Source organism: Carassius carassius, chromosome 9 (assembly GCF_963082965.1).
Source record: "Carassius carassius chromosome 9, fCarCar2.1, whole genome shotgun sequence".
Lineage (NCBI taxonomy): Eukaryota > Metazoa > Chordata > Actinopteri > Cypriniformes > Cyprinidae > Carassius > Carassius carassius.
The window spans coordinates 10,389,050-10,499,364 of NC_081763.1; the positions used below are offsets into that span (position 1 = coordinate 10,389,050).

General features: G+C 36.8%; 7 protein-coding genes across 14 annotated transcripts; 2 read left to right on the forward strand and 5 right to left on the reverse strand.

The window, feature by feature from the left end:
* The first annotated feature begins 19,156 nt into the window (after window positions 1–19,156).
* On the forward strand, window positions 19,157–21,239 carry LOC132148534 (GTPase IMAP family member 7-like). 2 transcript variants are annotated; one of them, XM_059557222.1, is made up of 4 exons: window positions 19,157–19,217; window positions 19,365–19,470; window positions 19,683–19,760; window positions 20,331–21,238. In XM_059557222.1, exons 2-4 carry the CDS (start codon window positions 19,389–19,391, stop codon window positions 21,164–21,166), a joined length of 996 nt encoding a protein of 331 aa, XP_059413205.1. In that variant the 5' UTR covers window positions 19,157–19,217; window positions 19,365–19,388; the 3' UTR covers window positions 21,167–21,238. The 2 variants fall into 2 exon arrangements, with proteins under 2 accessions (XP_059413205.1, XP_059413206.1); XM_059557223.1 differs by lacking the exon at window positions 19,683–19,760 and having other exon boundaries at window positions 20,331–21,239.
* Window positions 21,240–23,268: 2,029 nt separating this feature from the next.
* Window positions 23,269–27,435, forward strand: zmp:0000001062 (GTPase IMAP family member 4). 2 transcript variants are annotated; one of them, XM_059557224.1, is made up of 4 exons: window positions 23,269–23,399; window positions 24,014–24,106; window positions 24,229–24,288; window positions 26,404–27,435. In XM_059557224.1, the coding sequence occupies exons 2-4, from the start codon at window positions 24,037–24,039 to the stop codon at window positions 27,246–27,248; spliced, it is 975 nt and encodes a 324-aa protein (XP_059413207.1). In that variant the 5' UTR covers window positions 23,269–23,399; window positions 24,014–24,036; the 3' UTR covers window positions 27,249–27,435. The 2 variants fall into 2 exon arrangements, with proteins under 2 accessions (XP_059413207.1, XP_059413208.1); XM_059557225.1 differs by lacking the exon at window positions 24,229–24,288.
* A 1,707-nt stretch (window positions 27,436–29,142) lies between these two features.
* Window positions 29,143–38,720, reverse strand: zmp:0000000912 (interferon-induced very large GTPase 1). 2 transcript variants are annotated; one of them, XM_059557706.1, is made up of 3 exons: window positions 38,602–38,720; window positions 35,902–35,933; window positions 29,143–34,304 (listed from the first exon to the last, which is right to left on the reverse strand). In XM_059557706.1, exons 1-3 carry the CDS (start codon window positions 38,666–38,668, stop codon window positions 29,565–29,567), a joined length of 4,839 nt encoding a protein of 1,612 aa, XP_059413689.1. In that variant the 5' UTR covers window positions 38,669–38,720; the 3' UTR covers window positions 29,143–29,564. The 2 variants fall into 2 exon arrangements, with proteins under 2 accessions (XP_059413689.1, XP_059413690.1); XM_059557707.1 differs by having other exon boundaries at window positions 29,143–34,301; window positions 38,602–38,683.
* Window positions 38,721–45,268: 6,548 nt separating this feature from the next.
* LOC132148912 (nuclear body protein SP140-like protein) lies at window positions 45,269–63,972 on the reverse strand. 2 transcript variants are annotated; one of them, XM_059557708.1, is made up of 15 exons: window positions 63,870–63,972; window positions 62,161–62,411; window positions 61,932–62,033; window positions 61,643–61,776; window positions 61,390–61,437; window positions 61,230–61,280; window positions 61,043–61,073; window positions 60,808–60,957; window positions 60,270–60,403; window positions 59,937–60,005; window positions 59,736–59,851; window positions 45,860–45,962; window positions 45,694–45,753; window positions 45,462–45,602; window positions 45,269–45,343 (listed from the first exon to the last, which is right to left on the reverse strand). In XM_059557708.1, the coding sequence occupies exons 1-15, from the start codon at window positions 63,881–63,883 to the stop codon at window positions 45,275–45,277; spliced, it is 1,473 nt and encodes a 490-aa protein (XP_059413691.1). In that variant the 5' UTR covers window positions 63,884–63,972; the 3' UTR covers window positions 45,269–45,274. The 2 variants fall into 2 exon arrangements, with proteins under 2 accessions (XP_059413691.1, XP_059413692.1); XM_059557709.1 differs by lacking the exons at window positions 45,269–45,343; window positions 45,462–45,602; window positions 45,694–45,753; window positions 45,860–45,962 and adding an exon at window positions 59,407–59,652.
* LOC132148913 (nuclear autoantigen Sp-100-like) lies at window positions 47,232–48,690 on the reverse strand. Its single transcript, XM_059557710.1, has 4 exons — window positions 48,611–48,690; window positions 48,170–48,570; window positions 47,629–47,762; window positions 47,232–47,415 (listed from the first exon to the last, which is right to left on the reverse strand). Exons 2-4 carry the CDS (start codon window positions 48,264–48,266, stop codon window positions 47,314–47,316), a joined length of 333 nt encoding a protein of 110 aa, XP_059413693.1. The 5' UTR covers window positions 48,267–48,570; window positions 48,611–48,690; the 3' UTR covers window positions 47,232–47,313.
* si:dkey-68o6.8 (uncharacterized) lies at window positions 56,260–59,079 on the reverse strand. 2 transcript variants are annotated; one of them, XM_059557226.1, is made up of 8 exons: window positions 59,003–59,079; window positions 58,089–58,257; window positions 57,825–57,990; window positions 57,520–57,693; window positions 57,334–57,411; window positions 57,130–57,222; window positions 56,621–56,757; window positions 56,260–56,443 (listed from the first exon to the last, which is right to left on the reverse strand). In XM_059557226.1, exons 1-8 carry the CDS (start codon window positions 59,014–59,016, stop codon window positions 56,390–56,392), a joined length of 885 nt encoding a protein of 294 aa, XP_059413209.1. In that variant the 5' UTR covers window positions 59,017–59,079; the 3' UTR covers window positions 56,260–56,389. The 2 variants fall into 2 exon arrangements, with proteins under 2 accessions (XP_059413209.1, XP_059413210.1); XM_059557227.1 differs by having other exon boundaries at window positions 56,262–56,443; window positions 58,089–58,254.
* Window positions 63,973–69,686: 5,714 nt separating the features above from the next.
* On the reverse strand, window positions 69,687–92,500 carry LOC132148537 (nuclear body protein SP140-like protein). Of its 3 annotated transcripts, none has more exons than XM_059557229.1 (16): window positions 92,376–92,500; window positions 92,054–92,212; window positions 91,462–91,636; window positions 91,137–91,343; window positions 90,696–90,815; window positions 90,464–90,597; window positions 77,666–77,722; window positions 77,527–77,575; window positions 77,244–77,444; window positions 77,002–77,141; window positions 75,395–75,463; window positions 70,682–70,809; window positions 70,488–70,596; window positions 70,216–70,290; window positions 69,958–70,101; window positions 69,687–69,827 (listed from the first exon to the last, which is right to left on the reverse strand). In XM_059557229.1, exons 2-16 carry the CDS (start codon window positions 92,201–92,203, stop codon window positions 69,747–69,749), a joined length of 1,839 nt encoding a protein of 612 aa, XP_059413212.1. In that variant the 5' UTR covers window positions 92,204–92,212; window positions 92,376–92,500; the 3' UTR covers window positions 69,687–69,746. The 3 variants fall into 3 exon arrangements, with proteins under 3 accessions (XP_059413212.1, XP_059413211.1, XP_059413213.1); XM_059557228.1 differs by having other exon boundaries at window positions 77,244–77,450; XM_059557230.1 differs by lacking the exon at window positions 69,687–69,827 and having other exon boundaries at window positions 69,966–70,101; window positions 70,216–70,258; window positions 77,244–77,450.
* Between the last annotated feature and the right edge of the window lie 17,815 nt (window positions 92,501–110,315).

Consider the following 110,315-nt stretch of genomic DNA (forward strand, 5'->3'; position numbering starts at 1 on the left):
GATTGGCTACAAGAAGAAGTTGGACCCGGCTTCCCCCTCACGCTTGCAAAACTCAGTGAGTGAGAGAATCGTGCCAAAATTGTAAGTGCAGAGAAAAGAAAGTACATATAGGATTATTTCGGGAACTTTTTGACATTTGCAACAGTTCAGTCAATCTGATTTGCAGTTCTTTAAACTGGTGTTTTCGCTTGCAAATCACTGTTCACATGCTTGCTGTGCTTTCGTACGTCTTTTAGTGAAAACAACGTACCAAAAGTGTAAGCGCAGAAAAATGGAGGTCAGAAGAAAGCAGATCAAATTTATTTTGCTTTAGCATGAAGCTGCAGTTTCACAAAACTTGAATAACACTTATGAGTAGGGCTGCACGATATTGGGAAAAAATGACATTGCGATATTTTATTTTTCTGCGATATATATTGCGATATTTTTTCTTACAAACAAAAATGGGGTGAGCACACTTACATTCTCATTTTAAATGATTTAAACATCGACGCCATCGTGTCAATTGATTAATATGCGCGAGGGAGAGAGAGCAAGACAGCGCTCGTGTTGTTTGAAAACGGCTCGCTCTCAATCGGTCTCTCGGTCTCTCTCTCTCTCTCTCAATTCAATTCATATTGCTTTATTGGCATGACATACAAAGGTACATATTGCCAAAGCATTGTACATAGCAGAATAGAAACAAACAAAACAAAAATACATATATATTCATAAGAAAAAAAAATTACATGCAAAATAAATCCATATACATTTCTATAAACATTGATGGTACTTCTAATGTACTCTCTGTCTGTCTCTCTCGCGCGCGCTCTCTCTCCCTCTCTCTCTCTCTCTCTCTCTCTCTCGGAGTGCATGTTTGAGAGTGTGTGTGGGAGCTGAGTGCTTGCTGAGAGCATTTGTGGAAACTTTATTTTCCCTACTTTTTCCTTTTACGTTTCTTTTCCCCTCGTTTTTTTTTGTTGTTTTTTTTGTTTTGTTTTTTCACAGAGTAGAGAAAGGTTTTTTCTTTCAGCGTGTGTGCGTTTTGAGACGCCAGCATGGCGTCTGTTCCCACGCCAGGAATGCCAACACTGTCACTGCGGAACGGGTGCAGGTGTGTGCCAGAGCCCGGAGTGACAGTGGAGGATCTGCTGCTGGTGATAGGAGAACAGGTGGACTTTGAGAATGTCGTCTCGGCCTCTCGAATGAATAAAGCAGTTGTTGTGTTTTTAAAGTCTGAGGCGTTAGTCAATCAGTTGACTGTCAGTGGTATATGGGTGAAGGAAACATATGTCCCGGTAACCCCGCTATCCGCTCCAGCAACAAAAGTTACCATTTCAAATGTTTTGCCTTTTGTATCTAATGATCTTATCACAAAAGAGTTGCAACGGTTTGGTAAGATAGCGGGTCTCGTCCGATTGATTCCCTTAGGGTATAAAAACACCGCTTTAAAGCACCTCCTTTCATTTAGACGTCAGGTGTATATGTTTTTAAATTCACCGGAGCGAACCTTGGAAGTCTCCTTCCGTGTCATTCAAGGTGGGAATTCTTTCATGGTTTATGCTACTACTGACAGTCTACGCTGTTTTGATTGTGGAGATCTGGGACATAAGCGCTTCGCGTGTCCACACAGAGACGAACTGCGCGCGTCCACACCTGACGCAAACAACACCGATAAATCAGCAAAAAATATAGGAACACGGAACGCAGAGGAGCATGATACAGTCACTACTGAGGAAGAGCAGGGACAGCAGGAGGTGAGTGAAAATAATGTAAATATTGTAAGTAAGGAACAACCTGGCTGCAGTTATGTTCCTGAAAAATCAGTGTGTGAATTGTCTGATGTTGATAAGAGTGAGACTCAAGGTGATGTTGAGGATGTGTGTCAGACTCAGAGTAATGATACAGTACAGGTAGAAGGTGAAATGGAAAACATGACTGATGAGATGGAGTTTTTATCTCAGTATAGTAATGATGGAATGAGAGATGATGAGCAGTGGTCAGAGGTTGAAAAAGATATGTATACTGTCGAACAAATCAACTCTTTTCTTGACAAAACAAAAGGAAAATCAGGTGTTGAAGTAAGTGACTATTTCCCGTATGTGGAAAAGTTTATTTCTTTGGTAATATGGGCTAGAAAAAGGAGCAACTATGGAGAGCTTACACAACAAAAGAGGTTTCGTTTAAAGAAACATATAACTGCAATAAGAGTAGGTAAGAAAGCAGGAAAAGCGAGGGGAAAAACTTAAATAAATCTGATGGTTGTTGACTTCTCTTTTCTCTGTTTTTTTCTCTTTCTCTCTCTCTTCCTTATGGAGACCTTACGGGTGGGATCCTTAAATGTAAATGGGATGAGGGATGGGAAGAAAAATTGGTTGCTTTCAGAAACCATACGCTTGAAAGATCTCGGCGTTGTTTTTTTTGCAAGAGACCCATAGTGATCTAAGAAATGAGGTTGACTGGGGTTTGTGGTGGGAAGGAGAGAGGGTTCTAAGTCATGGGACTAATCTTAGTGCTGGAGTGGCTGTGCTTTTTTCCCCTAGTCTTCAAGCAAAAATTTTATTTAAAAATGAGATAGAACCAGGGAGAATATTACTAATTAGGGCTGAAGTTAGAAATCTTTTTTTTTTGTGTTCATAAACATTTATGCTCCTAATTTAGGATCTGACCGATTGCAGTTTTTTTCCAAACTGGAAAAAGTTTTAAGCCAACAGCATAAGATTGGAACTGCACTTTAGATTTCACAAAAGACAGGAATGGAGAAGAACCTCACGCACAGTCAGCTGCAGTTTTAGTAAATGTGATAAAAAAATTCAATTTATCAGATGTATGGAGAGAACACAATCTAGCAGCACAACAATATACATGGGTACATTTTAGCAATGGTAGAATTTCTGGGGCACGTTTGGACAGGTTCTACACATCACATAATATGAGGAATAGAATAAAACATACAGCTATCACTCCTACATCTTTTTCTGATCACAAACTCATTACAATAGAGTGTTCGTTGGTGAATAGAGCTCAGAAGAGTTACTACTGGCATTTCAACATTAAACTTCTGGATGATAAGCATTTCTGTGACAACTTCAGAGTTTTTTGGGAAACCTGTAAAAATGAAAAAGTTTTATATGAAAATATAATTCAGTGGTGGGAAATCAGTAAGGTTCATATAAAAGAGTTCTGTCAGCAATATGCAACACACTCATCTTTGCTTTTAAAAAAGACACTAGAGTTGCTAGAAAAGGAGATCATTGATATTGAAAAGACAATGACTGTTAATGATACTGCAGATTTACAAGAACTGTGGACAGAAAAGAAAAACCAGCTGAGCTTCATTCTAAATGAAAAAGTGAAAGGAGCCCTTGTAAGGAGCCGTTTTTTAACAACAAGGGACATGGATGGTCCTACATCTTATTTTTTTAATTTGGAGAGAAAAGCTGGACAGGAAAAGCAGATGTACTGGTTAAAAGAAAACAATGGAAAAGAAACCTCTGACCCAGTTACAATGCGTAGAATCGCTGTGGATTTTTATTCTGATTTATTTACTGCTGAAACCTCAGATGAACAGTGCACAAATGAACTGCTTCAGGACCTTCCTGTGTTAACTCCAGAGCACAAACACCTGTTAGAAACTGAGCTCACCTTTGAGAAGGTTACCGCTGCAGTAATGGGTCTCTCTTCAGGACGTGCACCTGGCTTGGATGGATTACCTGCAGAGTTTTATAAGAACTTTTGGACTGTTTTAGGAAATGACTACTTTGAGGTTTTGCAAAACTGTATTACAGAAGAAATCCTTCCCACAAGCTGTCGGCGGGCTGTTTTAACACTACTCCCAAAAAAGGGAGATTTAACGTTATTAAAGAACTGGAGGCCTGTAGCAATTTTATGCTCAGAATACAAAAATCTTTTCTAAATGTCTGGCAAACAGGCTAAATACTGTATTATCTGAAATCATACACAAAGACCAGTCTTACTGTATAAAAGATCGATCCATTACAGATAATTTACATTTGGTATGGGAAATGCTTGATTTTGCTTTTCAAAACAATATTAATATTGGGTTTCTGTCATTAGATCAGGAAAAAGGTTTTGACAGACCACAATTTACTTTTTAATACGTTAAAGGCTTTTGGATTTGATGATGTTTTTATCTCTAAGATTAAACTGTTGTATACTGAGGCTACGTGTATGGTTAAAATGGCTGGTGGCCTCAGTACTCCGGTGAAGATCCACAGAGGTATTCGGCAAGGGTGTCCTCTCTCGGGTCAACTATACAGCATAGCTATTGAGCCATTGTTATGTAGATTAAGACAGCAGTTCACAGGCTTAAATGTTAGTACACTGGTTTTTAAAGAACCTACTAAACTCTCTGCATATGCAGATGACATTACAGTGTTAATTAGTTGTCAGAGTGAGGTTGATTCTTTAAGAGGAGCTCTAGCATGTTACGGGAGGGCATCTTCGGCTAAAGTTAACTGGGGTAAAAGTGAGGCTCTTTGGTGTGGTCCTGGTCTGATTAGTCCATCACTTCCTGGGGGATTACAGTGGGGGAGAACAGGCTTTAAATATCTTGGGGTGTTTTTAGGAATAGATGAATTTAAAAGGAAAAACTGGGAGGGCCTAGTGGAGAAAGTGTGTGTTCGGTTGTCTCACTGGAAATGGTTGCTGCCTCGGCTGTCCTACAGGGGGAGGGTCCTGGTCTGCAATAATCTGGTGGCTTCATCGTTGTGGCACAGGATGATGATTCTACAGCCTCCAGAAGAGCTAGTAAGAGGAATCCAGAAAAACCTGGTGGACTTCTTCTGGTCGGGACTGCACTGGCTGAGGGCGCCAGTGCTGTATCTGCCTATTCAGGAAGGAGGACAGGGGCTGGTCGACATCAGTTCCAGAATCCAAGCTTTCAGACTCCAGGCGGCCCGGAGACTACTCTACGGGGAGAACGTGAGTTGGGCCGAGGTGGCCTGTGCCCTTCTGAGGAAAGCAGGCAACATGGGGTTAGACCGACACCTGTTTCTCATGGACATTGACAAGCTGGACTTAACAGGACTGACACCTTCCTACAGGTCAGTACTGAGAGCATGGAAACTTTGAAAAATATCTCGGGAGCCAAATGGTGTGCTGAACCTGTGGATGAGGGAAGAACCTCTGCTCTTGAACCCGGCACTGGCTTTGGACATTTTCAATTCAGTCTCCCTCAGAAGAGCTTTATGGACTGCGAAAATTACTAAAGTTGGATTTTTGATTTCTGACAATGGATGGATATCTGCTGAAATTTTGGCTCAAAAGCTGGACATTAGATCAGTTCGAGTGGTGGAGAGAATGCTGACTCAAATACGTGAGTTTTTGCCCCAGGACTATAGACTGGTTTAGAGTCGTCTGGTGGAGAGGAGGAAACCTCTACTTTCCCAGAACTGGCTTTTTCAGCAGACACTGGAGAATGGCAAGAGACTGAGGGAGGACTGCTTTCTTTTAAGACTCCCCAATTGGAGCTTTTTAGCAACACAGGAAAAAAAGCTTTTTATGTACTGTGTGTGAAAGTGTCACATCTGCACTCGCTTGAGAGTGTAAGAGAGTCCAAGTGGCAGGAGGTTTTTGGGCCAGGCGCTTCCCCTAAAGACTACTGGAGGTCCCTGTACAAGACTCCTATAGAGAAAAGGTCTGGAGACCTTCAGTGGAGAATTGTGCATGGGATAATAGTGAAGTGAAGTGACATTCAGCCAAGTATGGTGACCCATACTCAGAATTTGTGCTCTGCATTTAACCCATCCGAAGTGCACACACACAGAGCAGTGAACACACACACACTGTGAACACACACCCAGAGCAGTGGGCAGCCATTTATGCTGCGGCACCCGGGGAGCAGTTGGGGGTTCGATGCCTTGCTCAAGGGCACCTAAGTCGTGGTATTGAAGGTGGAGAGAGAACTGTACATGCACTCCCCCCACCCACAATTCCTGCCGGCCCGGGACTCGAACTCACAACCTTTCGATTGGGAGTCCGACTCTCTAACCATTAGGCCACGACTTCCCCGTGGGCCACAAACAGACACAGCCACAAACAGACACAGAGCACACCTTGACCCACAGGTAGGGGAGGGCTGTCTGTTCTGTGGGATGCAGGAAACAGTTTTTCATCTGTTTTTTGACCGTTTTAGATTAAAACCATTATTTAACAAATTAGAAGAGTGGTGTCAGACCCTGGGGGAAGTTTTTATGCCTATGTTTTTTTATTTATGGACCTAAGTACAGCAGGAAAAACAAAGAAGTTCATGTTTTATTAAATTTTTTATTTGGGCAAGCAAAAATGTCAATTTGGTTGTCACGAAAGAGAAAATTGAATAATGATGGATTAACTGATGTGGTTGCAGTGTTACAGGGGTTAATAAAATCACGTATAAATATAGAGTTTAGCTATTACAAGTTGGTTAATGACTTGGATGTTTTCAGAGGTAAATGGGGCATAAAGAATGTTATTTGTGATGTTGACATTGATGGCTGTCTCCAAATTTATGCATGAGTAAGGTTTGATCGTAAAAGTCTTGAGACTCTGTGGTTGTTTTGTTTTTTTAAATGCTCTCATTTAGTTGGTTATATATGTAAAAAAAAAAAAAAAAAATTTACTAAAAATGTTATATCTTTAATTTTTTTGTAAATAAAGAGATCTTAAAGTCAAGTCTCTGTCTCTCTCGCACGCTCTCTCTCTCTCTGTCTGTCTCGCGCGCGCTCTCTCTCTCTCTCTCTGTCTCTCTCTCGCGCGCTCTCTCTCGCTCTCGCTCTCTCTGTCTCTCTCGCGCTCCCTCTGTCTCTGCCCTGTTAAACTTGCATGTGGTTTTCAGTCCTGTCAATTATAAACTTTCACTCTATGATGGTTAAGCTGTGCAATTAATCCGCGAATCGTCAAGGGCAGGGGAGTAGCTGGCCCGTAAAGTTAATGAGTAACGGATCAACTACGACAGCCTACATCGCACATCCTGCGATGTGACTATCGTGGATTCGTACATCGCGATATCGATGCTTAAACGACACATCGTGCAGCCCTACTTATGAGTAAGAGTAATATGCTGTAAATAATTTTTTCTTAAGCTTGAAACGCGATTTACACCTTTACAAAGCTTCTCTTATGCATGAAGATTTAATTTACGCTTACAGTTTTATGTACATTTCCACAACTCTTACCCTGCATATGCAATCTTTTTGCCATTAAATTACCTTCATACATATGACCTTTAGTTACATAAAGAAAGGGAGCATTCTACTTGGAGAGAAATGTGTGTGTGGTGTAGAGTTATATGATGCAACAGAATAAAAAACAGCGGTAACGAACTCAGCTGCAAGCATTTTAAGCAGATGACAATCACCATGGTAACATGTTATAACACTTCACATACAGAAAGAAAAAGTCAAGCAGCATCTCTACAGTGACAGATTGTGGAGGAATCTGACATGCCATCATCCCAACACTGAGTCACAAATTCAGTCATGGCCACTTATGCTAATGTGGTTCACCATTTCCAACAATCAACTTCCATTTTAGAATGTTTGCAATATCTGTAACATTTGAATGTTTAAAAACATAACTGTAATATGTTTAAATGTTCAGGGGAAAAGATAGAATTTTAGAATGTTTGCAACATCCAAAACATTTGAATGTTCAAATGAGAGATTTGTTGAATATCTGCTACAACAAACATTTGAATGTTCAGGAACATGAGATTTACACAATGTCTGAAAAACTAGAACATCTGAATGTTCAAAAAAACTTTTTTAGAAGATCTACAATGTCTACAGTGTTTACATTTTCCAAAAAAAAAAGACTGAGCATAACATCCAGAAAGAATAACAAATATTTAACATATAACTCACTTCTTTAAAGAAACTATTATAACCAGGTGTGCACTTAAGTGGTCCGCAGGTCTGCATGTGCAACCAAAATAAGAAATGAACTGTGTAAGTTTGTGTATTAGTTTGTGTACCGACATGGTTCACAGCTGTTAATGCACAATTACCATTTTAGATCGAAAAACTGTACTGTATTAGATTTCTATTCAAATTGAAAGCATAAATCTAGGCGTACGTTTTCAAAGCACTATGCAAAACTGTGACATGTCATTTACTGACACTATACAGTCTGCAACGCTAAACCCGGAAGCGCATATGATTGCTGAATTTAAGTTTCAAAATGAAAAAATCTAATAATTCAAATTAAAAATAATAATTAAGGTTCAAATTAAAATAATAAAACATTAGCATTTTATTTTTAAGATTCCTTTAAAATAATTGTCTTTGTACAAAATACTCCCTTTTTATTTTAAAATAAAATAATATTATAGCACTTTATTAATTTATTCTTTAATAAAAAAAATGCAATAGTATTATCGCTGTTATTAATTTTTTTTTATAGTCATATTTGATAGGTCACACCTAGGGGTGCTCCGATTGATCAGCTACAAATTACAATCGGCCTAAAATTGCTTTGGGATGATTGATCAGTGGTCTCTAAAAAGGCAGATCTCATTAAATTGATCTCAAGCTGATGACATGCCTGCCGTGAGAGGTTTGGCTCAACATGCAGTGGCACCGTCTCTGTCCAGCAATCTCACAAACAGCATGAGTGAATCACCGTGCATATTATCGATATTATCGTGCATGGGTGGAGCAAGAGAGAGACTCTTCGTTCTTGTCATAGCATAACTATTTGGTGTTTTAAACTGCGCAGGTGCACGAAAGAGAGCCTATGGGCTCACCAATAATCAAATACTTTAAAAAATACTGACTGATTTAACTAAATTACGTTAAATAAAAAATACTGTATTTAAAACAGCTAGTTTATATATAGGTCGGACGCAACTGTCATATCACGTGTCGTGTGACAAATCTGCCGCATCTGTGCACGGAAGTTATCAGTCTAAATGTTCTGCAAAATCAGTCAACGGTGAAAATCAATAGTAGATTTCTTTTAAAGTCCAACAATTGAACACTAATATTAGACATAATCGAACACGTTAAATATAAAGCATTCAAAACAGGTAAGTTGATATATTTGGAGTAAAGTTGAATTGAACTGATGCATCAGTCATACAGCGCTCCGGACCATGCGCCTCATGACGAGACCGACGCACCGCCACAGAAACAAGAATGAGATGCTTTCTAACATAACTGTGGCATTAAACTCAGTTAGTGAGGACTCGTTTAAAATATTGCACATATATAATATAGGCCGTTCAGATTACTTGTTAAAGTTCAATGAAATACCTTATATCTGCAGATGATGTACGTCTATTTGTGGATGGAGACTTTGTAACGGCCAAAACTATGTATTTTGCATGAATCACATTATAGTGCGGAGTGCATGAAAATAATAACAAGGTGGCAGAGCGAACTTATCATCCACAGTGGTTCTCACGTAGTCCTTCTATGTCATCACCACACAGTGAGTGTTATAAATTAAGTGATCAGTCTTTAAGACAAGGACTACGTGAGAGGCACTATGGATGATAAGTTCACTTTGCTGCCTTGTTATTATTCTGTCTTTACTTCATTTGTAACGGCAAGAAAATGTGTTGCCGTGTACCAGCCATTAAATGTGTGGGACACCAACTCCTCGTTTCAACTCTCTTTCATTGGACCAGTTATCCGAGTCAAAGCGTTACAACTTCATCGACTACAAGCTCCATCATCCCTGTTCCCAAAAAACAACTGTCTCCTGCCTGAATGACTACCGCCCTGTAGCACTGACATCAGTCATCGTGAAATGCTTGAACGGCTAGTCAAATCCCACATCTGCTCGTCTCTGCCTAACACATTGGACCCATTACAATTTGCTTACCGGTCTAACAGATCCACTGATGATGCCATTGCAATGGCCATACACTAGAACACTTGGAGGGAAGAGACACCTATGATGCTGTTCGTTGATTACAGCTCTGCATTTAACACCATCATCCCTACCAAACTTATAGCCAAACTGAAAAATCTGGGTCTTAACAGTCACTTATGTAACTGGGTCCTGGACTTCCTGACCGGCAGACCCCAGGTGGTTAGAATTGGCAATCACACATCCTCCTCACTTACACTCAGCACTGGTGCCCCACAGGGATGTGTACTCAGTCCTCTCTTGTACTCCCTGTTCACATATGACTGATCTGCTAAGTAGAGCTCCAACATCATCATCAAATTTGCTGATGATTCTACTAACCTAGGACTCATCACTAATGGCGATGAGACATCCTAAAGAGATGAGGTTAATGCACTCACAGCATGGTGTGATCATGTCAAACTTGACATTTGACTACAATGACATTTTAGACACCGTTCTACCCCAGTAATCATAATATTACCTCAGACTTCTTATGAACACTATAACTCTTAACACTGATTACCTTTATTGTACCTGTTACTTCCACTTATGGGCATATAATGCTCTGTCCATGTCTTTCTGTCTATGGGCACTGTAGTCGCTCAAGAACCTCAGTGCTCTCCATGTACGTCTATGTCCTATGTCTTGTTATTGTCACTGTATGTCTGAGCCTCGTCACAAGCATTTCAATGCCCAGTTTTCCCCAGTGTTAACTATGCAAATGACAAATGCCTCTTGACTCTTGATCCTCTATCGCGCGCGCGGGTGTGTTTGTGTATGTGAAATGCGGTGCTGAAGTGAAACAGCTGGGCAGTTTGATAGCCGAATTATAATAGGCTGCCTAATAAAAATAATAATAGCTATTATTATTATAATCTAAAACATTAATAGGAGAATTAGCATAATATCGTCTTGACTATCGACAGAGAAATGTGCTTATGTCGATATCTCTGACTATCGTCGATACACGATACTATCATCAATCAGCACAACCCTAATGCTAGGTTCACATTATTCTGTTTGCAGTGTGCGTATGTGGTGCGTATTTTTTCTGCACTCATGTTAATGGATTAAAGCGTTCACTCTGTACACACAGTTGCAGTCCAGCAGTGCGTTTAGGAGCAGTGCATCTGCAGCAGTGCAGAGATAGTTTCCGCACCGAGTCTATTTTTTGCTGCACTGCATGCACGGAATTAAAGTAATGGCGCATTGTTTGCAGTAAATATGCAGACTGTTTCTGTCTATGGTAAGTTTTAATTTAGAATGTTTGTGATAATGTAAGAAAAGACGTTTAAATGTTTGGCTTTAGCAACTTAATATATAAATCTAGAAGTAAATGCAAAAGTAAAAAGCATTGAATAATTAATGAAAGACTGTATTACAGTACTTGTGTATAAAAGGAATCACAATGTTGAAAAAGCCTTTTAAGTGACAATGTCTGTGTTACACGATTGTAAAAACAAAACTACAGTGCATGATCAAACATTTAGGAGAGATAAATATATATTTTGAAGAAAAAAATGGCCCCCTCAAAAAAAATAAAAAAGTCACCTAAGAGAGGAATTAATTTTCAAAACTGAAATTCAGGCCCTGAATAAATGCCTTACATTTATTATTGGATCATCACTATAAATAATTCTACATGATAAAAAGAAGGCTTTAAAAAGATCGGTATCTGTGATCGGATCGGCAGGTTCTGCTTTCTGTGATTGGCGATCGGTCTCAAAAGTCCTGATTGCAGCACCCCCAGTCACACCATGTGGGGACCAAACCAAATCTCCAGGTTCTCATATGAGAACCAGGCTGAAAAACGTATGTGCACCCCTGATTATAACAACTAATTAACTTATAATAACCTCTCAACTTTCAGAACTGATCTCAAGTTACAAAAATCCCCGTTCAGAAAAAAAAAGATCAGTGTCAGATCGTATTACCTTGCTTTGAATAACAGGGAGATTGCAGGGTTAGTTCAGCTTGTTTACTGAGAAGTTGCAAATGTCAACAAAGCTACAAACTCAAGCACAAGAGATGTGAAGTAGTTCAGCTCATTTACTTGGTATTACATAATTATATTTGAGCAATTTAATTTTAGCCAAATTGTGTAAAAAAAAAAAAATGAAAAAAAGGGACTGCAAGATTCTCACATGTACAGATGGGGACAGAATATTAAGCGGAACTAGATAGTAAAGTTTATAGACAAACTTTGAAGTTGGCTTGAGAAAGCCTAGTCTGAAAGTTTTAAAGAGTTAAGAACTTGAAGTTTGAAACCATGATTAGCATGTTGTTAATGTTTTTAGAAAGAGTAGCATGTTACTAACATGTTGGTAGTATAATTAACAATTTAATAGCATGGTTACTATCTTGATTAGCATTTTTGTAGCATGTTGCTAGCATAATAAGTTACTAGCACGTTTCTAACATTTCCGTCACACACTTGAGGCATTCAGCCAATCACAACACACTTGATAGCTGGCCAATCAGAGAACACCTCGCTTTTCAGAACGATGAGTTTTGTAAAAATTAACACATTTCAGAAAGGCGAGGCAAAGAGAAGCAACAATAATGTACATTATGTGGAAAATAATGTGTTTTTTTTTTTTTTACCTTAAACCGCATAACACATTGCATTACACCAAATACACAACATAATGTTCTTTTTAGCAGCGTCACATGACCCCTTTGAAACATTCCCTCTGACATCCAGGCTGTTGAACACTCGCTCACACTAATCACGGATGACGACACAGACTTTGCTATACACTCAGATGAAATGTATGTAATTTGTTGATCATTATAGGAAACTGATGCTCTAGTGCTGGGAACATATTGCACTTACTGACATCACTAATCGTACATCACTGCGAACTCTAGGCAGACATTACAGCCTTTCCAATACACTGTTTTATTACCTCCCAGCCAAAGGATCTTTTATGTCCAATTAAAGTCACACATTTTGGGGTTTCGGCTACTTTTTAGAGTGAGGAATTGGATCAAGGTATGACTTAAACCCAAGCCTCCAGTATAAGCACCATGCCTCAACATGTCTTGCATTTGGCCTAATCTTTTCAAATGTGGATTCCCGTCAGGTCTTAAAATTGTAAAACTGTGGGCAAGTTTCTTATTTTGGCTTTCGCGGTCAGTCTGTTAGCTTTTATCTGGGTCAGAATGCAAAACATCATTCCCTCTGGGATGAATCGTCGCTCTTCAAATGCTCTCCGGCGGTACTATCGGCTTCAACAGCGGGCAGTTAGATGGTTTTTCTGTTTACCAAGCAAAACAAGTGAGTCATAGACAAGGCAACAGTTTAAGACTGCACACTTCACCCAAAAGATGAGGTCACTGGGTCAAAATATCATGCCATGTGCCTGGTGCCTCTGCAAAGTGGCAGCTGGCTAATCCATGCCGGGTGCAGCCAGGCCAGCCGCATGAAACTCACCCAAGTGGCACACATTACCAACTGACTTTCAATCCCACAGTAGAACAGGCTAATACTGTTTTTCTCACCGAGATACATCAGATTACAGAAGCAAAATTGGTTCTGAGAGGCATTTCATATCGACTTTACCTATTAGGCTACATGGCTACCAAGTTCGCAGCCATAGAGGACAGTACTTTTCTTAGTATTGTAACAGAGCATCAAGTGAACATCTTACAATCAGAGGATCTTGAGGAATGTTAAAACAGAGCTTCTGAGAAGTGCAGAGAAGGTCAGGGTTTTGGGAATTGCATTTGCAGCAGCAAAATAAACACGAGCAGATGTGAGGGGGGGGGGGGGGGGGGGGGTACCCAAAGGTGTTTCCGTGTAGGTGCCTGTGATTCAGTTACCTGATTTATTTCCTGCTCCAAAAAGTCCCACGTAGTTCCATGCCAGGTGAGGGGCACCACTAACTGAAAGAAAGAAAAACAGAACAAGAAAAAGCACAAAATTAGCTAATAAAGACATCTGTGAGCTCTATTTACATTAGGGACATTAAGCAGAAAAGAATGACCAATTAAAAGTACTTTTATTTTGTTAGAAATATTACATGTACTTTATTTTAATAAATATTACTATTTATTATTTTATAAATATTGATATTTCATTCCATGCTAAGATTTCTTTACTTTTTTTTTTTTTTAAACAAGAAGCTGGTAATGACACGGCTATAATGTAACTTCATAATTTACTGAACTTTTGCTGGAAAACAATACATAGTCCACAGTGCAAAACAATACTGACTGCTCAGTTTTAAACACTTCATGAAAATGATGTTTCTAAGACTGTCTAAGATAAGTCACTTTTACAGTTTCCACGAAACCTCGTCTCTGTAAGTAAGCTTGATAACATTGTTGTTGCAAATTCTGCTGATTTGTGACCAAGATTATGTGAAATACATCACAGAAGCATTGATGTTGAAGTTTGTAAGGAATAAAAAATGCATGAACAAGACCATGGATCAAAAATGTTCAGTATCAACCAATGTTATTTTAGCATTATTTATATATGTTAAAGTATTTATTAATATTTTGAATTACTTTTATAATGTGCACTTTCAATTTTCATTGTAACTTTAGTTAAAGTTAAACAGATTTATGTTTTTTGTCTTTAAGTTTTTATATCAGCTTTATTCTTATAACCTGAATAATATATATATATATATATATATATATATATATATATATATATATATATATTTTTTTTTTTTTTACCTAACAATTTCTTAAAGTTTTAGTTAACAATAACAACACTGGTATACAAAGGGCTGAAGCCCTCTCACACTGGGCCTTGCTGAGCCCTATAAGTTTTTGTTGCACAGAGGAATTTTTTGGGCTCAATAAAAGCTCTATCAACAGCATGCCACAGAAAATAGTTTTGACTCATCCTTCAGTATGCACAAAGATACCAGAACAGGACTATTAACATAGACAGAAATCCGCACACTAGAATTATGTTAGCAAATCTAACCAGAAGTTTATCCACCTAGAACAGCAGTTCTAGGCCATTTAGGGCCATTTAGACGACTTAAACGACACATACTTTCATGTGGGAGAATTGAGTGCTTTTTTGCTGTTGATAAAACTGAACTTGTTTTTAACCCGGAACATTCCTTTGAAACCTGAGACGAAAAGCATGAAAGTGAGAGTGACTAAAAGAATGCAGGCATTAAGGACACACTGACAGAAATACTGGGGACTGTCGTTTTTATAAACTGGAGCTGGTTTATCTCACAGTCTCCTGTGTGAGATGATGAAGAAGTCTGAGTTCCTCTTGTCTCACTTTATATTGTCACTATGAATCATAAGTGAACTTGGTTTGAACACACACGCCATGCTTGTTGATCATAAACCGTATCATTATTGTGTATATTTGGGATATCGTGTACTCATGTTTCCATCCTGCATTTCGAATGCTGATGTGACAAAAAGAGCGATCAATAAGTCTCATGCATCATGCTGCAATACATCTCAAGACACTCACAACAAAACCTTGCACCCTAACAAGCTTAAAAAGCATTTGATTAAACCATTAACATTAATGCAAAACAGGACATTACACTATTGTTTCTAAAGCTATGATGCAGTTATGTCGTTCAAATGCATTTTTATGATCAGGCGTAAAGTAAAGAGTCTGAATATGATGGGATTACCACGACAATCTAACACATCTTGGTACTGTATGATTACAGTATTCATACACTGTGGTATTTACATGGTTAGGACAATACTTTAATGTTAAAATACAGAAATCATGGTATTGCCAAAATACTACAGCAATGCCACAGTAATTTTGACCCAAAGGCAAATAACACACCTAAAACCCCCTGAATAGCATATGTTAAGAGCTGTCATAACATGCCACCCCACCTAATGACCGATGCATGCAATAAAAGAACAGACACCATGTCATAATGCATGTTTCATAAAAGTCCCACCTGCACAGCATCAGGACCACAAGCACCCTCCCCTGCCCACTGTGGCCAAGGTGACCTGTATCCCTTATAACCTTCAGTCATACGTTTGACAGCGCAGAAAAAAAGATGCGGTTTCACCCAACAAACATATGGCAGAGTAACCTGACAAGCAATCTCAGGCCATGTGCTTGCTATTCCCAACTACACAGTACAACTTCCAGCAAGCTTATAATGCGATATTAAACACCCTGGACGAATTCGCAGAAACGACTGCGCGTGCACAGCGGCTGCGTGTCGAATTAAGTCTTAAAAATAATAGGTTTAACAGTTGTCTTACTTTACAGTGCTTGATCCATCCCATCTATTGGCATTACACTGGTCTGCACTCCACTGAACGTGTCCGAAATCCAGTAAACTTCAACCGGAAGCCCGCCTGTTTTAGGACTCATCCAATAGTGGGCGAGGACTCTGAAGAATGGCGTTGTGGATAGCCTCGTTCAGACTCCCGAGACAGGGACAGACGAGGTCTGATTATAATAGACAACCAGCTAAGCCAATCAAATCGCCACTCGATGTTCTCGGTGGAATAAGTGGGCCAATTACAAAGCTCACCGGTTGAGGTCTATCTATCTATCTATCTATCTATCTGTGTGTGTGTTACTTTAATTAATCACTAAGTTATGGGGACATGGAAAACAAATATCCTTTTGACTGAGTTTTTAGTTGAAGCACAAAAAGAGTAATCTTACTGCCTCCTGGAGGTTAATTTGTGAAATTGTCTGTTTTTCTGACAGTTGTTTCCATTGAAAGCAAAGATAAAACATACGCAAAAAAAAAAAAAAAAGTACACCACATTATCATTGATCAATTATTTTATTGTGGAAACATAATAAACAACCTTTATGTGACATCAATTATAAAATCTAAGAAGTCATAAATAAAAAATCTATTTAGATTTTGAATAATCTGACTGACCCTGGAGATGTGTTTCTTAATAAAATATATTAATCAATGTTAATAGAATCATTGACATTGATTACTGAAGATAAACATTTTACATTAATTCATAACTGAAACTCTATGACTCAACTTACATTCCAGTACAGTGTGAAGATCAGTGCTGAGAGGGAAATGCTTTTATTACTTTTTTTTTACTTTTATCTAAATTTCCGTATGGATTCTCATGAGTCTCTATATAAAACTTGTACCTGAGCCTCAGTGTCTTAAACTTCCTGAGTACAACATTCACAGTGGAGAAGTTGTGATTCTTGTGAAGTTGAAACACTTGCTGGTTATTTGACATCCCCTTATCAAGAAAGATGAAATTGTATTTTTATGTCCAGACTGTAAACATTTTAGGTTAAAGGTCCATTACAGTCTCAGTGGCTTTGTGTTATCGAGTAAAATCAAGTATCACCTTCATAGAACCAGAGAAACCAGTCTAGAAGTTGTTTTCGTATGGTAAAGTGTATCAGTGCAGGAAGGCTGATCTAAGATCAGGTTCCACTGTCGACAGCAATGATCTTTACAAAACAAATCTGGCACATGCAGCATTTTGTTTCTGACACTATGTAAACCATTCCATTTCTGTTGATATGGACTTGTTATTCATAAACAAAACTGGTTCATATTTACAATGAAGTGCTCTTTAAAAACCTAAATAAAATACTCTCCGAGGTACTGACCTTATATTAATACACCATCAAATATTTGGATACATTTCTGAATGATAGTTAAGTCATTAAACTATGAAATAAATCAAATGGAAGTGAGAATTATGCAAAAAAAAAAATATCTCTAATTGGTGGTAGAGCATTGTGTTAGCAGCGCAAAAGGTTGTGGGTTCGATTCCCAGGGAACACATGTTAGGCAAAAAATGTTAGCCTGAATGCACTGTAAGTCACTTTGAATAAAAGCATCTGCTAAATGCATACATTTAATTTAATTTATTCCTGAATTTTCAGCATCATTGTCACATGATCCTTCAGAAATCATTATAATATGCTGATTTGCTGCTCAAGAAACATTTCTTACTATTATCAATGTTGAAAACAGTTGTGCTGTTTAATGTTTTTGTGTAATCTGTGAAACAGATTCTTTAATGAATAGAAACTGTAACAATGCAGAATTAATTCATCCTTGCTGAGTATTACTTTCTTTCAAAAAATTTCTTACAGGCCCCAAACATTTGAATGGTTATATATTATTTCCTTTGAAATAAAGTGTTATTTTTTTTCAAAATGTCTTACTGACCCCAAACGTCTGAACAATTTTATATATAAAAGCAGGGTCCTGAAGCAAAACCAGTTGAGAACCAATAATCAAATAGAATATATGTATTCACAGCCCCTGAATATAAATATAAATCACATGTCTTCTGGCCTTACCCTCAGAACAGACTGAACTGTCTGTAGTGGGTAGGTTATGGTGGTGGCAATGGCCTTGGCAATGAGTCCAATGAGAAACACCTCCAGTGAGGACAGCTATTCAAAGTCAGACAGAAATATAGTGAAAAACAGTCATGTTAGGGGTTAGTTCACCCAAACAATAAAAACTACACCTGATGTCAGTGACACCAAACACCATTCTTATGTGTCTTGTCAAGTGTGAATATGTGCAAGTGCACACAAGATTCACAATTATGATGGAGACCAACAATTTTGGTCAGTTCCTCACATAAAGCTATCACATCTTTAGACTTTAAATATAGTGTACAGTTCTACATAACAGAGATTACATTTACTTTTGTTACTAGGTAAAGAGCTCCCAATGCAAACATTCATCTATTTTGTATTTCTTTTTTTTTTTAGTTTCCACAGAAGAAAGAAAGTCATATTAGTTTGAAATGACACCCAGTGGTTTTTGGGTGAAGAAACTGGGATACTGTATGTAGATAAATTAGCACACTGAAAACCCGTTCACTCTGTTAACACAGAAGCAGCAGCACGCTGAAACCCAAACCAAAAAAAACTGATCTGCTCTAATTTAAACTTCATTGGACTGTGACATCATCCATGGCTGCCGAGGAGTTGCATAATCTTATTGCTATGGTAACAATGCACGTCTACAGTCACATGTGGGGTGGTTTACTTATACTCGCCAGACGCTTGCACAGGAATCATCATCTGCATGCTCCTCAATATCAGAAATGTTGACGACTTAATCTACTCTATTTCTTAGTTTGAAAATGAACCCCCACTTTCAAAGCTGGAGGGGCATTTTTCTATGGAACATAAAAGCGCATGCCAAACACACTCTATATTCTTGACTAACATGTTGAACTAGTCCTGGGCCACAGAGAAACCCTTGTCAAATTAAGTGAATGAATCTTTCAACAAGACCAGCCCTCGATACCTATGTTTACCTTCAAACAGAAAAACTCTTCAGTGCACAGATGAAAACAGCATATTTCTTGGAGACTCAAGAGACACAGGTGTGTTATTGCCGATTATCAGTGAACAGGTTTAAAAACTCTAAACTTCAACTGTGGTAGGTTTCTTTTTTTTCTTTCTTTCTTTTCTCCTTGATGTTATACTTTGATAATCCAGACTGAAACTAAACTTGACACAAAGATTGAATGGGAAAATTATGACATAATGCAGTGTGAAGTTTGAAATTCTCTTCTGTTTACATTAGAAAATAACGACTCTTCGTGATAAGATGGACTGTAAGAATTCAGATGAAGAGATAGATGACTCTGAGGAAGATGAGGATGATTCTGCACTGGATTCATCAAACAGCCGTGAGTCACAATGAATTACACAAATCAATCTGTTTACAACATCTTATATCAGTAAGCCAAACTATTATAGTAACAATTCCATACAACATTTTAACTGTTAATCAGAGAAGGAAGATCAATGCCTTTTTAATTACAACAATTTCTTAATGATTACACAACAATTGGCCTTAAATCATGTCTTATTTAGACTTAAGCAGTTATTTAATTCACAGATGCAATGCATGACATATTGTATGAAAACGTTCCGAACGAAGAGGAAACCAATTTAACTGCATCATCAAATGAACATGGTGAGATAGCATCCACGTTTTTACATTCTTATAAATCTGAACTTTTTTAACCCTTGTGCTGTGCTGAAAATCCTGTAACTAATTTGGTGTTTAAGGTTAAAAAAATGACCAGATGTTTACAAAATTGCTTGTAAATCTCTCATTGTTTTTTTTTTGTTTTTTTTGTCTACTTGTCTTTTAATTAGCTCATGTTTTATATTTATTTTTAGATATGATTGGTCATATGCCTCATTGATCTGAACTTATGCACTTCAGATTTTGAGAGGGAAAAAACATTATTTGTGGATTTTGCCAATGTTCACTGAAAAGCTTGTGGATAAAAAAAAAATAAAAGCAAAAAAAAAAAAAATCCACCCAAAAAGTAAAATAAATTACCCTAAAAAAAGTAATTTAACATTTATCATGAAGGATCATTTTTATTGAGCATATTAAGAGTTTGTCATAATCAGTTTCATACTGATGCTTACATTTTAATTACATTTTAAAAATGATGGACAGACTATGAGGATTAAACAGCTATATTAAAATATTCTCTTATGATTAAAACTTATTTCCTGATTGTGGCTGCAGGGGAATTGCGCATCATGTTACTGGGTGCGAGAGGGTCTGGAAAAAGCTCCACCGGAAACACCATCCTCAGGTGCAACACTTTTCAATCGGAAATGCAGTTGAGCAGAGTCACACAGTTCTGTGAAAGAGCGACTGGAAACATCAACGGCCGACCCGTGGCCGTAATCGACACGCCGGGACTGAACAGGATCGGCCGTACGGAGAGGGAAGTGACCCGAAACATCCTAAAGTCCATCTCTCTGTATACTCCAGGACCACACGTGTTTCTTCTGGTTATTCCTGTTGGGAACTTAACTAATGATGACAAAAGCATGCATAAACTCATCGAGAGCATGTTTGGGAAGAGTGTCTGGAAGTACACCATCATTGTGTTCACTCATGGAGATCGACTGGAGGGGAAGACGGCGAATGACGTCATCGCGTGCTCAGATAAGGAGCTCCGCAGTTTCATCCATAAGTGCAGCGGTGGGTTCCTGTTCTTCAACAACAAGGACACGACGAACTATGAGCACGTGACAGAACTCTTGAAGAAAGTCGAGACCCTCATGGCCATCAATGGAAAGGGCTGCTACAATTTGGCTTTTTACCCGGCCTCAGAGAGGAAGATCCGGAAGAAAATGGAGAAGATTTTAGAGAAAAGAAAGGAAAGCATTGCACAGAAGGAGCGAGAGCTGGTGATGGACTGCAAAACTGAGCAAGAGGTGGAGAGAAAAAAGCAGGAACTCTGGAGAATGGAAGAAGATGATGCAAGAAAAAAGGCTGAGAATCCAGCCAAGCCAAAAATAGCTATCAGTCTAGGCAAACGGCACACATCAGGCCAAAAGTCTTCCACCTAGAAACCAGTATTTGATAAAACGGGAGATTCTATATGTAATTCTTGTGTGATATATGACACATATATATTTCCTTCTACGTATAAAGTAAAAAATGGACTAGGCTACTAATGCCTTCTACTGATGTTTTTGTTTTTGTTTTTCTTCATTAAAATAATTGTTTTTATTATAGGCTAATGTATGAATATGTGCCAGAACATCTACCAAATGCCCATGAGACTTTGCTTGGGGATTATTTTTGAAATCAATATGCCCAATATCATTTAGTCCACTTTAGAGGTTGTGTCTTTTCCGCAAATACTGTCATTAATGTCAACTACTAAATGAAGTCTGATCAGTTTTGTTCATTCAAATTAAATTACTATAATGCCAAAAAATAAAAATAAAATGCTGCATCAGATACATCTGAAAAATAGACTTTTACATTTGAAAAATGTTTCAAAAAATATTATAGAGGAAGCCAAAAGTATTAATTTGCTTAGTTACTACATTTAATCATTGCTCAAAATATTTCCTGCTTTTAAAAATTGGGTTATTGAGTTTTTAAATATTCACACAACATAGTTTTTATATGATTGTGAGAAGTACATTTACCCTGCAGTCTGGATTAATTACAGCAAATCAAGCATAAAAATAAATAAAAATATAAACTATATTCAATGTGATATACATTTAAAGGTCAATATTATTAAGTGACAAAATAATGAAAGTAAAAGGAAAAGCCTCTTCAGTTTCAGACAGGTATTATTATCTGAACTAATTTGCTCAGATAAATATTGGCTACTTATCTGCTTATTCTTACTGGATAGGGGCATGATTATAGACGTCTGAAGGAAAAATGAGTCACATATTATCTCTACATTCTCTATGATATTTAAAACACAAATGGAAAAAAAATATATTTTATTTGGGATAAAGGGTGTTAATGCTTAAAAATACATTAAACAGTTTCCAGAAACTATTTACAACTATGGTGTCTTTCTCCTCCCCGTTTGGTTTAGATGACTCATTTCCTTCTGTCTGACATTCTCTCTTCTTGAGGTAGATGTTTCGTACTAGAGTAACACAGTGGTTTGACTGCATGCTCTGGTTATTTCCACATCACCTGTCTCCTTCTGTCTCACCATTTCCCTCCATTGGTCAACAGAAAAATATACTGAAGTGCAAGTAAAGTATCTATTGTAATGTATCATTCATAGGGTCATGAAAAAGACACAAATGTCCTCAAAGAAGGATTCAACAGTTTGTCAAGCAGTTTTATTGAACTGTCATTTTACCAATCCCACATTCATCCAAAGTAACTCACAGTTTGATTCACTAAATGAAAATATTGAGAGTAGAAATTGCTAGCGTTGCATTAAATTAGCCACATTTTTTCTTCTATATACGGTACAAAAACATTGAATGCATTATTAATATATATATATATATACACATTAAATTAAACTTATGCTTTTATCCAAAGCAACTTACAGTGCATTCAGGCTATCAATTTTTACCTATCATGTGTTCCCAGGAATCGAACCCCCAACCTTGCACTTGACAACACAATGCGCTACCACATGAGCTACAGGAACACAATATATATGTTGCAACAGATGGCAATCAGAGATATACCATTTTAGTATTATTATTATTATTATTATTATTATGTTCTTGGCTTTTGAGCTCACAGGTGTTATCTTAGTATGCACTTCCTGAAAACAAGTCACATATCACAACCTGACACAGTCATATAAATAACTCCAAATAGGATTTCTTGGCATTTAACCATAACCATATTTTTATAACTAGAACCATAACTAGAACCATATTTCCATAAACAGGAGACTTTTATTCAAGTGACAATGTAATTTCTGCAATGAAGTATATATTTATATAAACACACACACACACACACACACACACATAAAGAAAAAAAAAGCATACCTGAGAAAGGTGTCAGATAACAGCGGAACTGTCTGACTGGATGAAACACTAAAGAAAAAACTATTTAACTCAGTAGTGTGTCTTCATGCTTGAAACTGCTGAAATTGTTTGCATATCTGAAAGATGTTTAGTCCTCTTTTTATGATCTCAGAAGACAGAGAGAAGACTTCTCATTGGTCTTGTGCAACCCTTAAAAGACAGTGGTTAAACAGGATTCTCAGTCATTCACAGTGGCGAAGGAACTCAAGAATTCAAGAACTCTACTCTCTGTCTGTGGATCCAGAATCACAAACACCAGCTCTGCACTGTGAGTATTTCTTTAATACATCTTTATAGATTACTTACAAATTGCAGGGTAGATTACTGATTCCAAATGACATGACAAAAATAGTAACATAATCCATTACATTGCAAATTTTAGGTAATATAATCAGACTACTTTTGGATTACTTTTGACCTAACTCGTAATAATAGGATAATTTTGTAGCATATTGATATGGAAATACAAAGAGTAAGAAAATATACAGTGCCATAAACATTATATTACCTCAAGATTTCCCAAACTCAGGTGTACTTCAAGTAAATATATTAGGTGAAAGAGGTTCAGAGGACAAAAAAAGTTTGTGAATTTGTGCACTTAAATGTTTGAAAGACAAAAGCATAGAAATACATGGTTAAATAGCTTACAGAGTTATAATTCAAATAAAAATTATGTGTTGCAATGTTGAAACGCTTCTTTTATTTTTGTAAATCCAGCCACTTGACTAATGCCTGATCTCTGTGTGAATATACAAAAAACTGGAAGACTTTCTGAGTGTGTATTAGTTTTAGGCAGTTTTAGAACGTAAAATTAGAGATAGATAGACTGATTAAATAAGGAGTTGAGTCTCAAATACTGAGGTGAAATATTTCATTCCTTAGGTTCTTTTCTACAAAACAGAGCGATGGCTTCAGAAGAGAGCCAGTGGACTGAAACAGAGAAAGAAACGTATGAACTTGACTCGTCACTGGGCTGTGAGTTACTGATTCATTATATCAAGTCGGAATCAGTTCATTAAAATCAAATCATTAGAAACATCTGGTCTTTTATAGAAAAACTTTAAGGTAAAATTAAATGTCTTCACTATCTTCCATAGCTGAGATTGATGAACTATATGAAAATGTAAGAGCAAATTCAAAATCACCAACTTGGCAAGGTAAGCTTAATACATTCTGAGATTTATATGAATTTAATGTAGTATCATTTTTATTCTCCTTATTCGTAGTAGTATATATTATTATTAATAAATCAATTAATTATCTGGCTTGCTCTGATTTAAATATTCAAAATCTCCCTCCTTGAATGGTAAGTGTGATATTAATTACCACTGGAACTAAATATGAGTGAATTAATGTACTAAGCAGGTTTAGCCGGTCTATTGTCTTTTAGTCCTTTAGTTGTTAGAGTCTAAAGCAGACAATGGCCATTGCACATGAAATCACTCCAATCTGAGCTGTAAATACAAAACAAGATAAAGACCCAAACACATCAGATCAGCATACCAAGAATGCTCAGACTGGGTTTTGCAAAGTAACAACATTTACATTTAGCTGACGCTTTTATCCAAAGCGACTTACAATTGCTATATATGTCAGAGGTCGCACGCCTCTGGAGCAACTAGGGGTTAAGTGTCTTGCTCAGGGACACATTGGTGTCTTACAGTGGATTCGAACACGGGTCTCTCACACCAAATGCATTTGTCTTATCCATTTGTCTTGTCTTATCCACTGCGCCATCACCACCCCACATGCGCCAAGTCACATGTGCTTTTCCAAAATGTTTTTGGGCATAAGAACACGAGGAAAGCTTTTTAGGCATAAGAACCTTCCTGACACGATAACTTAAAACAGAACTCATGTTCTCTCTTAGTATATTGAATAGTGCTTTCTACTAACTACTAACCAGCAAGTTATGCAGTTTCCAGTCCTTTAATGTTCTTTCACATTCAATGTTTTACTTGAGATATTTAAAACAAGTACAATTGTAGGTGCTGATTTATGTTTTTGCCGGTGGGTGCAGGGAAACAGTTCAGATGCGGGACCCGAAGTAGATTAATATCAAGTGTGCTTTTTAAAACAGCATGCAACATATTAATGCAGTGTGTGCATATCGAAAGAGTAAATCCGATCAGAAGCTTGTGACATATAAGTGCACACATCTACCCAAACACTTTATTTAACGTTCATGTAAACACTACGTTCAGATTTGTCAATCAGAATTAATTCATTCCGATGGAAGCAAAAAGTGTCCACAACTAGGCCTATTTAACTAGGATTCACCCGCCAGAACTTTTCTCGTCTCACCATGCTCTTCCCCGGCGTACATTGCTGCGGCCTCAAACCCAGAAGTAGGAGAGAATCGAAATTTGGGAAGCAGCAGAGGTTGTCTTACTATTGGGAGATGAGAGAGTCTGTATGACTTACTATTGAAAAAAGCGTAACGGTCAACTTGGATCACATGTGCCTTAATAACCAATCATATTACAGCTGACACTCATAACACTCATTACTGCGGCACTCATTCGCTGTTTACGGATACCATAGGAATAACTGAGTCACAAAAAGTCTGTTTATTATAGCTGTTTATTCAGTGCATTGAAGCCTCTCCTCCATTGATATCCATAAAAAACATACTCCTTTAACACATACTGCCACAGTGGAAGCAGAACCATTAACCATTATCTGTTACACTTTTTTGGGCTTAAGGTTGCAGGCTTGTCTTCTAGTGGCTTTGGAAGCAGTTCAGGGTGACCTGCGTTTTTTTAGAAAAGAACACAAGCTGCGAGTGCAACATGCCTATGGCCATGTCCTGGAAAGCAGAACATGACCCATCCACGAGGGCTACTTCACTGTGAGCATGACCCCACCACTAAACGCAGTGTCTCCCATGGGTGCTCAGGTCTATGAGTACAATAATACATATATTTGGGTGCAGAGATAATGTTTGGCATGGAATGAGTCATCAGTAAGAAACAATGTGAAGTACACAAGTCTGAATAATGAGGATTTCAGACAGAATTCTGGAGAAAGACTCTCTAGTGGTCAAAAGGTGGTATAACTATCAATCATTAAATCATGTAACCTCATGCAGTTTCAAAACTGTATCTTATGACTTCCATAGTATGGACAAAAAATACTATGGAAGCCAAAGGAACACAGAATGGTGAGTAAATGATGATGATTTTAAATTTTTTGGGTGAACTATCTCTTAATATCTCCTGCTACCAAGTTAATAATGTCAACATACTGTACTGTGCTTGATCTTTTTCCAGCTGAGGCTGAGGCAGAGGAATTGCGCATCATGTTACTGGGTGCTCGAGGGTCTGGAAAAAGTTCATCTGGAAACACCATCCTCAGATGTAACGCCTTCAACACGGACATGCAGCTGAGCAGAGTCACACAGTTCTGTGAAAGAGCTTCCGGAAACATCAACAGCCGACCCGTGGCCATAATCGACACGCCGGGACTGAATAAGATCAATCGAATGGAGAAGGAGGTGATCAGGGAGATCATGAAATCTATCTCGCTCTATAAGCCAGGACCACACGTGTTTCTGCTGATTCAGCCGGTGGGAAACTTAACCAATGAGGACAAGAACATACATAAATTAATCCAGAACATGTTCGGGAAGAAAGTTTGGAATTACACAGTGGTTCTGTTCACACACGGAGATCGACTAGAGGGGAAAATACCAAATGATGTGATTGCCAGCTCAGATAAAGACCTTAGAGATTTTATCCGCACATGCAGTGGTGGATTTGTGTTCTTCAATAACAAGAACATGGAAAACTTTGAGCAAGTGACCAAACTACTGGAGAAGATTGAAGCCTTGGTGGCCATCAATGGCAGAAGCTGCTACAAAACGTCGTTTTACCCAAGCTCAGAGAGAAAGCTACGTGAAAAACAAGAGAAGATTCTGGAGGAGAGGCAGGAAGAGATTGCACGAAAGGAGAGAGAGCTGGAGGAGAATCATGAAGATAGGGAGGAGTTAGAAAGGAAAAAGCGTGAGCTCCGGAGAGAAGAAGAGGAAGATGCACGGAGACTAGCTGAGAATCCACCAAGACGCAAAACTCTAGCTGTAAATCTCACCAGAGCCCCCTCAACTATAAGATCATAGATCATCCACTAATCAAACCATTTTATGAGCATCTCAGGACCTTCTTCATGAATAATGGAGATTTAACATTCCCTGTAGGTGATGATCTATAGATTTTGCACTGTTCAGGTTTTACTTTGGGCCTGTTTATTATTGTTGTGCTGTTTTAATTTAGTACATTATTAATTGTGGACGTAGGTAATAATTCTTTCTTTATATAAAATGTAAACATTTAACTCACCACAGAAGTTTAATTAAACTGAAAATACCACTATGTTCCCATGATACTATTATGGACATTTTTTTAACCCTGCTATGGTTATTGGGGGTCAATATTACTCCACATTGGATTTTGAGGATGTTTATGGTAAATAGGTAAGAAAAGTACTCATATCTCCCAAATCACAGCATAAAAGTATACACAAGAAGTATAAAAAACATGTACATATACAACAGTAAGAACAAAAACATATACTTACGTATTACGTATTATTCATTTTTTTTATAGTAAATGCTATACAAATATGAATACTGCTGTAATCTGTGTGCTGCAATTCTGTTACCGACCTTCTTCACTCTCATTGATTTACATGATTTAATGCTGTCCTCTTCTGGTAATGACTGTTAATGACTGGTTATGACAAATGGTCTCGGAGGACTTCACAATTATTTGATAATTTCAACAAGATGATGTATAGTCAGGCGATTATTTTAAAAAAACAACAACTAAATTGACATTAACAAATGTTAAAATATACTCCAAAAATATATTGTTAAATGTTAGTTAGCTAATTAACTAACAATTAAATTAACAAATGAGACCTTATATTTAACAAATAAGAAATTATTGTAAAGTGTAACCAAAATATTTAATTAAACACATTAATCTGTGAAATAGTTATGTAAATAAATTTGTACGTATTATGTGAATAAATAAATATAACTAGTACAGAACATATTAAATAATAATATTTATTTGTCATTCTAAATGATGGAAACATATCTTAACCTATCCTCCTGTTACTTTTTTGCTGTTATTTTAATAAATCACCATGGCAAAACCATTTGAGATATGCAAAAAGCATTCACAGATTTGATACCTCAGTGTTTGGCATCATGTTGACAAAATCTGGTGTAAATCATATCACAGCAATTAGAGGAGTGGATATATATATAATAAGATTATAGAATAAGAATTTTCAAGTTTTGAAGTGTTGCCATGGCAACAGTATGTTAGATATCAAGAATTCCTCAGCAGTTTTACATCTGCCGGGTTTGAAAATTTGAAGCAAATCGGATAAAAATTAGAGGATGATTAAAAATCTTTGTCTATGTCATTGGCTTCATACAATGAACACACTGCTGAAGTTTGACCAAAATGTGTTCCTGTAGCCCAATTGGTAGAGCACTGCGTTATCAAGCGCAAGGTTGGGGGTTTGATTCCCCAGGAACACATGATATGTAACAATTGATAGTCTGAATGCACTGTAAGTCGCTTTGGATAAAAGCGTCTGCTAAATGCATAAATTTAATTTTAATTTTAATTTAAAATCTGCCAATGTATGACAAAGTTATAGCACACTTCCTTTTTTTTTTATTTTTAACCATGGCCCAAACCGTTCAAGATATTAAAAATCCCTTAGCATTATTGCATCTTGATTGTCTTGAGATAATTCTAACTGAGTTTGGAGAGAGACTTTCTGTTCAGCTTTGATGGCTGACGATTTTTTTGACGAGTTTTTGAGCATACCCCTCAAAGTCAGGAAAAAAACCACCTGCAAAGTCCTTAGAAAACCAATGGTGTGTAAACAAAATTATAAGATAAACATGAAATTATACTATCTTCACTTAAAATTGTTTTTGTCCTGTAAATAATTTACTCTAAGAGACATTATTTGCAGTAATAAAAAGTTCTAAAAAAATGAAAGCATCTTTATTGCAATCACTGAAGTAAACAGCACAGTACACAGTAATTTCATTGGAATACTGATAATATGATGTTACAGGTAACAATGTCAGTATGGACTACAACTAGGCCTACATAAAGTAGACTTTTTATTTTTATTTTTTTTATTTAACTGAACCCAATACACCCCAATCCCCCACCCCTCCACACACACATACACCAAAAACACTCTGGAACGTTAAAGGAAACTCATGGTACATTTAATATCTGTATAAAATAACTACAAATCTGCCATAATTGTGATTACATCTTTTCATAAAAAGGCCTTTAGAAAGTGGTAAGAACAATAAAACTTATTGGTAGTAAACTCCAGGCTTTACAGGACACTGTGGTTTCGCAGTTTATTTAAATATTCAAGGCAATGATTAAACTTACAGGTATTTCTCCAAACTCTCTATAGCTTGCTCTTTTTTATAGGTTTTCCATTCATTTGGAATCTTGCCCCAACCATTGAAAGTTTTGTTATAATACTTTTCCAAGTCAGCCTGGAATCGACACACAAACCACTTCCAATATGGCAGCTCTGAGAGATCAGGTGTGATGGACCAGTTCTCAAACTCTGGACCTGCTGTTCTGTACTCCTTCCATAAAACTGTGTCCTCTTTTTGAATATCTGGATAAAAGTAACCATCACTTGCCACTGACGATGTGCAGAATGACAAGCAGAGATTATTTGTTCCTTTGTAAATCATCCCTCTCATCCCACAGTTTCGATGGAAGGGAGCAATATGATCCCCAAGATGGTCTTCCATTGTGTTGACACAGACAACTTTACAGAAGGGACACTGGACCCAGCAGCACTGGCAGAAATGTTTAATCAAAAACTTATATGGTGGTTCCCTGAACATTTCCATTTTAATATCAGAGGGCTTTGTTAAGTCTCTGTTCAACTCTTCTATTATGGGAGGAAGTTCTCTTTTCACAACCTCCACTAGAAGTTCAAAATCAGTGATGTCCTGACAGCAGTTACCAGTGAGATGATCTTTACTGTATTCAAGCTCATCTTTCAGACAGTCTGAGAAGATCTCCAGCCACATATTGGCATCTCCTGTTTTGTTCATGACTTTAGCTGTTGCCGTTTCAGCAGCTGTGATGACACATTGCCCCTTGTGCTTTATTTTCTCTTTAATCATTGCAAGAGCTGAGGAGTTCTGCCCTGTTATATAAGATTTCACTTCAGCTTTGATGAAATCTTCAAAGTGGTCCCTTGGAAAATGTATGTACTGAATAAACTTTGCAAAGTCCTCCTCCTCTGCGAGTGCTTTCAGAATGTGTTTCTCCAGGTTTGACCTGTTGCCTTTGAAAGCTGGAATATTTGTCCGCATCTCTCCTGCTAGATCATTTGCAGTCTTGTTGTAGGCACTCTGGAGAATGGGGGTTTTCAGCTCACTGCAAATCAAGGCTCCAAATACTGTCACAGATTTTGCACCTTTGCAGAATCCCTGGAACACGCTGTAGTATTCTGGTTTCTTTCTCTCTAAATAAATCAACGGATCATTGGTGTTTCTGAACTCCTGATGGAGCTTGGCAAACCTCTCACCTGCCCACTGACAAGCCCTGAGTGTCAGGTCAACTGTGAACTCTTTCTTGAATTCATATTGTGCGTTTATGCACTTGTGGTTTCCTAAATACATTTTTACAAGCTTAGCAATTTCTTGAATATAGCTTTTGTTGTATCCCATCTTTGAAACTGGTTTTGACGACACCTGATTCTCAGTTTCATGAAAAATACTGTTCAACAGTTTTTGTATTGACTCTTGTTCTTCTGGTGGAAGGCCAAATGTTTTGCTCATCCAGGATTTTCTGATGGGATTTACATATGTGGTAAAATCAGTGATTTCATGTATGGGTTTATATTTATTGAATCTGTCACGCACAAGTGCTTTTTCATGAATTTCAGATATTATTGTAATTATGTCACTTTCTATGTTAGGATCATCAAAAGGTTTAGCATCCCCGGTCAACCGAGAGACCCACGTTTCCCACACAGAATCAAACTGTGCCTTCAACTCTTTCTCATCTAGACCTTTTTGTTTAAGTCTTAATGCAAGTTCCTTGCTTTTCTCAAGGAGTTTTCGCTCATGCAGAGTTTTCTCTCCAACCAGTTTAATGAGAGCTTCCCTTTGATAGATGATGTTCTCTAGTTTTACTTTTGCATCCCTCACAAGCTCCCAATGCAGGTGCTTGATTTTTTCTTGAAATTTCAATTCCCACTGAATCAACGTATCCCTTTCTTTGTGTTCTTCAAAGTAATGTTTCATGGACGTTTTCACCTCTTCATTGGTCTCTGCCATCTCCTTTTCCAAGTCTCGACTCTCAACTTTATGAAGCTGCCTGTTGCTGATTCTGTTGTGCAATTTGTCTTCAATCTCCAGCATGGCACTTCTGAGACTCCAGGTCCACTTTGTGTACTCCTCTTCTAATTTTCTGTATGTTGCAATCTCCAAAGTATTTTTGAAGCTGAAAACAAAGTTTTCATTCAGAAGAGCGTTCCAGAGGTCTCCAATACGATCTTTGAATTGAGCCAGTGTCAAACCTTTATATTGTGAGGCACGGGAAAGAATAGTGCTCTTAAGCTCCTGCACATTTTCACTGTAACATGGATTGGGTGGTGCCATGGGTGGGCTGCCTTCCCAGAGTTGGGCAAAGTACCTCACATCAGTCTTTATATTAAATCCAATGACGTCACTAAAACATTCTGCACCACAGACTTCTTCTTTAGCAGCTAGTTGAGTCATCTCATCTAGTTTCTCCTGCAAGTGTTTTTTTCCTACCATGTTCTTCTCGCCTGCTGTGATGTCTCCAACGTTCTGATGTACAAACATGCAGCTGGGGTTCAGTTTTACCTTTTTCATCCTCAGGAAGGCTTGAACAACAATCTGAAGGATGTCTTGCATCTCAGCTGGATTCTCACCAAAAATGTTGATCAAAGTCATGTTTCCAAGACCGACCACAAATGTTGCCATTTCATTATCATGATGTCTAGATGACCTGCCAGGCAACTCTAGAGCATGAAGACCTTCAGTGTCTACAACAAGAATGTAGTCGAAGTTTAATTTTTTTTTTAGTTCCTCAGACACCTTGACCAGCTGCATGAAGGCTCCTTTAGTGCATCTACCAGCACTGACTGCAAACTGCAGTCCAAACATGGCATTCAGCATGGTGGATTTCCCAGTGCTCTGGATCCCCAAAATTGACAACACAAATACTTTCGGGTCACCCAGCATTTCAATAAGTTCACCTAGAACCGCCTGAACCCAAATGAGAGGCACATGAGCTGCATCACCATCCATCAGCTCCAGTGGGTATCCGGAGATCATGAGCTCTGCAGCAAACTGTGGAAGTGGCCTGACATCTACTTTACATCCAGATTCTTTATTCTTCTTGTTCGCAGAAATATTTGATTCATATATCTGGCCAATCTCTCTTAGTATGTGCTCCAAGCCAAATGTGGCTGCATTCAGCTTTTCTGATAGCTTTTCTAGATGTATCTGTTCTATTGTCAGTTGCTCAGATTTATCATGTTCCTTTTTCAAATCCAGCACTTTTGACCATTTTTCATAATATTCATGATGAAGCTTGCATAGATCTTTCGAAGTATACTCATCTAGGAGAATCCCCAGCCATTTAAGGAAATACATCTTCTCATCCGCACTTATGGCATTCACTTTTTCAATAAACATTTTCGAGAATTCACTGAGGCCAAATTCTTTCTGCTGCTCACGGATTTTGTGCATTTCTGTTTGTTTCTGGCTATTATGCATTTCAATGTTATCTCCTTGAGGTCGATGTAGTTCTTTGCTCTTTAGACACCAGTCATGCCATAGTTTTCCCTGACAAGGCAGAAATGTTTCTTTGATTTTGGACATTTCCTTTGTCTTCAGTAGTCTTATCATCTGTTCTGCTGCCTCTTTTCCTCTTCTGCAGTGGTCATCTTTCTCATCCACTATTATTCCTGAATCTTCAGCCATGCTCTCAAGTTTGAAAACTGACAGTGATTTCGAGAGGCACTCATTGATGATTCCTCTAAGTTCCTCTGATATATCTGATCTACTTCTCTTATTCAAGCCAATTGTATATTTACCTTCCTGTACCTTGGAAACCACTGAGTCTTCTTCAGTCAGAAGGCAAATGAGAGGCTTTGTGCTGTTGTAGAGAGTTTCTATTATTGTCATACTTTTGTCACTCTCATCAAGATTTGGCAGAAGCACTACATTTATTGAGGACTCTTTAGTCAGAATTTGCAGCTGTGTCTCATTATCTTGTGCATCGCCATGAAGATTACAGAAGGCAATACAATCTGGGAATTTATCAGTTTTCTCTCCGGATGGGCAGTACCAGGCGATCTCAACCACACCATCCATCAGCAGACGGGATTTGGTGCTTCCACGGCAATGTCTGTGAAAGAACGTGTCATGCCGTTCATTGATCAAGTTGTTCATTAATTCGGACTTGGATGAAGAAACGGCTGAAAACCTGAAAAAGGCAATCATAGGTGTCTCAGCCTTGTAGATTGTCTGGTTTTTAATGATGTTTTCATTGTGTGACTTCCAGCTTTTCTTAAACTGCCTGAAGGTCCACAGGGGAAATTCTATCTCTTGGGTAAACGGATTAGGTACAAGCAGAGGAAGAGCATACTGACATTGTGAAAGTTTTGTTACCATAAGTTGACGAAGGAAACTATCTGCACAGTGAAATACTGCCATCTGAATGTCCATTGGGTGAATGGGCTGTATTTTGCCTGCAACAGGTGCAGGTCTCTTGAAAATTTTTTCGAAGGCATTACCCCCAACCATATCAGAAACCATGGTTCCTTTCTGTTTAAGTGCCTCACTTTTGTCTTCTTCTATTGGAATATATCTTGTTTTGTAATCTGCCATCAGAAGTCCTTGTATGTAAGTTTGAACCAAATTCTTCTCATTACAAGGTTCATGCCTTTGTATTGATGGAGCTACCTGCAGAAAGTATCTTGGCCTCAGTTTGTAAGAGCTTTCATCACTGAGTTTGAGTCTACTCAAGAGCTTATTGATGTTTTCCAAACTGATTTGATCCTTGTCTTCATATTGGGGTGGTTCTTTTTCCAGTTCTCCTTTCGTGACATCTTTACTCTGCTGAATTATTAAAAAGCAGTTTAATTGTCTTGAGTAAATTAAATTTATATTTGAAAATGTTTAGATATTTTTAATAGAAGACACAGATAAAAGGAATGTTAAGAATTCAATGCACATTAGGCTTTATTAACAGCATTAGCAAACTTTTAGCACTCAAAAAAAAAAAAAAAGGCGCATTGGTAAACCATTACTTAAATGTTAGGTGTAAATAGTTGGAGGTGCTGAAGGCATTCTTTTTAAGGATGGGAATACTTTTCTAAGTGGATAAACTATTGAATAAACATCTAAAGCAAGCGGGGTTGCTTTAACAGACCCTTTTGAAGCCATTTTTTGTCAATTCTGAAATATATATATATATATATATATATATATATATATATATATATATATATATAAAATTATTAATGGAGATCTCAAGTCTGCGCTGTCAATCTGTTTAAATTGGTTTAAGCAGGATATACAGCAGTTTCACTTTGTTTGCAGCAATTTCTAGTAACAATCAATGCATGTATGAATATACATGCATTGATTGTGCATTACTGTGCTAACGACAGTAGTATTTACAGTAGTATTTTATTCTGGGGAGTGGGGACTAATAAAGAGACAGCATTAATATGCTCTTATTCTCCTTGGCAGTCAAATGTAACTGACCACCTTAAGTGTAACTTTCTATCAATCAAATAAATGTACTATATTTTAGTTTAGTAATATTTATCATTTAAAGACCGGGAAAATAATATTAATATGCAATGCCATGATATTTATTGATTCATAATCATAATTGATTACTTTTTTAGGTTTTGCATTTGAATATATATTTAAACATTAACAAACAATTGATTTTGATAAGTTAAGATTTTTTTTAATGTTAAATTTAAAAAGGTTTATCATACTATTGTTATTTTATGATATTCACAAACACAACAAGTGAATATTCATGTATACAAGCAAATAGGTAATTTAACCCACGAATGAAGTTTCAAATATTGTTAAAAAAACAAAGCAACGAATTCAGCGAATTATATAAAAAATCCAGTGAGGCACTAGGTTAAGGTTCGACCTCCTAAGGATAAAGACATCTAGAATTTAGTTATGGTCGATATTATAGTGTTTCTCATGTTATGTAACTGCAGTTATACTCTAACTCTCTATTATCTAATAATAAACAACAATTATAATGCGCTTCATAAAACACCCCTTCTGGTTAGATTTCTGAGAGGTTAACAAATGCTTTAACATATTAAAAAAATGCAAGTTCTTCTTCCACGTTCCTCAGTTCCTATGGAAGTCTATGGGAGTGCCGCAACTCTGGTTTTCAATGGCTATGATCACACCTAAGAACTTTCTTGTCAGTTATTGTCACTATCAGGAACACTTTAATAGCATTTAATTAATTTATTGTTGGTTTTAATATTTTTATTGTGTGGTAATTATTTAATAAAAGCAATAAGCTATTCGAGGCATGCTATATTGTTAATGCAGCATGGCTTGAAGGGGTTGTGCGCACTCCACTTCACAGTACAGCATTGCATCTCCTACCTTATTGCTTACATATATTATGATAAGATTATGACTGAAATGAAATGCATTACCGTACCTTACAATCATGTTGTAGCTGAAGATCGTTGCCTAAAGAATATAAATTAATTAATCTTTATCATGCAGCATTTTACCTTTATTCTTCCATAAACTTAAAAAAAAAGCAATCAGCATCTTTAAAGAGCTTATGAAGCTTTTGTTACCTGGACTTTCAGTAGAGGGACAGAAACCTCTCAGATTCCTTTCAAGGGAACTTCGAACTGCGTCCTCTAGGGGTCGCTATTGGGAACACCTCACCGTGACCCATGTCTGAAGCATACATTGAAAAAACGCCAACAAGTATGGCCAGCGACAGCCGCTGATGTCACTACCGGTTTGACTATAGAATAAATAGGCGCAGAGAGAAAACATCATATCTTCACTGACTGTTCTGTTTGAAGTGTGCATTTGAACGTGGTAAGAGCGATCTTTCTCTGTTTATCATGGCAACCACTATCAAAGAGTTAAGACAGTGTGTGCATCTGTGTCACCGTTATTTGACACACGATGACACACACAATCTTTGCATTTTTTGTTTGGGTTAAGAGCACGCATGCAATGTCCTTGAGGGAGCACTCTGTGTGCACTGTGAGCGTTTTTCAATGAAATAGCTCCACTCTCATTTTATCTCTCTTTTCAAGGAAAGAGGGGCAGCCATCTAAGAGCCTTTGGGGGATGATGTTGTTTCTTTAACACTTTCCGATACAGAGGCTAGTGCTCTATTGGGTTCGGCCCAGGAAGAGCAAGAGATGTCCGAGGATGGTGAAGAAGCTGAGGCTGAGCCTTCTCAATCATCTTGCCCTGTGTATGAAGAGCTGTTGGAGGTTATGGATCATGCCACAGCAAAGTTGGACTTGCAATGGAAGCGTGCTAGCAGGGTGATGCCGCAAGGTCATCTCGACGAGCATTATCTTTCTGACCATAGCCCTCCAGCTCAGGTGAGCCTTCCATTTTTGCCTGATCTCCATACAGAGATCTAAAAAGAATGGAAGAGGCCGTTTTCCTCTCGTATCCCTAGTTTTTCAACTTACGAGTTTTGCATATGCAGCCGCAGGTCAGGCTGTTACTTTATAGCACATGATGGCGGTGCTTCAAGCATATTATGCTGATCTGCTGAAAGACCTGGATAAAGGCAAGGGCCTTTCCCCTGATCAGGTAGCTGAGCTGCGCTGTACCACAGATCTCTCTCTCCATGCTACCAAGCAGGTCGCCTCCGTCAAGGACAGGTCTGTGGCAACCATGGTGGTAACGGAGAGACATCTGTGGGTGAACCTGGCAGATATCGGGAAGAAAGAGAGGGGCCTTTCTTCTCTATGCTCCGGTTTCACCTTTCAAACCTTTCGGTACCTCCGTTGAGACAGTAGTTCTCAAAAGTAGAAAAGTTCAGGGAGGTGAAGGCGCACTCAGCGGCCCTTAAATCCTTAATTCCATGAAGGTCCAGGTCTCAGCCCAAACAACATAGGGGTCCTGGTCCGTCTCAGTCTGAGGATCAAAGACAGGCACGGAAGGCTAGTGTCGTGACTCGCGCTCCTCCCCCTCCTGCAGGTAGGGGAAGGAGGAATCGTGGGTCAAAGGAAGGTAGGCAAGACCTAAGGGACATGATTCAGACAAGGCGTCAGCGCTCTCGTCCGAATCCGAGTAATACTTTAGTATTGACTCATTCCCTTTGGGGGTTTTACATCTGCCCATATCTTGTCCTTCCTAATTCCCCTGTAACCACCAGCTCAATAATGCATGTATATATATATATATATATATATATATATATATATATATATAATGGTGCTCATGTGTGTACTAATTCTACTGTAAGATTTCGTTGCAGTGTTCTAATAGCCTTGGTTCTGGCTTCATACTGCCTGGATCTTGCGGCCAGGTCACAGGCTTCTGCAGGAGCCTTCTTGACCATCAGGCCCCCGGCAAGGTATGGCACTGCAAGAATTTCCTGGATGTCTGGCCAGGTCACCCTGAGGGGCCACTTGGTCATCTGTATATGCCTTCTTGCAGATGCATTGAGCGGGAAAGTATAGGTGGCATTTCCGATAATTTTCTTGTGTATGCTGTCTCAGGCAGTGCTCCCCTCTCCTTAGGGTTTTATTGAGCTTGCCTCTTCCTTTCGGTTCAGCACCTTTCTGGTGCTTGGGTAGCTTTCAGTTCACACGCTAAGCTCTGTGTAATTTCTGAAATCCACATGCTTGTAAGTGTGCATGCTGAACATTTTGCGCACTTTCTAAAAATCCACATAAGTTGTAAGTGTGGGGTTCCCGATAGCGACCTCTAGAGGACACAATGTGTCATTCCGTACTCAGGGAACCATGGTTACAATTGTATCCTGAGACAGTTTCATTATAAATATCTTAATTTATGTTTTGTAACCGAACCACAGTCTTATGGATTTGGATTGACAAGAAGTAAGAAGCTGAATAAATAATGCCAGAATGTTCATTTTTAGGTGTTATAGCAAACTAATAACTGAAAGTATTCCCTATAGTTCACAGCATTATTTGAGAGATTGTTTTTCTTAAGAAAAAATTATATGTACTGTACCTGATATATATCAAAAGTGTGGTTGCAGACAAATGGTTTTTCATTAATGTTGACATAATTTTTTTTTGTTATTATTAATCGTTATCAACTCTTACCATTAGAATTTATACTTTTAACAATGCTAAATGTTCTTAGCATAGGCCTTATCAACAAATCAAAAAATTGCACTTACTTTTTTTCTTCCCTCCAGGTTTCTGCCCATAAATCTTAGTTTTCCTGTTGTCTTTATGCTCAGCCATATCTGTTTACAAGAAAAACAGTACTATTTATAAAAACTATTACTGTTTATAGTTTAGTCATGTTTGTTCAGCAATTTGTTTAAAACATAAATTAAACATTAACATTAAAACCAAACACAAAATAAAACCCAGGCCTGGTCCTCTCTCGTCCTACACTGTCGTCGCTCCTCTTTTGTATCCTTCCGATCTCCTCCGTTGTTCTCGAGACCGGTGAGTGTCACAGGTGTCGCTCATTTCCCAATCACTACCCCGGCCTTGCTCTGTTCCCACGGCTCTTGACCCCGCCCCACTCGTGCAGCCCTAGACTGAACTGTGTGAGTGTGTGTGAGTGTCTTGAAACGCAAATTTAGCTGCAGCCAAGTGACTTTGTGATACCCACCTTGTTCCATTCTGTGACCCACAAGTGGGTCGCGACCCACAGTTTGAAAACTCCTGGTTTAATACAAAAAAACGGTCTCAAAATTGCTTCCAATAAGCTGAATTGATTACCAGTATTTACCTCACATATATCTTAAGTATAATGTATGTTTTATATAACCTGTGGAATTCTTTCTGTGTGTTTATCTTTCATTACAGCCTATTCGTAGGGTTTTCTACCTCAGTTATAGAAACTAATCACCAGAAGTTGCCTCATACATGTGTATTCGCTGTATTATGCATGCTTAATATTACTCAAGTTAATTTTGTGTGTTAAACACTTATCACGGCTAAATCCTTATTTACTTCCACCTCAACTATGGGAAGTATATGTATTTTGGTACCTACTTGATGGGTAAATGATTTCTAGAATTTTGATATAAAGTAGATGTGTGTAGGATGCACCATATTTAAACTATTAAGTTTGCTTATTAAAGCATTTCAACTAAACTCTCAGGAGTTACATTATGCTAATTACATGCAAGAACCAAAGAACGGGGCGTAGGTCCTGCCCAAGACAATATCTGATTGGCTGTTGCACTAAGAAGGACGGGTCAAATGGACACGCTTACAACCCAATGACAAGCAGCTATGCGTCACTTTTTGCCTTGCTTTTTGCCCTGCTTTTTGCAGTGACTTGGGTCTTGCCTATGTTTTGTGCTGACCTTTCCATCGTCCAGCGTGTACTCTCTTCAAACCACCAAGACCTCACTCAAAACTCATCAACTCTTCCGTAAGATCCTTCGTTGAACTTCGTCAAAGAAAAATCCTCTCAGAGTCACTCCAGACTGGTGGAAACTCCGTTGCATAGCAACCCGCAATCCAGAAAGTCTCGCGAACGAAACGTACCCTAATCTCAATTTATCGGTGGACGAATAGTTGATAAAGTGTTAAATATTAATTCTGAATAATTTGCATAATAATTTGGTTCTTATTCACTGAAATTCAATCCCCTTTGAGTTATATTGATCTTAATTCCCTTATTAATCTTACAATTTACATTATTAACATGTTGTGATAACTATCTATATGTCCCTAACAGGGTGGAATATTTTCCTGGCCAGTGTCTGAACAATCTACCCATAATTATTACTTTTGGGTCCCCGAGCTTGACCAATATGCATTCCTAAAAGTTAAATATGTCAATATTTTGGTAGAATGCAAAAAAAAAACATAAAAATCATCTAACTTTTTTCCAACACTTAGGAAGTCAAAATGTTACCGCATACCAGGAATGACCCGGATAGTGATCCCAAACTTAGCCTGCTGGTAACAAATATAGTACATATAACAAATAACAAATATTTAGACATAAAACACTATAGGCCAGCCTTCATTACAAACACAGACAACTTAACAATTTAAACATCAATGGAAAATAAATAAATCTCTTTATTTTTAAGATGTATGTTCTACAACCCGAATTCCGGAAAAGTTGGGACGTTTTTTAAATTTTAATAAAATGAAAACTAAAAGACTTTCAAATCACATGAGCCAATATTTTATTCACAATAGAACATAGATAATATAGCAAATGTTTAAACTGAGAAAGTTTACAATTTTATGCACAAAATGAGCTCATTTCAATTTTGATTTCTGCTACAGGTCTCAAAATAGTTGGGACGGGGCATGTTTACCATGGTGTAGCATCTCCTTTTCTTTTCAAAACAGTTTGAAGACGTCTGGGCATTGAGGCTATGAGTTGCTGGAGTTTTGCTGTTGGAATTTGGTCCCATTCTTGCCTTATATAGATTTCCAGCTGCTGAAGAGTTCGTGGTCGTCTTTGACGTATTTTTCGTTTAATGATGCGCCAAATGTTCTCTATAGGTGAAAGATCTGGACTGCAGGCAGGCCAGGTTAGCACCCGGACTCTTCTACGACGAAGCCATGCTGTTGTTATAGCTGCAGTATGTGGTTTTGCATTATCCTGCTGAAATAAACAAGGCCTTCCCTGAAATAGACGTTGTTTGGAGGGAAGCATATGTTGCTCTAAAAGCTTTATATACCTTTCAGCATTCACAGAGCCTTCCAAAACATGCAAGCTGCCCATACCGTATGCACTTATGCACCCCCATACCATCAGAGATGCTGGCTTTTGAACTGAACGCTGATAACATGCTGGAAGGTCTCCCTCCTCTTTAGCCCAGAGGACACGGCGTCCGTGATTTCCAACAAGAATGTCAAATTTGGACTCGTCTGACCATAAAACACTATTCCACTTTGAAATAGTCCATTTTAAATGAGCCTTGGCCCACAGGCCACGACGGCGCTTCTGGACCATGTTCACATATGACTTCCTTTTTGCATGATAGAGCTTTAGTTGGCATCTGCTGATGGCACGGCGGATTGTGTTTACCGACAGTGGTTTCTGAAAGTATTCCTGGGCCCATTTAGTAATGTCATTGACACAATCATGCCGATGAGTGATGCAGTGTCGTCTGAGAGCCCGAAGACCACGGGCATCCAATAAAGGTCTCCGGCCTTGTCCCTTACGCACAGAGATTTCTCCAGTTTCTCTGAATCTTTTGATGATGTTATGCACTGTAGATGATGAGATTTGCAAAGCCTTTGCAATTTGAGGAACATTGTTTTTAAAGTTTTCCACAATTTTTTTACGCAGTCTTTCACAGATTGGAGAGCCTCTGCCCATCTTTACTTCTGAGAGACTCTGCTTCTCTAAGACAAAGCTTTTATAGCTAATCATGTTACAGACCTGATATCAATTAACTTAATAAGTCACTAGATGTTCCCCCAGCTGAATCTTTTCAAAACTGCTTGCTTTTTTAGCCATTTGTTGCCCCCGTGCCAACTTTTTTGAGACCTGTAGCAGGCATTAAATTTTAAATGAGCTAATTAAGTGGATAAAAGTGTAAAATTTCTCAGTTTAAACATTTGTTACGTTATCTATGTTCTATTGTGAATAAAATATTGGCTCATGTGATTTGAAATTACTTTAGTTTTCATTTTATTAAAATTTAAAAAACGTCCCAACTTTTCCGGAATTCGGGTTGTAGTAAAAAACACGCGCACACAAATTAACTGGTTTATCCATAACAATATGGCAAAACTAGCCAGAAGACTCAAATAAGAGGCTGAAATTAAATCGATGAATCTCTCTCTCTCTCTCTCTCTAAAAAAAAAAAAAATGTTGTGTGTAGCAAAATGTATTTCTCTGTGTTCTGCAGTAAAAGTAATTAAAAAATAATAATTTAAAAAAAAACTACAAAAAGACGTCTTTGATAATATCTAAATATATATGCCGTAAATCCACAACTTAATAAAAATGAGTATTTAGCTATTTCTTAAAACAACTAGAGAATTTATATGCCTTTTATATAGAGCCATATGAATCTAGTGGTTAAACCATGAAATTGCAGATTTTCTTTCTTCTTTCACACCAGATGGCAGTAATCTTCCTTCATAAACTGGACTGTAAAGCTGTTGGCTGTTTCTCAAACCGAAGGCTGCATAAAAAAAATAAATAAATAAATAAAATAATGTTCAAGCTGCCTACGTCATCAAGCATGGTTTCTTTCAGTTAACCAAGCTTTACATTCGCGAGTCATTAACATATTACAACAATTTACGCTTAACTAAGAAAATGGTCAAATTAATAACGGTATATAAATTAATATTCTTAAATAAGATCTTCTTTATGACGTATGCAGTCTATAATGCGACCTACGGTGGAAGCAGCCTTCAGTTTGAGAAACGGACATTGTCTAAAAAAATATTAGAACTATTAAGTGTTGAGAAAGCGAAAGTAAACGACAGCAGGATAACCCCCCATAAAGAGAGAAAGATGACCGCAGTAAATATTTTTTTGTTCGTTACCGAACAGCGAAATTAAATTATGCACTTAAGTTTCCATTACTTTTCAGAATTTAAGAGGAAATGCATATCGAAGTAATCTATTGTGCTATGTATTTTTTTTAATGAAAATGTTAAAAACTTTCCTAGATTTATGTTAATCTTTGCATAAATATGCTATAGCCTAGTATTTTGTTCTTGTATGTACTAGAACTCACCTTACAACTTCAGATTCCTCCACAAAGTGAATTTAGATCTTCCTGTCTCACTGTATTTTCATCTGTCTTGAAACCACACCCACGGGTAAAAATGAAAGTAAATAACGGTAGGCAGCCGCGCATTCTTTCTTTCTTTCTTTCTTTCTTTCTTTCTTTCTTTCTTTCTTTCTTTCTTTCTTTCTTTCTTTCTTTCTTTATTTATTTATTTATTTATTATTTAACTGTTAAAGGTAAAAGAAAACTTCTATACTGAATATATAGCCTACTGTATATATATATATATATATATATATATATATATATATATATATATATATATATATATATATATATATATATTATGTACCAGTGAACATGAGGTGTTTTGTTCTTACATTAGGCCTACTTAATGTCTCTATTTAAATATCAGATTTGACCTAAAATGAATGTATCTTTGCATCCCACTGTGCTGCTTTTCAATTCATATATCAGTATGTTACATATAACAGTATATATAGTGCTATAAATGTTTTTTTTTTTTTTTTAATGAAAATATTAAAAACTGCTAGATTTACTATAGCTGCAGATAACACAACTTTATTCTTGGATAAACAAGTTACAAGTTCAGTAAATCCAACTCCAAAACCTGAAAGGGATGCAAATAGGGGACACATCTAATATGTGCACTGTTGTACTCAGGGATGGGCAGTAGTATGATACATGTATTTCAAATACATATTTCTAATACAAAATAGTATTTTGTAATTTGTACTTGATAGGATTGATGAAAATGGCTTCGTATTTTATTATCAAAATACTTCAGTGTTTTGTAGTTTTAAAATACTGTAAAATACTTCTTAAGAAGTCTACATGATGACGTCATAAAAATGCGGCCTCTGATTGGTGCCTACTCAATAGGCTAGTTTGCCCAAACTGGTTGAGATCAGAACAGTAAATTGATGCATATGACAGAAGGTGGTGAAGGTAAGAAACGTGTAGGTACAATTAACGTTAGCTTGCTACTTTCATCATATGTTAAGTTCGTCGAATGTAAACGAGAAAAAAAAAGAAAAATACAGTGTTGTACAACATTAAATTTGAATGCCACGATATATTGGTATAATTGTCTAAACTCGCGTGGAGCAGCAGCATTTATTGTGAGCCGCTCTGAGAGACTTGTTGTGCTTAAAGGCATCAGTAGCTGAAGAGACCTCTGCAGTGTAGTCCACATGCTACACACACTCATTCAATACACTCCCTCACACACACACTGACACACACACACACACACACACACACTTACTTTCTCACCCACATTCACAGATAAGTTTCTGTTAGAACTATATCAAATGTTTTGGAATACCTGCTCTGTAGTATTCTCTTTTGGATTATAAGTTAATGTTCTTACGACACTATTACAGTTTTTCCAGATTGCTTAAACAAATTTCTTGAAACTATGCCTCATATTCTCAAAACAGTAAAACGCAAATCCATAACTTTTAACTCAATTCCCCAGACGTCCTATATTCAGATCATAATGAAGCTCTCCACTCAAAACAACTCAATCTTGCTGAAAAACCAAACTTTGCTCTCAGATATGACACACAAACAGTCAAAAACACACACACTTCAACACAGTTATACACACTGCTGAGATTAATTTAAAACAATACTACAAAAAACGGTAATAAGTGTGGTACTCCCCAACCGTTTTATTCCTTAATTTAACGTACTGTAGAGTACAGTACAATACAATACAGCAAACGACATCAAAAATAATTATTCTGCCCCAGTATCCTGTTTTTGGTCTGGAGCAGGCCAAAGAACCTCTTTCAACATCACATGCTATTCTGGCCTTGGCCAGGCAGCGGGGGGAAAACCTCTGGTATGCCTGATGTCCTTGAGTCATTGTTCACAAAAAAAACTGGAAAATGCTTAGTCATATTGTCAATATAACACTGCAGTCTGTTAGTATTACCTGCTGTAAACTGTGACAACAGTTTGCATTACAGTTACTGTATTGAAAGGCAGAAGGCTGCACTTCTCATGTATGCCATATATCCTTTTTAAAAGTACAAATGTACACATTACTGTATGTGGCACATTGATTGAAAAAGACTGGATATGATTCAGTTACACTTTTACTGGTGGTCTGAAAGGACGTCTTTGTTAAGACGTGATGTTACAGCAGCTTAAAGATGATTTTAAGCAGTTCCGTCAGCCTAGAGGTCATTCTACTGAAGTCATTATCCTGCAGAGAAGAAAGAGAGAAATGTAGAATTCAGTTAATAAAAAACACCATGTATATGGAATTGTTTAGACAATTCCTCCCGTCATTAGAAACATTTGCAAGCCCAAGTGAAACTCACCCTTTTGGCGGTGCAGTGGTGGAAAACGTATTCAATATCTGAGACAAACTCTCGCACTGTTAGATAATCATTATTCTCCAAGTTCAGCTTCACTCTGCCCAGCATCATGGGACCACAGATGTTCTCACTGAATCCTGGACCCTAGACACCAGCAGTGTATCCGTCACATACTGTACATAAACACCACACATAAGAACTGTAAATATTGACCAAGAGCCAGATGAAGGTTTACTTTGGCACAGGGGTCGCTCATGCTCTCGTGTAGCAGGTGTAACAGCAGGTACTGGCAGTGCTAGAAGACAATCAAACAGACTCTAAGTGTTAAAGAATTGTTTTTGTCTGTACAATAAAAGAAATGTCATTTTGGACCCCATTGACTTCCATTGTATGGACTTTACCAGTGTGTACTGAGAGACTGGACTGCTCAAAACATCCTGTTGGGTCTTTTGACCGGAACTTTTCATCTTCTTCAACACACAAAACGTGCAGCTCCACTGGCTCCTGTACACACAAAACACACAGTATTAAACAAAGTCATACGTCTGTCTGTATAATCCAGCATGATTTCTCTCTCTCTCTCGCTCTCACCCAGGTGAGTCTTCATTTACAGCTGGAAGGTGACAGTGTGCATGAAAAGCTCGTGGACACTCATCACAACACACGAGATCTCCCTCAGAGTCACAGATGAAACACACGTCATCATTTAGCTGGGACAAGAGTTCATACAGAAATAAAACTATACTGTTATGAAGCACACTGCAGAAATAATTTCAAACGTCAGTAGTTGTGATGAGTTATGGTGGTCTTTGTTCATGCTTTGGCATGACTGTATGTGAGTGACAATGTCCTACTTGGTTCTGATACGGTTCTTCGCAGATCTCACAGTCACAGTTGGCTGTATGTGGTTGCAAAATGCTTTTCTGAAAATATTTGAAAACCCATCAGGATTGTGTACTGCAAAACACTTGATCAGACCCTGCCAGGCCAACAGACAGCAATTTTTCATCCATTGTAAATTGTTTACTATTTAGTATTTTCTTTTACCGTTATAAGCTTCCCAAGAGGCATTCCATGGGACACAATGTCTTTCTTCCATGTTCCATCTGGTTTGCTCAGTTTGGTGAAATCCTCAGGCGTCAGCCAGTGGCTCTCTGTTCTTATGCATCTCCCACAATACCCTGAGATTAAGACAACACTGAGTGCAAAAGTCTTGTACCGCTGCAGTCAAGCAGTGCATTTACATTCATCGTCATTATGTGAGAGAAAAAAACAATACGGGACTCTGCCTACAAATACCCTGATAGCACCTCTATTGGAGGTGTCATCGAAAAGTGCAGAGAAATATATCCTCAGTAAAGTATTTCAGATTTTGCAGAAATGTAGGCAGAGTCACATATCTTCATAGAGCTTGGCTTGCAAGAAACAGAGAGCTTGGGTTCAAAATGTTTTAGGTATGTATGTAAAACACTAACAACATATTGATATTTATTATAACTGTTATAAAAGCATTCCCACACCTTTGGAAAATCGATATTTGTGTAGAACGCCAGAATCAGAACCACAGGTAACAGGTAGGACTGGACCTTCAAACATGTTCATGTCAACACCGTCATCTTCATCTTGATTGTCTTCGATCTTATCAGGTGATTCTACAACTAATACACAAATATTCACTAAACAGAACTGTTGTTATGATCTTATTTAAAGGAATACTCCTCAAAAAAAGAAAGACAATTAGTCCCCATTTACTCACCCTGTTTTTCCAAACCCATGTGGCTTTTTTTCTTCTGCTGAATACAAAAGGATAAATTTTGATGAACATCTTGATCACTCTTAAGTCACATTTGAAAGGTTATCTCCTCTTCAAATCGTATCTACAATGATCGAAGAGCAGCCAAACCTTTGCATCCTGAACCTTGCTTTTAATAAAGCTTATATTTAAGAGAAATCCATCCTTTGAACAGAAAAGGAACAAAGTTAGAAAAATGTATATATTTATATTATCTGCATAGTGTCCATTTTTATTTCAGGTAACTGTTTTCAATCAGGAAGGCCATATTAACAACAACAACAACAAAAAATAGTAACAACTAAAAAACTAAAGTAAATTATAATTACACTTGAGTGTGCATTAGTTAAAACTGCTACTGAAACCGGTCTCAATCACCTCTATGAGTTTCTGGAGTGGAATCCCTTTGCAAAGGATGCTGGTCTTCCACTTTTTGTGCCTCTCCTTCATCCCAAACCTCTCAAACTCAGGGGGTGTAAACCACTGGCCCTCACTGGAGATGCACTTCTGCTCTAAAGACAGAAAAACCATTTATTCATCCACTATTGTTTTTGAGCACCTGGATGTTCTGGATGCTCCAGAATTACAATCTCCAGACATTCACAAACGTGTAGCTCTCCATTAGCATTACTCAATTCTTTAACATGTACTGTAGAAATGTTTCTGCACCTACTGTCACAATATTTCTTCAAATACAGGGCCCCCTCTTTAAAGCCACATGTAACAGGAAGTTGGGATTTATTTTGAGGCTTTTTTTTTAGTCCTGCGGATGATTTTGAAAAAAGTCAAATCAAAGTCAGATCGTTGAAGAAGAAATAAACTTCTTAGTAACATATTAGGCAGTGTAACGTGCATTTATTGTCATTTCAAAGATTTATTGCTGTTTTGACATATATTTATAAAAGAAAAAAAGACTCACTGGGGCAGTTTTGTCTCTTTGCTTGCTTCTTCTTTTTAGGTTTAGAATGGGAGGATGAACCCGTCTGTTGTCTCTTCGTACAACTTTGTTTCTTCATCCTCCTTTTATTAATCCCTTGACATTTTTTATCTCTACTGCTGTTTTCACTCAGCCGATCAGATTCTGGAATGCTCTGAAAGAGTAACTTCTTGAAGGAGGCTGTGGATCATCTGCAGTAGTTGAACAGCATGTGGACGGGTTCCGCCATGTTGAGCAGTCCGTGGTGGAATATCTCCCCTCCCACACTCCCACACAGAAACGAAACTGAAAGCTGCTTCCTGCCACGTTGTCTTTGCATCTGAGTGAAAACAAAGCTATAACAATTTTAGAAAACATTCACAAAAGGATATTATTCTTTGCCTCTTCCAGATAATGTTATTATTTTTGCATATGATTTCATACATTATTAACTCTTTTACTGTTTTTCTGTATCACACACAGGCAAGCATGTATACACAACATTCCTTAGAATCTTTCCACTTTTTACAACCCGCATTCCGGAAAAGTTGGGACGTTTTTTAAATTTTAATAAAATGAAAACTAAAGGAATTTCAAATCACATGAGCCAATATTTTATTCACAATAGAACATAGATAACGTAGCAAATGTTTAAACTGAGAAATTTTACACTTTTATCCACTTAATTAGCTCATTTAAAATTTAATGCCTGCTACAGGTCTCAAAAAAGTTGGCACGGGGGCAACAAATGGCTAAAAAAGCAAGCAGTTTTGAAAAGATTCAGCTGGGGGAACATCTAGTGACTTATTAAGTTAATTGATATCAGGTCTGTAACATGATTAGCTATAAAAGCTTTGTCTTAGAGAAGCAGAGTCTCTCAGAAGTAAAGATGGGCAGAGGCTCTCCAATCTGTGAAAGACTGCGTAAAAAAATTGTGGAAAACTTTAAAAACAATGTTCCTCAACGTCAAATTGCAAAGGCTTTGCAAATCTCATCATCTACAGTGCATAACATCATCAAAAGATTCAGAGAAACTGGAGAAATCTCTGTGCGTAAGGGACAAGGCCGGAGACCTTTATTGGATGCCCGTGGTCTTCGGGCTCTCAGACGACACTGCATCACTCATCGGCATGATTGTGTCAATGACATTACTAAATGGGCCAGGAATACTTTCAGAAACCACTGTCGGTAAACACAATCCGCCGTGCCGTCAGCAGATGCCAACTAAAGCTCTATCATGCAAAAAGGAAGCCATATGTGAACATGGTCCAGAAGCGCCGTCGTGTCCTGTGGGCCAAGGCTCATTTAAAATGGACTATTTCAAAGTGGAATAGTGTTTTATGGTCAGACGAGTCCAAATTTGACATTCTTGTTGGAAATCACGGACGCCGTGTCCTCCGGGCTAAAGAGGAGGGAGACCTTCCAGCATGTTATCAGCGTTCAGTTCAAAAGCCAGCATCTCTGATGGTATGGGGGTGCATAAGTGTATACGGTTTGGGCAGCTTGCATGTTTTGGAAGGCTCTGTGAATGCTGAAAGGTATATAAAGGTTTTAGAGCAACATATGCTTCCCTCCAAACAACGTCTATTTCAGGGAAGGCCTTGTTTATTTCAGCAGGATAATGCAAAACCACATACTGCAGCTATAACAACAGCATGGCTTCGTCGTAGAAGAGTCCGGGTGCTAACCTGGCCTGCCTGCAGTCCAGATCTTTCACCTATAGAGAACATTTGGCGCATCATTAAACGAAAAATACGTCAAAGACGACCACGAACTCTTCAGCAGCTGGAAATCTATATAAGGCAAGAATGGGACCAAATTCCAACAGCAAAACTCCAGCAACTCATAGCCTCAATGCCCAGACGTCTTCAAACTGTTTTGAAAAGAAAAGGAGATGCTACACCATGGTAAACATGCCCCGTCCCAACTATTTTGAGACCTGTAGCAGAAATCAAAATTGAAATGAGCTCATTTTGTGCATAAAATTGTAAACTTTCTCAGTTTAAACATTTGCTATGTTATCTATGTTCTATGGTGAATACAATATTGGCTCATGTGATTTGAAAGTCTATTAGTTTTCATTTTATTAAAATTTAAAAAACGTCCCAACTTTTCCGGAATTCGGGTTGTAATTTGAGATGTGGAAAAAAATGTTCATGAGCTCATGATGTCTAATGCATTAATTAATGTTTAACAACTTGAGCATTTTCCAGTATTACCATTATTACCATCTATATATTGTACAAAACAAGAAATTTTTTTTTTTAATGTGATATGGAGGAAGTTATGCTTGACAAATGTTGTCAATCTTGAATAAAAACTAATTATAAATTTGTTAAATCAAAGTAGACTTCGTCAACATTTGAATATGGATCAGAGATGTCTATATATATATATATATATATATAGAGAGAGAGAGAGAGAGAGAGAGAGAGAGATTTTGATTTTTAAAATCTTTATTATACATTTAAATTCTTTCACTTATTATCTCATTTTATAATATCACCAAATAGTAAATTATAATTTTCAACTTAACAGAGTACTTCTCCTTTTCTTTACTTTAGATTCCTTAAAACCATAAATAATTACAGGTACACTGAAAGCCATCAAAAAACATTGTCAGCTCTTCAAACAGAGATTGTAACCTTTAAAATGTTTTTAAAACTGTATAAAACTGCAGTGAAAAATAGTTTCTCTCTGCCCACAAAAATTACAACTGTCTATTACTTGGGGATTCAAAATAGAAATGAATGCATTAACTGCAACAATGCCAAGCAAAATCCTCCACTGCAAATCTCCAATATTTTTTGTCAATGGTAGCTTGTATAACGTACCCCACATTGGTTTAAAATTAGAAGCAATACAAAAATGACTTCGCCATGGAGTACCAGAACGATGTACCAACTGCTTTTTGTTCAACACACATACTTTATACAAATATTTTCCACACAGTCCATTTCCGTATCTGGTAAATCATCATTGCTGGAAAATTGTCTTCTGCTTCTGGTCTTTGTTGCAATATTGAATAATCATATAGAAGCATCCTTTCTTCTTCAGATAATGATCTTCGACATTTTTCCAACATCTGTCCAACTATTCGTTCAGAACGAAGTCCAAGTTTATGAGTCAATGCAACAATATCACTTCCTTCCGGTCACTTCCACCAAGTCCTTCATTATTAAGATCTGTGCATTTTTCATTTTTTGTTCAAACCATGATGATATCTCACAAGACAAATTCAAACGAGATCCATATGGTTCTAACAAACAACATATATAAAGATTTTCCTTCAATAGACCTTATTTTCATCAAACACCATGATTTCCGAACTCCTTCATAAAAAAAAAAAAAAAAAAAAAAATTACTTTCCAATCACTTCTTTACTTAATCCCATTTCCCCAACCACACTTAACAGTTTAAAAGCAACATTATTCCAAGACAAATTCTGATACAACAATGTTTAAACAAATTGCACTCTAAAAGCTGCTTTCCGGCTTTCAAGATGTATTAGACCTTGTCCTCCCTCTCCTAAAGGAAGATACAACACACTTTTAGGAAGCCAATGTAATTTATCCCCCCAAAAATTAACAATAGATGTTTGAATCTTTTCTAACAAGTGGAGGTTCTTATATTGCTCAACGATGCCATAACAGGATTGCCACTAAATTATTAATTTACAAGGATTCTCCCCCTAAATGATATTTTTGTTATAAGCCATTTCCACCTTGCTAATCTGCCTTGTACTTTTTCCAAAACATTTTCCCAATTTTTCTCCATCATCACTTTATCTCCTAAAACACCCCCTAATATTTAAAACCATCCTTTGTCCATAACATTTCACCTGGCAAAGTTGGTTTTTCAGCTTTCCAATTCCCTACTAACTGAACTCTTTGACCAATTAATCTTTGAAGAGGAGATTTTACCAAAATCTTCAACAATTTTTATTAGTCTATTAACATTTTCTTGGTCATTAATTAAAACCACTATATCATCAGCATAAGCTGATAACTTTAATGACATATAACTACTATCAAATTTAAAACCACAAATATTCCCTCTTATTTGATTTACAAATGGTTCCATGGCATTGGAATATAAAATCCCAGACACTGAACATCCCTGTCTTATTTCTCTTTCAACCTTAAAAGGAAAACTCAAGCCAGCATTGATCTTCAATATGCTTTCAATGTGCTCATAAAGGAACTTTATCATATCTATAAAATCAGGAGAAAAACCAAGAGCTTTAAAAGTATCCCACAAATAACAATGTTCCACACAGTCAAAGGCCTTTTCCTGGTCTAATGAAATCAGACCAAATTTGAAACCAAAAATCCTTGAAACCTCCCAAACATCTCTCATCAGTGAAATCACACTCTATCTCACAATCACAATCTATCTTTTGGGTATACAATATGACTGATCTATATGTATTATCATTCCCATCACCTTTTGTTCTAATCGATTAGCCAAAGTTTTGGATAATTTTGGATTCTACTGCTCTCCAATTTTTTATTTCTTTCAAATCACCTTTTTTTGGGAGCAGGGGTAAAACTGCCCTTTTACTGCCCTTTGTCAGCTGTCCTCCATTCAAACTTTCATTCAAAACTTCAATTAAATCATCTCCCAAAATCGCTCAATATGCCATCAATTCCTGGTGCCCTTTTTAAACTTTGTAATGAAACGTACAACTCCTCTTTTGACAAAGGTTTAATCAATTCTTCAAAAGATTCTTGAGGCACCTGAGGAAGATCTTTATAAACATTTTGTGCCAGAAAAACATTTTCTTCATGCTCACTTGCATAGAGCTCTTCATAAAAGTTAACTGCTCTTCTGCGTATATTTTTGTGAGTTCTTTCCCATCAATAGATCTTAAACAATGAATTAACCGACACTGGCCATTTTTCTTTTCCATTCAAAAAAAAAAATTATAAAAAATAATAAAAATAATACAAAATCTGGCAGAGACATCCATTTCAGATATATTCTGAAATCTTGATCTTACCAAAGCCCCTTGTGCTCCTAACAGATCAGCCAAAACTGTTTTTTTTTTCTTTTTCAATGATTTAAAATGATCTTGATCTCCTATGGAGTCACATAAATTCTGAAGCTCCACAATATCCACTTCTACATTTTTTATATACCCCACAATGTCCTTTGTTACATTGAAAGCACACTGATTACAAAACACTTCTATTTGAATTTCCCAACATCCCACCATTGTTTTAATTAACTGAAATTTTATTTTTGCAATTTCCATTTTGCCCCAAAAAAACAAACCATTTTTTAAATTAAAATCTTCAAAAAGTGCACAATTAAAATACCAATAAGCACTCTTATTTCTTATATATTTAATATAAACAGAACTTATCACAATAGAATGGTCTGAACTGGACATATATGACAACTTTTAAAACACTGAGATTGAAAATAATAACAATAAAATCTATCCAGCCTTGCTAAAGCAATGTGATTTTCTCTTACATGTTCCCATGCATACTGTCTTATATTATTATGCAGATTTCTCCAAATATCACAAAGTTCATTTGATATAATGAGTTGTAACATTTTTCGCCTTGAAGGGCCATGAGGCTCCAGATGATTCATATAAATATCACTGGCAGTACAGTTAAAATCTCCACCAAGTATCATATAATGATCTTCACATTGCTGAATTGTTTTAGCAAGCATATCTAAAAAAAATCATTCTTTCAGATGCATTTACTGGAGCATACACATTAATCTATTCAAGTGTTATCTTTTCATTTTTCGATGTAACTTTTAATAATCTTCCATCTATTATTTGTTCTACCTTACATGATTCTGGTAGAAAATTCATTGAAAAAAAATTCCAACTCCTGCACTAAAAACAGTTTTATGATTTAGACAGATATGACCATCCCATTCTTTTTGCCACTCAATTACATTATCTGGTGTACTGTGAGTTTCTTGAACAAATGCTATATCAATATTTTTCATTTTCAAAACATATAATTGTGATCTTTTAGCAGCATCTCTCGCTCCATTTAAATTAATGGAGGAGATTTTAAAATTACTCATTAGGAGAGAGTAAACCAAAAAGCACAAACCAAGCACTTTTTTTTATGATTCCACCATTTGATCATTTTAATTTTGACTTAGTCTAGAGCTCAATCTTTGTATATGTTTTTCAACCAATATACATCTGGATTAGATAGACAGCTTTCCCCTCTGTCTCATAAAAAATCTGGCTGATTTAATAAACAACGTTTGATCAGAAAAAATAATCATTGACTTCAACATTCCGCTATAGTGGGAAAGTCTTACAGATCCAAAACAGGGATGACTTTTGTGTGTGTGTGTGTGTGTGTGTGTGTGTTTGCGGAGACTATCTAGTGGCAGAAAATGATGCTTTTCAACTGGAATAAAAGAATTAAAAAAAAAGTAAATTTGATTTCATATATCAAAATTCTGACTTTATTCTCGCAGTTCCGAGATTATATCTCACAATTCTAATAAGGAAAAACAACTCGTCATTCTCTCTTTTAGCCTCAGCACTTCGTTTCCCCCCCCTCAGAATTGACAAATTCACTATTTTTGAGTTAAGTCAAGTTATAAAGTCTGAATTTGGATATATAAACTTGCATTTGCGAGGAAAAAAATTCAGAATTGTGAGATAAAATAAATAAATGTTATGTAAAAATGTTAGTAAGGTTTGTAGGGCTAATACAATACATTATTGGATTAGATGTAAATATTATGTGAATATTATGTAGACCTATTGTTTAAATCAAATGTATGCTTTTATTATTGTTTATTATTATTTATTATTTGCATTCCGATATTGACATCAAAAGGCACAAATATATATAAAATATATATACAAAATACAGCAACAATACTCACATAAAAAAAAGAAAAGTAACAGACTGCAAAGTTGAGAAAAATAAATGCTCCGATTCACTCTCCACTAGCTCCATTAACGCCCACGCATGCGCAAACGCGGAGAGGGAGAGAGAGAGAGAGAGAGAGAGAGAGAGAGAGATACAGACAGACAGATAGATAGACAGACAAACAGACAGACAGACAGACAGATAGACAGATATATAGATAGATAGATAGATAGATAGATAGATAGATAGATAGATAGATAGATAGATAGATAGATAGATAGATAGATAGATAGATAGATAGATAGATAGATAGATAGATAGATAGATAGATAGATAGAATCAGTCTGATAGATAGATAGATAGATAGATAGATAGATAGATAGATAGATAGATAGATAGATAGATAGATAGATAGATAGATAGATAGATAGATAGATAGATAGATAGATAGATAGATAGATAGATAGATAGATAGATAGATAGAATCAGTCTGATAGATAGATAGATAGATAGATAGATAGATAGATAGATAGATAGATAGATAGATAGATAGATAGATAGATAGATAGATAGATAGATAGATAGATAGATAGATAGAATCAGTCTGATAGATAGATAGATAGATAGATAGATAGATAGATAGATAGATAGATAGATAGATAGATAGATAGATAGATAGATAGATAGATAGATAGATAGATAGATAGATAGATAGAATCAGTCTGATAGATAGATAGATAGATAGATAGATAGATAGATAGATAGATAGATAGATAGATAGATAGATAGATAGATAGATAGATAGATAGATAGATAGATAGATAGATAGAATCAGTCTGATAGATAGATCCACATTTTATCATGGCAAAATTTGAGTTTTAATACATTTTTGTTAAACATTTGTATTATATGTGCGTTTATGATTGTTATAATTAATCACAATGATATGATAACAGAAACCAGTGTGCTATTTCCAGAAGCAAAACGATTTTTTTTTTACCAGTAGAATAACTGAAAGTGACAGCCTCGTAAAATCAAGTTATAAATGGCTAAAATTACAATAGGTTGGATATCTTGATCTGTTTCTCACTCTTATCAGTTATGCTGTGTGTAGTGGTCAACACATAATGATTCTGTCTTTATAACTCACCTTCAGGTTCTGTCAGTGAGGTTTTTTATAAAACTGTGCTGCCCTCTTCAGGTAAAAGCCAAATAGTAATTAAACAGGGAAGCTTTATTTCACATAACACTCCATTCATTGACTGACTTTATTAAAAGTGGAACACAATTTGAGAATTCATAATCTCAGTATATTCACTGATTGAAAACGCTAAATAATGTGATGCATGGCACATCATTTATGAAGGGTAAATTTTCCTTTATGATCGGGTACCTTCAAAATATTCATCTGAAAAGAAAAAGAAGCCAACTTAGAAAAGCACAATGAAAATATTATGAATTATGATATTTTTTTAAGGCTAAAAGACTACCATTAAGCCACAGAAATGACAAGGTATTGTTTTATTTTGGGGCAAAATGCATTCAAGTACTAAGGCATATTAGCATCAACTCTTCTTGTTCTCACCTCAATCAGACTGTTGAGGGTTATGCCTTGGCATAATATACTTGTTTTCCAGGACTTGCATGATTCTTTTCCACCCATTTCCTCAAATATATAAGGTGAGATCATTACTTTGCCACGTTTAATGCAGTCCCTCTTTCCTGAGAATAAAGGTGTAGCATTACATCACTTGCTCAACAATGGATCCTCTGCAGTGAATGGGTGCCGTCAGAATAAAAATATCTTAAATGATGATTTTGTTTCTTACAAAAACAGCTTTTCACTTAATATAACACTGATGGACTGAAGTGGTGTGGATTACTTGTGCATTATTGTGAAGTTTTTATCAGCTGTTTGGACTCTCATAAAATAAAAAAATATCAAACAAAGAAAAAAATGGCTATTTTGAAACACATATGTCAAGATTAAACTAAAGAGCATAAATGCAGGACTCTTTATTGCTATAATGTTATAGTGCCTTGAGACAGAAGGTTATGCTGCTTTGAGATATTTTAACATTGAGGGTTACTTACTCTCATACAATGCTTTTCTGTCCAATAAGGCCTTTTTATCCCCACATGTGACAGGAAGAAATCTCTTGTGTTCATCCATGTTCCAGAGATCCTCTTAGGGAGAAGAGAATAAAACACATTTAAAAGTTGTTTTACGTGTTTCATTTTTTTTCTAAATATAATGGTGGGAATGCAAAAGGAGTTTGTCCAAAAATGAATAGCAACCTGCTTTACAGTGCACGGACGGATGGGAAAACGGCAATTCTGTGCTGAAGTCTGGAGCGCTCTGAAGATCTGGAGAATCTTTCGAAATTCAAAACAGAATGGTTTCAGAACTTAATGTAATTATTTAGACAGACAGACAAAAAGACAGGCTGGTCAATCGAATCAACTATCTGATTTAGTACTCACCTCTCTTCACGTGTTCATCTGTCGTCCTCTGGCTGCTGATGCTTGGTGATGATGGTCCAGCTTGGTCACTCACAGACTTGCTCTCTGTCTTTCTCTTTTTAACCTCTCTTTCTTTTCCTGTGCCTCGATCCTCGACTGTTTCTCTTATTTTTTTCTTTGGCTGACACTCAAGAGCTGAGGAATTAGAAACTAGAATTAGAAAATAAATCAGCAGTGCCGAAGACCTCACTGTTCTATTAAAGCAAAACCACTTTCAGATGGTGAGACAGACGGACTGATAGCTAGCAAGACATATGATTTCTTACAGTTCATCAGAGCTGCAGTGATTTCAGAGAGTTGAGAGTAACGCTGTAATATATAATCCTGGGCCACACATTTCCAGAACTTTCTAACATTCTTCTTTCCACAATTTTCAATGTACTCCAGTGCACTGTACACATCATTATCTCCACCAGTGTTTTCAAGCTTTTGCTTCAATAAAACAAAAAAAAAGGCAAAAATGTCACATGTGAAATCTTTTTGCTTCTATATTGACATATTATTGGTCAGAATGTTAAGATCATGCTTACATAATGCTTATCTGTAATGAGTTTATTGTCCTTGAGATGTCGGAGAAGCATCAACGGCTCTTCTATTGTTGACATCTTTACCTTGTTTTGACGGAAAAAATCAAACAAATTTTCATCTGTGAAAAATCCAAAGTCCTTTGGGTTGTCGATTTTAATGTTGTTTCTTCTGCTAAAAAAAAGAACAGATTTAGAATTACTGAATTTGATATGTGTATCTATGAATTCAGCAGTTTAATTATATTTTATTAGATACAGCAAGCAGCCAGCCTTCAGTGACTTCACTGTGATGCAATCACAACCCTGTCGCATTCTACATAAATATAAAAAAATATATATAGTTTAACAGACACTATATGGGTGAATTCCAGTCCTTAAAGTGTGTTGCAGCAAATAGGAATATTGCGCGGTTGGAGTGAGACAAATATCCTCACGTGTTTAAGCAAAAAAAGGATGCAATAAAGGAAACTATTGCTATTATTGTTTTTTGTTAAAAATGTTTAGTATTGTGTCTGAAATGGCTTTGAACAAACATATACTCGTCTGCTCGTGTCAGCTGTTGAATTCACTGGATAATTTGAGAGTCAAATGACTTCTTTTACATGCGATTTTTGAATTACATTATTATATGAATTACATATAATGCAATAATCTGATACATTACATGTATTATTTTATAATGAATTCATTTTTAAATAATTTTACACTATTTTATAGAAATATAACGCATTATTATTTATTTTTACGTACAGTAATTACCCAGTTGAAAGCAGGGCTACTCCCTCTGATGGAGAAACAAAACTGAAAGTTACTTCCTGGATTGCTATTTAGAAATTTGAGTAATAAAAAGCGATAAAAGAAAGAAAACAACAGATCAGAAAAAATGGAATTACAAATAATTGCATAAATGTACTCACCTTGCGGTGTCCATGACTTTCTGTCTATTTTTCTGGTTCGCTTTCTCTCTTACACAGTCAGCTATGTACGCACACCGTCTAACTCCTTTCCTTTTACATGCTCCACCTAACCACACCTTTCACTAGATCTGCCTTCTTAAAGCCCACCTGATCAGCATATTGCCCACCTGATCAGCATATTGATTTCCACTTTATCAAGTGGAAATCATGTATATGAAGTCATTCTTCTTATACTACGATATATATATATATATATATATATATATATATATATACAGTATATATAAACAAAAAATACACTAATCGTAATGGTTTAATAATAATGAATTTCTAAATGTAAAAAACAAACAAACAAAATACTCTCCAAATTACTGCACACATTGTTTAGATAAAAGAATCGGTTTATTTAAAAAAAGCAACTAATAAAAAAAGCAGTAGCATATATGTAAGGAACAAACACAATTCAGTTAGATTCAGTTCTTAAAAATTTACAACAACAACAACAATATAAAAATAGGATGGCAAAAAAAAAAAAAAATTATGACTCTTGTCTTTGTTAAAGGACTGGACTGCTCAAAACATCCTGTTGGGTCTTTTGACCGTAACTTTTCATCTTCTTCAACACACAAAACGTGCAGCTCCACTGGCTCCTGTACACACAAAACACACAGTATTAAACAAAGTCATACGTCTGTATAATCCAGCATGATTTCTCTCTCTCTCTCGCTCTCACCCAGGTGAGTCTTCAGGTACAGCTGGTAGGTGACAGTGTGAATGAAAAGCTCGTGGACACTCATCACAACACACGAGATCTCCCTCAGAGTCACAGATGAAACACACGTCATCATTCTGTTGGGACAACAGTTCACAGAGGATGTTTAGTGGTTATGTTGGTCTGCTGATGTGGCTGTGATTGTAAGAGATGGTGTCTTACTAGGTATTGATCCAAGTCTTTACAGTTCTCACAATCGCAATTTAGAGTATGCGTTTCCAAAACACTTTTCTGAAAATCATGTGAGAACGAAGTGTCAAATGACTTAAAAGAGTTTAAAATGTAAAATTAAAAATAAAACAAGAATTAAACTTCAAATTCTCAAGTCAGTAAAGCCGATCACTAAATAACAGTACCACTTTGAGGAACACATAGCATGTACTATGTGTAACCATGTAATACTAATCTATGCCTACACAGAAGAAAGCCATTTGTTAGCCGGGTTGACTGAAGGTAGAAAGTATCTCTTTTTTTAACACCATTTTCTATTTGTACCATTATAAGTTCTTCCAGAGGTACCCCACTGGATAAAATGTCTTTTCTCCATGCTCCTTCTGGTTTGTTGACTCTGATGAAATCCTCTGGTGTCAGCCAGATGTCTTCTGTTCTTATGCATCTCCCACAGTGCCCTGGAATAACAACACTGAAGCTCTGTACCATAATAACCAGAGTTAAAGAAACTTTAACACAGGTAGCTATGCATTAAACCAAGATGTATTTGAGCACACAAGTCACACATAAATGTCACTGCAGTAGATATTAAATATCAAACCAAGTGGCACTTGCAGGTAAATGCTGCCAGAGCTTCACTTGTCTTCACTGTTGCTCCGAGACTTTTAATCAGCTGGTGTTTTGGTAATTTTTGTGACATACTTTGTTTAAAGTATAAGTGTGCTAACATTCTTTAGAATAAATGACACTTACAGTACTTAAAATGTGTGCAAATATTATAAATGTAAAACATATTTAACCAACACATAATGCATAATAATATATTTGTAGCAATTTTTTAAATATATGTCCGCTCACAGACCTGTGGCAAAGCGGTATTTGTGTAGGATGCCAGAGCCAGAACCACAGGTAACAGGTAGGGTTGGACCTTCAAACACGCTCATGTCAATGATATCTTCATCATTCTCATCAACAACTCTTCCATTGTCCTTATCGTTTCTGCCGTTTGATTCTACAACAAATGCAGGAATACTGAAATAGAAAACTGCTGATATTAATGAGCGTATTGTCTGGTTATGGCTCACTATTATACTGACCCGAGCAGGAGGGCAACAGCGGTCTCTGACACTGTGAAAATTAAGAGATGCGTGTCAGTGACAGGGAAATAGGAAAAGCTCCCACAACCCTGTTTATCTGAGATTCTGTGTCCTAAACATCTGAGCTAAATCTCCGTCCGGATTATTATAAGTTTGTTCATGTAAAGTCATCATAAGAGGATCTAACCTTTCTTTTTCTTAGTCTGTCAGCAACAGGTGAGGATTCAGGATTGTCAATCTGTGCAACAGACAGAGATTGAGTGAATATATGAGAACATAATAAAATGATCATTATTTCACTAAATATATGTCATTTTTATGCTAGTTGGTGACAAAAACAGTCAAACCTGTTTATTCTTAACCCGGCTTTGCTTAAAGGATGACAGAAGTCCAGCCTATGGATGGAAGATGTGTTCAGTTTATCAACACTGATAGACGTTATTGTTTACTTGAATTAACATTCAAATACATGTTAAAATGTACAAATAATGGAATCATAAAATCATATTCTGTTAAATACCAACATTATTCATTTGAGCAATAATTGAATGCTAGATATAATCACTCTTGATTGTGGATTATTTCAATTATTTTATGCACCTCTATGAGTTTCTGGAGAGGAATATTATCACTGACGATGCTGGTCTTCCATTTTTTGCTTCTCTCCTTTCCTCCGAAGCTCTCAAATTCGTTGGGCTTGAACCACTGGCCTTCGCTGAAGATGCACTTCTCCACTGAAAACAGATAAATAATTATTTAAGCAATGCAACAGAATAAGCGTTTTTGAACAGGCCTGGATGCTCCAGAAATGTTTTCAAGACATTCTTCAACAAGTGACTCTTCACATAGATATTACACTTTACTGCATCCCTTAATTGTATGCACCTACTGTCATTATATTTCTCCACATGCAGGACGCCGTCTTTATCTCCACATGTGACAGGAAGTTCAGATTTGTTTCCAAATTGTTCTCTGGAATACAGGCTGGAGTCTGAAACAAACATCACAAATATTGATTTTCCCTATTAAACAGATATTCCAGTTCCATTAAACAATTTTTTTTTTCTTTTTTGCCATTTAAATTTAAACTGAGCTTCAAATCAAACACACTTTGGTACCTTCGGCTTTTCTCTTCTTGTTTGTACTGATGGAAGACGGCTTTATCTGTTTACAGTTAGGTTTTTTCATTTTCCTTTTTTTCCCTTGTTTTACGTCCTTTGCGCTGTTGTTCTCACTCAGACTGCCAGATCCTGTGCTGCTCTCAGATTCTGAATCAGTTTCTGATTCTGAATCAGATTCTGATTTTGAATCAGATTCGGAGTCAGATGTTTTGTCTACGTCTAACTCTCCATCCATGTCCTGTGGTTCTCTGAAAAAAATAAAAAAACCTTTGCACTTTTAAACATGATCATGTGAACTTGCTTTTTGTTTATGTAATGATGAATCAAATTATGTTACAAAGATGAGCATGATATGCGACATGAAACATGAACTTGTCTATAAACAGTAGTTTAGCGATAAATTAAAATAATTATGTTGAAATGAAATAAATTCAGTATAAGGGAAAATATGAAAATTGACTGATGGTCACTGTAAAAAGCACTGATTTTAACATTAAAATGTATAATACAACAAATGTACATATAGTTACAAATTGAACCTAGACTGGACTATTGTAATGCACTTCTAGGTGATTGTCCTGCTTCTTCAACAAACAAGCTACAGGTGGTCCAAAATGCAGCGGCTAGAGTCCTTACCAGGTCAAGAAAATATGATTATATTACCCCAATTCTACAGTCTCTGCACTGGCTACCTATTAAGTTCCGTATCAGTTACAAATTATCATTACTTACCTATAAGGCCCTAAATGGTTTAGCTCCTGTGTACCTAACTAGCCTTCTACCACGCTACAATCCTTAAGGTCACAAAATGCTGGACTTTTGGTAGTTCCTAGGATAGCAAAGTCCACTAAAGGAGGTAGAGCTTTTTCACATTTGGCTCCCAAACTCTGGAATAGCCTTCCTGACAATGTTCGGGGTTCAGACACACTCTCTCTGTTTAAATCTAGATTAAAAACACATCTCTTAAATTGTGACTGCAGTTGCATCTGATCAAAAGTGCATTATTATTCTTTAGCTTGGGTTAAACTAATTAATTTTACTTTAGTGTTCACCGTGTCTTTGATTACGTCTTTAATTGATTTTTTTCCGTACATTTCTGTCATATGCACATAAACTGACAGTCACCACTTATAAGCTACTACTAAATATTGTAAATAATTAAAGTTGCTTTGCAATGATTTGTATCGTAAAAAGCGGCATACAAATAAACTTGAATTTAATTGAATACACTCCATATATTATAATGAGATTGAAATCGAATGAATATTCAAAGTTTCTCCAGAGCCCGTCTACGGAGAGCCTTCCCACTCCCTATTAAGTCCTATTGTACCGAAATTTGGTTGCAGTTCCACCAGAGTTCCACTGGGGGCGATCGCCATGAGTGCAAAATGAATGGGAGTCTATGGGGCTAGACGGCTAAATTTGTCCCTTTCACTCGATTGCCGTTGAGAAATCTCAGATCTGATTGTAGGTTTTGCAAGTTCAACATGGGTTATAGGTCGAAAGTTGAATGAACGAGTACTTATGTCCTTTTCGATTTCTTACATTATATTAGACATTCTCTGGTTTCTCTTCTACTGAAACAAAACTAAAAGTTGCTTCCTGGACTGTTGTTTTGAAATCTGCATGGCAGATGGATAGAAACCACACACCAGAAAATATTCACAACACTAAACTTGAATTTACTAATTAATGAATATACTTACCCTGCTATGTTCATGACTTGCTTCCTGTTTTTCCTAGTTTCTTCTCAGTTTATTACGTACACACAGACACAGCGTAATCTCCTTTCCTTTAACACACTCCACCTAACCACACCTTGCACCAGGTGTCTACAAAATGCGTCATTGAGAAACTATTCCACTTGATCACTTAAAAATAAATAAATAAATAAAATAAAAGAAGCACTTACTTGCATATCATTCAGAATTTAATTTGTGAATGCTGTTTACAGTACAAATCATTTTCTGAATTTGAATGACTTATATTTGAGGTAGGACACTGAACACTAGAAACTAGAATGACAGAAAAACCAACTCTAGTAAAACTCCTCCCCTTCATTACAAGAGTGCACACTTACAGGGACTCTGAGATACACACTGACACAGAAATGAAACTGAAATTTAAACTGAAATTGTCTGCTCTATTTTCATCTTGTAGTTTGTTTAAAAAACTGTAAATGATTAAGTGATAAGTCATTTATGTTCTGGGCTTTTGTAGCTCTCCTCTATGACACTGCAGGATCTGTAGCATCAGTGAGAGTGCATGTGAATCCTAGTTTGGGGAAGATAGATAGACAAAGACAGTGAATTAAAACATTTAATTTCATTTTGGTATCACTCACTTAACTATATAAATAAGAAAATTTAATGGTGACCCTATTCAAACCAATCCACTTAACATAAGCATTAGTTCAACACCGATCCTTCATAGTCTAATAAAAACACACATATACGATAAACTTTTTTAGGGTCAATGACCACATAAATCTCACTAACGAGTGCAAAACATCCTCAAGGAAGTATGGTGGTTTCATTCAGACACACCCGGCTGGTTTGTTTCCTTTTCTATTCCACACGCAGGTATTTTCAGGTATTTTCCCAGGACTCTTTTAAGGAGCTGTTTGATTCACCGTCTGTTTCTGTCTGAGTCACCTTTGGTAAAACTGATTTTAAAATTGTGCTTTGAACTTATTGTAGTGTAGTTTAGAACCTTAATAAATCATTGAAAAAAAGCCAATTTTTTTTTTGATAGTATCGAAGTTTATTCATAACCCACAGAATACAATCACTGTGTGGCTGAACCTACAATTATGGTTTATGTTTTGTGGCTTATGCACTTATAACTTGTGCATTGGTACTGTGTTTACAAAATACCTCTCTATTTGACTTCCTCAGTTGTCCAGATTCTGAAAGACACCCATTCTAGGACAAAAGAGGAAAGTTCATCTAAGTAAGGTGAGGTTCACATGTGTACATAAAAACCTCAATAAATTCAGACTCTACACTAGCTGCATACATACTTGGATGAGATTCAGTAACTCCACTTGTAGAAAGCTGTTTGATGGCTTGTAATAGATGCTACCTACCTTGACCACAAGGAATCGGATATTTAAGGTCAGGAATTGGATACTTTTTGTAAAATTAAAATTTCTATCCTGCCTGTCTATTCATGTGTGTAAAAATCTTTTCTTTGTAAGTTCGCTCTCAAGTTGTCCCTTCTGTTGAAAATCGATGATATTTTGAAGAATGCTAATAAACAAACAGCTGCTGGTATATTATTGCCGTCAATAGTATTTGTTTTCATACTATTGTAGGTAGTAATTTTTGGGTGAACCATCCCTTAAGGGAAACTTTAGGTTACTCTCGTGACCCTGGTTCTCTGATAACATGAGTGAGGTATCTCACCACACTTCCCTCCTTGCAGTAGCACGGGAAAGAGATATGCTGAGAATGAGGTGGGGAACGTTATGCAGTGGTATATATTGGGGAGGCGGGACTCCCTCATCACTGTCGTGATTGGTCTGTCAACCAAAAGACGTGGTGTAATCGGTGCTTCCAGGATTGGTCACGCCCGAGGCGATTCCTATAGTGAGGTACCTCACTATGACCGGGGTTATGAGAGTAACCTCTTAAGATCTCTTTCAAACATTCATTCGGTATCTCACTATGGGATATAGACAACTCCCGTATTGCAGATATGCTGTCCAAAGCAGGCATGCCAACCAACTCAGTAATGTGTGAAAACAATAACACAAGCCCTCCATGTATTATTCACAGAATAGGATGTAGACGTGAAATAAAAATAACATCTGAAGGGGTTTTTTTTTTACACACTTAGGATGGAATGAGCCAACGAAGGCTTTGTAACATCCAGCTTATAAAACCTGACAAAAGTGTGTGGCGAAGCCCAACTCGCCGCCGCACAAATGTCCTGAATTGAAACGCCCTTAAACCACGCCCATGAGGTGGCTAACCCACAGGGCACTATGAGCCTTAAGCCCCTCTGGAGGAATTAGACCCATGCTATGAAACAAATAACTGATTACTATTTCTTAATCCCTTCGTCCTGTCCATGTAGTGACACAACGCACGGACAGGGTGAAGCCGCAAACGATGAAGCCGCTCGTCTTCCGACGAGAAAAGTGGGGGGGGGGGCGATGAAAAGCCAATAAATCCACCTGTCTACAGACGAAAGTTGACTCGCTCACCTTAGGCACAAAAGCTGGGTTAGTCTTGAGAGATACTCACGAGAAATCCGCAGCAAATACCATACAAGAGTTATGAACCGACAAAAGCATGAAGTTCACTAACTCGTTTCGTGGTCGTCAGAGCCAATAACAAAGCAACCTTTAGCGAAAGGAGCTTCAAATCGATATTATCTATCGGCTCAAAAGGTGACTGAGAGAGTGCTTTAAGGACCATGGACAGATCCCACGGTGGAATCAGTGGCTTTGAAGTCCTGTTTAGACGCCGCCCACCCCTCATAAACCTGCACACAAGCGGGTGTTGACCTATAGTATTCCTGTCAATCCCCACATGGCAAGCAGAAATTGCAGCCAAATATACCTTAATGGTAGAGAAGGCTCTCCCCTTATCTAAAAGTTCTTGCAGAAAACACAACACCTCTGCCACTGAACATTGAAAAGATACAGTTTGCCTTTTCGCTCACCAAAAATTTCAAATACATTGCATTTCCTATCATATTCAGAGCGCGTGGACGCTGCTCTCTCATTTTGAATTGTTGCAATCACCCTCGGAGGCAAACCCGTAACACTCAAATTCAACCTCTCACGGGCCAGGCCCAAAGAGCCACATTGTTTGGTGCCGGATGAAAGATCTCTTCGCGAGCCAGTGAGAGGAGGTCTCTGCGCAATGGGAGAGGCCAGGGCCGATCGCGCAGGAGTTGGATTATCTCCGTCAGCCACAACTTCCCTGACCAGTTTGGCGCGATCAGAATTAATGAGTGACCACACTCTCTTACTCTTTTTAGAGTTGGTACGATCAGACTCAGAGGAGGAAACGCGTAAAGCAGTACGTTTGGCCACGGGTGAGCCAAAGCAGCCACAGCCATCGGTACACCGTCTCTCGCCAGAGAAAAGAATATGGGGCAATGGGTATTTTCATGCGAGGCGAATAGATTTACGGCAGCTCGGCCGAACCTCTCCCACAACTGGTTCACTACCTGAGGGTGGAGAGTCTATTCTCCGTACCGAGGATTCCCCCTGGACAGGAGATCTGCCCCCACATTCATTATTCCCGGGACATGAGTCGCTCGTAATGAATGAAAATGCTTCAAGCCCCACACAATGAGTCGTTGTGCTAGACTGTGAAGCTGGGTAGAACATGTTGTGGCGCTTCGGACATAAGCGCTGTGCCGCTACCCACCGCTGAAACTCTCTCATCCGTAACAGTCACAACGGGATGACTGACACTGACGAGGCCATCAGGGCCTGGAAGACGTTAACATAGTCTGAATAGGATATTTTTCCCTTTCTGGAAAAGGGAGAGACAACCATGAATTGACCTGATGCGCTCCTCTGAAAAGAACGCCTGGTACAGGTCTGAGTTCAGCCTGAGACCCAGGTAAATTATTTGTTGAGTGGGCACTAAGCAGCTTTTCGTGTCGTTTATTTTGAAGACTAAGCCTTTTAAATAAGACACAAGCCGATTCGTATCTATCTTCGCCTGCCTCCATGACGGAGCAGAGAGAAGGAGATCGTCCAAATAAGAGGACACTCTGAGACCCGCTGTTTTCAGCGGTGTTAAAGCTGCCTCGACGCATTTCGTAAAAGTTTGTGGAGCCAAAGCCAAACCAAACGGAACCGTCAAAAATTCGTAGGATGTTTCCTGATACGCAAACCTGAGAGATTTACTGTGCGCCAGGGTCAGTCAGGGTACAGAAACCCTTTACTCACCTGACCACGTGTCACCCAGTGGTGGAACCAGCCTGCACCCCTGCCATCTGATCAGCCACCCTGAGTGCCACCCCAATCATCAAGATACTAATCTTTCATTTTGTTTGTTTGATCGTACTGAAAGAAGCATTTATTTTAGCCTCAAACTCAAGGATGCAATGCGTCTGGTGTTCTGCATCGGCAAAGACATGTTCCTGGATCAACATCTTTTGATGATCCTGGATCAACACTATGGTCCAAAAATACAGACTTAACCCAATCCCTACCCCTAAACCTAACCCTACCCATAATTTATTCCTAAAATCAGTGTGAAATGATAGCCGATAACCTATACAAGGGTATACAGATATTTCCTGAAAAGTTATATCTCAATTCTGATTGGTTGATTGGAATATTGTTCCAGGATCAACAAAGACGTTGATCCAGGAACATGTTGTGCTTTATCTTGTTCATTTTCTTACGGAGTGAAAAACATCACAGAGAAGAAAGGACATAGACGGACAATGAGCTGACAAGACATGACAGAGAAGGTCCCTTTTGAGCAGGTCACTTCTGATAATAGGAAACAAAGTCTCAGCATTCAAATTATTCAAGCTTTATTAAGAATTTCAAGTGACAAATACGGTTTTGGAGCTCTTTATTGGCGTGACGGTTCACATGCATGCTCCCGCTATCCCTCAGTAACTATAATTAGCATGAAATAAACATAGAGTGCACATCAGATTCATGTTGAAACATAGACTACAACTTAATGTATAGTGTCTCATGAATTTACACTCAACCGCGGAAAGACAGCAGCTTGAAAACACGGTCACATAACCAAAAGCCTTTCGGTGTGCATAAACGAGTGAGAAAAATGTACACTATAGAGAACAGAAAAGATAGAAAATAAAAATGTTATTCATCTAAACTTAAAGAAACCTGAAAAAAAATCTACTTAGCCTTTTTCAGCATAATAATAATATAATAATACATGTTTTTTTGAGCAGAAAATCTGATTATTAGAATGATTTCTGAAGGATCATGTGACTGCAAAAAAAAAAAAAATCTTCTGCTCCAACCATAGGTTAATGAGATGATAGAAGTAAGAGAATAAGTTATAACATTTAAAGTTATGGTAGGAACATATAGCTAATGTGGGGTAATGTGAAGTAATCAGCAATCATAGGATTTATCGATGCGTTTTTTTTATGCCAGGTTGGAGTTATACACTGATTTTCTGTCAGGATCTATGGACCCACTGAATTAGCCTTGGCCACCCCTTGTTTAAAACTCTAGTTCCTCCACTGGTGTCACCTGTCATCTAAGTATATCTACATACCTGGTGAAGCACTCAAAGAATATTTTACTTCACAACATTTACATAACAAAATACAAAAAAGGCTACAGAACAAAAATAACTACACAAAACAATATAGAAAACCAAAACTATCACTACTGTTAATAATCAACATAAAAAATATATACTCAAAATTTTTAGATAAAGGTATCAGTATTAGTATTAGATCTTCTGTACTGACATAATCAAATTGCCTTCAGTAACCAATCCATTCTCCAAACCACTGACTGCAAAATTAAACATATTATACTTCTTATACATTATTATAATGAACTCTTATGAATATTGAAAAATATCCAGATCTCAATTGTATCTTTAAAAAACTTGTTATCCGATACAGAAAATTTTCTTGAACTCTTCCTTGAACATTTTCTTCAGCCTGGCCCCCATTTGACCAAAAACATTGTCCTTTAGAGAGCAAGAGAACAAAATACAGAAAAATCTGTCAAAAAAATATAATGTCCAAAAGTAAATAATCAAAGTCTTGATCTGTTTTTTGGTGATGTTTTATTATGTAACATGTTTGATTGAATCTTACCCTATTGAACGTTCTGCAGTTGCTGAAAATTAGCTGAAAGTCTGAGACGAATGCTCCTATCGTCTGATACTCTCCACTTTCCAATTTCTGCTTTATTCTGTCCAGCCACATCGGCTGAGATATGAACTCAGAGTATCTAGGCACCTGTGAGTCATTTTATTTTTGTTTCATTTATTTAAAATTTAATTTAATATCTTTCATAATTTTTATTCTATTTATAAAGGAATTAAAAGAGACAAAATAAAGAGACAATCTCACCGTTTGCCGTGGATCCTCAAAAAACACCTTCTGGATGTCCTCTCTGTACACACATAACAGGAGGTAGTGGCAGTGCTAAAGATGACAAACAACACACTTATCCACAATTAGGCCCATAAATAATTGTTCTGTTTCTAAACTGGGCAGACTGTAGACAGCATTTTAAAGCATCAAAAGCTCTTACAAAATGTGAGCACCTCAAATGCTTGTGGTTCTCTTCTATATTAAGGTGCTGAGTTTGTGTGTGTGTGTGTGTGTGTGTGTGTGTTTACCAATCTGTATTGAGACACTGGGGCATAGAAAGCCTCTTGTTCAGACATGTTTCTAGAGTCACGCCATTGTTGGCTGGTTCTTAACACGCAAAAGGTACAAATCCATTCCCTACAAGCAAAACACACACATATACAGAATGAATGTATGACACACACACTTGCTGATTTAATTATTTTCTCTCTCTCTCTCTCACCCAGGTGAGTCTCCATGTACAGCTGGTAGGTGACAGTGAGAATGAAAAGCTCGTGGACACTTATCACAACACACGAGATCTTCCTCAGAGTCACACACGTAACACTCGTCATCATTGTTCTGTGCCATCTAGTCATGACAGGATATAAGATTTTATCATCATCACAGAAATAATCAAATGCATTTGCTGATTTGATATACTGTAGGAATCTAATCACACCATATCAAAGTCATAATTTCAAAAAAAGAAAGAAAGAAAGAATTAGAATTTTCCATGAATTAAGCTAATTTTAGGCAGAGCCGATCAGCCAAATATGCTCATCACGGGCCACGTGATGTGTCAAAGCGGCACACTATCGATGTAAAAATATTTATTTTTTAAATGATGATGTTGAAATGGCGGTTGCTGCATTATGTTTGGTCAGTTTAATTTGGCCTTTTAATGAGCGCTTTGAAGACGCTGTGCAAGTGTAAAAACAGCGTCAGTGTCGTGAGCACCTCAAAATACCTGAATAATTCTATATACCTTATTGTTGGAATTGTTTAAAAAAAAAATGTATGCATATCAGCTTATTTAAATATTTATTGAAATATTCATATTAGCGTCCAGTTAAATCTGACAGCACTGTGTGTTTGCTGCATGAAAATTCTGTCCGATTTTCACATCTGAACAAAATCAGCAGATGGGCTGAATAAAAATGGTTACTAGTTACCCCTCTACACAAAGCAGCATTGCAAGCACAACTTTCTTTGTCCACTTGCTAGTTGTTACATAGGAGAGAGTCAAAATAGTTTTTAATTTTAGAATTTAGTATATCAACAGTATTTAATTTAAATGTTTCCATATATTTACATTTTAATCTGGACTTAACCATGACAGTCTAGAAAAGAGATATGTAGATAATAATAATAATAATAATATGATTATTATTATTATAAATTTATTCTCTATTGCGATTTTCATAACCCATTGGCAGGTGTTTCCTAAAGCATTAATCTTACATTTTGATTAGGGGTGTCGTGATATACCGGTATTGACGATAACCGATATACAAAGCAACAATTAAAAATGGTTGTTTTTATAATTTAATCGTTATTATTATAGTTCAAGTGTTAGAGTGTCAAATGTAGAGTATGACAATTTTCTAAAACTTTACTATAAGGTGTCCAAGATTTTTATTTTATTTTATTTTAACATGACCATTATTTTCATGACCATTAAACAGGAGTTTCACCATTCTGCGGTAAACACAAGACTCATTCCCTTATCTCAGGGAACTGAGGCTATGTCAGTAACTGGAGCATTTTTTCCTTCATTAAAAACCAATGTGTTCATCACTGATTACATATCTAATCTGTCCGCTTATGCTAGATACACACCAAAAGATAATTGGGCTGATTTTGGGTCGATTTCCCCCCCCTCCGACAATTATCAATTATCTTGATGGTTCTACAGATTATCTTATCAGACTGCAAATCGTAAATGTTCAATATGTTTAATATCTGAAATCCTGATGTGTGGGGGGAACCCCGAGGACAAATACATGCACCCTCTGGAGATTATCACTTGAAATGAAACGATATCCAATCAGAAAGTGAATGATCACATTCTTAAAGAGTGATGTAAGATCTGATAACAATTATTTAAAGTTTATTTAATAAAGCAATTTCAAAGAGAATAAGATCTCTTTTCCAAGAGAGAACTGAGAACAACAATTATATATATATAAAAAAAAACATATCTGTGTGATTTTGTGACCATTGTTTACATCTAGCTCACTCTGTAACTTGTACAGACCATGTCCCCGCCGTCTCCATGACTTTACCCAAACCCTTTTCTTTTTTTCCCCCGTGAATTTTCTGTGAAAATCATTCCAAGCACTATCATTGCAATTTTTTTCCTGCATATCGTCCAGAATGCTTATTCTGAAGTCTCACGAGATATTGCGAGATTTCCTGTGTTCACAGTTGAGTATGGTTGAAAATCTGTTTGTGTGTGGTGTGCTGTCTTTGTCACATTGTGGCACACCACGCACTATAGGAGCAAAACGGTTAAATCTATTTTATCCTCATGTTTGTGTTCTATCACATTTTGAAAATCTTATAAGATGTAAAAAATCTTTTGGTGTATACCCAGCATTACACAGCAGGTGCACGTAACTGATTCTTATCCTGATTATTTCCACATAGGAATGAGGCCCGATCTGAGAATATGTGTTTTAGGGTTGCGCTGATCAGATATTCAGTATCGGTTTCACTCCAATTCTGCCATTTTCTGCTGGATCGGAGTATCGGTCAGACGAGACAGATCCAAATCCGATATTGTGTGATGTATACTATTCTGTGTTATTGTTAAGCCCCACAAAAGGCACAAAAAAAAGCACTTTTTCAAGTGCTGAAATTTCACCTTATCGAATGGCTCTTAATTGTAGTACACAATCGTTTATTGACGTTAACCTAATGCTGCGTTCCAGACAGACAACTTGGATATAATAACTATAATACAATACGATATTATATTATATTATAGTGTATAATATTCTACTTTACATAATAATATATAATATACTTTATATACAGTATATATATATATATATATATAGAGAGAGAGAGAGACATTATTTCCGGGTCCAATGCATAGCTGGTTTTCTTACTGGAGTGCTATTTCTAAATCACGTTACTTTCTAACAGGTGTCTGTTAGATCACATATTAGAGAGCACTATGAATTGTTCTTCATGCACACAGTTGCTGAAATCTAAAACTGTTAAAAGAAAAGCCTCAATAAACTATCACACATATATAATACACTACACATCAAAATGTACCCGTGACTAGTGGGGCGGGGCCGAGAGCCATGGGAGTGGAACGAGGCTGGTGAAGTGATTGGGAAATGAGCGACACCTGCTCCACTCACCGGTCCCGAGTCCCACGGAGGAGATTGGAAGTATAAAAAAGAGGAGTGACGACAGTGAAGGACAAGAGAGGACCAGGCCTGGGCTTTATTTTTTTGTTTGGTTTTTATTTGTGCACGAGAGTCGTCCGCGAGGGGCTGTCTTATCAATTTGGGGACGCACCTGCCCATGACAAAAGTGGAAGCCCAGATACCTTACCTGCACCCCCGCCCGGACTGCGCACTTTCTTCGGGTTGGCCGTTAGCCCCGCCTGTCTCAGCGCTCCGAGGGCAGCCATCAAATGCTTCATATCCCACTGCCAATCCCCAATGTAGATGGTGATATCATCCAAGTAGGCAGTGGCATAGGCAGCATGGGGCCGCAGAACTCTATCCATGAGACGCTGAAATGTGGCTGGGGCCCCGAACAAGCCGAAAGGAAGCATCACATATTGGTGTAAGCCAAACGGCGTGGTGAAGGCTGTTTTTTCTTTGAACATGGGAGATAAGGGGATATGCCAGTATCCTTTTGTTAAGTCCAATGTCGAATAAAAACGAGCCGTACCTAACCAATCAAGCAGCTCGTCAACCCGGGGCATTGGATATGTATCAAATTTCAACACTGCATACACCCTACGATAGGTAGCGTCCGTTTTAGGAACCAAACCTATCAGGCTCGCCCAGTCACTGTGGGACTCCTCGATTACTCCCATCCCCAGCAGAATGGAGAGAGGAGAAAAAAGAAAAAAATAATTGTTCCGGTTCCCAGACGCACTGCCGCTTTGCCCTCCACCAGCTGGGTGATCTCCTCCATGGTGCCTGGTGGTGGTACTGGACGGCCCTCGATGGACGGCACGACACTCCTCCGATGCCCAGTGGTCGGCGACGGCTCCTCCGCATTTGGGCAGCCGGCAGGAGTCCCCTGTTCCCTGCTCCTCCCCATTCAGGCGGATGGCAGCAGGCTCCGGCCACCTGGCGAATGGTGCCGACTCCTCCGCTCCCTCACGGACGGCAGCCGTCCCTCCACATCGTGGGAGGCTGGCAGCGAGTTCGTCCGTCCCCGGCAAATCACTCCAGCCAGTCACTACTTGTTTTTCATCAATGTTTTTTACAGCAATACAAAGAGCAATGTATAACATTTTACCAGATTTAGCCCTAAACTTATTCACTTTAATTTGTTCCCCACTGAATGTTTTTCTCTAAATATTTACATTTGATAAAATTATTGTGCACACATGACTTTTCTAGAGTAACCTTTGCTTCTGTATTATTCACTAACCTAGTTTATAGTAGTATTTTTTATCATAGATTATGTTTATATATTTATTCATTTGTTGTTTTTCTTTACAATGAAGTTGTCTTTATGTGTTAGATTGTGTTTAACACACAAAAGAGTGATGATCAGGTCAACACATTAAGGTATAGTAATTCTACAGTGATTCTAAAAAATTTTATTAAAAAAAACTGCGCTGGTATCAGATTAGAATCAATATCGGCCGATACTCAGATTTCTGTTATCGGATCAGGATCGGTTCTAAAAAAGTGGTATCAAACCAGCCCTAATGTGCTTTTTTCCTGCTTACACATTTGTGGACCATATCAGATCTGTGCCACATAACAGGAAAATCTAATCTAAATAATCTTAGCTTTTAAGCAAAAAATTATATATATATACAACTAAAGATATACACTAATAAGAGGCTGTTAAGAACTAAGAAAGTTAGTATCAGAAAGTTAGTATCAGAAAGTAGTATCAGTATCAAGTTAATATCATACATTTTTATGACTTATGATTAAACATATCAGGTAGACATGTTTCTTACCAGGTCTTCCTTTTTAATGGTGCAATTCTGACATTCACACAGAGGTAAATGTTTGCACAGGATTTTTTTCTAAAAACGACAATAAACAAACAAATAAATAAATAAGATTTTTCTTTTTTTCAATATATACAATACTACGTTCTCACCCATTTTTTCCAACATACTACAGGTGCATCTCAATAAATTAGAATGTCATGGAAAAGTTAACTTATTTCAGTAATTTAACTCAGATTGTAAAACTTGTATATTAAATAAATTCAATGTACACAGACTGAAGTAGTTTAAGTCTTTGGTTCTTTTAATTGTGATGATTTTGGCTCACATTTAACAAAAACCCACCAATTCACTATCTCAACACATTAGAATACTTCATAAGAGGAAAAAAAAAAACATTTTTAGTGAATTGTTGGCCTTCTGGAAAGTATGTTCATTTACTGTACATGTACTCAATACTTGGTAGCGGGTCCTTTTGCTTTAATTACTGCCTCAATTCGGCGTGGCATGGAGGTGATCAGTTTGTGGCACTGCTGAGGTGGTCTGGAAGCCCAGGTTTCTTTGACAGTGGCCTTCTTCTCGTCTGCATTGTTTGGTCTCTTGTTTCTCATCTTCCTCTTGACAATAGCCCATAGATTCTCTCTGGGGTTCAGGTCTGGTGAGTTTGCTGGCCTGTCAAACACACCAACACCATGGTCATTTAACCAACTTCTGGTGCTTTTGGCAGTGTGGGCAGGTGCCAAATCCTGCTGGAAAATTAAATCAGCATCTTCAAAAAGCTGGTCAGCAGAAGGAAGCATGAAGTGCTCCAAACTTTCTTGGTTAACAGGTGCTGTGACGTTGGTTTTCAAAAAACACTATGGACCAACACCAGCAGATGACATTGCACCCCAAATCATCACAGACTGTGGAAACTTAACCCTGGACTTCAAGCAACTCGGTCTATGAGCTTCTCCACCCTTCCTCCAGACTCTAGGACCTTGGTTTCCAAATGAAATACAAAAGCCAATTTCTGGGACACGTCTGTGTGTGGTGGCTCTTGATGCCTTGACTCCAGCCTCAGTCCATTCCTTGTGAAGTTCACTCAAATTCAAAAATTGAATCGATTTTGCTTGACAATCCTCATAAGGCTGTGGTTCTCTCGGTTGGTTGTGCATCTTTTTCTTCCACATTTTTTCCTTCCACTCAACTTTCTGTTAAGATACTTGGATACAGCACTCTGTGAACAGTCAGCTTCTTTGGCAATTAATGTTTGTGGCTTACCCTCCTTGTGAAGGGTGTCAATGATTGTCTTCTGGACAACTGTCAGATCAGCAGTCTTCCCCATGATTGTGTAGCCTAGCGAACCAAACTGAGAGACCATTCTGAAGGCTCAGGAAACCTTTGCAGGTGTTTTGAGTTGATTAGCTGATTGGTATGTCACCATATTCTAATTTGCTGAGATAGCCAAAATCATCACAATTAAAAGAACAAAAGACTTTAACTTCTTCAGTCTGTGTGCATTGAATTTATTTAATATACAAGTTTCACAATTTTGAGTTGAATTACTGAAATAAATGAACTTTTCCACCACATTCTAATTTATTGAGATGCAATTGTATGTTCTCACCTACCTTGATTAAAAGGTTGAGCGTTTTTCCATGGCACAGTATATCTTTCTTCCAGTGTCCATCTGTGAGAGTCGGTTCCTGCTTTACAAATTCCTCCGGAGTGAACCATCTTTCCTCAGTGCGTATACACTTCCCAAATATCCCTACAACAGAACATAAACCTGAACATTTTTCACTCAAACCTTCAACACAGCCAAAACAAACTGCATATCGAATTCTACACACAAATCAGTGCAATAGCATACCTGTTGCAAACCTGTATTTGTATAAAGTCCCAGTAAGTGAAACACAGGTGACTGGTAAAAAAGGAGCCTGGAAAACAGACAGATCTGCCATGTCTTCTTCCTCCTCCTCAACTCTCCCTCTAAACTCTGTTCCTTCTTCTTTCCCTCCCTGTTCCTGGAAACCTTCAGCATCACTTTCTTCCATCGAACCTGCGCTTTTTTCTGAGTCTTGAGAAATAAAACATTGCTGCATTCAGACAAACAGCAGAGAGCATGTGAATGACCCTGGATGATCATTACTCACCTTCATTGGAGCTCTCAGATGAGCTGACAGGAAACAACTTATTCATGTTCTGCAGGAATAAATAAAGTCTTTTAATAAATGTCACATGAAAAACAGAGGAAAAACAAAACCTGACATTACACATTAAGAGACAAAGTACTTTTTGCACACATGTTCTCTTTTTTATCTCCATCGGTGGACACTGTAGATGCTCCTCCTGACAAAATTGAGAAAAGAAGTGGTCATACATTTATATGAATTGCTGTATATAATGTAAATAAAAATGTATATCATATGTTGTAAAAAAAATAAAGGGTTAATAAAAAAATATGCACTGTACTTCTGATGCTTTGTATTAGAAGCACATTCCTGCTATACGCTATAAGTTGCTAGAGGTTTACAATCAACCATTTTTTAAACAGGAAAAGGTGCAGTTCTCTTTCAAAACAGTGGTAGGTGTACCGATTAAGTAATCAAATAAAAATGCCACTAAACTGTTAATGCAGATTGGATATATATATATATATATATATATATATATATATATATATATATATATATATATATATATATATATATATATATATATATATATATATTAGGGATGGGCGTTTTCCGAAAATATCACATTTGAATATTTGAGCTCACAAAAAACGAATATTTAATGAGACAGACGTTATTTTTCAGCAACATTTATTGTTTCCGTCATTTTGAACAAGCTTACACACAATAAGCTTGAACATTACACATCGTGTTTTGTAGCTGAAAACCTTTAACAATGCATGCAAACAAACAAAAGTACAGATTAAAAGCAAAAAAAAAAGAAAAATGAACAAAGAAAAAACTTAAAGTTTGAAAGTTTGAAACTGTCAGCAAATCTTTTTGGCTTTTTTCTATTGTTTTACATGTTCTTGTTAAGAAATACGGGCATTTAAACATGATTGGAGGAAAGTCGGCTCCTTAGGCCGGCGACATACTGGATGCGTGCCGCAAGCGTCTCAGCTGCGCGGCGTGTCTGTTTTTAATTCGGCTCCCATGTTAACATTTACATTTACATTTACATTTAATCATTTAGCAGACGCTTTTATCCAAAGCGACTTACAAATGAGAACAATAGAAGCAGTCAGGTCAACAAGAGAACAACAACAGTATACAAGTGCCATGACAAGTCTCAGTTAGTCTAGTATAGAACGCATAGGTAGGTTTTTTTTTTTTTTTTAAATTAAAAGACAAGAAAAGGAAAAGTGCTAGTGTTGGTTGGTTAAGTGCAGGCGAAAAAGATGAAAAAGATGTTAGTTACAGGTTAGAGCATCTCAGGCGCGGCTTGAGCCGCGCGGAAAACGCGTGCATAAATAGAACAAACGCCTATTTTTCACGCGACACGCACGCGTGTTGGAAGCGTTTCCAGGCAAAATATAATAGGAAAATATGTTTATATGTCATTTTGTACACAAATACATATTAATTCATGACATTTTGATATTTGAAAGCCTATACGTTGACATAAATTTAGATATAAATGTAATAAAAAAAATAAATAATGATAGATTTTCAAATATTGCACCTGTCAAACATAGTCTATTTTGCCGTCAATACTGTTGACTATGGAAAGCCAAGTGGACCAGAAAACACGTGCTTTTCAACGCCGTATTAATTTTAAAACGCCGTTTTCATAACGCCGCCAGGCGTTAAATAAGCGCCGTTACGCGATAAGTTAATGCCAGACGCCACCACGCGTTAAAATAACGCTACACGCCGACAGACGTTAAGTTAACGCGACACGCCACTTAAGATGCAGATTTATTCACTCATCTACATGGACACACCTCTCATGGCTACAAGGACTCTACGGCAAGTCAGAGCATCCAGTTTGCAAGAGCGCGAAGATGGCAAGGATAGCCCTTACAATTATACAGAAATTCTGTTTATTTATATTTACTCAACCCAATGATTCAGATGCAGCTTCTGTAACAAAAGTATAGCATGTGTAATATAAATTAAATATTAATATTTAAAGCTACATTTTGTTTGCTTTTTCACATTTAACACAATTAGGCTCTAAAATATCTTCTGAGGGTACTTTTTCTTCCTTTTTAAAAACATAATAACATATGATAAACTGAAATCATACTCAAAAGTAGATACCTGATTTATTTTACAATAAAGCAATTACAAATATAGATATAGGGAATATAGTTATCGAATGACACAAATAAGTCCAAATTTGGAAATTATTACAATGTTTAAATAAGAAAATGTATGGCAAGTCCTGACCTTTTGGATGTATTTAATTCTAAATACCTTTGTAATCTATAATAACAGTACATTTATTCATTCTTGAATATTAATATAGGTACCTGTAAGTTTGGCCAAATTATATATAGTTTGTTTGTGAATTTGCACATGCTATAATGTAAGCATCATTAATGACCCCTAAAAAAATAAAAAAAAAATAAAAAAGATTGATTAGTGAAATGAAAGAATGATTTAATAAAAAATGAGATTGATTATTAATTGTCTCTCATTGGCCTGATTAGCTTTGCCCTCAAAACCTTTCTTATTTAGTGGTACAGTATTGCAAGATTTGTACATAATACACTTTGCATAAATGTTTTCAATTAGTTTTTTAAAAGGTAACGTTACAGTATCAAGGCCTCTATGCTTACATTTCTTTTTGATATTTTTTTTTGTTTAGGAACATAAATTAATAGGGCAATATTTGATTTTTTTTTTTTTTTACCTTTTTGATCCCATTTTCCATCTCATTTTTATTAAATTAGTAAAATACAATCCAGAAGAATAAGATACCAGTCAAATGAAATCAGCATCAACATTTCAGCTTTGCAAGGCACAGAACTCTGCTGTTGCATTAAGGATTATACAGACTTTTTGAGAAGACTTGGAGGTGGCATTAATGTATTTCATAAGAATGATGTAATGAAATTAATGTTTAAAATTAAAAAGTTTTGAAAATGGAAATATTAAACGATTTAAATGACTCATTTATACTTTCAAATGAATCTGAAACCGACAGTAGGTGGCAGCATGTCACTGCCTTATCAATGAATCACAAAGCAAATGACTCTCTTCATGAGTTGGTGATGGGTAAATCATTGACTCGCTAGATTTGTTCAAAAATTCAGATTCATTCAAAAACGTTGTTCAGAAACTGTGTGTTTGTTTGGAGATGCACCGCTATCAGCTGTGACTTTGTTTGAATTTGTTTTTAAGAAATAGAGCAAATTAAGTGTTCCTGAAATTTAAGCCCATATGTTCAGGGGCGCCTGCAGGATTTCTTCCGAGGGAGCCCTCTCTACATTGTTTGTTATGATGAATGACAATACTGCAGTCTGCTTTCACGATCTGAGGTGAACCAATAAACATTTACTGCCTTCATTCAATCCCCATACTCCGTCTGTTTAATCTTATTTACTATCCTAGCTGCATTATTATTATTATTATTTTCAGATTTCCCTTTTTTGTTGATGCTAATACAAAATATCAGGGGGGACTCCCATAAGTCTATTTTTAGGGGGGATCAGCTCCGCAGTTCTGCTTAATTCAGCTATGATTATCATTTCAGTTTATGTTTATAAATAAATAAATAATATATATATATATATATATATATATATATATATATATATATATATATATATATATATATATATATATAATTTAGAATTACATATGCTCTACCTTTGTTTCAGAAGCTGCATCTGAATCGTCATATATTTACAGACTAAAACAGTTTGGTTATCAGAATTCTTCAAAATATCTTCCTCAAACGCAATAAAGGCATAAGGTTTGAAACAACATTAGGTTGAGTAAATGTAAATAAACAGATTTTCTATTTTTGTGAAACTATCGCCAACTATTCATTACATTGAAATTATAGCCTACTCAAAATATAATATAATAATAAAATAATAATATTACTTTCTTATTAATTTAACTGTTGAATAAAATCATTTCCAAATTTGCACTCATTCGTGCCTGGGGTGATAACTTTATGAGACAAAAGCTATATGTATAATTGTAAGGGCTATCCTTACCATCTTCGCGCTCTTGCAAACGGGATGCTCTGACTTGCCGTAGAGTCCTTGTAGCCATGAGAGGTGTGTCCATGTAGATGAGTGAATAAATCTGCATCTTAAGTGGCGTGTCGCGTTAACTTAACGTCTGTCGGCGTGTGGCGTTATTTTAACACGTGGTGGCGTCTGGCGTTAACTTATCGCGTAACGGCGCTTATTTAACGCCTGGCGGCGTTATGAAAACACCGTTTTAAAATTAATACGGCGTTGAAAAGCACGCGTTTTATGGTCCACATGGCTTTCCATAAACCAGGATCTTGTCTTCATGACAACAATATCAACTTTTTTTTACACACACCTATGCCTACTGTTAAAGGACACCGTCAACTATGGAAAGCCAAGTGGTCCATAAAACGCGTGCTTTTCAACGTCGTATTAATTTTAAAACGCCGTTTTCATAACGCCGCCAGGCGTTAAATAAGCGCCGTTACGCGATAAGTTAACGCCAGACACCACCACGCGTTAAAATAGCGCCACACGCCGACAGACGTTAACGCGACACGCAACTTAAGATGCAGATTTATTCACTCATCTACATGGACACACCTCTCATGGCTACAAGGACTCTACGGCAAGTCAGAGCATCCAGTTTGCAAGAGCGCGAAGATGGCAAGGATAGCCCTTACAATTATACATATAGCTTTTGTCTCATAAAGTTATCACCCCAGGCACGAATGAGTGCAAATTTGGAAATGATTTTATTCAACAGTTAAATTAATAAGAAAGTAATATTATTATTTTTTTAATTATATTATATTTTTAGTAGGCTATCATTTCAATTTAATAAATAGTTGGCGATAGTTTCACAAAAATAGAAATTTTGTTTATTTACATTTACTCAACCCAATGATTCAGATGCAGCTTCTGTAACAAAAGTATAGCATGTGTAATTCTAAATTAAATATTAATATTTAAAGCTACATTTTGTTTGCTTTTTCACATTTAACACAATTAGGCTCTAAAATATCTTCTGAGGGTACTTTTTCTTCCTTTTTAAAAACATAATAACATATGATAAACTGAAATCATACTCAAAAGTAGATACCTGATTTATTTTACAATAAAGCAATTACAAATATAGATATAGGGAATATAGTTATCGAATGACACAAATAAGTCCGAATTTGGAAATTATTACAATGTTTAAATAAGAAAATGTATGGCAAGTCCTGACCTTTTGGATGTATTTAATTCTAAATACCTTTGTAATCTATAATAACAGTACATTTATTCATTCTTGAATATTAATATAGGTACCTGTAAGTTTGGCCAAATTATATATAGTTTGTTTGTGAATTTGCACATGCTATAATGTAAGCATCATTAATGACCCCTAAAAAAATAAAAAAAAATAAAAAAGATTGATTAGTGAAATGAAAGAATGATTTAATAAAAAATGAGATTGATTATTAATTGTCTCTCATTGGCCTGATTAGCTTTGCCCTCAAAACCTTTCTTATTTAGTGGTACAGTATTGCAAGATTTGTACATAATACACTTTGCATAAATGTTTTCAATTAGTTTTTTAAAAGGTAACGTTACAGTATCAAGGCCTCTATGCTTACATTTCTTTTTGATATTTTTTTTTTGTTTAGGAACATAAATAAATTAATAGGGCAATATTTGATTTTTTTTTTTTTTTTACCTTTAAATGACTCATTTATACTTTCAAATGAAACTGAAACCGACAGTAGGTGGCAGCATGTCACTGCCTTATCAATGAATCATTTATTTAATCGATTCGTTCATTCATTTAAGAACAAAGCAAATGACCCTCTTTATGAATTGGTGATGGATAAATCATTGACTCGCTAGATTTGTTCAAAAATAAAGATTCATTTAATCATTTACATTTACATTTAATCATTTAGCAGACGCTTTTATCCAAAGCGACTTACAAATGAGAACAATAGAAGCAGTCAGGTCAACAAGAGAACAACAACAGTATACAAGTGCCATGACAAGTCTCAGTTAGTCTAGTATAGAATGTGTAGGTAGGTTTTTTTGTTTTTTTTGTTTTTTTATAAAATTCAAAGACAAGAAAAGGAAAAGTGCTAGTGTTAGTTGGTTAAGTGCAGGCGAAAAAGATGAGTCTTTAGATGTTTCTTGAAAATGAGTAAAGACTCAGCTGTACGAATTGAGATTGGGAGGTCTTTCCACCAACTGGGCACAGTTCAGGAAAAGGTCCGTGAAAGTGATTTTGAACTTCTTTGGGATGGTACCACAAGGCGTCGATCACTTGCAGAGCGCAAACTTCTGGAGGGCACATAAGATTTAACCAATGAGTTTAGGTATGTTGGTGCCGTGCCAGTGGTCGTCTTGTAGGCTAGCATCAGTACCTTGAATTTGATGCGAGCAGCTACTGGTAACCAGTGTAACCTGATGAGGAGCGGAGTAACGTGAGCTTTTTTTGGCTCATTGAAGACAACCCTCGCTGCTGCATTCTGGATCAATTGCAGAGGCTTGACAGTACATGCAGGAAGGCCCGTCAGGAGAGCATTACAATAGTCCAGTCTGGAGAGAACAAGAGCTTGGACAAGAAGTTGGGTTGCTTGCTCTGACAGGAAGGGTCTAATCTTCCTAATGTTGTATAAGGCAAACCTGCAGGACCGGGTCGTTGTAGCAATGTGGTCTGTAAAGCTTAACTGATGGTCCATCACAACTCCTAGGTTTCTAGCTGTCCTCGAAGGAGTAATGGTTGATGAGCCCAGCTGTATAGAGAAGTTGTGATTAAGCAATGGGTTAGCTGGAATCACCAGGAGTTCTGTCTTCGTAAGGTTAAGCTGAAGGTGATGGTCATTCATCCAGCTAGAGATGTCACTCAGACAGGCTGAAATGCGAGCAGCTACCGTCGGGTCATCTGGCTTCATTCAAAAACGTTGTTCAGAATGAGCTGTGTGTTTGTTTGGAGATGCACCACGATCAGCTGTGACTTTGCTTGAATTTGTTTTTAAGAAATAGAGCAAATGAAGTGTTCCTGAAATTTAAGCCCATATTTTCAGGAGCGCCTGCAGGATTTCTTGATTTGCAAGATTTTGCAAGATTTGCAGCCCTCTCTACACTGTTTGTTATGATGAATGACAATACTGCAGTCTGCTTTCACGATCTGAGGTGAACCAATAAACATTTACTGCCTTCATTCAATCCCCATACTCCGTCTGTTTAATCTTATTTACTATGCTAACAGCATTATTATTATTTTTTTTCAGATTTGCCTTTGTTGTTGTTGCTAATACAAAATATCAGGGGGGGACTCCCATAAGTCTATTTTTAGGGGGGGTCAGCTTCGCAGTTCCGCTTAATTCAGCTATGATTGTCATTTCAGTTCATATTTATAAATATATATATATATATATATATATATATATATATATATATATATATATATATGAATAATATAAAAGAAAAAATAATGTAGTTTAAAAATTGATATTTAATTTAGAATTACATATGCTCTACTTTTGTTTCAGAAGCTGCATCTGAATCGTCATATATTTACAGACTAAAACAGTTTGGTTATCAGCATTCTTCAAAATATCTTCCTCAAACGCAATAAAGGCATAATGTTTGAAACAACATAGAGTTGAGTAAATGTAAATAAACAATTTCTTTTTTTGTGAAACTATCACCAACTATTTATTAAATTGAAATGATACCCTACTCAAAATATAATATGATAATAATATTACTTTCTTATTAATTTAACTGTTGAATAATTTAACGCGTGGTGGTGTCTGGCGTTAACTTATCGCGTAACGGCGCTTATTTAACGCCTGGTGGCGTTATGAAAACGGCGTTTTAAAATTAATACGGCGTTGAAAAGCACGCGTTTTATGGACCACTTGGCTTTCCATACTCGCATCAAGGAAAATGTTCTGATAATGTTCAAAAAAGTTTTTTTTTTCTTACTTCTCTCATGTTTTCATCGAGAAGATGGATAGATAATTTATTGTCCCTTAACGGGAAATTTGTTCTCACAGATTATTATACAGCACACGCAACTGGCAAAATTTTTTTTTTAAAATAAACACATACATCCATATATACATGTACACATGTAACAGCAACAACTAAAACACAAAAAGGTGAATGTTCAACTTTGTAGCCTATTAAGGATTGAAATTGCAGATGGTACAAAGCTCTTTTTGAAACGAGCCCTTCTCCATGTTAGGGTCCTGTATCTTCGCCCGGAGGGCAAGAGAGTGAAGTGGAAGTTGAGGGGGTGCTCTGGGTCTGTTATTATTGTCCGGGCAAGGCGGGCTATTGCTCTGTCATTGAGTTCTGAGATGTTGGGTGTAGGGGAGTGTATTATTTTTGAAGCTATGTGTGTGATTATATTCAGTTTGTTTTTGTTGGTGAATGACAGCATGGTGTAAAAACAGGTGGAGCAGTATAACAGAATGGGCTGGATAATACTTGTGTACAGTAGTAACAGAAGATGAGGGGCAATGTAAAGGGAACTTAGTTTTCGTAGAATATGCAGACGCTGTTGGGAGCGTTTATGGATGTCCTTTATGTGATAGTCAAAAGTGAGCTTGTTATCCAGGGTGAGTCCAAGATATTTGAATTTCTCAACCTGTTCTATCATGTTGCCATGAATGGAGATCCGACTGAGACTGGGTGCATTAAAGACCAGTTCTTTTGTTTTCTCAACATTGAGATGGAGAAAATTGTCTGTGCACCAGTGTGTAAAATGTGATATTGTGTCGTGGTAAGCAGCAATGCTAGTGTGATCGTTGAGGAGAGCCAGGATTGCAGTATCGTCTGAGTATTTGTAGTATGTTGTGATGGATGAAGGACTAATACAGTCATTAGTGTAGAGTGTGTAAAGAAAGGGAGAGAGGACACAGCCTTGAGGAGCTCCAGTGTTGGTTATGGTGGTGTCCGATGTAACAGACCCTATCCTCACAGCCTGTGGCATGTTGCTCAAGAAACTTTGAATCAGATGGATGTAATGAGGTGCAACGTTGAGTTTACGTAGTTTTTTAATCATCTGATGACGTTGAACGTTGTATTAAAAGCTGAGCTTAAGTCCACAAAAAGAACTGCAGCAGAGTTACCAGATACTTCCAGATGTTGAAGGAGTGAATGAAGGAGACATACAACAGCATCCTCCGTCCCTCGCCTGGCTTTATAGGCAAACTGATGTTTGTCCAGCTGTGGATTGACAGTTGACAAGATGGTGGGCAGAATCAGTTTTTCATAACATTTGCTTGCTATGGGTGTGAGAGCAACAGGTCTGTAATGGTTGAGCTCTGATGGACGGGGTTTCTTTGGTAGAGGAATGATGGTGGACTTTTTCCATAGGGTGGGCCACCGTGCTGTACTGTATGACTCATGCATTATGGAATACAGAACCGGGGAGAGTTCCATTGCACAAAGCTTGAGCACCCTGGCAGGGATGCTGTCCGGCCCCATGGCCTTGCCGATTTTACACCTACTCAGCTCCTGTCGAACATCCACCTCTGTAAAGGGAGGAGTTGTCGGTAGATCTGAAGGGAGAGCGTTAAGTAGCTCATTGCAGACAGCTGAATAATCAGTGATGTCAAATCTGGAGTAGAAGGTATTAAGGCTATTTGCAAATGTTGTGGGGTTAGAAATAGTGCTATGATCTTGTTTCACATTCTGTCCCGTCAATATTTTTATTTTCTTGAAGGCTTGTTTTGTGTTCATTGTAGAAAACTCATGTTCTATTTTCTCTTTGTATTTAAGTTTTTCTTTAATAATGTCATTTTTTATCTGTCTGTCCAGTATTTTGAGTGAAAGCCAATCCTTGCATTGAAATATTTTGTGTTTCTCAGCCAGTTTTTGTTTAATCTGTGGAGTAATCCAAGGCCTGGAGTTAGGGAAAGTTTTGTATGTTTTTGTTGATATACAGTTACTTATGCAAAACGTTATGTAGTCTGTTATAACTGACAGTCTCGCATCCAAAGTACCGTTAAAAACGGTCCAGTCAGTGCATGCAAGGGAACCTTGCAGACATGCAATTGCATCCGCCGACCACTGTGGACTTGTGGCTTGATGCGCTTCAGTTCCTGTCTGTAACCAGGAAGAAAGACCAAAACATTACGGTCCGAGGAGCCCAGAGGAGGATGAGCCCGAACAGTAAATGCATCCAAAACATTCCCGTAACACAGATCCAAGACATTTCCCTTCCTTGTGGGACAATGCACATACTGATGGAAGGAAGGCAGTACGCTGTCAAGACTGCAGTTGTTGTAATCGCCCATATAAAACACCGGGGCTCGGGGGTATTTACTTAGCATTGAGTTAGCATTCTCCGCTACTAGCTCTGCTGCTGCTTGTATGTTCGCGTCAGGTGGACAGTAAACATACCCAAAAACCACCGTGGGGAGAAACCTGAGATGTTTGTGCCGAGGGTCTAGGGCAGACGCGAGAAGAGGAGTTTTCACTGCATTCTCCAAGTTAGCGGTGTTTATTCGTTGCTTGAGAGATGCCGCAACAATGTTCTTGAATTCGGTCACTTTCTGTGATTCTCCACGGCATATTTGAAGTACTGTAGAAGACCGCAGTTCTTGGGGGCCGTTCACATATCGCGTCTTGTCTAGCGCTCAAGTTCGTTATTTCCATTGTAGGCACGCGGTATGCGCGCTCATAATGGAAGCGACGCGGTCGGCAGACACCTCAGGGGCGCTTCTGCCCGAGCGCTTTGGAAAGAAGGAGAAAGCGGCGCATCTAGCGTTTTCCACGCGTTTTAGGCGCGATATGTGAACGGCCACTTATTCATTCATTTTTTTCTTGCATACATCTTCAAATATGCCGTGGAGAATCACAGAAAGTGACCAAATTAGGTTTTATTGTGACCTTTTTTTTTTTTTTTAATGTTCGACTATCCGTGCACACCCCTAATTGCAGGTTGTTTATTACTATAAACTTTTTACTATAAACAATTTGTTTACACTTTTTTAAACACTTTTTAATAATATATATATATATATATATATATATATATATATAATAAAAAAAGAATAAGAAATAAAATACTGCTGCAAAGTTCTCCACTAAATAAAATACTCTCAGTCTCAAACCAATATCACATAATAAAATATAATGAAAAATATAAATAAATAACTATAATTACAGTGCAGCATTACCAATCCCAGCTTGTAGGCCTGCTCATATTTAAAATATATATATATATAACTTTTCCAAAATGTAAAGTGCAGCATCAACAGTTTCAGTTTTTAGGCCTCCTCAGATTTCGTAATGGCGTTGGACCGATCGGAATTAAGAGCAAAGGTCTGTTTAAATGCAGACGGGAGCTGCGTTTGAATTACGGTCATTTTTTTCCTAGTTGTAGTGATGCCTTTTGAAAACTTTAAAATAGGGCGGGATTTGCGCTGAACACGGAGACTTCCGCCACTTAATATGTTCGTGTGGAAACTATGTTCCACACACAAAATATTGTATTCGGTCAGTCGGTACACACGTGCACCATACCGAAAGCCCTGTACCGAAACGGTCCGGTACGAAAACACGTACCCTTACACCCCTAATATATATATATATATATATATATATATATATATATATATATATATATATATATATATATATATATATATACTATATATACTATACATTTGGGCACTAAAATTAAATATTAGCCAATAAATACAACAACCAATATTTTTTTTTATATCTTAAAGTGTGTGTGTGTGTGTGTGTATGTATATATATATATATATATATATTAGGGGTGAGCCCAAATAGTCGACGATTCGATGCTTCGATTCGAGGAGCCTGATTCGACTACCACACTAAAAGTCGAATATTCACGGGCTGTTATGATTATGCCATTTTGACTATATGGGGGAGCTCAAATGTCTGATTTCACATAGAACTACCAGTTTTCTCCCAATAAGTTAATATGCAGCCTATTATGATAAAGCCATGAATAAGAATCTGAAAAGAAAGAAGCTTCAACTTAATATTTTACAGTGCGTGAATAAATCCAACCACCCCTATAGATTTATTCTTCACTTTCCATAATCTGAGACCGACAGAGGAGCATCTTCGGCAGGGATTTAAAACTTTACCAAGACTCAAACTGACACAGGCTGAGACTGGATTTTTTTCGATCAGGTAGGGTTCAAGTGATTTCAAAACATTTCAGCCGGTGTATATATATCTGTATATTTATGGTTTTGAGTCAAGCGCTTCATTGTAGTACTACGGTGATATCTCTTCAGCGCACAGCGTGAGCAGGACAAACTACAATGCAGAATATTAATAACTATGACTGGACTGTCACACTCATACCATTATAATGAGAACACCATTATAATAAAACGCGGTGGATTTTTAGAGGTTAGCTGCCGTGTTTCTGCACATTGTTTCGTGAAGAACGCGACCACAAAAGGAGTTCATTCAGAGCCGCGCAGACACATTTATTTGCATTCGGGCTCTTTTTGCAGATAGCCTATAAGTCCTAATATTAACGTTATGTTGTATAAATAACGAAGCGTATTCTACATGAAATTATGAGTTTAACACTGATTAAAAACGTGCTATCAAATGCTCACTCTACTGGTCATCTTCAGCGCGCACAGCTCAAAACAGAAATGCAGAACACTAATAACTACTGTAAATTCGCTGACGTTTAGTGTTAACTATCTTTTAATCAAAACACAAAAATTATTTACCCCATTTGTATCTGCGAGGCATTTGTTACACATTTTCCCTGTGTGTTAACATCAGTAATTATGGCTGTCGAATGTCTCATTTGACTCAATGTATTTTGCCCCGCCCCCAAACATATGATTCGTCTATGAAAATCCTTAGTCGGGGACACCCCTAATATATATATATATATGTATACACACACATATATGATTATTTACCTCAATGAGTTTCTTAAGCGGTGTGTTTCTGCAGCAGATGCTGAGTTTCCAGTTTTTGCACTTTTCCTTACCCGCAAACTTTTCAAAATCATTTGGGGTGAACCATCGTTCTTGAGACAAAATACACTTTTCCCCTACAGGAGACAAGGATAGGATGCATTCAGCAAATATTATAAACACACACTCTAATAAAATTAAGAGAAATTATAGGAAAAACTCAATGATTGTGAACCTCTGGACATTTTGTCCCGATAGAGAGTGCCTTCTTTATCCCCACAGGTTACAGGCAGCTGAGTTTTATAAATAGGCCACTTCCAAATCTCCTGCTTGTCTCCTTTCTTCACAAGAGACGCTGAGAAAGAGAGACAACACCGGTCAGGAGAGAGTGAAAATACAGGAACGGGACATCAGGCACCAGGAAAGACAGGGTTATTTTAGTATCACTGAGATACTACTATAGTCATAACAAATATTTAGAAATCTTTTTTTTCTGCAAAATTCCTTTCTCCAGTGAAAAGTCAGCGCGTCTAAATCATGAGAAAAATATGCACAGATCAAGCGTTTCTCCAAATCTGTTCTGATGAAGAAGTAAACTCATCTACATTCTGGTTTTAGTTTTTATTTAACTGTAACCCTGATGAGAATTTAAACCTGCTGTAGTTCAGTGACTCACAGAATGAGGGTTTTTTGCCTGGTTTCTTACGACTGGGTGTGGAAGCAGAGGAAGGATCAGGATCATCATTATCCTCACTACTTCTATCATCTTTACTTCTCTTTCTTTTGTAGCTCTTCTCCTTCCCTTTCTCTGCCTTTCCTTTACTCTCTTCCTCCTCTTCTGGTGTCTCAACATTCGGATGTTTCTCATCAAATTTGAAAGTGCCTGGAACAAAGAAAAAAACAATACTGTACATATATATGAATGCACTCTTGCTCTATCATAGCATAGTAATGCAGTATGAGCCTTGGTGATAAAGCTGATAATAGTGGAAACCACCGACCGTCCAGCAGTATTTTTCTAAGCATGCATAGTGGCGGGTAGAACTTCAGGATATGGTCTTCAAACACGCAGCGCCAGAACTGATGTATGTACTGTGGTTTATTTTTCTCCACCCAGTCCAGAACCTCATAGACGATCTTCTCCTTCTGCTCACGAGAACGCTTCTTTTTCACATTCTACAGACAATTTTTTTTTACTTTCTATTCATCAAAAAAGGTACTACTTCTTCCACAAAAATATTAAACAGCATCTGTTTTCAAATTTGATAATAAAAATAAATGTTTCTTAAGCAGCAAATCAGCATATTAGAATGATTTCTGAAGGATCATGTGACACTGAAGACTGGAGAAATGATGATGAAACATTTAATTTAATTACATTTAATAAATTACATATATATATATATATATATATATATATATATATATATATATATATATATAGTAACAAATGTCATGCCAATAAAAAATAAAATGAATTGAATTAGAGAGAGAGAGAGAGAGAGAGAGAGAGGGAGAGGGAGAGGGAGAGAGAGAGAGAGAGAGAGAGAGAGAGAGAGAGAGAGTATGCATGTAAGGTGGTTGTGTTTCTACCTCAAAGAGTTTCTCCGGAACCAGGTCGTGATCGCGCAGCTGAGTGAGGAATCTGTGCGGATGCTCGATGCACGAAATCTCCGTCTTTTTTCGGTGGAGAAAAAACAGCAACTCTTCAGTGGATCTCGTCACAAAGTCCAGCGGCTCCATTAATTCGTTCTGTAGTGCCAGATGAAATAATTTCAGCGACTTTACAACAGCATGCAGATTAATATAATGCTACAGTTCTGTGTCAAATAAACAATTATGAACCAATGTCTCACTCTTGTGCCCAACTGAATAGACCACAAACGCAACAGTTTCATATTTGACTCATGCATACCTGTAACCGGCAGAGAAGTCTGGAATAATTTGTATATTTCTGTACTGGAGAGTAGGCTACTCAAACCGAAAGAGCTACTGTATTTCCGAATCTCCCGCCTGAATGTGACAGTCTGACTAATAAAGCAGAAGAACGCGGAAGTGATGTGATGTGACGATTTCTTTTAAAACAACAAGCTTGCGGTGGACATCCAACCCCGCTCACATCCAAGTGTGCCGTCAGACGCCACGCCTATGCCATACGTAAAAATACGTCATCGGGTGATGCCAGGTGAACACCCATGTGTTGTGCGCATGTGCAAAAATGGCGGAAGTATGTTGTTTCGGGGATCAAATTAAATAATGTTATCTTTCGTTTTACTAATACAGGTTAAATAACTTGTATTAAATCAATTTAAATAGTACAAATTAAACCTAGGCCACATCTCTAATGTATGGAAGTAAATTCATCCAAACAGTCGGTAAAACGTGTGCATTGGTTGATTATACTTAGGCAAATTAATAAAATATTTATACCTTTCGCTGTTCGCTTATGTAATGACAAATTCACATATTTTATGATCGATTGTAACATACCTTAGACAATATCAAAGTTAAGTAGACAATTGTAAGGCATTTTTAATTATCTAATTCTCTAAAAATATGTTTCACATATAAGGTGGGAACGTTAGTGATCATATCACTATTTTAAGGATAAATATGGGTGTTATGCAATAACTGGAATCCTCCCCTCTTTATTTTTATCTTTTTTTTTTTTTTTTTAAATGTGTTTATTTTTCATATTTCTTTCATTTTAAATAAAAAAATGTTCCTGACTTTGGCAAATTTATATACTTCATTTGGTTTTAAGTATTTTTATTTTCCTTTTAATTATATACAATTATGATCTACACACTAATATTTTTAATATGTGCATGGAAAAAAAAAAGTTTATCACCTTGCAAAAAAGAGCAACATTTGCATGATAGGATTGACGGTTCTCTATATAGACTAAGCTACACATACATAGGCTTAAGTCATTGGTTGCTTTGATAGATTATGTAAGTAACATGCTATTGACTTTTGGGCCTTTTTCCATCAACACAAATATATATAAAAATGTGTCCAAGTCCTACGGATGCATAAAGATCAATAAAAAGACATCCCTTGTTTCACTGGGTATTGTTATATTTATTTCACAAAACAATAATATTCAACAATGTAGAGTAAATAAATTATTATAAATTAAATTTCTCCCAGAAACATGGCATTGACTTTCAGCCCGTTCATAAACACATTTTAATAAGAATGTTTCCATATCCTCACGATTGTCAAAGACAAACACACAGGCATCCCTTGCTTTCTCAGTCTCTCCTTTCAGGTAGTCTTTGATTATATTAGACTGTTTTTCTTCGTCCATCTGGAGACATTCAGGCTCTGTCACCTCTCCATGGAACAGCTCACAGGCTCTGAACCCAGCACCATGCTACACCAATGTCCCTAACTTCCTCTTCCGTTCCTCTTTGATCTTCTGTTGAAAGTACAAAATAAACTGTGTTTGTGGGGTAAATCTAAAATTACTATAATTATTTTCACACACAAAAAAAACGTTTTTACCTCATCATTGTCATCTTGACCCATCACAGTTTCCGTACTAGCTGGCTGTTTGGTGATGGTGGACTCTGACAACCTAAAGACAGACTCAAAGGTTAGGTAAATGGACCATTTGTAGAGAATATTTTTCTAGGAACAAAACATTCTAGGAGGAAACATTTAGTGTTTCTGGGTAGTTTGAATGCAGAAGAATCCATTTCATTTCATTAACCAGTTGTGTGTACCTTGGATGTGACAAGTTTTGCAAGAGCAAACGACACCACCACCTTCGGAGCTGAGGGATGTCATCCTAACAGATAAAACACAAAATAAAAAAAATTGAGAATGCATTCAAAAAACCTCATGCACCTGAACGAACAAAAACCAATTGCAGTTTAAACAAACCGAAAAGGATGTGCAAGAGCCCACTTCAGCACCGCGGTGTTCTGGTGTTCTGGGCTCACGCAGAGAGAGGCGTCTCAAAACACTTGAACACCGAATTTGTCTGTTTTTGCTCTTGTACCGACAAATACATAAAAAATATGTGTATCCGTCTTGGATAGTATGTCCAAAAAAACTGTCGGTTATGTCTTAAATGGAAGTAAACAGTTGAGAAAAAAATCGTATGTGCATTATATTGGATGCATAGTCGCTTAAAGTGACCGCGCCTAATTTAGCTACTAGCTGCTGTAATGTTAATCCAATGAAAGAAAAATGAAAAAAAAAATAAAATGAAAGAAATATAGATTTTTTTTTACTAGTACGTGCAGGACACTATTTATTAATGTATGTAAGTGAGTATAGCAAAATAAGAGGGGCAGCTGTGGCCTAATGGTTAGAGAGTTGGACTTGTAACCCAAAGGTTGCAGGTTTGAGTCTCGGTGCTGGCAGGAGTTGTAGGTGGGAGGGAGTGAATGAACAGCGCTCTCTTCCACCCTCAATACCCATGGCTGAAGTGCCCTTGAGCAAGGCACTAAACCCCAGTTGCTCCCCGGGTGCTGGATATAGCTGCCCACTGCTCCGGGTATGTGTGTGTGAGAAACTCTGAGTTCTTGTAATATTTTATTACCATTTTCTTAACTATAGCAAATAAATAAAGATAATGTGAGATATGTTGAAAGTGTCGGAATAAATTTTGGTTTGACTGTATATTTAATTTTTACAGTGCTATTTTACATTTAATTGTTCGGTTTCGGTACCTGGACACTTACAAACTTGAAAAAACGTAAACACTGTGTAAAAAATAGCACAAACAAATAAACAGAACAAACATACAAATTAAACACTTTCAGACAGGGCCCACTGGTACAACCTGTACCGGGGCCCTGCTAACCCCTGCTACGGCCCTGCCTGTATTCATTCTAGTTTAATAAACCAAATGTTATTAAATATAATTTTAATGACGATCGAAAGCAGGCTTAATGGGACGAGCATTGCGAGATAATACAGTTCGTGCAGTTAATAATTTCAGTGTAAAATTTTCAGTATTCATTTGGAAATGAAATTTCAATATGCATTGTTATTTTTCCCCTAACTGATCTACTTCTTATCGTGGTTTTTGTGGCGTTTGTATTGATACAATTGTTCTTTTTTCCACCAGAGGGCGCAAATGATCCTGAATAAAAATTTCGAAAATAAAATGAGTCGACGGCCCAGAGCAATACACAACCAGTTTGTTCAATTACAGTGTAAAAATATGAAAGGAAAATGTATATATTAATATAAAATTGTTTTTTAAAACATTTTTAAAGGCAGACATTTACAGAAAAATATTGTTAAAGAGGAACTTTAAGAAAAAAGTAAACTCATAGATTCTTTTATTTTTGTTATTGGTTTAGTGTCTCTTATATTGATGTTTAACAAAAGAAATCATATAATATTGCAATTTTATAATATATATCAACATGAGCTATAAGATATACAATCACTAAATGGCCACTGTTTGTTTTGTTTAGTTTTTTCCCTCCTGGCCCCAGGCCATGACATTTCATCTGGGAGTGTCTGACTCTGTACAAAACCTAAAAGGGTTGTAGAGCCTTTTTGGTCATTGTTTTGTGTTATTTTTCCAGTGTTTTTGTAGTTTTTGTGTTACCCAGCTCCAGGGTCAAATGTAACAACCCAGTGTTTTGGTATTTTATTATAGATATTTTGATCTCCTGAGAATCAGACAATACAAACATACACAAGCATCTTCGAGAGACTGTAGGAAACTCCTCTCTCTCTCTCATATGTTATCAGTTCCTTCTCATCCCCTTCTTTACCCATCCTCCCTCCACTTGCTTCACTCAGACTGGTCATTAGTATAATGTTCTACATGAATGCAAGTAATATTTACAGTATCATTTGAATAGTCTCAGGGTGACTGGTACAATGTTCTCAATTTGACAAAAGTAGACTAAAAGATAATACAGATCCTAAAAGTTAAGAAATATTTTGCTCACTGTAGAGAGTGTGCCATTTCCCAGGGTCTTTCGTGCAAAATGCCCTTTGTCAAAAGATGTGATAACTCTACATGATAAATGCAAATACCAATTGTTAGTTCCTGTCTCCATCTCGGGGAATGTTTTATCTTGATGTTGTATTTAAAGGATGCAGCAAAAGTGTCTGGGCGATTCTGTAGCCAGAAAGCCCGTAGAATGGTGTGTGTCTCTTCACTCCATATTATGTATTTTCCTGAAGTCAGGTATGCATCTTTTACTCTTAGATTCATTTTTGAGAATTTGATGTCTCGTATTGATTTGATATCTCTGGCTATGCAATTGGCATGATACTTAACTGATAATAAATTGTTACATTTGATTTATTCTGATTTACTCTGAAATTATTTCCTCAAGTAGATTAAATGAAGGCATATGTTACTGCAAATCTGCGTCCAGGGTTAGTATATACTATATCTCAGGCTAGATGGAGCACGGGGCACATCAGGTGAAATGATAGATTTCTGACTAACTGACTAAACTAATCTGACTAAGTTTTTTTTTTATTACCCAGATCTTGGGTCAGACGTAATCAAGCAGTTGAGTTATTCATCGCTGGGATTTTGCTTCTCTTCTAGAGAGAGCAGTTCTAAGTGCCAACGAATTGATTAATTAGTCAGTAAAATATAGGTTTGTATACATTTTATTTTGTCTATCAAATCATTACTGTGCTGTATTTCGTTCAATATTATGCAGAGCAACATACAGCGCAGCATGAACATGGACTAAAAGTCACCCATTGGTTTCCGAAGAGCGTTTTTGAAGCCAAAAGTGGGCGGAGACGGCAGGCGCCATCTTTGCAGTGCGTCACTAAGCGTCACTAATTGGAAATGGGCAAAAAAGCGGGAGCTGGTTGCTGAAACCAATCCACCTTAATTATGCAGAACTTTAAGGCGTAATATAATTTAAAACATTTTCAATGAAAAAATTCACCCCCCTCACAGTTGTCACAAAGGGCAAAATTAGCTATAATTATACTTTCACTGAAGCAAGTGAACGATCTCGGCGTCAGCGCAGAAAGTGAGGAACTAACTGATCTCTGCTTCATTACAGTTTGCACATATTTTTTCGTCGCCAACGTTGATCTTCCTTCAAAACAGCCGGTAAAAGAGTTGCGTGATAACGCACGTCATCACTTCGACCCGGCATTAGATCTTGCTTTTGTTCACACAGCACTCGTCCCGGGTCGAACCCGGTAATGTTACTAGGTCCCCGACCCGGGTTCAATGCCGGAATCAATCACGGGACGTGTTCGCTTTCACACAGAAGGCGACCCGGCAATGTTCCGGAAATATGCCGGGTCCGACGTGCAGTGTGAAAGGGGCTATAGGGAGTCTATGGGATTGACTCCCTTTTGATGACTTCCCAATGTGATCACACCTCAATCCAGTAGATGGCGGTAATGCACAAAGATTGCAAACTGCAAATAAAATTCACTGAAGAAGAAGAAGAAGAAGACTCCCTTTTGGAGCCAGCCTCAAGCGGCCAGTCGATGAATTGCAGTTTTAGTCACTTCCTTGTTGGTTTCAAGAGAGGGGGCGCAAGGTTGCCGCTTTGATATTAATCACCTTTAACGAGTTTCACTGTCTTTTCACGTGATGGAAAAGCCTGATGCTTTGCATAAAATAAACTATTTTATTCATAAAGATACATAATACAAATTCTTTGGATGTTAAAATATTTCTTCAGAGCTGTTTACTGTTTGTTTTTTGGGCAGGTTATAAAGAAAGTCGCAGTTTTTAACCCATTGTTTTTTAGAATACGAAGTTGCATCAAAAAGACTTAAAATACACAACCTTACTTGCCCATCTCTTCATACAAACCAAAATGACTGTTTTGAAGAATGACAAACTAAAACATTAAAAATGAAGCAGGGAAAAGTAGCACATCTGAGTCACTGTCAGTCCCCTGGAACTGAGTGTTGAAGAGATACTTTACTAACCCTCATGTTGTTCCAAACCTTTGTGTCTTCTTTCTTCTAACACAAAAGAAGAAATGTGGAAGAATTTCTGAAAAAAAGTGCAATTAGAAAAAGCTTAAAAATACTTTCTGTAAGACTGAAATTACCTCAAAAACTATGATCTCACGGAAAACAACAGCCACAAACAAGAAAACGTCTTTCTCCACATCCTTTCCCTCTTCCATTTCTTTATCCTGCTTTAAATCACTCAGTTGACTCAGAATAGTTAAAATCAAATGTTAATTTTAAGATACAACCCGAATTCCGGAAAAGTTGGGACGTTTTTTAAATTTTAATAAAATGAAAACTAAAAGACTTTCAAATCACATGAGCCAATATTTTATTCACAATAGAACATAGATAACATAGTAAATGTTTAAACTGAGAAAGTTTACAATTTTATGCACAAAATGAGCTCATTTCAATTTTGATTTCTGCTACAGGTCTCAAAATAGTTGGGACGGGGCATGTTTACCATGGTGTAGCATCTCCTTTTCTTTTCAAAACAGTTTGAAGACGTCTGGGCATTGAGGCTATGAGTTGCTGGAGTTTTGCTGTTGGAATTTGGTCCCATTCTTGCCTTATATAGATTTCCAGCTGCTGAAGAGTTCGTGGTCGTCTTTGACGTATTTTTCGTTTAATGATGCGCCAAATGTTCTCTATAGGTGAAAGATCTGGACTGCAGGCAGGCCAGGTTAGCACCCGGACTCTTCTACGACGAAGCCATGCTGTTGTTATAGCTGCAGTATGTGGTTTTGCATTATCCTGCTGAAATAAACAAGGCCTTCCCTGAAATAGACGTTGTTTGGAGGGAAGCATATGTTGCTCTAAAACCTTTATATACCTTTCAGCATTCACAGAGCCTTCCAAAACATGCAAGCTGCCCATACCGTATGTACTTATGCACCCCCATACCATCAGAGATGCTGGCTTTTGAACTGAACGCTGATAACATGCTGGAAGGTCTCCCTCCTCTTTAGCCCGGAGGACACGGCGTCCGTGATTTCCAACAAGAATGTCAAATTTGGACTCGTCTGACCATAAAACACTATTCCGCTTTGAAATAGTCCATTTTAAATGAGCCTTGGCCCACAGGACACGACGGCGCTTCTGGACCATGTTCACATATGGCTTCCTTTTTGCATGATAGAGCTTTAGTTGGCATCTGCTGATGGCACGGCGGATTGTGTTTACCGACAGTGGTTTCTGAAAGTATTCCTGGGCCCATTTAGTAATGTCATTAACACAATCATGCCGATGAGTGATGCAGTGTCGTCTGAGAGCCCGAAGACCACGGGCATCCAATAAAGGTCTCCGGCCTTGTCCCTTACGCACAGAGATTTCTCCAGTTTCTCTGAATCTTTTGATGATGTTATGCACTGTAGATGATGAGATTTGCAAAGCCTTTGCAATTTGACGTTGAGGAACATTGTTTTTAAAGTTTTCCACAATTTTTTTACGCAGTCTTTCACAGATTGGAGAGCCTCTGCCCATCTTTACTTCTGAGAGACTCTGCTTCTCTAAGACAAAGCTTTTATAGCTAATCATGTTACAGACCTGATATCAATTAACTTAATTAATCACTAGATGTTCTCCCAGCTGAATCTTTTCAAAACTGCTTGCTTTTTTAGCCATTTGTTGCCCCCGTGCCAACCTTTTTGAGACCTGTAGCAGGCATTAAATTTTAAATGAGCTAATTAAGTGGATAAAAGTGTAAAATTTCTCAGTTTAAACATTTGCTACGTTATCTATGTTCTATTGTGAATAAAATATTGGCTCATGTGATTTGAAATTCCTTTAGTTTTCATTTTATTAAAATTTAAAAAACGTCCCAACTTTTCCGGAATTCGGGTTGTATATGTTCTTCAACTAGGAAAAGTACATGCATGTTTTTTGTGCAGATATGACTTGGTTTGATATTTTATATCAAATACAATGACATTACAACACAACACATCAATCAGTATCTGAAGACAGGCTTGACAGATGTACGTGGGCTCAATAATAAATGTCATAATATGTGCTAACGAACACCTTCTGTAATTATGTATTCTGTAACAAAACCCTGCATTGTTTTTGCTCTCTGTTTTGGTACATGTATTTATTACTCATGGTCTTGTGTCTTATATAAGCAATTCCCATGTGCACTATATTCCCAGTCTTCTGAAGACATACTTGAAAACAATAGTTTCTTGCAAGATATCTTCTAGACATTACCACTGTTAGTTCTCATATCTCATTTGCATATAATCAAATGACACCTGAGAACCAAGGATACATGTCATTATCACTGAAGTCAAACGCATTTTGATTATACACTGTCAAAAGTTTGGGGTCAGGATTTTTTTAATATATATAGATATATACAAGGATGAAATAATACTAATATAAGGAAAACAAAAATAAATACTATACAGAGATAGAAATATAGAAGGGAAAAAACATAACTGTTTAAATGAATGTACAGATACAGTATGTTATTTATAAGTCTACCATATAGTTTACAATATACAATTTGCAGATGTATAAAAGTATGTTATGATGGACAGTGTGTAGTTATGAGCTTTTTAATAGTTTAGGCTGAATATGGCCTGTGGGGAAAAGAAAAACTGTTCTTATGCCTGGCTGCTCTGGTGGTCAGTGCTTTGTATGGTAATATATCCCTTTTAAGTGAATTGTCCCTTTAAATGCCAATATTAATTCCTCCTTAGAAGGTAACACTTTGTAAGAACCAAACCGGAGATGTCAGGCATCCTCTAAAGGAAAAATGACCACATACAACTGCACAAGCTTGACATCAGAAATCCTGGATTTAAGAAAACATTTGCATATGATCAGGTCGCCATAAGCAGACCGGCACCAGCTTAAAGCCAGACTTCTGTTTATGTTCAAAGATCCTTTACGTAACATGCGGCGATTGTATAAGAAGAGACCTGGGAATCAGCCTTTTAAAGCAGCGGCCGACTGGCAGGAATGGATTTGACATTGCAGGGTGCCACCAGACACCATCATCACATCATTAAGTCAGAGGCTTGCTGACGTACTCCGAGATGCCAACCCCCAGCGTAAAATCATATACATGTGGCTTTTGCATATCCACATACATAACTCAACTCCAGTGGCACAACAGAAGCAAATGTACCCTAAAGTGCAAACAAAACACATCACTCTTGATCAGAATACCAAAAGACAAAACTGCACTAAAAAAGGAAAATAACTGTTTGGATGGCAGTTACTGAAACATTCAACAAAATGACATCTTGATCACAATGATGCATATTTATAATCGCATAGTTTATTTATTTATTTTTTGAATGTATGCAAATAAATAAGGAACAAAACGTCTTGTTAAAATTCACTCAAATTACACATTTCTTTATTATTATTTACCTCAGTTTGACAAAGCATCATACTTTACAACCCTTTGCAGCATCTACAAGACAACAGCCAGCTGTTACACTCAAATACACAAGAGTATCTCGTCATCTTGTTTATTAATACTGTATGCGTCAAGATGCTAGATGTCAAGCTTGGGGACAGACCATTAAATATTCATACCCTCACCTTTTTATACTCTTTTTCTTGAGCATTACCTTACTAATTCTTCTTGTCTCTCCCTTTATTCATCTTCCACATGGACTGTCTGTTATTTGGAATTCAGACAGAACCTCTGAGGTCGAGGAAGCATCTGGAACCTGACAGTCTTCTAATTCCTGTCTGAATAAGAAATTTATGGATGAAAATTCAATGCACACAAATGAAAACACTGCGTGAGTGACATATCTCCACATGTAAGGGAACATGTTTGAGACACTGTGCTGGTGCACTCACACACTGCCAAGCTATGAATATTTCATTCACCCCTGAGTGAGAAAGAAAGAGATGAGAACTTATGAGAGGAGTCACTATCATAGACAGTTATATAATTAGGCAATAAGACCAATGGTGGATGGGGAGAGAATGGGAAACCTGTTAAAATACAGTCATTTTTGCAGTTCAATTTGGTGTCACCAGTGGAGGAGAAATTACCCACTTAAGCCATTAAAGTTTTAATTTTCTTCATGGAGAAATATATTTTTAATGATTGTGTATAAACCTTTCAAAACAGACCTCTGCAATTATTAATAACCATATGCTTTATTTGAAACCATGAGACAGCGTAATCTCAACTTCATAACCCATATATATATATATGTGTGTGTGTGTGTATGTGTGTACAAATATAAATAAAAAACACTATAAATTCAAAAGCTTTAGGTTTGTAACTTTTTTAAAGAGAAGTTAGAAATAAATATTTATATATTAAAAGAATTAATGCTCCTAATTTTTTGGGAAGTATGGCTTGAACGGATATTGAACTTTACAGTATTGATAAGAAATATTTCTGGAGCAGCAAATAAGCACAATAGAAATATTTCTGAAAGATCATGAGACACTGAACACTGGAATAATGGATTCTGAAAATTCTGATTTGTCAAGACAGCAATACGTTTTTAAAATCTTAACATTATTATACCTTTATTTTGAATGCTAATATTTCACAATATTAGTTTTTACTTCAGTTTTATCAAATAAATACAGCGTGAGTGTAAGAGACTTCCTACCTTTGACCAGTATTGTATAATATTTTGCATTCCCGTTTAATAAATATAAGTTTTCTACCTATATATCAAAAGACTATGAATCAGTATTTTCATATATATATATATTATACTGTCATTTTTTATTCAATTGCATCATTAAGGTGTTTCTTGGGACTGTAATTCATTCTCTCCTAAAGGACATTTATCATCTTTGCCTTTTGCTCTGATTTTAAAGTACTTTATTAAAGAATTGGTTTAATTTCCTATAAAGAAAAAGAATGGGGATAATACCCCCAAACCGATGGTGCTATAAAAATTACTGTCAATAAAATCATGGTTCACTGTTAGGAGCAACACAGTTCAGTCGTTTCTACTGACTAAAACAAAAATCAGACTAAAAACAAAACCTGCTGTAGCTCTATCATAACTGTGCAAGTACACATCGTGTATTCACCAATCAGCACCCAGGACTGGAAATATGCATACTGTATTATTAGAAGCAGGAGACAGATTGGTGGAAAAACCTAAAACTGATTTGATTCATCCCTCAAACCCACTCTCATCCCCTCACTGACGCTCTCCTCACATCCCGTTCACTTCTTCACTACCATCAATCCTCTTTCAACACACACACACACACACACACACACACAGAGTTATGTAATCAGTGTAATCCCTGTTCTGCTTCATCTCAACATTCATGAAATACAAATCACTGTGATGATCTTCCTCAACTGCTGCTTTCTCCTTTCATCAATCACTCTTCATCTCTACAATTCAATCTACACCCAGGAAGGTTCTACTATGTTCACAAATGACAAATTCATTTCAGCTCTTTTCTCATCCATCTTTACCCCGCTGTGTTTTAGTGCATATTTTACCGTAGTATAAATCTCAAGGGTGATTCATTTCTTCTATCTAATGATCTTATTTCGAATCTGATCTTGGCAATCCTCTTCCTGCAGTGTCTCTCTGTGGTATGTTCCTGGTCAGAAAAATGTCAGGCAGATCCTGCAGTCCCCCAGAGAGAGCCAAGCTGTTAATGAGGAGTGTGAGCCAGAGACACACAGCACCAGCCCATCATCTGATCTGGGTTCAGTTCATCTGAAATACAGAGAGAGTGGAGAGGGTGAGAGAAAGAGACTGGGCAAGAAATAATCCAGAAGCAAAAAACACAGATAGGAGTTTGATGAGGTGGACAGAAGAGAACAGGGACATTAGGAGGAGCTTGTTGATAAAGCCTATATAAACATAAAAGATACTGGATTTACAAGGTTAATAACATCAGTGGCAACAAGGCTAATTGGAATTAAACACATTGGAAATCCCATTAAACTGCAGCTCTCCGGCTTCACAAATTAGTACTAATGCAGTCGTGGATTGAAGAGACATAGGGCAAAGTCTGAGACATAACTTAATACTTCATAGTGATTAAAATGTATATTAAATGTACCTTTTTAAGGAATAGCTCACTCAAAACTGAACATTTGCTGAAAATGTACTCACCCTCAGGTCGTCCAAGATATAGATGAGTTTGTTTCCTTATCGGAAAACTTTTGGAGAAATTTGGCATTGCATTACCAGCTCACTGCAGTTTTTGGGGGCAGTTGGAATCAGAGTTGAGAGTAACACACATTACTGCAAGTACTGTAATAATTAACAAGGGGAAAAAAACGAATTGTGGTACATTAGAGTAGGAGACGCACCCAAACACAGGTGAAAACCTCTTATTAATTCAAAGTAAATCACTTGTATAATCAACTAAAAAGTCCTCCATTTTTTAATTTGTCTCAGTACTCAAGAATCAGAAAACTCACATGTCTTTTTGAAAATTGTATTTATCTAAACAGAGAAATTATTGCACAGAGTTGCCATAAAAATAATAAAAAATTGAATAAAAGATCATAAAGTCATTAAAAGGTTTACTGCATTTAAATATTGCAGGAACAAGGATGGGACATTCTGATAAAATATTGCAGCATTTAACTTCAGTTTAATTGTTTCTCAGGATGATGACTGAAACATAATTTGCAGGCCTCCTCTATTATCAAACTCAGATTTTGTGCTCTGGTTTATCCCATCCAACAAAGGAATAAATAATATTAAATTAGAAAACTGTTATTTTAAAATTGTAATAACATTTGACAATATTAGTGTTTTGAACTATTTTTAATCAAATAACCACAACCTGAGTGAACTTATGAAATCTTGCCGACCTCAAACTTTTTAACAGTAGTGTATATCCGAATGAAACCAAATGCAATATTGCTTAAACTATGACTAATAAGCTATTTGGCTATTAGTAAACATTATTCAATATCACACAGAGCTTAATAGAAAAGGAATACTGTCTCCAACGAAGAGCAAGATCATGGATTAAAAGGAAAATTATTATTATTATTTTTTTAATAGTGTACACAATGTAAACTTTAACATGAAACAGACTTCTCAACCAATATAACCTCTGTAATACGATTCATTTCTGAATTAAAAATAACATTCAGCTAAAAAAAGGGTAGGGCTGCACTTTTATCCACTTGGAACTGATTGGCCATTAAAGTCGAGTGTTGCATACCAGAATTCATTCATTCACTGTTGAGTTATGAAGAATGGTGACGGATGCTTGAATGGGAGGGAATTGAAAACATGATGGACTAAAAATGAAAGTCATTTCAGAGTAGTGGCAAGTTAATACAATTTGATGAAAGATTACAAAGGCAAAAGTTTTCTTTGGAATAACGTGCTATAATGGATTGCACACAATAAGACCAACATTTTTTAAGAAAGTAAACAGCACAGGAAGAGAACAAAACTGAAACATTTTTATTAAATAGGTTCTGTAGTCAGTTGCAATAAACTCCATAGGTTAAATAAAAAAATTGCAAAACTTTAAATCTGTGTTTATGGCTTAAAAATCGAAGCCTATACATTAAAACGTAAGACAGGAAAAGAGTGATCTGGAGAAGTGCACAAGAATCTGTCAAACTAATAAATTATGGAATAAATGAAACAAGTGATGGATAAATATATTTTTGTCCGCATTTATGAAGTTTTTTTTTACTTTCAGGAGTAAGAATGCTAAAATAGACTTATCACTTTTTCCACAAAATTATTTAGCTGCACAAATGTCTTCAAGAGAGATAATAAGCAATGTTTATTGAGCAGCAAATAAGCATATCAGAATGATTTCTGAAGGATCATGTGACACTAAAGACTGGAGTAATGATGCTGAAAATTCAGCTTTGCATCACAGTGGTAAATTACATTTTAAAATATATTCAAAACAGTTGTTTTAAATTGTAATAATATTTCATGATATATTTAAAGTTTTTTATCAAATAAATACAGCCTTGGTGAGCATGAGAGACTTTTTGTTTTGTACTGACAGCAGTGTATAGAAAAAAGTTATTATAAATTACAATAATGTAAACATGTATTAATCATATTAAAAGAAACTACATTAAGTTGACCAAGGCAGAACAAAATATTAAGATGCCAAAAAAAGAAGTGGTGTAAATATTATGCGTGAGAGAAAAAAAATGTCATGTTTTGAAAAGGATGGAAAAGGGAGCAGTTTGAGTGATCTAATACAGACAAACACAGACACATCCATAACTGGTTATTTCTATCTGGGTCACAGCAGCAGGCGAGCTGCACCCACCCTGATGAGAGGAAAGCTTTGTAGTCTTTTGTAGTCTGCGTCCTCTTTTTTACCATCAACGGTTTCTCCCATCCTTCACTAAAGAGAGAGAGAGAGAGATAGAAGGATTAGTCCTGACTGATGAAATGGAAAATCAGGACATTGGTTCAAAATTCTCGCCCATTTTTAGCATTGGGACAGAGAATGAAGAACACATTTGTTTGTGCATAAATAAAGGTAAATGTGGGTTACTGTCCTCATCAAATAAGAAAATGTACAAAAATGAACAGAAAGGAAAATACTATAATCTTTTCATGAATTTACACATTATACTTCTTGTCGATTCTTGAACATTTGGACCCCAAAAAGGGGTAAATCAGGCCTTTTAATGCTTCATAGCTGTGTTAGAAAAGAGGGAGAGTTTCTAAAACTACATTAAATGATTTCTGAAGGATCATGTGATACTGAAGACTGGAGAAACGATGCTGAAAATACAGCTTCCATCATGGGAATAAATTACATATAAAAATATACTGAAAAAGAAAAGAGTTATTTTAAAAATTCTAATAACATCAAAATATATATTACTGTACTTTTGATGAAATAAATGCAGCTCTGGAGACCAGAAGAGACTTCTTTCCAAAAACGTTTCATTTAAGCCCGTGTCATTACATTTTGTCAATTAACGTTACTGTAAAATCATTTCACAACACTCAACAACTATTCAATTAAAAACGACCAGATTTATACAAAATAAACACTAAATAAAGTGTGCACAGTGCAACAGAACTGAACCAGAATTCTAAACACTTAATAAAACGAATTCCAATTTAAAAAATAATAATAATTAAAATACAGAAACACAGGTTTCCGTCTCCAGCACGTCATTATCTGAAAGGAACAGATAAACTGATAGTTAAATGATTATGAAGATAAACAAACGTGTCGAGCGCGCGCTTGTTTGTAGCATCTCTGGGCTAATGTTAGCTTGCTAGCTCGACTCCATCACGCCTGGGCTTTAAACGCTATGAGTAATAAACAGCTAAAACAGATGGAGAAATGTAAACATGTAAATCATTTAAAAGCTCGGTAATGTTTTATTTACATCAGTGTAGCTCAATCGCATACCATTCTGTAGCGCTGTACACAGACTCGTTCCTGGTGTTGTCATGGAGACACGACGGCCTTGGCAACCTCCGACCAACGTGACCTGTTTACTTCCGCCTCCGTCCACTTCTTTCTTTCTTTCTTTCTTTCTTTCTTTCTTTCTTTCTTTCTTTCTTTAATTTTCATCCGTTTATATAATGCCATGATTTGGACGTATCACATGTCTTCTTCTTTATTAGTATTGTTGTTCTTGTTTTTGCTGTTGTTCTCCGAGGCATTTCCATATACCAGGGGTCTCCAAACCCTAATTAAACAAACCCCAACAAGCTAATAAAGGTCTTACTAGGCAATACTTCCGGGTGTATATATATATCCACTGTCAGTGGCTCATCCTGGGACAAGGCATCTAAAAACTCAGCATATTTTATGCATTGTAGAATATTAAACCAACCAAAGTTCTGTTCAGGATTGTTGAAAATGGCTCACACGTTTAATTTATATATACTGATTATTAATTATTTTTTTTTTTTCGTTTTTTTTGGTCCACGTGCAGATGTTATTGAGCGGGCTGCCATCAGCACCCACTCCGCCAACACAGATAACAGTGTTTCATAACAGAGACTAGAGGTTAAAGACCTCCCAAGCATCATTCACATCTCCACTGGGGATGTTGGTATGTATGTCTGTTGTTTGGGAGTTTTAGTGTTTTTTTTCTCCACCTTCAAAGACTTTGTTAGCACTTTTAAAGCTGTATAAACCTCAGAATAGCAAACAGAGCTGGAGTTTCTCAGCTGTAACATAAGAAGAATGATACTCAACTGTATGAACATGCTTTACTTTGCTTTCCTCATCTGAATTTTCTGCTAAATAAAAGGCATCTTTTATTTATCAAATTGATCTCTAAATATGTTAAAAGGATAGTTTGACAAAAAATTACAATTCTGTCATTACTTACTCACTTTTCCTTCTTCTGTTGAATATAAACAGATATTTTGAAGAATATGGGTAGCCAATTCAGAACAATGGACTCCACTGACTTCCATAGTATGGAAGAAAAATGACTGGAAGTCAATGATCTTTAACTCTCTGGTTACACAGACTTCAAGATATACATATGTATTCAGCAAAAGAAAGACATTTATACAGGTTTGGAACAACAACTTTAGGGTGAGTAAATGATAACTGGTTTTTATTTTTGGTGAACTATCCCTTTACCTAACTTTATTTTTGTTTGTCCTGCATTAGAAGAACAAAGGTTGAAAAATCCAGAAAAGGAAAACGACAAGAAAAAAAAAACTGCTCGAGGCTCTACATTAGCAGCTTTGGAGAACCTCTAGACCTCCTTTTAAAAACACATCCAGGCTTATTGTTCTGTGCTTCTCGGGTACAGAGGTGGATTTAGTTAAAGCATGCTGGGCTTCTTTTTGTTCTCTTAGACAGTGAAAATAAAAAGCAGACAAGAGACAGATGCACACATACTCAGAGAGCTGGGTCAGTTGAATTAATTGGTTGGGGCACAGATGATGGAAGATCTACTACTATTCTCTATCTAATGCACTTATACAGTGGATACACTGCAAGAGACTAAACATACCGATAAAGACAGAGAGAATTATAAATGGTTAAATATCACAAATACATGTGGGTGATACTATATTTTACCAATTCCAAACCACATCAATCTTAATAACTACTATTAATGTTACATTTGATCATTTATGAACGATATATAATTGTCCATGAAGACTGGAAGTTAAAAACTCCTTATATTCAGGTGTGCATAGTTTTCTTTTACAGATAAGATGACACACACACACACACACACACACACACACACACACATATATATATATATATATATATATATATATATATATATATATATATTAAATGCACACAAGAAGCATGAAATACTAATGCAATGGACAGCGAAATGCTCATTGGGTCAGACAAAAACCGGTGGAGAAGAAAAGAGACATGTTAACTGCAAAAGAATTAAGAATTGTAGTTTTTAACTGCAAAATAATTAAAAGATTTTTGTGTAAAACCACCATTTAGTCTAGTTTTCCAAAACTACAACCTACCTGGAGTCTCCAGAAGTGCATTGTGTCAGGACTGATTTTTTATAGGCTTTATGGACAGATAAGTTGAGAATGACTCTTGAAGGACCAGCATCACATCCTCTTGTACAACTCTTTAAATAATGTATGTTCCAGAATCTGGCAGTAAGTTTTGGGAGTTCATTTTAGTCCATCTCCTTTCCTGAAAAGTCAGATTCTGGAAGATAAATTTTTAACATTCAGATGATGATGAGTACAAGGATGAATGGAGCTAATAAACAGTGCACAGCCTCTTAGGAAACATTTTACATTTTTGTACATCTCCTGCTTTAGTAAAACACAAATGCAATAAATAGAGAGAGAGAGAAATGAAAGACAGCTCTTCTGTTTGTTGTGCGTTATTTTTTCATTCTCATTTTCATCTTAGATTTGAACACATATGATCTCCATTTCAACACAGACAAAGACACAGACATAATGCAAAAAATGAACATTACAGGATAGAAGAAAGATTTAAAAAAATGTAAATGAGTAAATCCTCA

Bases quoted from the DNA above. Each gene is read 5' to 3' on its own strand.
- LOC132148534 (XM_059557222.1), top strand. From the start codon at position 19,389: ATGGACTGTAAGAATTCAGATGAAGAGATAGATGACTCTGAGGAAGAT. The intron at 19,471-19,682 runs GTGAGTCACAAT...TTTAATTCACAG, and splicing joins ACTGGATTCATCAAACAGCC to ATGCAATGCATGACATATTG. The intron at 19,761-20,330 runs GTGAGATAGCAT...TTGTGGCTGCAG, and splicing joins TGCATCATCAAATGAACATG to GGGAATTGCGCATCATGTTA.
- zmp:0000001062 (XM_059557224.1), top strand. From the start codon at position 24,037: ATGGCTTCAGAAGAGAGCCAGTGGACTGAAACAGAGAAAGAAACGTAT. The intron at 24,107-24,228 runs GTGAGTTACTGA...TATCTTCCATAG, and splicing joins ACTTGACTCGTCACTGGGCT to CTGAGATTGATGAACTATAT. The intron at 24,289-26,403 runs GTAAGCTTAATA...ATCTTTTTCCAG, and splicing joins AAAATCACCAACTTGGCAAG to CTGAGGCTGAGGCAGAGGAA.
- zmp:0000000912 (XM_059557706.1), bottom strand. From the start codon at position 38,668: ATGGCTGAGCATAAAGACAACAGGAAAACTAAGATTTATGGGCAGAAA. The intron at 35,934-38,601 runs GTAAGTGCAATT...TATATTCTTTAG, and splicing joins ACCTGGAGGGAAGAAAAAAA to GCAACGATCTTCAGCTACAA. The intron at 34,305-35,901 runs GTACGGTAATGC...TTAATAATTCAG, and splicing joins AGCTACAACATGATTGTAAG to CAGAGTAAAGATGTCACGAA.
- LOC132148913 (XM_059557710.1), bottom strand. From the start codon at position 48,266: ATGAAGAAACAAAGTTGTACGAAGAGACAACAGACGGGTTCATCCTCC. The intron at 47,763-48,169 runs GTGAGTCTTTTT...TTCTGTCTTTAG, and splicing joins AAAGAGACAAAACTGCCCCA to AGCAGAAGTGCATCTCCAGT. The intron at 47,416-47,628 runs GTGATTGAGACC...TTCTGTTCAAAG, and splicing joins CACTCCAGAAACTCATAGAG to GATGGATTTCTCTTAAATAT.
- si:dkey-68o6.8 (XM_059557226.1), bottom strand. The intron at 57,223-57,333 runs GTTGCTATTCAT...CTTCTCCCTAAG, and splicing joins GTCCGTGCACTGTAAAGCAG to AGGATCTCTGGAACATGGAT. The intron at 56,444-56,620 runs GTGAGAACAAGA...TTTTCTTTTCAG, and splicing joins CCCTCAACAGTCTGATTGAG to ATGAATATTTTGAAGGTACC.
- LOC132148912 (XM_059557708.1), bottom strand. The intron at 61,074-61,229 runs GTTAGATCCTCT...TAATTTTCACAG, and splicing joins ACAGACTAAGAAAAAGAAAG to TGTCAGAGACCGCTGTTGCC. The intron at 45,754-45,859 runs GTAAAGTCCATA...ATTGTCTTCTAG, and splicing joins CAGTCTCTCAGTACACACTG to CACTGCCAGTACCTGCTGTT.
- LOC132148537 (XM_059557228.1), bottom strand. From the start codon at position 92,203: ATGGAGCCGCTGGACTTTGTGACGAGATCCACTGAAGAGTTGCTGTTT. The intron at 77,451-77,526 runs GTGAGTAATGAT...TTATTTCTCAAG, and splicing joins ATCTGAGAGCTCCAATGAAG to ACTCAGAAAAAAGCGCAGGT. The intron at 70,102-70,215 runs GTGAGATTGTCT...AATGACTCACAG, and splicing joins TTGAGGATCCACGGCAAACG to GTGCCTAGATACTCTGAGTT.